This window comes from Apodemus sylvaticus, chromosome 7 (assembly GCF_947179515.1).
Source record: "Apodemus sylvaticus chromosome 7, mApoSyl1.1, whole genome shotgun sequence".
NCBI classification, from domain to species: Eukaryota; Metazoa; Chordata; class Mammalia; order Rodentia; family Muridae; genus Apodemus; species Apodemus sylvaticus.
Window position 1 is genome coordinate 19,541,835 of NC_067478.1, and position 143,657 is coordinate 19,685,491.

Below are 143,657 nucleotides of genomic sequence, written 5' to 3' on the forward strand. Positions count from 1 at the left end.
AAGCATACATGGTTAAAAGCAATCTAAATAGATGCAAATGGATTTCCATAAAAAACGGAACCAAGGAGGTGGCTCATCAGCTAAGGACACTTGGTGCTATTGCCAAGGGTCCGAGTTTGATCCTGGGCACCCTTGTCTACTGACTCACAGACATCTGGAACATCAGCTCCAGGGGACCTGAAACCAGTGTCCTCCGAATAGCACGCATCCACCTAGCATCGTGCACTATACACACAATGAAAAAAATCTAAAAAAAAGTGTTAAATAAATGTTTCAAAACTGCATTGTGTAATTATGTACTTAAAAATAGTTCTCAGAGCTAGGGGATATAGCTTGCCCTGGGTTCAGTCTGTAGTAGAAACAGTTAATAACCCAAATCTCTTTGATACTTTATACTCTCAAAGTTATAGTAAGTTAATTTATTACTGGCTGTATCATTCCCAAATAAGATAAAATAACCAAACATCTATCACAGACGTAAGTTTAAACTGATCCACCTTTGTTGTCGGGAGACCTGGAAGCGCTTACATTGACATATTTACTACCTTGAACTGAAGCCACTGGAAAAATAAAGGAGATGAAAGAATAAACTAAGCACGACCTTTGCTTCTTGTTTTTAAAACAAGAAGATAAAATTCCCATATGAAAGATCTCCTACACAAGAAAGATAAAATGTCTTATCTAGGGCGGAAAGCTGAGACAAATGGGAAAAAATTTAACGTAATTCTGGGGTCTGAATAAAGATGTAGAGAGAGGAAAGATAAAATTCTGGGGCACCCCTTCCCCTGACCACGGATGGTACCTCTAGAATTTTAGATTCCATATGCATTTTGCTTTATATTCCTATTGCAGTGCCAGACAAATCATTGTCTTAGAGAGCCTGGCAGCCGGACCGTCACCCAAGTGTGCTCAGAGCTCCCCGAGGCACACAAGGACAGTCCATGTGGAGAGGGCAGATGAAGGTCACTACCTCAGGTGGCGTCCACTGCTCTACTGTGGCTGCTCTGGCCCCGCTTGGCACGTCACTATCTCAGTCACCCACACATTCCTACAGCTCACTTTATCCAGTCTCTGACTAGTCAAACACCCTCATAGACACAACAGAGATTTGGGGTTCGCATCTCTGCCTCAACTCTGGCTTCAGTAAACTCCCGATGAATCTCCTTACTGCTACAGTCAGTCATCAAGGCTGGAAGGGCTTTGTGAATGTCGAACTCCTCCGGCAACTCTGATGCTCAGCTCTGGGGGCTGGCAAGACGGCTCAGTGGGTGAAAGTTCCTGCCACCATGCCTGACAGCCTAGTCAGACCCCTGGGACACACATGGTACAGGAGAGAGCACACCCTGCTAAGTTGTCTCCATGCATGCTATGGTGTGCAAGTTCTTCTCCTCTCTCTCTCTCTCTCTCTCTCTCTCTCTCTCTCTCTCTCTCTCTCTTCTCTCTCTCTCTCATAAAAAAGTGACTGCATGGCCAGTGAGAAGCACAAAGCCGTTGTACTGTTCTTCTGCAAAGGTATGGCTGCTGGGTGTTCCTGTACTAATGAGATCTCAAACTTCTAAACCCTCCTAACATGTGCACATACCATTGGGTTCCCCTTCTTTTCTAGGGGTTATTATTAGGGATGATGAGGCAAGAAGATTGCAAATTTGAAGCTAGCCTGGGATATATCCCAAGATCCTGGGAGGGGGAAGAGAGAGAGGAAGGAGAAGGGGAAGGGGAAGGGGAGGAAAAAGAAAAAGAAGAAGAAGGAGAAGGAGAAGGAGAAGGAGGAGGAGGAGGAAGAAGAGGAGGAAGAGAAGGAGAAGGAAGGAGAAGGAGAAGAAGAAGAAAGGAGAAGAAGAAGAAGAAGAAGAAGAAGAAGAAGAAGAAGAAGAAGAAGAAGAAGAAGAAGAAGAAGAAGAAGAAGAAGAAGAAGAAGAAGAAGAAGGAAGAAGAGGGGATGAAACAAAAAAACCCAAAAGAATATATTTTTTAGTAGGAAAAGAGAAGGGAATAATAAAGCAAAGAAAAGTATACAGCAATCATATGATGAAAAGAAATTCTGGGCAGTGGTGGCACATGCACACCTTTAATCCCAGCACTTGGGAGGCAGAGGCAGGTGGATTTCTGAGTTCGAGGCCAGCCTGATCTACAGAGTGAGTTCCAGGACAGCCAGGGCTACACAGAGAAACCCTGTCTCAAAAAAACCAAATCCAAAAAAAAAAAGAAAAAAAAAGCGAAACAGAAAAGAAAAGACAAGACAAACTAAGAAACCCACAGCAAAGGTGGGTGGGGAGGGGCGGCTCATGGCATGTTCATCTGTAAGGAGGGTTTAGAAGTTTGAGGAGTGACCATAGAAGGGACAACTAGAAAGTCACAAGCACAGGGTAGGAGCAATCCTTGGGGACATGCAATGGGGTAAGGGAAGCTTTCAAAATAAACAAATAGCTGTGCAAAGACCCCAGGGCGAGGAAATGTCTCAACAGTAGGCAGCTAACACAGCTGGGGCAGAGGCAGGAAAAAGCGCACAGGAGGGCTGTCTCCAGATGCCTCCCAGTGCCCTTCCCATCGGGCCAGCACTCACTCAGACTGTCTGTGTCCTGGGTAAGGTTTTCCCAGGAGAACTTGTTCATACTTCAGGTAGAGAGAAGACAGAAGGAGCCTGTTCCCAGCCACCCACACTGAAGATCTGAGGAGGTTTACCTTAAAGGAACATGCGGATGCTGTCATGAGGCAGACATGTTGGAAAGCAGAAAGAAAAATATTATTGTAGGATCATAAACTGACAGTGTATTAAGTATATAACTCTCCCCAGAATCCTGCTTATTTGGGAAACTGGAAAGTCCTATCACCAGAACTGGTTTTGTTTCTCTTAGGTGTCCTGATGGCCCCATATCTAGAACTGATCACAGCCCTCTGGCTGATTAATTAGATGTTAAGAAAGAAGCTAAATATGTGTCCCCTTGGATGTTAATACTCAGTAAACAACTGCTCCATCAGCCGACTTGCCCAGACTCCTGGTCATCCCTCATGCTGGCCTGCCTTCTTAGGGATAGTTTCTCCTTCAACTACTCAAGCCTTCTGGGTCAGCTGCCCAACCTGCAGTCACTCAGGGTCTGGGGCTCAGACTGTAGCTCCTCTTCAGGGTCTCAGTTTTATTTTCATGCCTAATTCTGAACACAAGTGGTGGTAATGCCAGATACACACACCCACACCCAATCCCTGCCAAACACACACACACACACACACACACACACACACACGCATGCACACGCACACATCACGCACACGCACATACATACACCATATGCACATACATGCACACACACACACTAGGCCACATACACACATACAAAATATGTGAATTTGGAGGGGAAAACAGGGGATCCAGATGGGAAAACAGACTATAAATAAATATGAAAGCAATGATCTAACACTTTGAACAGACAAGAACAAATGAGGGATGTCAAGGACCGTTAGAATAATGGCCTTGACACTTGGCCAAGAGAGGACACTTGGCTTTTCAACGGGTCCCTGGAAAATCTCAGCAAATCTTTCCAAACACAGAAAGCATCAAGAGGCAAGGCTCAGCAGCCTCGGTATGCAAGTGTGCTGGGACAGAGGCTGTGAGACCATGCTGGAACAGGCCAGGCGACAGAGGTCAGGGCAACTCGGGCTGGGAGGAGCTGCTGGAACAGTCAGCTGAAGGGAAGCCTCTGGATGAGTTTTCATTCAGGGAGAAGCCAGCCACTCACTCAGGAGGATCGCTGCAGCCAGCTGTTGGGCTGTGACGGCTAGTGGGAGGCAGCTGGAGAAACCCAGGCCAAAAGATGGTGGGGAAAGATGGCTGCCTGCCAGGACAAACAAGCCAGAGGCCCCCAGCCTCACCCACGTCCAAGGTGACCCACATCTGTCTCCTTGCAGAGGACCGCCTCTTTCCACTTGTAAAATGGAGAAACGAGGCAAGCCAAGCCGGCTTGGTGCCGTATGGTGCCCTTCATAGCAGACATGTTCTTGGCTTTCCTTTGATGACATCCCTTATTTAAGAATGCCATACGTTCAAATCCCTTAAGAAGCCTGACTAACGTCTGTCTTTTGAATGCCTCTGGAGACTTCCATAGTATAGTTGGATTCATGAAGAAAAGTAGTTGCTGGTAGGCCTTATGTCTTATGTCTATTGAAATACCAAAACCTGGGGGCTGGGGAGGTGGCTCCGCCCATAAGGTGCCTGCTGTGTAAGCATGAGGACCTGAGTTTGGATCCCTAGCTTCTGTGGTGGCATACGACTATAACCTTAGCTTGGGGGAAGGGGCTGTGGGAGGGGGAAATCCCTGGAGCTCCCTGATCAGCCAATAAGTTCAGGGAGAGACCCTGTCTCAAATAAGGTAGAGAATGATAAGACACACATGGATACACTCTCACCTTGGTCTCATGCCAGACAGAGTCACGTCTACGGCCCAGCGGGGGACTGGCCGGGTTGGCGTGGGTGGGCTCACCTCAGGAAGGGCTTCTCAAGCTGCCACATGTTGGTGAGGAAATCAGTTTCTCGCTAACTATCCTGTGTTGTCGACAACATGACTGGCTGCTCCTCTGGGAGCGCCCAGCCGGCCATCCCTCAGTGTCCTACAGGAGAACGGCTGGGCCAGGCCGCTTTCTGCAGGGAGCTCCAGTCTTCCCACCTGCAGGCTGGAGGCTCCTCCTCTGCTGCTAACCACATGTTAAGATCTAATGATGACTGTCTTGGGGGTGGAGATGGGGGAAGCAGCATCCTACAAATGAAGTCCACAAGCTTCATTCACCCACCATGATAATTTGGGTATGTGATAAACTGGGTACGCACATGCATGCGTGCGTGTGCGTGTGCGTGTGCGTGTGCGTGTGTGTGTGTGTGTGTATGTGTGTGTTTGCCTGCTGTGTGGCTGTGGGTCCCCGTACTGAGTTGCAGTCACCAGGCTTGGCTGCAGGTGCCTTTACCCACTGAGCCTTCTTACTTGCTTTGCTCCTCTGTTCATTTTAATATGATTTTGTTTTGAGTAAATTTAAGGTAAGGAAAGAGTTGTGGGTCAGAGGGAGTGCCCTGCCTGAGGGACAGGGACAGTGAACTGAAACAGATTGCAACCAATGCAGCCAGGTTTCCTTGGCGACAGAGAATGAACACACAGGATTTTAAATGTGTGAACCTTAATTCAGATTGCTGAAGAGCAAAACAAAAGGAACAGCAGAACCCGGAGTTAGACATGGTGAAGTACGCTCCCAAGCAGAACTCCTTGGGAGTTCAAGGCCAGGTGTGCAAACAATCCCCCAGACAGCTTCTAAACCAAAACGTTAAAGAACTGCTAATGAGGTATGTTTGGTTCTAAGATTCGGTGTACTTCAAACAGGAGACTGCATAAAGCAGTTCACTGTGTTTCCCAGATCTCGAGTTGTTCCTAAGCCACAGCTCCTGTCAGGAAAGCCCCCCAAGATTAAAAAAGGTGGCCTCTCTGTATCAAAAGGAAATGAGGTGGAGGGAGCTGAGGGCCCAGAGGCACAAGCTGAGAAGGCCCACATGACACGGCTCTGAGCCCGGGCCTGTGGCAGACCCTGGCTTTCCTTCCACAGCCCCAAGAAGAAACATCAGTCACAGCAGAGAGGATCTCTGGCCACACACCATCACACACCATGAGCACGCTTTCCGATGAAAAAGTTAAAGACTTTTAGGACTGAAAATAATTTGGTTTGAAAAATTTTTTAAATTTCCTAGCTATTTTTCCAATGGTATTATTCACACCATAAAATGACAATAAGAAACAGAGAGGATTTGGGTATATTTTATTCAATCCAATATTTCCAAAATATAATTTGATATAGGATCAATATGTAAAGGTATTATCCAGTAGATATTTTAAATTATTTTCAGTTGAGTTTTCAAAATCCAGTATGTATTTTACACTTACTGTATTTATTTGGATGCCAAATTTTGATTTAAAGTATTTCTCTTCTTGATGAGATTTCAAATCATCCATACTTGAAAAAGCAGATCCACCCACTCAAGCCTTTCCAACTGTATTGAGCAGTTTTCCTCTGTTGCGCCAGTGATGTTTCTATGGAGAGGGCTGTGGTGGCCCACAGTGGCACTGCAGAGGCAGCTCTGACAGAACTGGTCTCACCTGATGAGACCAGCTCTCAGGGAGCTGCAGAGCTTTGATGTAGCACTGACTTGATGGATGTCCTCAGCCTTTCCTGTGTGACTTAAGTGCCCTGGATTGTCTGCTCTCCCCACAGGCTACGTTTCCTTGTCAACTTTCCCTTGCATGCAGATTTCACCAGAACTTCTTGTTGGGTTAGAAAGAGACTCATCCGGAACTCCGAACTCTTCAAGTTATAGCTTTCTCTTAGGTGCTAAACTAAGCTCCAAAACACTGCTAAAAGGGGTACGGCTACGTGTATTTATTTCAGAGCAAAGTTAAACAGGCCTGGGGTGTCTGTTCACATGGTGTCATTCTTGAAACACAAAATAACACGCTTTTTATGCCGACGCTCCAGAAATAGTCCTACCGTTCTCAGTGTGACCTCATCACAGGTCACACGTGTATAAAGGAAATGCTAACCCATTAGACACTAGACTCAATGACAGTTACGGGGTTTCCTATTTACCTCACATCTGTGTGATTCTTAACATTGTTAAACTCAGTGATCAAAATAGATACTAAAATCTTTACCACAGGTGAATAATTAGCCTTGTGACTCAAAAAACCTGAGATCTAAGTTTGGAGCTGATCAAGAGTGGCTCCCAGGTGGCTCCCAGGTGGCTCCCGTCACATCCTGGCTGTCAACCGTCTGGCTTGGTCCTGTAGCTCCATTTTGGCGATCGCTGAGAGATGAACTTCGTCAGGACCATCTGCCAGGCGCAGGGTGCGTATGACGGCGTACCTGAGAGAATGGGCTCAGAATTATCAGAGAGTACAACACTGTCACATCATGCTCACCCCAAACCAAAAAAAAGGAACTTGAAGAGAAAAAGCCAATGGCTTCTGAAGCTGCCATTTTAAAGTTCAGTCTGGACTATGGCAGGTGGGTAGCTGACATTATCCAGGGGGGCTTCTTTACTGTGACTAAGAACTTTGGTGGCAGAATTGGAGTGATCCACTGTTTCTATGGGCCATGCAAGAGTGGGGACATTGTGACAGTTCGGAGGTAAAGCCAGAAGTGGGTGTGGCTGTCTTTCTGAGTGGGTAGCAGTAGGCCTTCGAGTAAGCAGTGGTCCCCATTGTGTGGAAGGAACTTCCTCAGGGAGGGCTGCTGTGAGGGCTGCTCTTGGCCTCAGCAGTGGCGAAGGGCCAGGCATGGGCACACACTGACCAGCCAGGGGTCTCTGCCAATGCTGATGTGGGCAGGCAGGAACAACACTGTATAACATTCACGTCTGGTCCTGACAACAGTGTGTGGGAACACAGGGATGGTTGGGGGGGGGCGTGGCAGAAATAACACAGGTGTGGTGGGAGCAGAGCAATCTCAGAGCTGTGGTTCTAGCATGCCTGGGAGGGAACTGAACCCATGGAAAGAAAGCTCCTCACAACTCTCTTTCGCATCACTCCACCGAAACAGACAGGCACACACAGGGAGAAGAGTCTATTCGGGGCCCTGGGGACACCGAATGCATTTTAGAATACTGGAGGCAAGGAAAAAAGTTCAGAGGATATAAAATCCATTTAATGAAATAATAGAGACAAATAGGACCTCGAACAGACATGATCAGAAAAGATCTTTGCCGTGGCATAATATACTGAAACTGTCCAAAGAACAAGGTGGAGCAGGAACTGCAGCATCTGCAAGAGGAGAAGGGCAGCGCACGCAGGGGTGACCTTTCTGGACTAACAGCACGTTTCTCAGCAGAAAACCCACAGGCCAGCAAGGAATGCATTCTAAGTCCTGAGAGGAGGTAACTGCAGACGAAGATTATAATCTCCAGGAAGCCAGCCTTAGAGACAAAGCAGAAATGCTTTCCAGGACAAGAGGAACCCCGGGGGCGGGGGTGGGGGTGGGGGAACGGACTCTAACCATCAGGCCAGGCATACAAACGGAGGGGGGGAGGATTTCATCCAGAAGTGAAAGAAAGCACTTGGGTTGGCTGAGGGTAGCTCTTTTGGCCAATCAAGCATCTAGGGGCCCCAGCACTGTATATAAAAGCCAGGCATGATGTCACATGCCTGCAAGTCCAGCATTTGGGAGTTAGAGACAAGAGGAATGTCAGAAGTCCAAACTCTTCCTTTGCTACATAGCAAATTGAGTTTGAGGCTAGCCTGGGCTACATACAGAAATGTTTTAAAAAGAACTCCTGTCCAGTCCACGCCTGCAGGCTGCATACAGATATGGGAACGCCATACTGAATACACTCCATTCTCTACCTCTACTCTCTATATGGAGTTAATAGCTGTGACTAGGTAACATCACTAAATAAAAGCCCAGACTCAGGGAAACAGGACTTTGTTTGACTTTGAAGCAGGGTCTCTGTACATGGCTAAGGCTGGGCTCTAACCTCTTACGTAGCCTGCGTGAACTCATTCTCAGTCCTCCTGCGTACCCAAGTACCCATAATTACAGACATGCACCACCATGCTGGCAAAAGGGCAAAACTCCACGTAGAGTAGGTAGGCCCCTCTCTCCGGGTATGCTGTGTTCGCTAAACCGACTGGGACTGAGAGCTCAGGAAGCCACAGGCAGCCAACAGCATGGAGGCACATGCTTAGAGGTTAAAGCTGGGTGTGTAGAAGATGACACCCTGAGTGAGGCACAGAATGCCACAGTGCCTGTGACAGAGAAGGGCATGTGGGAAACAGAACTGTCCGTCACGGCCCCGGTAACCAGAGTCAGGCTGCACTCTGCTGCTGCACCCTGGGGCCCTCCTTCCCTTCCTGATTGAGTGGGAACTCCATGTTGGAGCCCAGAAGCCCTCAGTACACTGCTCAGGGCACAAAGGCTACCAGGGCAGAGTCAGACGGAGGCTGTCCTCTAAGAGCGACTTCTTCCTAAAGCTTGAGTCCCAGAGTGACCCTATCACCCCACCTATCATAACACAAAGGAGGTGCCATTATGTTACTCTTCCTAAACAATTACTAAATGTGCAACATTTTATCTTCTGACTGACACTTATTTCAATCTTTGCGTTTTTAATGCCAATCCTTTTAAATATATTCTCTTAAAATGTTTGTGTGGTGTGTGTGTGTGTGTGTGTGTGTGTGTGTGTGTGTATGTGTGAGATCACAGGGCAATCTTGGGGGTGGATCCTCACATTGCACTCTGTCCCTTATTTTGTAAGCCAGGTTAACTGTGTGTGGAGTTAGTCGTTTTCTCTGCCTCCCAGCCCAAAGAAGAGGCTCTGGGACTTCAGACAGGCCATCCAGGTGCTACTGTACCCACCGTCACGCCAGTTCTTCATATGCAAACTCCAGTCCCCGCATCTGCACATAGCTCATTATCCCGAGTTCCTAACTAGCGTCTACTCACATGTTAGCCAGAGGGTAGTCCTGGGAAACTCCCGCGCCTCCGTGCACCTGGATGGCCCAGTCAGCTATTTTGCAGACGGCTTTGGGGGCAGCCACTTTGATCATGGCAATCTACAGGAGCAAGATCGGAAAAGAATGTTCTTTCTCAGACAGTGCAAAACATGTCAGGATTTGATAGAATTGGTATTTCTCTGTGAAGTAAAACAAAAAACCATTTCCACACTCAAGTCATGTTGGAAACAAGATCTGCCTGTGGTGGAGGCCAACAGGAGGCTTCTGCTATGGCTGTATTTCACTCAGCAGAGACCTTCTGGAAAGGAATCTCACTTTCAGATCACATTTATTTCTAAGTAGCCTTGTTTCTAAAAGGATTTCGGGCAGCTTGTAAATCATACTTGGAATGTTTATGCTCCATTAATCTGTTCTTAGACATGTTATGAGCTTTTAGGATAAAATAAGTATGTCCTTATTCCAGATAAGCTGGATTCATGAGAGTCAGGGGGCAGTTAGGTGTCTTTTTTTTTTTTTTTGTAGAATAGAGTTTATTCAGAGTAGGGGATGGGAGTTAGTGGTAGAGAGAGGTAGAGAGAGAGAGAAAGAGAGAGAGAGAGAGAGAGAGAGAATAGAGAGAGAGAATAGAGAGAGTGGAGTAGAGGCCGGCCATGACCACGTGGAGGGGGGAAGAACCCCAGGGGCAGAGAGGTGAGAATGTGGGAGAGTGGAGAGCAAAGAGCCAGTTAGATGTCTTTAGTGGAACATTTATAATGTGGCAGAATCATTCCGACAACCCATCATCTATCTAGCCCAAGGCCATATGCAGAGAGACACTGGACACCAAGCTGGCAGAGATGGTGCAGAGGGCACGGTCTACTCCAGGGACGTCCAAAGCCTAGGACTTCCCCAGCCCTTGAGGCCTCATCTTCACAGTTCTTAGGGCAGCCCGCATCCTGAAGGCCATCCCCTCAGGCAGGCCACTGTGAGGAAAGCCAGCGGCGGGCATTCAGTCTTTAAACCACAACCGTAGGGAGACTTCCTGTATTCTGAGTGCCATCCTGGAGGGTGTGCATGAACCCTGAAACTGCCAGTGTGTGGGAGACAGAGGCGGAGACTGAGGCTGGTGATGATGCAGGAGTTGGGTGGGTAGGGGGCTCACCTCCTTCCTGGCTGAGGCACTGCCCAGAGTGTCTATGCTGTGAGCGGCTTTCAAGGTCAGTAGGCGGATCTGCTCGATGGCTATGCGGCTTCTAGCAATCCAGTGAGCCACGACCTCCTGTGGGGAGTGAGGGAGGGGTCAGTGGGGTCTTGTTTGGTAAACCTTTCCTAGTTCAATGGGAGTTCACAAGTGTGGCTGCCGATATCTTTGGGTCAGAGTCTTAGCTACAAACCTCTGGAATGCCATAGTTATAATGAGAAGATGGTAGAAAGAAGCTTTAGTCACTCAAAAAAAAAAAAAAAAGTAAAAAGAAAATCCCACGGGGCAGTGGTGGCGCACGCCTTTAATCCCAGCACCTGAGAAGCAGAGGCAGGCTGGGATTTCTGAGTTCAAGGCCAGCCTGGTCTACAGAGTGAGTTTCAGGACAGCCAGGGCTATACAGAGAAACCCTGTCTTGAAAAAAAAGTCATTTATTTTTGGATGTTTTGAAATTCGTGTGTGTGTGTGTGTGTGTGTGTGTGTCTGTGTGTGTGTGTCTGTGTGTGTGTGTGTGTACCATGATCTCCAAACTCAGGCTGCCAGGCATGGTGGCAGGTGCCTATTTTGGATATCTTTAATTTTTTTATTGACTCTTGGTGAATTTCTCATGTGTACCCCAATCCCACTCACCTCCCCATTCCTGTTGGCCCTCCACCCTTGCAACCTCCCTAACAAAAGATAAGAGAAAAAAATGCTAAAAAGAAAATAATAAAACAAAACAAAACCAACCAAACAAACCATCTTGACTTGTAAATGGTCATTGCAATAAGCCATCACTCTGGCCTGAGGTCCCTGCTTCTGCTACTCTCTCAATACCGGATTCTCATTGGGACTCCTCTGGGATAGCCTGTGGTGGCCCTGTGTTGTGGAGATCCTGCAGCTTAGGGTCTTCAGAACCAGCTGCTTCTCATGCTCCAGCAGTTCGCAGATCGGGGAGATGTCGGAGTGGGCCAACTCAAAAGCCCTGAATGGGGGCCTGGGTGGCCGCTGAGCTGGTCATCTGCCAGCTCTCCTGCACCCACACCACCAGAGCGAGCTCTTCCATTGCATTGACCAGCTAGTCACCTCCCTTTAGGTGAGCCAGCCCGCTTACCTTGCTGCGGCGGCGGCACTGGGTAAGCTAGCCGGGGCACTGACACAGACCCCCCGCTGCTGGATGGCCATGAACCCAGACGTGGCCGGCAGCGGTAGCATGGGCTAGGATTTCACCGTGGCCTCAGGCAGCAGGGCCAGCCGCTCACATCAGGATGCTCCTCTCTGCCCTTGCCAGTTCTGCCCCGACTCACAGTGCTCGGGCCATTCTGCCTCTCTTTCTCTCCCTGCCACATACCTGCACAGTATAGTGGCTCCTGCTGTGGGCGGGCCACAAACTGGGTGGGTCTCTGGGTGTCTTCCACCCGTGTAGCATGGTGGCCGGCCTGCCTCTTACTTTGAATATCTTAATGTCTGATGTCAAGGTGGCTGAACTGAGCACTGTCCCATTGCCACACTTTCCTTGGGGCCCACGTGAATACCAGTCCATGTAAGCACAATGGAGGAGCTGGTCCTAAGCAGACTAGATTATTCCCAGCACAATTTCAGATGACCCAGCAGCCCGTTATTGGGATGTTATTTATTTTAAAAGGCCTTCCGCATGCTAAGAGATGTGCCTCAAGCCTGTAACACCAGCACCAGGGAAGGAGAGGCAGAGGAATCAGGAGTTCGGGGCTAGAGTGGGCTATATGAGATCCTGTTTTAACAAGACAAAACAACCGAGACTGAAGAGAGAGCCTGGTGGGGTGGTTAAGAGCGCTGGCTCCTTTTCCAGAGGACCTGGTTTCAGTTCCCAGCACCCACATGGTGGCTCACCATTGTCTGCAACTCCAGTTCCAGGGATCAGATGCTTACTTATTCCAGTACACATGCAGCCAAAACACCCATCCCCATAACAGACAAATAAACAGAACAACCTCCAAACAAGCAGGAAGCCCTTAGTCGGTGTTCTGAGAGCCTCCTACACACACACACACACACACACACACACACACACACACACACACACACGGGCACTTCAAAGCCTCCCCTGACAGATCACCCCACGCCTTGCCCTTTCCAGGGTGCTGTGCAAGGAGATCATCTAGCATGTACTTGATGCAGAATGGCTTCTTCAGCTCCTTCTATCCAGTGTAATGCTTTGACTTCTGCCCATGACTTTCTACTTACTAACAGCCAGCAATGCTAGCTGCTGAGAATGACTCCATTCTAGAGAGGATCATGGTCTATTACCCGGTCATCTGCTGAGGGACATCGGGCCACGCCGACTTCCAATCCATGGAGCCTCAGTAAATATTTCTATATACCCTTTGGTATGAGTATATGTTCTTCATTTCTTGTTGTTTTTGTTTCATTTCATTTTTTTTAAGCAAACAGTAGAAATGGAGTTGTTTGCCACTGGCTAACATAAGAAATAGTTGGCGTAAGTGGTTGTACCATGTAGTGTTTACACCGGCTGACTATGACAGTCCCGGATGTTTCCCAAGCACAGGGTACTGTTAGGAATCTTTCAGTCAGAGATATTTCACTGTGGATCCAGCCTGCATTTTTCTAATGCTTGGCGCTTTTGAGCCTCCTTTGATGTATTTGTTTGCCACTGGTATGTCTGTTCATGTCTTAAAGAAACATTCTTGAGATATGACATGGCAAAAATGGCAAAAACAAAAAAGGGAAACTATGTGTCATGCAAACATAATCAGATGTCATGTAAAGCAATCTTCAGAGCAAAACGATGTGTAAAAGCAAAGGCTCTGGAGTAGCTGAGCCTGGAGTAGCTGAGCCTGGAGTAGTTGAGCCTGGAGTAGCTGAGCCTGGAGGAGCTGAACCTGGAGTAGCTGAGCCTGGAGGAGCTGAGCCTGGAGGAGCTGAGCCTGGAGGAGCTGAAATGTTTAACGAGGAGACAAGAGTGAGAGGATCGAGTCTAGCTTACTTCGAGAGGAGTTGTCTAAGAATGTGAGGGGCTGGAAGAGGGTCTCAGGAGAGCTCACACAGCAGAGTAACAGAAACACCACCACCAACATGCCCGGCAGACTCTGCGGAAGTGCAGGTGTATCTCAACAGAGGAAGGACACCCTCTCCAACAAATGCTGGCACAAACGGACAGGCAAATGCAGGAGTCTGAAGACCCAGCCCTCAGAGCAAGACTACACTGCGCTGTGCTCCAGAACAGTGGGGGACAAAGCAAAGCCCCCAGACTGATGGCTAGACATGGGCCGTGGAGACAACAGGACAGTGGGAGTTCACTAAAATCAAACGAGAAGGGGGAAAAACACCACAGGGGAAATACTTGAAAATCACAGAGTTGATAAAGTACAGTGCCCAGAATGTAAAAATCACTCGGCAGAAACCACCAAATTATCCAGGCAGACAATGGACATCAGACATGAGCCCAAGCCCAAGGGAAGAATACGACAAATGATGACAAGACACCCTGCAAGAGTCACATGAATTAAAGCAGTTTGACGAATCATTACAAATCAATCAGAATGCCAAAAGACAGAAAACTAAGACATCGTCACATGCTGGTGGGGGTGCACAGGCACTGGACCATTGATAAACAGCTTGTGAACTGAATACAACAATCGTATCACTCAGACACTGTTCTCGTGGACATTTCTCTCAGATAAATAATATCCACAGGAACACCTAATACAAGTAGTTACACCAGCTTCATAACAACCAGAACCATAAAACCATAAACAAGACAGGTGCCTGTCAGCAGATGCACAGATCACCTGCGGTCAGTCTACACTAAGAGCTACTGCTCGGCAGTACAGAGAAGCAGCTACTGAATCCCTTAGCCTGGTGTCTCTCCAGAGAACCATGACTGAGGGAAACAGCCGACCCCCAAGGCTCACTTACAGACTATATAATTCCATGTCTGGAATGAAAAAAAAAAATAGCTTAAAATGGAGCAGATTATGGTTGCTGGGAGGCAGTGAAGACAGGGAGTTGAGAGTGAGGGAGTTTGGTTCATAAAAGGACGGCATAAATGAGCTGAGGTGATGCGAATTTTGTAGCTGAATGGTATCGGTGACAGCATCAGCATTGTGCTTCTGTAGCTTTTCAAGCTGCTCCCACTGAGGGGAACTGGGTAGAAGGAGGGACCTTTGGCATTATCTCCTACAGAACAGTAAACCTGAGCACTTGCTTCCCGCTTAGCTCTGTGAGAATCCTCTGCCTTTCCTTCAGTGGTCAGAACATAGAGCCTTGGAGGGAAGTGCATGGGTTACAGGTTCACGTGCCACAAATCCCAGACGCAACACGGCATCCGTAACCCACCCTAGGTGATTGAAATGGATTCTGGGGTTCCCAGTTTGAAACACAGAACTATGTTCACTGTGCTTGCTAAGCCTGACCAGCACATCCCAGAGCTTGATTCAAACAGCGTGAATTCCCATGCCCTCTTCCACCCAGTCATCGCTCGCCAAGCCCATGTGGCTTCTGAGGCCCGAAGCATGTTCAACGTGACTGTCAGTGCACTAGGAAGTGTCAAACGTGTACTCCATCTTCAAACGGAAACTGCCTCACCCTCCCGTGTTCACGCCGCCCTCACTGCCATCACACAGACCGAGTGGGCCAACTGGAAACATGGTTTGAACAAGCCTCGTCTGCTTCTTTTTACTTTATGAAAATGCAGCCCCAGAATCGGCATGGTGGTGTTCTGTGACCCCAACACTCAGGTCAGGACGGGCCTTACAGGTGGAAACAGGCTCAGAATTCCTTTCCAGCAAGCTGCTGGCGGAGGTTTTTGGTGAATGAAAAACAGGGAAGCCACAACTTCATGAACAGACTTAAATGTTTTCCCTTCTTAGTTTTTAGAACGAAGGATCGAGTTTCCAGCTGCGTCCCCTCAGACCCCGGATTTGCTGAAAAGCATTGAAGGGTGAAAGCTGAAAGCTTCAGGAAACAGCCAAGTGCACTGACTGAGAAGGAATTCCATCTTAGAGCTGGGATAACTTAGAAGGCTGCTGGAGGAGTCTCCGCAGTGAGGGAAACAAAATGTCATTTTTACAAATTGTGAAAAGAAAAAAAAAAGAGCTGGAGCAGATTGTTGTTTACGGCAGGCCTACCCGCTCTCTCTTGCCTCTGCCAACTCAATTAATTCAAGCCAGATGTGTGAGGTTCCAGCAGAAGGAGACACACGGGTTTCAAGCCCTCATGGGTGTAGGGGGATATCTTAAAGGATGGGGATAAATCCTCCCTGGTGCAGCCTTAAAACAGCACTCAAGTCGGGTGTGGGGTGCAGGCTCAGGAGGCAGCGGCTGATGCAAGCAGATCCCTGGGTTTGAGGCCAGCCTGGTCTACAAATCGAGTTCCAGGACATCCAGGGTTATAGAGAAACTCTGCCTCACAAAACAAACAAACAAACAAACAAACAAACAAACAGCAAAAACAAAAGAAAACAAACAACACCACCAAACCCAAGCAAACCAAACACCACTGCAAAGCACCTGGGCAGAACGCCGAGCTCAGGACGCTGCTGGGCCACCAACGTGCCCTCCCCTCCCCTCGATCCAGGGCTCACATGACAAGCTTGCAAAGGCGTCAGGAAGAGATCATGGCCAATGCCATGAGCTAAAGTCCCTTTTTGGCAGCAACAGGGCTACATCCATCATGACCCCACATCTTCCCACAATGCTCCTCAACCAAGACTTCCCCACAAACTGCATAGCCTAAGAAGACTGGCTGCATTCTTCTTAAAAACAACATTGTAAACAAACCATTGCTAATGTTGAGTGAATCTTAGTGATAAGTAACTGTTGCATTGTATTTTGCAGAGCCCTCTTCCCAGACCCCACCCCTGCTGCTACAACACTGCTATTGTGAATATTAGTATCTGTGTCTGCATCCACATTGCTCTCAGAACTGACACTGAAGAGGGAATACCTCACAAGACAGAAACAGCCCAAGTGGACGCTGGGAGAGGCTATGTGTGCATTTCAGTCCTACTTGGGAGGCAGATGCAGGTGTGTCTCTGAATTCCAGGACAGCCAGGCCTATACAGAAAGACTCTGTCTCAGAAAAGCAATAAACCAACCAACAAGACAAACCACCAGACCTAAGCAAAAAGCTGCAGTGAAACATTCTGAGGTCATAACTGAATGGTGCAGGGTGCGGGAGTGGGGTGCAGGATGGAGGGTGGGGCGGGCTCATACAATAAGGTGCACCTGTGCAGCGAATACAACACTTCAGTCAACTTGACAAGCTAGACCTAATAGGAGCATGTGAGCAAAAGTATGATTGAATACTTAACACTGAGTTTTCTCGGTTTCTTAAAAGTTAGGAGGGCCTTGTGGGTTGAAGCTTATCTCCCCTCTTTTTAGAAGGTTCTCTAGCGTCTGCTGCCATACCTCTTCTCTCTGCTGACACACAAGATCTAATTCTACTGCCTATTTGTAACTGTGTTTACAGTGGTTTGTAAGTAACAGACTCAATGGCATACAATGTATATAGATGAAAATTCAAGAATCAAGTACCTCCTACCAAATGCTACCCCCATTTCTACATTTCTCCATCAGAATCAGCCCGTTCCATTTCTAAAATCTAGCATAGAATATACTTTCTTTCTCTGAGTTATACACTGCTTTCCCACATGTTTACACATATCTAATTTCTCCCAGAAACCCAAAGGGCAAGGCAAGTCTTTTTCTATGACAATCCTAAGCCCTCAGTGAGCTGTGATGTCCCAGGCTCTCTAGAGAGCATGAGTCTGAGAGGGAGGAGGCCATCCTCACACTCTGTGTGCTGGATGTTGAAGCACGGGACCTGGTTCATCTTTCATAAGGGGAAATGCAGCTTCTCACCATGATACGGCCACGCCCACAGCTTCTCACCCAGATACAGCCACGCCCACATATTCTCACCCGGGATATGGCCACGCCCACAGCAGAAAACCCTATGCTCCTGACGAGGAGACCACTCCTGCAAGGATGCTCTTCTTACTAAGGTCAGCATAGCTGAGTGAGCTACAGCAGGGTCAAGGATGTCATCCGCCTTACATGTTCATAGAGCTTCTTCTTGAAGGCCTCCCTGTGAGCTGCCCGGTCACACATGATCTGCAGAATGCGTTCTGCCAAACCCACGGTTCTCATACAGTGGTGGATTCTTCCAGGTCCAAGGCGGCCTTGGGAAATTTCAAAGCCTCTACCTTCACCTGTGAAGAATCAAACAGAACATGAGGATGTCCCAGCCGGTCCTTTCATCTACAAATATGCAAAAAAAAAAAAAAAAAATAGCTGAGCTGCCCTCAATACAAACTGCGTTCTGGTGTAGAAAGAGTCAATTCTGCAACAGCTTTCACTAAGATGGGGGAAATCTGGATTCCAATATAATGTAAGGAATCTCTCTTGAATAAAGTATCAGCTGCTTTATTAGGGCTACATGGCATCAAAGGTGGATGAGACACTGCCCCTGCCTTAGGGATCCAGAGTTTAGAACTAAAGGACATGGTTACGGTGACATGGAGGGACAAGGAGAGGCCAAGGAGGGACACACTGTCCTCCATGGTGGTCCTAGGGCGTGTGCATATGTGCGTGTGCATGTGAGTGTGTGTGTGTGTGTGTATGATGGAGGTTGGGGAGGTTTCATTCATCCAGTGAATGAAAAGGTGGTAATGAACATTTTAATGTAATGAACATTTTAAATGTTATTCTTTTTATTCTGTCTTAGATCTAAATTCAAAGAAAGTATCAACATTTTCTTAAAACCACTAGGGAACCCTAGACCACACCTTCAGCATGTTGCTCTGAAGTGGATAATGTTTGAATTCAGCTATATTTCCGGCTGAGATAAAATGTAAAACTGTCCTTAAGCATTCAAATAAATCCATATCATCCCAAATAAGAAAATACACGAAATGAACAGTTTCCTTGATAGTTGGAAAAAGATGCGAAGTGTCTAGATTAAGGCCGTATCTTTTTCAGCTGCAGACCGGGGGACTGGGACCGTAACACTCACCCAGTATTAAATTGCTGGCAGGAACACGCACGTGATTGAAATGAACCTCCCAGTGCCCGCCATGCACGTTGTCTATGCAATAGAAAACGACAATTTTATACAACAATTTTATAATGCAAAATGAGTAGAGCGAAGAAGTCCTAGACAGTGACTCGGCTGTAAAGTCTAATGATTCAGTGAGAGCAGCACAGTTTGAAAGATACTGTGGACAATCCAGGTGGACCCGGTGTTGCCGCAAATTCAACTGCTGGCGTCGAGGTCTCGGAAACTATTTGATTTGGAGGATTTAAAATCTGTCCTCTGAAGTTGCAGTGTGGGGGAGACGGAGGACCGGATCGCATGTGCATCATGTCAATCTGATTTATCCATCCGTTTCATTCATCTCCCTGAGCAGACCCGCTATATATCATCAGGCATTGATTTCCAGAATGAGAAAATAAGAAACTGCAGCTGCCTTACTGACTCTCAGAGTTTTAAAATGTTGACTCCTTCTCCACCCCGCCACGTCCTCTACAATTGAAGTTTCCTTTCTGAGTATACAAACACTTGTAGCGCAGCCTGCCAGTCAGTACTGTACCCAAGGACAACCTGCCCTTTCCACAGCGTAAACACGGAGGCAGGAAGTGGTGTTGCCACCCGCTTATCTGCTGTCTGGACCTTCCCTAGCACACGAAAGAGCTGAGGGGCCAAAGGGATCTCTAAGGGCGCATCTTAGGCACACCGCGCTGCTGGCTCCCTTCAGTGTTTCCGCAGACTCTGTCTTCCTACGTGAGATGCCTGGACTTGTTACTAAGTGCTTACCCATGTAGCCAAACACCGACAAAGGCCTTATTAACTCTACTCCAGGCGTGTCCATTGGCACAAGGATCATGCTGTGCTGTTTGTGTCTGGACAAAAGAAAACAACATTGGAGAGACTGCTAAGAGTTGAGGTGATCATCGTCTCCATGGGATCAGGTGATCGAGGATGACTATTATAGTGAGCGTGTGAAAGACACGCTTAGGCTGGGCTGACATGGGCTATGATCTAGACCAGAAGCAAGAGTTCAAAGGTGAACAGAACCTGAGGCTGCTCACAACTCAACAATGCTAGATGGCAGCTGTGATCCAAATTAAGCATTTGAAGACAATCGCCTTTAATACACATGACTGCCTTTCATTCAGGCACCTCTGAACATTTGTCTTCTCTCCTTTTTCTACAGTACAGATGACTGAACCTTGGACCTGACACCCACTGAACGCTGAAAAATTTAATTTCTAACCACTTTATCCAAACATCTTTCAAGATTCATAAACACTTTACTCCCCACCCCACCTTTTTTTGTCTCACTACATAACACAGGCTGGCCTGAACTCGCTGTGTGGAGCAGGCTGGACTCTGATCCTCCTGCCTCCGTTGCCTCCCGGGTGGTGAGGTTAGAGGCCTGCACTGCCAACCTCAGCAGCTCCTCTCTCTGATGCCTAAGCCCCTAGATCGTTTCCCAGAAGGATTTTGACAGCAAACACGTGGGATACAGACATTCGTTCATCGTTAGCGTATCTTGTACTATGGTAGGATGCTGATGTGGTACATTTTAAGTGAATGAATGGGCAGGACACAGCCTGGCTCATCTTCCTTGGCCCTTGCCATCAGCAATGCTTTATTACCTGGATGCAGAGGGAGACTCTGTTCTTCCCAAAACAACCGCGATTTTGCACTTGGGATTCCCAGCTCCTAAGAAGAGGAGAAAAGGGGCAGAGAAAGCTCTTATATTACATTCCACTCTGAAGGTTCTATACCCTCCAAGTTTATTTCTACTCCAAAAAAAAGGAGAAAATTGTTTCATTTATTTCGTTCATTAAAACAATAACACTTTGTACATGCTGTACATCACTGAAGAGAAAGATTTAGGCAAGGACTAGATTGGACTGCAATGATGAAAGCTGTGGTGCCAAAACAACCAGATGTTAAAGAAACATGAAACAGCTGTGATGCTTGAGGCAGAAGTGACCATGCCTCAGGCATGCCACTATAAGCATTAGCTCACCAGAAAGACTGTACAGTTTTACATGTCTGATGTATCTTACAGGTTCTGATCTCATCTTTGGATGGAAGGGCTATTTATTGGTCTATTAAGGGTGAAAATTAGACAACAAAGTTATCCTAATTTGAGTCTTATTTTTTTTTATCACATTTTTAAGGTCTGTGAGAATTCCTCCTTAGGACCTTGCAAAAACACATTGAAGGGCCAATGAGATGAATCAGAGGGTAAAGGTGTGGCCAAGAGTGACAAACTGACTACTGCAAGTAGGTTGTCTTCCAACCGCCATGCACGCACTGCAGTATCACACACACACACACACACACACACACACACACACACAAGGTGAGGGTGCCACCAGAGAGAAGCGAAGGCTTGGGACACTGAGGTTGTGTGGGGGACGTTGAGGGGGGATGGGCCTTCAGAAAGAGATAGTCTGCTTTTCACAGCATCACTTTCATCCAAAGTGCCAAAAGGCCCCATACTTGGGTCTATGGCTCTCTAGAAGCAGCAGGGTGAAATGGGCATAACTTTGTAGGTCTATCAGGCTTCAATCTGAGGAGACACTGGAGAAACAAAAATAAGCCATAAATGAAAACCAAGCTGAAAGCTTTTCCAAAACCAATCTGGGAGGATTCAAAATGGCAGAATGGTGTCTGCCTCCCAACACCATTGGGATTCTCACTGAAATAAAGATGTAAAAATACAGTGAAGGCAAAACTGTGGAGAGAAGGAAATGGAGGAAGAAAGGCAGGATTGGGGTGTTGGTGGCCATTGAGAGATGAGATTCCATTATCTGGGGAACATGTGAGGGCAAGACGACCAGGGAAATGGATAGAGACACATCTAAACAATGACACATAGCCAGGCGGTGATGGCGCACACCTTTAATCCCAGCACTTGGGAGGCAGAGGCAGGTGGATTTCTGAGTTCGAGGCCAGCCTGGTCTACAGAGTTCCAGGACAGCCAGGGTTATACAGAGAAACCCTGTCTCGAAAAAACCAAAACCAAAACCAAAACAAACAAAACAAAACAAAACAAAACAAAAACAACCAATGACACAAGATCCTGCAGAAGGACAGAGTAAGGAAGTTGTGAAAGTGGCCAAGGACATAAGTAGGAAAATGAAGCAATCTTCATTCTCATTAGAATGATACTGGGAGGAGGAACATACTGAGTCCACTACAAAGAAATCAAGTGAGTTCATTCTGACACTGGGAGACTCCCAGTCTCCTGGGAAATAATGCCATGCCAGTAATGGAAGAAACCTTAATTTTGCCTCCTTTTCTCATAAGAATAAATATAGTATTTCAGAATATCAGTAACAAAGTAAAATTCTAAAAGGTTTCAGAGAGAGAGAGAGAGAGAGAGAGAGAGAGAAAGAGAGAGAGAGAGAGTGTGTGTGTGTGTGTGTAAAACAAGGCACCTAAGAGGAAGGAGAGTGGATCTTTGAGATCCTTTTCACAATCTCAAGGGATACTGGATGAAAAGACCATGACCAGAATTCTATACCTATCTAAACTATCCACTTTTGAGAGCATAGAATAAACCTACACATCAATGAGTAAGATTTGATAATTTACCTAGTATACATTTTTTTCTCAAATAGTTAAAAATCTAATTAAGCAAACTAAAGGAACAAATAAAGAAAACGAAGCGAAAATATTCAAAAATGGTATAGCCCACACTGAAATGTGCCCATAAAACAATCAGTCCAGACTGGAAAAGAAACAGTGATGTCCATAGAGGACTCTGAAAAAAAAAGCCAGTCTACAAAATTTTAAAAAATGCATATGCAGGTGCAGAAGCTTATAAAAACAACTGATTCAATTAGAAAATAGCAATCAGAAACTGGAAAATTATCTAGCATACACATGAACCATGGCCCCAGTACAAAACGAACTGTACTGTGGAATGGTTTTAAGTGTTAGGAAGCTGAACTAACTACGGAGCTCAACAGTAGAAAGTCTCTTTGGAGGGGATAAAGGGCATAAAAAGAGGTGAAAGAATTCAGGACCTTACAGTAAGGAAAAGCGCTTGAGGAAACATCATTACAGAGCAATCAGAACTCTAAACTGAATTTAAAGTTTCTCTGTGGCTATAGCTCTGGCTGGCCTGGAACTCTCTCTGTAGACGAGGCTGGCTTCAAACTCACAGAGATTTGCCTGCCTCTGCCTCCCGAATGCTGGGATTAAAGGCGTGCACTACCCCACCAGGTCCTAAAGTTAGACACTTTTAAATTAGAATTACTCATTCCAATTTCTTGAGTTTGTTTATTTAATATTTAATAGATATAAATTTATTTAATTTTAAAATACAAAGAGTTACAATGGGAGCAGCCAAATTAACACCATTACAATTGGAGGGTTGATGACACCATCTTGATTGTGGGGAGAACCCGGGTCACCTTGAACCAGAGTGAAAATCAAAAAGCTGCCACTGCTCTCCTCCAGGGCGCATGCTGCCATGTGGTGGGATAGGGGTGAGCAGGCTGGAAGATCTTCTCTTATTTGCTACCATTGCAACTAGACAATAGGAACTTTAAAAAACATACTAGCATAGCGAGGCAGGGTGTGGTTCCATCCATTCGCAATCCTAGCACTTGGGGGGCTGGGGTGGGAGCATCCGGAGTATCAGACCAGGATGGGCTACATGGTGAGACTCTGTTCAACATCACTCCCTCAAAAAAGGTGAAAGAAAGGAAAAGCCTACCATCACGTAAACAAATTATAGAGTCCAAGTAGAAGAGGGAGACTACATCTGGGTTTCTTTTCCTTTCCCAATTTTCTTTTAATCTGAACATAAAACTCATAACAGTGGAAAAGTCATTTCCTGCTAGAGGGACATTTCCTCATCTACAAGTGATCATGTGTAATTCCAGACACCCTACACTCCTGTTCTGCCTGGTGAAATATTTAAATAGATTTTAAAAACACAAAATGCTTTTTTCTCGGAAAGGGAGGGTTTGGGGAAGAAGACAGAGAGCCTAAACTGAGTGGCCCCACTCATTCTCAGGCTGGCATCAAATCAAGGGCACACCTCCGCTGGTATTTGAATCACAGCTCTGATGTCTCTATAGTCACAGCCACCAGAACTGTCTGAACATGCAGTCATAGAAGTGCATGCATGACTTCTACGGGTGACTAGAAAGGGAGGTGTCTTCAAAGTAACAGAAACAGGAAATTTAAAAAGCAAAACTGGCCAGAGAGATGTTACATTATTATTAGGTAATAAATACATTAAGCAAAAATTTCTTTCCTATTTTCCCTGAACACATGAGTTATTGTCTACGTTTTGTGTGCACTAAAACGTGGAAGCATTTTTCCAACCTTCTGGGCATTTGCAACACAATCTTATTACTAAATCCAATTGTTTCAAGTAAAGTGAAATGGAAACTATTATGTTAAAAAGGAATGAATGTTTTTCATTAAAAGAAAAAGGCAAGCACTTCCCCAAGTATAAATGAGGAAAATGTGAAGTGACTGAAATAAAACATATTGCTAGGCCTCAAGTAGTCTGCTCTATTCGTGCTGGCCTGGGGCTTTGGTTCGGCTGAGCACACTTGCTCTGTGCCAACCAGTGCCATGGCTTACAGTCAAATGTTCTCTCGTGCCCCTGTGTTAAAACACGATAGGTATCAAGGCAGCACTGACAGGAGGCAATAGAACCATTGGGAGGTGGTGTGTGGTGGAAGTCAGTAAGTCATGTGGGACAGGGAGCTGTGGGAGCCTAGACCGCTCTCCTTCCCTGTTCACCTCACTGCTACAAGCTAAACCATGAGCTAAGTCCTTTACTCTGCTACCTCCCACTCCTCCTCACTCCACTTCCCCACTCCTCCCCACTCCACTCCTTTCCCATTCCTCTCCACTCCTCCCCCACTCCTCTCCACTCCTCCCTACTCCACTCCTCCCCACTCCATTCCTCCCCACTCCATTCCTCCCCACTCCTCCTCCCTACTCCGCTCCTCCCCACTCCTCTCCACTCCTCCTCACTCCTCCTCCCCACTCCATTCCTCCCCACTCCTCTGCACTCCACTCCTCCCCACTCCTTCACACTCCTCTCTACCTCTGGACCCCTCCCACTGCCATTCTGCATCTGCTCCAGGGTCTAGAGCAATGTGGCCATGTGCTCACAGACTGGAGTCTCTAAGGGCATGAGCAGAAAGAAACCACTCTTCTACACTAATTAGCTCAGGTCTTATCTTAGTGACTGAGGACTGACCAGCAAAACCAACAGGAAATGGGAGCTTTAGTTATTTCTGGACTTTGTTTTAAATGGCAACCTCTCTCTGTCATTGTGGACTGTAGCTAGAATTCCTTATCTGAAAATACTCAGCTGGGAGATTTTTCTCCCTTTATTTGCCCAGAGTCTGTAATCATGTGAAGTTAAGCCTTTTTAAAAATCCCCTCTCCCCCTTCTCTCTTCCCTCCCTCCTGTCTCAAGGGGGAGGAGGGCAGAGAGTGCAGTGCGCATGCGCAGAGTCCAAAGGCATCAGTTTCCCCAGAACAGGTGGTTGGAAGCTGTCTGGTGTGGGTGCTGCTTCTGCAAAAGCAGTTTGGGTTCATAACCATTGAGCAATCTTTCCAGCCCCCATGAGGTCATGCTTCCATTCTTAAGAGATTACAGAATAAAACGCCATAATATAATAGCTCACTTTGAATTCTTTAATAATCTTTTTCTAGTTCAAGCCGGCACCTTAAGGCCCATAAGCTGTGCCACATACAACATACCAACCCCTTGGTGAGCAAACGGCTGAAGACAGGAACAGGGCATCCTGACATGATTTATGGTTCATTTTCATTACAAGTCTTAACGGAAACTGATGTCAGAAGTCCCACCTGGGCTGGAGACGTGGCTCAGGGGTACCACGGTAGTCTAGCATGCATGAAGCTCCAGGTTCAACCCCAACACTGCGTAAAAATAAGTAAAATAAAACTGGGAGTGGTAGTGCAGGCCAGTAATCACAGCACTTGGGAGGTGGAGACAGGAGCGTTGGAAGTTCAAGGCCACCCTGTGTCAGCAAAACAAGCAAACACAGCCTTCCCCTTCTGGAGCTCTGACTCACAGCCCTCTTTTTCACTGTTTAGAATATACACCCTTCTCCTCCCACCCCTTCCCCTGGCCATGTTTCCCAATAGCATGACTTTCAGAGTGGAAAAGACTTAGGCACTTTGTCACAGAAGCCCTCGATAGATTGCAGATGAGTTCTGAAGAAAAAAAAAATCAGGCAAACAATTCTTTAATTTTGCCGTATCCATTAACACATGGAGAATAACTTGGATTCTAAAATACAAAACACCTAACATGCCTCTTTTGCTGATCGTTAAGTAGAGGAAGTCAGGGTAAATATACAATGGATAAAACTTAAAATATTTTGTAATTAACCTCTGTGATTCAGAAGAATGAGATGCAAACGCTCATAAATACATCAGCTTCCCCAAGCTCCAGGCTGACTTTGGCAGGGCCGGCAGCTGGGACACACTTCTGGAGAAGAGAACCCCTCTTTTATGTCATTTTGGTCACTGAACAGGATGCACAATGTCAGAAATGAGACAGGCTGTAGGAAATGCAGAGTCCAGGGAACATCTCAGCATATCTGCGGATCACAGGCCTCTCAGATGAAAACAAATGCCCCAGATAAGGATGTTTGTTCTCAACACAGACTTGTACTGTTCAAGTGCCAGCATCCAGTCAGACTACAAACTCCATCCCCCTGACGTCTGCACATCAGCTTAATCCCTCAGGACAGTTAGCATTATCGTGACCACTGTATGTGATCTGAGCAATCTGTGAACGCATGGCACCGCCCAGGGCACAGCCAGCCACCAGGAGGTCGCCAGGCCATGTCTTCTAACATCACGGACTTTCTGGAGCAAAAATACTTAAATTTAATTTGGCTTCAGCTCCAATATTAATGATTCAAATCAGGATAAAAAACATTATGAGTTAAAAAATTTCCACTTGGAAATGTTTATCATCCAATCCCACGATTAAGGGGAAAAAAATCATCCAATGTGTCATCTCAGGGCTCATACCGTTTATATTAGGGAAAGCAGACCTTGGCACACGCTGAACTATCTTTAGGAAAGTTGATACTTAAGTAATGGTTATTTAGCAAGTGTTAAATTCCAGTGTAAATGGATCAAAATTAATTCCAAATAGATTAGCGTTTAAATTTTCAAAGCTAAAGAAACAACTCACAAACAGCTATAAAAAATATTTATAGATCTTTGGATTGGAATTTTGAAATTTAAAACTATAAATGAAGTTGGCTGTGCTAGTGTGTGCCTTTAATTCCAGCACTTGGTTTATAGAGGCAGAAAGACATTGAGTTCAATTTCATCCTTGACTACACACTGAGTTCTAGGCCAGCCTGGGCTACATGAAGCCCCTGCCTCTTAAAATTAAACAGACAACGAGAAAGACAGAAACAAATAAACAAAACACCCAACAACAAAGGAAACCACAAATGAAAGTAATAGAAAAAGATCAAATTTTTGTCAATATAAACTTATTTTATATTACAAAATAAAGGTAAATAACAAAAATTGGAGAATTATTTCAGCATTTTAGACAATTTGTTTTGTTTTGTTTTGTTTTGTTTTGTTTTGTTTTGTTTTGTTTTTGAGACAGGGTTTCTTTGTATAAATCCCAGCACTCACTCTATAGACCATGTTGGCCTCCAACTCAGAAATCTGCCTGCCTCTGCCTCCCAAGTGTTGGGATTAAAGGCATTCACCACCATTGCCTGGCATAGATCATAAATCATATTTATTCATTTATTTAATATATGTGAGTTTTGCTGTCTTCAGGCACACCAGAAGAGGCACCAGATGTCATTACAGATGGTTGTAAGCTACCATGTGGTTGCTGGGAATTGAACTCAGAACCTCTGGAAGAGCAGTCAGTGCTCCTAACCTCTGAGCCATTTCTCCAACCTGACAAAATATTATTTTAATATCTCCTTAGAGTATTAAAACTATTGGAGAATCAGTATAAAGATGAGCAATGAACACTTTTACAAAAAGAAGAGATAAAAATTAAAGAGATTTTCCCAGCACTGTACCAACTCCCCAAGTCAAAGCAGGAAAAAAGCAACAATGAAATGCCACGTACAGTTAAGTGTCAAAGGTAACGCTACAGGAGCTCATGGCTCCCACAGGGGGAGCAGGGGCACGGTAGAAAGTAGAGCATTCTGAAACTACAGTCTATGTACGGACTTCACAGAAGCAGGAGTTAGGAAAACGGGCACGTCCATGTATTGCCGGTGGGGTGACACAGTAAAACCACACCTAAGGAATACAGCTTGGCAACGCCCACAGAAATTACAGACTCCCTCAGTCTCTGACCTCCCGGCCACTTTCTATCATCTATATTTATCCTGTAAATATGGCTGTCCCTCTACGAAATGGCAGGGGCATAAGTACACTGACTTCAGTAGTATTGATTGTGAAGAACACTCAGCCAGTTTCCATCAGGACTGTTCAAACATGCTGTGCTGAGCCCATAACACAGGCCTCTAAAGGATGCAGAAGCTTTCTATGCACCAACGTAGGCGGATTCATGATTATGACTGCAAGTGAATCATGCTAACACCGTCTTTAGCACTGAAGACAAAAGATTGTATATGTGTATGTGGATGTACATGTATATATTTCATTACCGTCTTCAAAGTTTCTAAAATTAGATTAAGTCAATTTTTATCACTGTCTACAAAGATATTGCTCTACAATGTGATTTATAATACTAAGATGAGGTCTAAATTTCCCAAAGAAATAATAGAGCAAACTATGGTGATACGTGCAATAAAATATCACTTCTACAGAAACTTACTGATGGTGAGATTAGATAAAAATGGGGTTTTTTTTGCTTAAGCAAAAATGTGACATTAAAAACTCAAAATATGAATTTGACATGTAATATGGACACTAAAGAAGAAGTTGGAAGGCTATCTAAGTAATGATGGTCATGGTAGAGCACACAGTTCAGTTAAACATCCATTGCCAGGAGAAACAATGCTACCAGCCCAGAGCCAGGAAATGGATACAGGGAGAGGCAGTTTGGGGTCCAAGGGACATTGCTATGTTAAGATGGGAAATAGTTTTTACAAATCATTTAAAAAAATGAGACTCACAAGGATTCTGAGAAGAAATAAAAGAGAGATTAAAGTGGGGGGAAAAGTCAACAGAGGAATATCATGTGCTCTGAAAATGCTCACAGTAGGACAGACATCTGAGTGCTCTGAAGATGCTCACAGTGGGACAGACATCTGAGTGCTCTGAAGATGCTCACAGTGGGACAGACATCGAGTGCTCTGAAGATGCTCACAGTGGGACAGACATCGAGTGCTCTGCTGATGCTCACAGTAGGACAGACATCCGAGTGCTCTGAAGATGCTCACAGTGGGACAGACATCGAGTGCTCTGAAGATGCTCACAGTGGGACAGACATCCGAGTGCTCTGCTGATGCTCACAGTAGGACAGACATCCGAGTGCTCTGAAGATGCTCACAGTGGGACAGACATCTGAGTGCACTGAAGATGCTCACAGTGGGACAGACATCGAGTGCTCTGAAGATGCTCACAGTGGGACAGACATCTGAGTGCACTGAAGATGCTCACAGTGGGACAGACATCGAGTGCTCTGAAGATGCTCACAGTAGGACAGACATCTGAGTGCTCTGAAGATGCTCACAGTGGGACAGACATCTGAGTGCACTGAAGATGCTCACAGTGGGACAGACATCCGAGTGCACTGAAGATGCTCACAGTGGGACAGACATCTGAGTGCACTGAAGATGCTCACAGTGGGACAGACATCGAGTGCTCTGAAGATGCTCACAGTGGGACAGACATCTGAGTGCACTGATGATGCTCACAGCGGTTCAGACATCGAGTGCTCTGAAGATGCTCACAGTGGGACAGACATCGAGTGCTCTGAAGATGCTCACAGCGGGACAGACATCGAGTGCTCTGAAGATGCTCACAGTAGGACAGACATCGAGTGCTCTGAAGATGCTCACAGTAGGACAGACATCCGAGTGCTCTGACGATGCTCACAGCGGGACAGACATCGAGTGCTCTGAAGATGCTCACAGTGGGACAGACATCCGAGTGCTCTGAAGATGCTCACAGTAGGACAGACATCCGAGTGCTCTGAAGATGCTCACAGTAGGACAGACATCCGAGTGCTCTGAAGATGCTCACAGTAGGACAGACATCCGAGTGCTCTGCTGATGCTCACAGTAGGACAGACATCCGAGTGCTCTGCTGATGCTCACAGTAGGACAGACATCCGAGTGCTCTGAAGATGCTCACAGTGGGACAGACATCTGAGTGCTCTGAAGATGCTCACAGTGGGACAGACATCCGAGTGCTCTGATGATGCTCACAGTGGGAATGGTCTTCTCCATCCTCTCACTTCATGCCACACTCTTTCTTTCTTCCTTATTTGTTGTTATTTAATTGCTTTTGGTTTGAGCCAGGCTGTCACTGGGTAGCCTAGATGGGTGGCAGACTTGTGGTCCTTGCCTCAGCATCAGGATTGCTGGGATTACACGCCTGAGTTATCACACCCAGCTACTCTTCATATCTTGTCAAAATTTCCTGTTACCATCAAGTCTCCTAGTTGTATCTGAAGAAATGAAAACTCAGCAGTGCAGTGCAGGGGTCTATTCACCATGACTCACACACAGGCGGAACTCAGTGCATCATGCCGGAAGCCCCTTGTGTCCTGAGGGCTTAAGGTTTTTTTGGTTTTTTGGTTTTTGTTTTTTTTGTTTTTTTTGTTTTTTTTTTGGTTTTTTGGATTTTGTTTTTTTCAAGACAGGGTTTCTCTATATAGGGCTTAAGTTTCAAGAATGTGATTTTTTTTTAAATCAAAAGCTATAAAGATTATTATAGAATTACAACTGGTTCACAAAAGGAATCCAAATGATAAGAAATTACAGTTTCTTAGGGTAGGGTAAACAAGAATTATGAGAAGACACAGTCAAGCACTCACAGAGCAATATCAAAAGTGCATAACAGGTAGCGTCACAGGATACCAGAAATGTGCCAGAGATAGCATGATTAAATGGAAAAAGGCTAACATTGGACATGTAAGTAAGAACTTTAGCCCTGGTATCAAAACAGAGGGTGTTGCTCAAACTGACTGATTCACTGCTCCGTGAGTTCTTACCTGACAGGCTGGCATTCTGAGTAAGTTACCACCAGAAATGCTTAAAATACACAGAGGACAAGACAGCTGTGGAAAGACAGAAACTGTTATGAAGTACTTTAGTGGGATGTGAGGTATTTTGGGAGCATCCTAGCTTTAACTGTCACCTTGACACAGCCTAGAGTCAGTCATCTGCGGAAAGAATCTCAGTGGAAGGATTTCCCAGATCAGCCATGAAATATGGGCATGCCTGTGGGAGACTGTCTTGATTGTTAATGGGCATGGGAGGATCGGGTCCACTGTGGGCAGCACTATTCCCTGGGCAGATGGATGGTCCTGTGCTTTAGCCATATTCACCACCCCACCTCGGCTTCTTTTCCTGTTCTCCTCTCCCACTGGCCCTCTTTCTCTTCCCAGATAGTCCCCCACAGTCACCTCAGAGTCTCTATATAAGAAAATATAGTTTGTTTTTAGGTCTAGCTAATTTTGCTTGAAATAATCATAACTCTTCCCAGTTCCCTAAAAATGATGCGTCTTTCTGTTTTATGGCTGAGTAGAAGTCCCCTCTGTGTGTGTGTGTGTGTGTGTGTGTGTGTGTGTGTGTAATTTTTCTCCTTTCCTCTTCCCTTCCCTTCCTTTCTCTCTCTTTCGAGACCAGGTCTCACAGAGCCCAGGCCAGCCTGGCCTCAAACTCCAGTCCTGGGATTCCAGCTATGAGTCAGTGTATCTTGCTTCTAGGGACTGAGAACTGAACCCAGGCTAGGCCTGCACTCTGCCAGCTGTGGATGTGCTTGTATCTCCCTAGTAAACTACACTAGCTTGGGCTTGGGGAGATGGGAGCATTGGCTGCTCTTTGAGAGGACTCGGGTCCATTCTCAGCCCCCATAGGGCAGCTCGAAATTGTGGCTCCAGTTTCAGCAGATCTGACTGCAGGCCTGTGGACACACAGGCAGGCAAGACACCTACAATCGTTAACAAAGAGAACAAGTGGCGTTAGCATCTGCTCAGAAGCACAGGCAGTGTGTCTCTGTGAGCAACTTCTCTTTCAGTAACTTCACTGTGATGCTTAACGCTGACCTTTGGTGGTGGGTTCCTTACACCGTGGCAAACGGCACAAATCTAGAGCTAAGCAGTTTGAACTGCACTGGGAGGATGCTTCCTCAGAGAGAGGTGGCTAAGCAGGAAAAGGCTACTTTGACTCTCAGACATACCCTGGGGGAAATAAAGATGAAGGTGCATACTAATGAGTTTCTTTTGCATGAATCAACATGGAGGCTGTGACAACCATTGAGGGAAAAGACTTGTGTCTAAAATAACTTCTGCAGGTGAACAGGCCAGCTTTGCAGAGAAAATGGGGCAATGGTATGCAAATGTGAGGACCCAGGCTACATTCTCTAAGGTGCACTTGTTTGGCAGCCATGGTAAAACAGCCTCTCCACAGGCAGGAGTTTGAAGGTTCTGATCTGGCCCTTGAGGAAAAGGTTCTAAGGAAACAGGAGAAAGGAAACGGGAGAAAGCCTCTAGAAACTCACACTTTGGATTACAGAGAGAATCCTGCAGTGAGCCCGGCCTTTGCTCCAATAAAGGAGGAAACTAAAATTGAGTTGAATGCAATCAGTAAGTCCTGCTTTAACTGCCTGATTTGGTTTTTTCAAAAAGGTAACTTTATGGGTTAAAAATTATATTTTATCTTTAGTTATAATTTTATAAATTATAACTAAAATCATTTTAGTTTTCCCTCTTAGACAAAATAACTTGGTCAAGTATTTCTGGAGCTTTCCCCCTCCCTCCCCCAAACCCTGCTACCATCCCCCCATCCCCACCCTGGGCAGGGCCTGTGGGCACTGGATGCTGCCAGTGTCTCTCTCTTGGCTGACCAGAGGTTGGTGAACCACAGGCACTCTCTTGTTCCCTTCAGCTGAGTGGAAACGGATGATCCTGAAGTTTGGGAGCCAAACTGGAACTCCTTCCATCTGTACCCCAGGACATTTAGGAATTTGGATGGACGCCACAGGAAGGTTTTACAGAGCACTTAATCAAGTGCTCCGGAGGCTAAGTTTCAGGAAAGCTCTCTCAGATCCAAGATAAAGGCGGGGTGTAAAATCAAAAACAAGAGTTGCCTAAGTCAGAGAGGTCCTCTGATTTCCTCTGCACTCCAGACGGCACCTCTCCAGGCTTAAACAGGTTGGTGCCTTCTTTTTTTCCCCTCCTTTTGATCTGAATATGCATTTCTGAAATTTTTTAAGCCCAAAGATTTTGTATTTTTATCTTAGTGAAGGATGGGGGACTTGGTGCAGGAGAGTTTAAACATTTACATCTGTCACAAAAAAGCTACTAAGACCATCTCTACACTTTACATGAGTGTACCAGGAAGAAAATGCTATTTTCAATAGATTGCTGATTTGTAGTGTTGTCAGGGAGCAGACAGGGCTTACAGGGTCATTGCTTTCTGCTCTTTAAAATAACTTTCTTTTGTTCTTAAGATGATTATAAAAAGCATTTAGGAATCTTCCCACAAGTCTGCAGAGGGTGCTCTCTTGCAAACAGTCTCTCCTCGCTCTAACTTCCTTACACTGTTGGAAGGTCGTCCTCACTGTCAAATGCTCATCCTTACATTTTATTTGGCTCTATTGCTCTTCATCGTCAAGTTCCAGATTTCTGGATACCAGGAAAGAACAAAGCTTATATTGTGTTAATAATTAGTGCATAAACCGTGGAGGCTGCAGAAGTCTTCCTTGACCGAGCTTTTGAGACACCTTTAATTACGAAACAGTCTTTAAAGACTGCTGGTACTCAGTTTCTGAATAATAATAATAATAATAATAATAATAATAATAATAATAATAATGAACAACTCTCCAGCCCACGTTCCCCAAGGGGAACCCTAACTGTGCTTTACTCGTTCAAAGAAGAGTTAGCAAGTTAAAGACCTTTTTGATTTTTTTTTTGAAACTGAATGTTCTTTCCTGTACTGTTTTGAAAATACTTGTTTTCATGACTGATTCTGTAAAGTCTGAAATTCTTTGAGGGATAAAAATAGCCAACCTAAGATAAAGAAGCTTAAAAAGCCTGTAATAAGAATATGGAAAGTCATTATAATATTCATATTACACTTGTGGATTCTTTGCAAGATTTTCTTGTACACTACAGTGTTATTAGCCAGTGTGTGATTCCTGAGTGTGAGATAGGAAACATATCATCTATCCATTCTGTGAGAACAGCTTTATATGTGGTGGTAAAACCTTTAGAGCCTGACAAATATTTCGTGAACAGTTAGAGTGTCCCAGGTATGCTAATGACACTCCAGTCACAACCAGAAATCAAACTGTCAGGCTACAGAGGACTCAGAGCTCGGAAACACATTTTCTCCCCGGGATGGAGTCAAATCTCTGATTGGGAGTCTTCTGGGGAGGAAAAATCCAAGCTAACTTACTCTCAGTTGGGGGGGGGAGGGGCAGAAGATAGTGCTGGGGGAGAATGGGGGAGAGCGATGGGCAGGCGTGGCAGGTCACCGCAGAGTGTGTCGGCAACAGCTGGCAACTCCTCGTACTACTGTCTACTGTGTGGAGTATGGGGAGGAGGTGGGGGGCCGGGAGGGGGGAGGAGGTGGGGGCAGGAGGGAACCCTGGATGCCATTCCAGGGAGCTTGTATATACCCTTCTCGGGAAAGTGAAGCGCCTTCCAGGCGAAGAGCTGGTAAATTAGAGGCACAATACCAAGAAGAATGTTTTAGACAAACAGTGGGTAAGAAGGACAAACAACAGTCAGATTGCAGATAGAAAGACAGCAGCATTAAGTGGGACATGTGTGTGTGTGTGTGTGTGTGTGTGTGTATGTCTGAGCACACGAGGCCGAATGTGTGCACAAGGTAAAATCTGAATATCCAAACCAGGTGTGGTGGCTCACACATCTAATTCCAGCACCGAGGAGGCTAAGGCAGGAGGATTGCCAACGATCTTGCAGATTAACTGGAACCCAGGGATCTAGGTAAGCGAGGAGTTAAAGATGGTGCCAGTTTTCAGGTTAGAGGGACCAGGGGACACAAGTAGTGTCAGGCTTAGAGGTAAGCTAGCTAAAGAGGCTTTCGTGTAGCAAAGTCGACCAGTGACTCCGTGCCAATGTCAAGCTGATTTATTTAAATTAAAATGATAAGTAACTCCAGAATAAAAAATTAAAACATTTATTTTTCAAATAAGTAAAACAGTTTAATTTACTGTAGATATACTCTACAAGACTTAAGTTACATTTATAAAATTGCAACATATCTTCTGCTCTTTGATTACATTTTGTATTATTAAAAAGCAGACTGGGTGAGGTGGCTCCATGGTCACAGTACTTGCTGTACAAGTGTGAGGACTAGCATCCGGGGCCCCGTATGCATGTAAATGAGGGGTGGGCACTGCAGCCCATCCACAGTGCCCACACTTACAAGGTGCAGATCAGACGTCTGCAGCAAGCTGGCTAGTTAGAATAGCCCTGCTGGTGAGCTCTGGGTTCAACTGAGAGACCTTATCTCAATAAATGAGGAGAGCATATAATGACTCCTAACATCAACTTCAACCTTTAGATACATGTGCACTCATATCCACACACATGAACACACGTGCATGCATGCAGACCACACATGCACAAACACATTCAAAAACACAAAGCAACTCATATACTTAAAAGTCTTCAAGTTTACCTAGGATTTACTGACTAAGGGCTGGGATACTGTCTGTTGACCATGGAGCAACGCCAGTTCCTACATGTGAGAGCAAAGGACAGGGGACCTGACTCCGTGTGATTCCCACCGAAGTTTCCATAGGGAGAGCTAGGCTCACATATGTGACAGCTACAGTCTATTCTCTAGAGAAAACACAAGCCATGTGCTGGGCAAAGCCGCTTCCTTTTACGCAGTGCTGAAGTGAGCATTTTTGTGTTCTTCTTGTCATACAGCTTGGCGCCATGGCTCTGGAGCAGAACCAGTCAGTGGAATACTATTATGAGGAGAATGAGATGAACTACACCCATGACTACAGCCAGTATGAGGTGATCTGCATAAAGGAAGAGGTCAGGCAGTTCGCAAAAGTCTTCCTGCCTGCCTTCTTCACGGTAGCCTTTGTCATTGGACTCGCAGGGAACTCCGTCGTTGTGGCGATTTACGCCTATTACAAGAAACAGAGGACCAAGACCGATGTGTACATTCTGAACCTGGCAGTAGCAGACTTGCTGCTTCTGGTCACACTGCCTTTCTGGGCAGTTAATGCAGTTCACGGATGGATTCTAGGCAAAATGATGTGCAAAGTAACTTCAGCCCTGTACACGGTAAACTTTGTCTCCGGGATGCAGTTCCTGGCTTGTATCAGTATTGACCGATACTGGGCAATCACGAAGGCCCCCAGCCAATCAGGAGCGGGGAGACCCTGCTGGATCATCTGTTGCTGTGTGTGGATGGCCGCCATCTTGCTGAGCATACCCCAGCTGGTTTTTTACACAGTGAATCAGAATGCTAGGTGCACTCCCATCTTTCCCCACCACCTAGGAACATCCCTGAAAGCATCCATTCAGATGCTGGAAATCTGCATCGGCTTTGTGGTTCCCTTTCTCATCATGGGCGTGTGCTACGCCATCACTGCCAGGACGCTTATCAAGATGCCCAATATTAAAAAGTCCCGCCCCCTCAGGGTTCTGCTCACGGTGGTTGTTGTTTTCATTGTCACCCAGCTGCCCTACAACGTTGTCAAGTTCTGCCAGGCCATAGATGCCATCTACCTGCTGGTCACCAACTGCGACATGAGCAAGCGCATGGATGTCGCCATCCAAGTCACGGAGAGCATCGCGCTCTTCCACAGCTGCCTCAACCCCATCCTGTATGTCTTCATGGGGGCCTCTTTCAAAAACTATATCATGAGAGTGGCCAAGAAATATGGATCCTGGAGAAGACAGAGACAGAACGTGGAGGAAATTCCTTTTGACTCTGAGGGTCCTACAGAGCCAACCAGTTCTTTTACCATTTAAATATAAAACTGCTCTCCGCCTCTGCTTTTTGCTTGGACACACACACACACACACACACACACACACACACATACACACACACACACACACAAACTACACTGAGACTCAACCATCAAACACCAAACACTGTTGTTGCAATGTGTAACAAGGGGGTAAGGGGTGGGGGTGGGGTAAGGAAGACAGACGCCAGAGAGTAAACAAGCGGGCAAAATGTAGAAACTAAAGCCAATGACAGGAAAACAGCTTGGCAGGAGGGAGAAACTCATTGTGCCGCAAAGAGGAAGTCTTTGTGTGTGGGGTGTGTTTGTGTGTGTGTGTGTGTGGGGGGGGGTGTTTTGCATCTTCACAGCAATGGTGGTTATTCAAATCTGATAGCAATTATGTAATATAAAACAGCCAACGAGGTACTGAGCACCCAGGACCACCCTGTACTGTCTTTGTAACTTCCTGTGAGTAACCAACTTCAAAATAAAAAGCTAAAATAAAAGAGACATCATGCTGTGAGTCTGGCAATCTAAAACCATTAATAAAGAAACTTATGCTAAGAGAAATTTATACTTATTTGTAATTATTTAAATTTTAATCAGTTCTTTTTGCAAAATTCTAATGCTTAAAATAATCAGAACAAACTTACTTTGTTTTTGTTTGTTTCTTAATTTATAAGCTATTTCATAACATAACATAACATAACATAACATAACATAACATAACATAACATAACATAAAAGAAAGAATAGTAATTCAAGAAAAAGGCCAAGCCCATAATGATATTCACACACCCTGGTGCGGTCCTATACATGCAATTTGCTTTGATGATGTCACCAAAGAAAATTATCCAAATACAGGCTGGGTTCATCTTTCACATTCCAGAAACCAGCCTTAAAAGTCGGTTATCTAGAGTCTAATTTTATTATAACTTCCTAAAGAACTTGCCCATGTTTGCTGGCCCATCACTGAGAGATGGTGAACAAATATACTACCCTATGTGTGAGACCTGAAAGGCAGCCAGACGGTGCTCTGGTTGGGCTAGGCTAGGAGACCCCACAGATAATTCCGGCCATGCTCCCAGACACCTAGGCTCCTGACACGAACCCTCAGGCCTCCATAATTCTGTGGCCATCAGTACACAACACCTGAAGCCCCTCCCCAGCTATTGTATCTGGACTCTACCCCCACAGTGTGTTCCTTCCCACAGTACAGACAGGTAGGCCCAGCCCATTATAAAGGGGCTGTTTGCCCCCTCCTCCCCCTCCCTCTCCTCCCTCTCTCTTATTCTCTTGCCCCTTGCTCTCCCTCTCTCCGCATTCCCTTCCCCACTCTCTCCATGTGGCCATGGCCAGCCAGCCTCTACTTCACCAACTTCTCTCTACTTCTCTACAGAAAACGCTCTAAAACCATGGACTGCCTCTTCTCATCTGGACCCGCCTTGCTGGAACAATGGAGTAGGTCTTCCTCCAAGGAGCCACATGTCTAATGGCCCTCCTAGGCCTTCCAGCGTTCCCAGCCACAGCTTCCGCCAACCCGAGCCACCCCCCCTCCAGGAAGCCATCGTGCAAGCCAGAAGACTCTCATCCCAGTGGGACTTAGCCGGTGCTCTCCCTCTGCCCCTTTCCCTTCGGCCCCTGGCCAGAGCCTGCCCGTGGGCTCACACTCTGTTCTCAGCTCTTCCGCAACATCCAGTGACCTCTACTGTGTTCAAGAGTGAGAACCTTTTGTCCTCAGCGTCCGTGAGGCCCAGAGACCCACCAGCTTGGCCCTGCCGGTTCCCCAGGAACCCCACAGACTGCTCTTCCCCACCCCTGTGGCTTCTCACAGCCCGACACCCACCCGGTGGTTTCGTGGGGACATGCGTGGTCCAACTCCCAGCGTCTGCCTTGCCAGTGGCCTGGGCTCTGAGCTGGACGCGGGACCCCACTTTTAACCCACAGCTATGTATAAAGTTTATTTTTCACTTAAACCTGCATTTAGGCAATAAAATCTGTATCACACATACCATTGTTGCTGATACTTAAGACTGAACCCCAAACACATGCTAACTTGTTTTCTACCACCACTGCATGCCCCAGACCCCACGACCTACCCCACGACTTTTCTCTTGGTACTGTTTCTAAGTTTGATAATGTCTCAGAGGCAGAATTTACAGCTGTGATCATGCAGCAGTGAGTGGGAACCACCCCCTCCCCCGCAGACAGCACTCACCGCTGCTCCACCACTTCTTGCCGTTAACTATGTAGCCATCTCCATCTCTCCGGATGCTGCATTCGATGTTCGTGGCATCACTTGATGAGACGTTGGGCTCTAGAAAGGAACAATGGCTTGGTTTACAGGCGGGCAGAAATCAGTCGTTAGCCAAAGAGGCGTAGACAGAAACTACAAGTTCTTCGAGGCCAGGCACGCTGGTTTTTCATTTCATTTTATTTTTTTTTTAATCTTTCTTATTCTCCCCCTTGGTCTTTTCCGAGCCTAGACAGTGTAAGCACTCAATACCTATGAGTGGGAAGATAGATGGAGGAGGAGGTGTAGGGTTGGTACTGACGACTGCGTTCCTCATGCCCTTGTTCATGTCCGAGTCTGCATGCAACTAACTCGTCATTTTTCTAGTCACCAAAAATAGATAAAAACACTGACTGACTTTCCACAACGAGAGCTTGCTTTTACTACAGGCAGGCTGGGTTTCTCTGCTGTCATTAACAAGTCCTCCCTGTGCCTTGTAAGTGCTCCTGGGAATGGGCTGGCCAGGCCACACTCCCAACATTCAAATCTTCTAACCACTTAGGTCTCCAGCATGCTTTCTGTGAGAAACCTTAAGCACCTGTAAATTCTGCTCACAGTATGGCATTTACGGATCAGCTCTCTCCTCAGTCCCACACTGCTCTGATGCTTCTTGAACTTATATTTGGGTTTGTGTGTCAGCATGAATGTGTGTGTGTGTGTGTGTGCGTGTATCAGTGTGCTCACATATTAGAACATGTGTGTATATGGACACAACTCACAACTTTAGTTGTCATTTCTCCTCAGGTTCTCCACCCTGGGCTCCCCCCCCACCCCCCACTTTGGAGACAGGTCTGTCATTGCATGGTATTGACCTGGTACTTGGTGATTGGCTAGCTTGACCAACCAGTCTCATGGGTCTTCCTGTCTCCTGCACCCACCAGTGCTGTGATTACAATTGTGTGTTACAGCAGCAGACTTTTTATGTGGATTCTGGGAACGGAACTCAGCTCCACATACTTGTGTGGCAAACACTGCACATGCCAGGCCGTGTCCCCAGCCCTCCCCTGCTCCTTTAAGGGAGACCTCGGTTACTTCGTGCATTTTGTTCTAAAGCTCCAGGCGCTGTTTTCAGAGACGGGGTTGGGAGGCTTATTTCATGACCTTAGCTTGGTGCTGTGTAAACACTGTCATCACATCATTCTGTAGGTGGTCAATACGTGCCTTTTGACGATTCAAGTAGAAAGAACTTTGTTATTATAGAAACGGTTGTAGAAAATAGTAAAATTTGGCCATCAGTAAAAGGTCATACTATGACCAAACCAGACTGAATTTAATTCTAAACTCAATTTGAGAAGATAATTTTCGTCTTTAAAGGAACTTTTGAATCACTTTCTCGAGGGTACAAGTGTGTCAACACCATTCTCCTCAGAGTGTCCCTGGCTTTCTGCTCCATACTGTAGCTTCAGCAGTCTTTCCCCGGGTCTAAGTTCTGTTTTTCTAGGGTTGTAGAAGAGTTGAGTAGTTTATATTCACATCAATATCACAAAGGTGAATATCAAGGCACAGCAACTGCAGAAACAACGTCATTTAAAGGACATCACCTAACTACTGACGCCAAAACAGATTACCAGAATATACCCGGACCCCTCCCTGGGAGAGGAGTGCTTATCCCGAATGTGGGAGGGTGCCAGCATTCCAAACCAGACTCAAAATAAACACATTTCTGGCTGTGGGTAAAGTTGGCTACAGCCGACCGACGCCCACCCTGCCTCAGTCCATCACTCCACATACACACCCCGGGGTGGTGATAACAGGAGACAGGATGGGACTTGCTCCTACCTGTCATGCAGAAGACGGAGGTGATGTCTCCACGCAGGAGAGGCTCCAGCCACTGCTTCTTCTGCTGCTCGCTGCCATACAGGTGCAGGACCTCCATGTTGCCTGTGTCTGCGCACGAGAACAAAGTGTTTGACCTTTGAAACTACCAGTGCTAAGTCCACATTTATGAGCACAATGCAGACGATATGTTTTTAAATAAAGTGTCTGCTGATGAGAATATTCTGGATGTACATTAACTGTAACATTTAATGTGGCGTGCTGCATCACACAGCATTCAGTTCATATTTCATTAACTTTTTCTGAGTCTTGGATGCTTGCTCAGTCCATTCCTTTGGCTTTCGGAGGTCTAACTCAATTAGCACTGAGGGAGCCATTCCTGACTTAAACCCTGCCTGCTATGACAGTATGGCGGGCCTCCTGTGCTCCTGGAGAGGAACTGACACTCCATAGTGGGCCTCCAGCCCGAGTGTGCATGCTGTCCCTCAGGCACAGTGTTGGGCCAGGCCTCTGAGACGGCCTGTTAGTCATAGGTGAGTAAACCGCTCAGGAGCTGTGTTCTCTGCGGGAACCTTTCTTTACTCACCCGCCCTGAGAGACCCCCTTTGCCCTGGATTCAGCAACTCTCATTTATCTTTCAGAGCTTGGTTTGTTTGTTTGTTTGTGTTTCCAGACTGGGTTTCTCCATGTATCCCTGGCTGTCTTGGAACTCATTCGGTAGACAAGGCTGGACTCGAACTCAGAACCCAGGGATCCATTGCACAGCTTATTTGTTCAGTTTGTTTCTGAGGCAGGTTTTCTCAGCATTATCCTAGCTGGCCTCAAACTCCTGCCTCATTAATGTTGGGATTATAGGCATGTACTCTAAGATGGATCGTAACTGGACACCCATTCCTCTGTGAAAGGCAATCTATGCCCTGTAGGGAAGCAGAATCCCTGAAGGACCCACCCGATCCACTCCAGTCTTGAGGGGTGCTGTCTAGTACACCACCCTCACGGCTCTACCTCACGGCTGAAAAGGATCAGTTTATTATGAGCAAGATATTCTCTCTGCTTTTCTCTGATTTCCATTCCTGTAAAATGTTGTTAGAATTCTGACTGAATCTTCTGGAGATTTTAAGGAAGGTTTTCATTGTCACCTCCTGGGACTTGGGGGATGGTTGCTCAAATGCTGATGAAAACTGACAATTATAAATCAAGCAAGATACATTGGCAAGTGCTGGCGAGAGGCTTGGGGGCTAAGGGTGCTTCCTGCTCTTGCAGAAGACCTAGTTCAGCACCCACCACGATATCAGGCAGCTCACAATAGCTTGTGACTCCAGCTCCAGGGATTCTCTTTCCTTTTCAGGATACTTGCATACACATAAGCATGCACACATATAAATAACATTTTTTTAAATTTTAAAATCATCCTTTAAAAAATATACCTTTACACTATGTTCAGATATTAATACTGAATCAAGAGGAACAGAATTCCTGGAAGATTAATACAAATACAACATTGGTTTTAAGCAAGGGAGAAAAGAAGCCCTCAATTATAATCAACAGAATGGACTGTCTGCTTTCTTTGGTTGTTTGAAATTCGGGGTTACTTGTTATAGTACAAACAAAATGAGTACTTGAAACTTTTCAAAATTAAGTTGCTGGGAGCAATGGCACACACTGGCAATCCTAGAATTCAGATGTGGGGAGGATGGAGGCAGAAGGTGAGGAGTTCAAGGATATGTTTAGCTACATATTAAATATGAGGACATTCTGGGATACATGAGATCCTCCTAAAAGAGAAAGAATATGAAATTATCAGTTTTACTTTGAGAAATTGACAATTTTTTTATTTATGGTTTGGGGAAAAGTCTATTTAAAAAAAATCAATCCAAAGGCCCTAAATTATTATAGTGACAGATTTGGAAATTAATGATATCAGCACTCTAATATATAAAATTATATCGATTTTTGAAGAGAAGAAACAGACAAACTGGAAGGGTGTGTATGTTTTCTAAGCTTGGGCAACTAGATAGAAGTCAATCATCTGGCTTAAGGGTCCTCTGGCAGAATGCAGTCAACACCGGCCACAACTCCCTGTTAGTCTGCCTGGAAAACACCCCAGCACACAGCACCCAGGCCTCTGCAACAGCTCTACCTCAAAAGGAGACTCTTGGTTTCTTGGTTTTCCTTGTCTTTCTGCTTGAGAGAACTGCTTAGTCATTTCTTAGTCAAAAACTAATTTTAAATTGTCAACAATCTGTGGTAGTATTTAAGCAGAATAACAGACTCGAGACATTTCAATCTTAGGAAACCCCCCATGAGTATCTGGGGACAAGTGACTTCACAAATGAAATGGAGAGGCCATGGCAGGGCTGCAAGCAAGCTTCCGGCAGCCAAACTTAGCACATTACGCATGGCCCATTACTGTGCCACAACTCTAAGTAGTAGAATATGTCTAACATATTCTAAAAACAGAACAAAACTAATACATTAGGTCTAGAAAACATCTGAATGTCACATGTAGTAAGGAAAGGTAGTTTCATGAGACTTGTGTTAGATAAATAGAAATAGAGGAATATTTAGCCATCTACCTACAAATGCATGTGTGCACTATATGTGCTACATATTGGGTCACAACATAAGGCATGTCTTAATAGGAAGAGTGAGGACAAAAGCTATGAACTTCAGGATTACCAGTCCATTTCCTTTTATATAAAATCACACAGCACGTGCAGTGTGTCCTAACAGCATGGTAGGTTTGGGATAAGATCTTCAGACACTGAGGACACATTTCTCTTACCACAGCTTTTTGACCAATTACAGTGCAGAGAGGCAGTGACTTGAGAAACTGGTACAGACAGAGGGAGACCATGCCAGGGAGAAGCGCTATCAGAAGCCTATCCACTAACCTGAATTTTACATACAAGTGAGTCAGTTTAGCGTGAGCCACTTTGCTAAACCTGGACTCCTCTCTCTGAGATCCACTACACTTGCATACCCCATTCAGTCTGCTCAACATGGTGCCAGCTCTTCTGAGGAGAGCCTTAACACCAGGGCCATACAATAAAAGGCAGCCTGGGACCCTTGAGCAGGGCACTATAGGAAATCCTGCCAATTGAGTTTACAATGTTCTGGTAACATAGCTGCTAGCGCCTTACAGAAACAAAGGCAGCCGCCTGGGCAAAAACTTCACACAATGGAGAGACTGGGAGATCAACTAGCTGTAGAAATACCCAACCCCAACCAGGAAGTGGGGTGTTTACATAACCAGTCCTCTCGGTGGCTACTTCTGTCTGCTGATGCTGACTGAAAGAACAGCCCACCGAGGACCTCAAATCCACTTGTATACTGCATTCAGAGTAGCTGTAAAATTATGCCCAAATTTGTACGTGAATGACTTTATATAGGAAAAACTTCCTTATAATAAAGAGATTTGAAACCCTTTTCAAAGTATTAAAGAAAACTATGTGTAGTAACCTGGTGCTTGGCAGTTAAAAACATCTGGCGCAAAAAAACATTTTCCTGTCTCTTCCGCAATCAAGGCGTAGTCCACCTGGCTGAGACCGCTCACAGCTGGCAAGAACAAGTTCCACAGGCCCTCTGCTTTAGCCATTTCCTGTCAAGGGGATGGACAAGTGATCAAAATTTACCAGAGTAGCTTATTTTAAGCAGTTATTGGTGGTAATGCTTTTTGAAATTTAAAAGCATTTCTGGAGTTATTTCATTGTCTTGTACTCTGTGTTAAATCAAGGAGTTAACAACACATTGAAAGTCAATAGTTGCTTAATAATTAAGGGAAATCGTGCTTTCCGGGCTCCCTTAGATTTGGCTCTAAAACTAAATTTGCATACTTCAATGCTTCTCATTCAGAGCTAATGGTGACAACCACCCCGCACACCTTTGAGGGTAAACAGTACATGTATTTCAGGTAAGCTCTGAAAACATGGCGTGTGACCTGACACCACACTGCACAAATGTCCTGCTTGGCTTTGCTCCTTGCTGGACAAACCCAGGGCCTTGCATGAACCAGGGGGGAGCTCTTCCACTAAGCCAGAGCCCAGCCTCCGAGTCCCACAGCGAGAGCCCAGCCTCCGAGTCCCATAGCCTGCTCTGGCTTCAGCTCACCTCAGAGATGGTTAGGGAAGAGCAGCACAAAGAGACTATTGCATCAGAACCACATTCAGGATACCACGTAACCCAATTTTGGTAGTAGATTCTTTTCCCCCTTCCCTTCCCTCCCTTCCCCTCCCTCCCTTCCCCTTCCCTCCTTCCTTCCTTCCCTCCCTCCCTCCTTCGCTCCCTTCCTTCCTTTCTCCCCCACTACTTTCCTTTCTATCTAAAAAGGGACTCATACTACAGCTCTGGCTCACTATGTAGCCCAGGCTAGCCTCTAACTTGCACAAATCCTCCACCTTCAGCCTCAGCTTCCCTCCCAAGTGCTAGCCGAATTACAGGTGTAAGCTACCATAAACAAAGAAGATTTTTAAAAACCCAGATTAAAAAAAGAGAGCCTATATTTTAAGAAAGTTATTTCTGGTGACCAGGCATGGTAGTATACGCCTTTAATCCCAGCACTCAGGAGAGTGAGACAGGTTCGGTCTCTTTGAGTTTGAGGCTAGCCTGATCTACAAAGCAAGTTCCAGGATACCCAGGGCTACACAGAGAAACCCTGTTTCAAAAACAAGAGATTAAAAAAAAAAAAAGAAAGAAAGAAAGAAGTCATTCCTGGAGCACGAGCTATCATGCCTATCATCCAGGCACATGGGCAGCAGAGGCAGGAGAATTGCCACAAGCTGAATCCAGACTGATCAATGTATCAAGCCCATAAAGAAAAGGATAAAGTTACTCTCATTGTAGTTACCCTTTACCTACATGACAACAATGATCATTAAGGTCCCCCAAACACGCAGTTCCCCATGTTGAGCGCTTTCTTGTTTCTCTTACCTTTAGTTTTTCTATCACGAAGGGGTGCCCCCACTTTTCTGCTGAGTTTCCACTTTGAGCATAGTATTCAGCAACTTCCTTAAGACAGTGAAGGGAAAATGATTAGGCCAAGTTAATACAAAGTAACAAGATCACGAGTACTGAGAGAGAGAGAGAGAGAGAGAGAGAGAGAGAGAGAGAGAGAGAGAGAGTGTACTCTCACACATGTGTGGGCTGGAACTCCTAATTCTGCATCAGCTGTCTAAGAGCTGGGATTACAGGCATGTGTCACCATCCTGGTTAGTAATATGTTTTTTTAATAATAGGTGCAGAATTTAACAAAAATTCTAAATGTTTGCTCATCAACAACTATTCTGCCTCAATATTAGGCAGTAATAGACAGTAATAATCTTATTCCCAAGGTTCATGTGTTCTGCTTCTAGCAGCATGGTACACAATGAGTATAGAAACCCCTCAACTGAAAAGGCTGTGTGAAGTGGTACCAACTAAAGACATAGTAAGAAATGCAAGTCGTTCTTGAAGAAAACAACAAAACAGCCACATCCTTCAGACAGGCAGGAGGATGGGAGCTAAAGTTTGTCCTCTGGGCTGTGGAGGCTGACCTAGGCCTTGGTTCTCAATGGGCCACATCAGCAAGGCACAGGCTTATGATAAGGCCAGGGGCTAGACAGAGCACACAGCACGTTGATTCCTTCCCAGCTTGAGAAGACCCAAGGAGGGAGCAAATAGAACAGAGAAACAGAAAAACAAAAACAACAACAACAAAAATCCTCAGTTTGCAATGAAACAGAAGAAAGAAATGTCAGGCCCTGAAACCTGCCTTCACCCAAGTGTGGGATCCAAATGCCAGACCTGTGCGGCCCTCAAACCTCAAACCCGAATCAAGTTTACAATGTTCTGCCAGCATCAGCCTCAAGCAGCTGGCAGGAACTTAACCAGCCCTTCTGGAGGAAAGAGCTTTGTACAAAAACTCATGTAACTCCTTCAGAAAAAAAAATCACCCTAAAGTCCATCCTGAAAATTCCCTAACCACTGCAGGAAACCAACCACCATGGACAAGATTCAGCCAAACAGCCAAACGGGTTTCCTTCCAACCACGGATACTGCTCACATTTGGCATAAAACAGTTGCAGAGAGTAAATTCCAAGAAGAAAGAAAGGAATTACAAGTTTGACAATGGGCTACTAAAATCGACAAAACAGACTTGAAAAGGAACCGAAGGGGACGAAAGCCTTGGCAATAAGCTTAAGGTTACTGAGAGTTCTCAAGGGTTGGTGGGACAGGAAGTGCCCCCCCTGGGGGGGGAATCCCTGGGGACCCATGGAGCAGGTGTGCACCTATGGTACTTTGGTAAGTCTGGGCCTCTCTTCTTTTTATATTTTTCAAAATTAATTTTTATTGAATTTTTTTAAATTTACATTTCAAATGTTTTCCCTTTTCCAGGTCTCCCCTTCTGAAACCCCCTATCCCATCTCCCCCTCCCCCTGCCTCGAGGATGGTGCTCCCCCATCCACCCACCCACTCCCATCTTCCTGCCCTGACATTCCCTTACACTAGGGCATTGAACACACTCAGGCCCAAGTGCCTCTCCTCCCACTGATGTCCAACAAGGCCATCCTCTGCCACATATGTGGCCAGAGCCATGGGTCCCTCCATGTGTACTCTTTGGTTGGTGGTTCAGTCCATGGGAGCTGGGGGGGGGGAGGGAGTCTGGCCCATTGACACTGTTGCTGCCCCCATGGGCTTAGCTCCTTCAGTTCCTTCTCCAACTCCGCCATCGGGGTCTCTACGCTTAGTCCAATGGTTGGCTGCAAGCATGTGCCTTTTTATTTGTCAGGCACTAGCAGTCTCTCTCAAAAGACAGCCATATCAGGCTCCTGTCAGCAAGCACTTCCTGGGACATCCACAATGCAGTCCCAGTTTGGTGACAGTATATGGGATGGATCCCCAGGTGGGACAGTCTCTGGATGGCCTTTCCTGCAGTCTCTGCTCTACTCTTTGTCTCCATATGTCCTCCTGTATTTTTGTTTCCCCTTCTAAGAAGCACTGAAGCATCCACATTTCGGTCTTCCTTCTTCTTGGGCTTCATATGGTCTGTGAATTGTATCTTGGGTATTCTGAGCTTCTGGGCTAATATCCACTTATCAGTGAGTGCATACCGTGTGTGTTCTTTTATAACTGGGTCACCTCACTCAGGATGATGTTTTCTAGGTCCATCCATTTGCCTAAGAATTTCTTTTAAGAGCTCTCCAGGCATTTCTGACACTCTAAGGTTAGACACTGGCAGACTGTGGAGAACTGAATAACACGGCAGGAAGATCCAAAGAAGTTACTTAGCTCAGAAACTCGAGAGAAGAAAAGTATGAGTGAAAAGGGATGTAATGGATCACGGAGCCTGAGGGCTGATTTCCAAGGCAACAATGAGGTTAGAGATCAATGGGAGAAGACAGTGAGTTGGCTCAGGCGTAAGGGTGCTTGCTGCCAAGTCTGGTGACCAGAGTTCGAGCTCTAGGACCTGACTTCAATATGCACAAACCGCCGCAAACAAATGAACAAATGCAATGATGATGTTTAAAAGAAATTGAAGGGTGAATATCTTCAACTACTGAGATAAAGTAATTAGCATCTTGGAGTTTACATCCCAAACTGTTGGCTGCTGCTACTGCTGGTGGCACAGACCTATAATCTTAGCACTTGAGAAGCTGAGGCAGGAGGATCATGAGTTTGAGGCCAGACTGAACTAATCAGGGAGAGCCTGTCTCAAAACATAACATGGAACATTAAAGAATTAGGATAAACTAAAAGTATCATCAACAGGCAAGGTACTATTTATCCCCTCAAAAAACAAAACAAAACAAAAATCAACCAAACGGCAGCAACAAAAGCTCCTGCTGACTCTTAGCAAAGGAACTTGGCTCCAAGAGAAACATCTGAGTTGCAAGAATGAATGATAAAGTAATAACAACATGGGAAAGTCTAAATGACACTATTTGGGCCAAACAGTAACCTCTGGTTTGTACAACTAAAAGAGCACAACAGAAATACTGGATGATAGCTCTCAGACAGCTTAGAGATAGTTATAAATAAGCTATCTCTATATCAACTACTTTCTTTGCACTTCAGCTAAGAAAATTATGAGGTTAAAGGTCATGGGTACTATCAAAACTTTTTGTGTGTATCGTCAAGTTATTGTAGATTATTCTTCCAAACAATACCGCTCTCGGCAATAGACTACCATGTTCCTCTTAGGAGAAGCAAGGCTTGTATGGAGTCCTGTGCTGTACAAGGCAGAGACCTGCACTTTCAAAGGCTCCCAGAATGGAGAGTGCTTGTCACATCTGTCAGGACATCAGTTAAATCGGAAGGCTTCCTCTTTGGGGTTGCATATTATGCCCATTCCTAGGGTAGCCATAAAAAGTCAATGCTCTTGTGTTTAGTAATAAATATATTATGAAAGATGTTTATGTTGTCCTCATTCTGACTGCCTCTTGATGACACTACAGTTCTGAGAAATCAAATTATACCTGTGTTTACATGCCCCAGGAGGGTGGGTCCATCTTCAGCCATGCTAAAGAGATAGGAGGAGTAACTAATTACTCCTTTAATGAACTTTTCCTTCCAACAATTAACTGCCCCTAGCCCAGATCCCCGTAAGCTGAGCCTCCTGGGGGTTTAGCTCCGTCTGCCCATCTTTCTGACTCAACTTTCCCGTTCCTTCACTTTGGATGCTGGCCCAGACCTAAGCACGCTTTTCCTGGCACTTTGGTTCCTTACTCCTCTCTGTCTATAGCCTCTCTCCCGGCCATGTGGCTGTCTGATGCCATGTGGGACTTTAATTATGCCTTAAGCACCAGAGCATGGCTTTTCTGCGTCCTCTGAGGAGCTGCTGAGACTCGGACGGTGACCGCCGTGGGGCGCTCTCCTTTTTAGGTCTAATAACATTGCCCCCAAGCTTCCATTCGAGTCTATTTCTAAAGTTTTTTAATAATGAGACCACGGACTCCACAAGGGTCCCTGCATTTACCCATAGCATCTGGTGACGATGAAGGGACTCCCTCAAACTCTGGTGATGTCACCACTGTGGCCCGAGTGTGCCCCCACACTACTGCTCGTTCTGTCCTGCACTGGAGTGCTAGTGTTCTTCACTGGTTTTCAAAAGGAAGAATGACGTGGTGCAGTTTCAGCGATGGGTTATGTGTTCATTTTAGGCTACTTGGGGTGTTTCAAAAGGTCACAGAAATAGCCCTGCCAACCTTACTTTTCTCTTGTTTTGGAAAATACATAAAGATATAAACAAAAAGCCACCAAGAATTTTGGTAGCAAAAAATACCTGATGTTAAATGCCGCTGTAGTACAGGACACAAACATGCCCATTTTGATTTGGCACCTAGGTTGTAATAACATTGAAAAGAATTTAATGTTCTCCCTCTTTTACTTTGAGAAAAGCTATTTACTTCTCTGCAGATAATTCCAGATTATGTCCCACAGCTGGGGATTAGCTGTCCCGATCACTTACAGGATAACTACACAGGTTGTTACAAGTATTTGAATGAAGACCTGGTGCATGCTATCAGATGTGGGAACACAGATTTGAAGGCTCTGCCAACACGAAGTGGCTTCCCTTACCACACAAGCTCGGACAACCTTCACGTCTGCAGTCTGCCTGGGTTTTGCTCGCTTTTACATTTACTGTGAGTTCTTTGCACATATTTTAACAGCTGGATGGCAGTGGGTTTGGAGGCACCACAACCTCACTCTGACCTCTCCTTTTCCTGCTGTGGTGTCAGCCTCTGGAACACCTGGTCATATTTAGGGATGAAAGAGAAAACCCTTTCTTCCCTCTGCTGATGTCGACTTGTCCTTAGAACCATGGGCTGGTTGCAGGCACGGGCATGTGGCGGACGGGCTTTGATTTACGTGAGTGCGTAAGAATCAGATGAACTGATAGGTGAGCCAGGCTCTCCATCTGGAACTCCACCAAGTAGACAAACAGTCCAACAATTCAGGGCGCTGCTCTAGCTCGCCCTCGGTCACGGAGCCTGGCTTCCGTGAGACATAAGAGTGTTGCTGTTGTCAAGCGCTGTGACAGCCTTCTGTTTGGGACGATAGCACTGCTGTGTGTGGTTGAAGGGAGCAGCCCGAGAAGTCGACAGACTGTTCTCCCAGCACCCTGGCTGCTCTCTGCCCCTTGCTCTCCTACCACCCAATCATCTATCTCACCATCACAGAAAAAGCCCACTTCCCCTCAAAGTTCTTTTAAGATGCACCGTCCTCTATGGTGGTCTGTTCTTCGTATGATCCACGCTGTCTCTCAGATCTACTTTGCCTTGGCTTTTCTAGTGGGCCTCTTGTCTGCTTTCACTAATTTAGTGCATTGTCCTAAAATTTAATTGTCCTAAAGCTTCAATTGAATTTTATTTGAGGAAGGGTACCATATTGAATTAAAAGTGCCGTTTCCCCCCTTTTGATACTCAAAATTGGACACACACTAGCTAGGGCAGAACTACTCAGCGTCAGTGAGAGGTAACAATTTTAGAATTATAGTATTTTTGAAGAAACTATATCCCTCTCTATGCTAAATGCTCATATCAAGATATTTACCAATACAGCACCAATAGTACTAATGTCCCTATAAACGCATCTTACTTCTGAACATGGTTGAGAGAATCTTGTCTTTTGAGTTCCTCATTTGATTCTAGCGCAGCCCTAGACCCTCAGAATCATAGACAGTTACAATGAGATTTACTGAAGGTACAGCCAGACTTACTCTTACGTGTTGCAGAAGAGAGAACTGAAGCCACACGAACTACCCAGCACAAGGCCACCATCCCTGAACCCGGGCGCGACTGGAACCAAGCCTTTCCAGTCACCTCACACACACACCCTGGCCCTCACATACTGTCACAAGTGCATCTTCCTTTTCTCTACAGCATTTATCTCCTCTTCGTCACTTGTCTTTCCACAGGGCGTAAGCCCTGTCTGTCTTGTTCTAATTTTCAGCTGCTCTTCAGGTGCCCTCTGTCTTATGGTGCCCAGTACATAATTCTTTACCGGATGAATGTCTTCTCACTACAATCCTTGAACTTTGTCAATGTAACCCCTTATAGCGATAGCTTGAGGGAAAGAAAGGGTAGTATTCATGTGGCTTGAAGTGACAGGCCAAAGTTTACCACCATGTCTATTTGGGGGAGACTGTGGTTCTCAAATTCTCAAAGCATCCACATTTAAAGTAACACAAGATGAAGGTCACCACCATAGCGAAAGGCAACTTCCAGCTGTAATGTTTCAAGCTATTCAGGCCCTCACTGCTCAGCCCCTTTGCCCCGATTTGCAACATTGTATGTACATATCCTTTAGGCATATTTTCGCTATAAATGTCTGTGAGGCTGGAGACTGAGGGAGTGGGAGAATCGGGGAGGCTGACGGCCAGGAAGGCACTACTCGCCGGTGGTCCTTGCACAACTACCTTTTCGGCAGGAAAGACGTGCTGCTTCATGAACTGCTTCACCCGCATGAGAACTTCCCGTCCTCTCCGGCTCTGTGCAAAGAGCTGGCTTTCAGCGTCAGCCTGTCGTGGAGTAGTGCTGAGAGTTCTGGGCAAAAGAAAAAAAAAAGAACGTTATGAAGGTATCTGGACTCATTATTATATACATTTCTTCAAATAAGGCAAGGTCTCTCCAGCTATCCAGAAATATCCTGAGGAGGGGCAGCCATCCCTGGGAGGCTTGGGTTTACTGTTCAGTTCTCTGCTGCGTGAGCCCTCAGCGGCTCGCAAGAGCAAACCCAGAGCCTTGCAAAGACCAGGTGATTGCTCCGCTGCTCAGCTACACCTTAGCCCAGGGACTACTTTTGCTTTCATAGTATGGAACAAAGGTAGAATTGCTTTGTTCTGATCACTAAGCTTGAATGCTTAAAGCGCTACCTGGGAAAACACAAGCCTCACACGGTGCTAGCGCTAGCGTCAGTGCTGTGAGCTGTCACACCCACAAAAGAACAAGGAAGGTATGCTCAGATCTGACCAGTGTTCTTCACACGTTTCCCAGACACCACTGCAGGGCGTTTTAAAGATGACTTTAAAAAACTAATAAGAAACACAACGAAGCTCTTGTTCTGTTGGAAAAATAACACAGAGCAGTCTAGAAATGAGATGTAAAAAGCAATTATCCTGGGTCTGGAGAGATGGCTCAGCGGTTAAGAGCACAGACTGTTCTTCCAGAGGTCCTGAGTTTGAATCCCAGCAACCACATGGTGGCTTACAACCATCTGTAATGGGATCTGATGTCCTCTTCTGGTGTTGTCTGAAGAGAGCGACAGTGTACTCACATATATAAAATAAATAAATAAATCCAAAAAAACAAACAAACCAATTATTCCATGGGTAAGTGGGGGTTAGAAAATGTCCCTGTGGTTAGAAGTATCATCCATTGTATAAGGAGCAGGAGTGCGGCTGGAAAGGGATGTGAGGCCCCTCAGAAATGCTGCCCCGATGCAGACATGGTTCCAAAGACACTTTCAAAATGTTGAAGAAAAAGTAGTATTGCTAAGTGAATAAATAATACAATAATATCATTTAAATAGGTATGTGTAAGTAACAACTATTATGAGAAACCATGTTCACCTATATATTTAAAAGGTTATACATTCAAGTTGGCAAAGAATACATTTAATCAAAAATATGGGCATTTTCTTTTCATTTTTAAGTCATGATCTTTTTAGGAATATAGTGATTTACTAGAAAACTATCCTGACTGGCAATGGCAGCCCTTGTCTTGGCAGAGATATCATTTCCATTTTCTTCAAGTTTTAAGCATCCCATACCCAGTGATTTAAGTGAAGAGAGAGGACCCCAGGCTGTCTCCTGACTCTCTGGGATCTTATGAGACCGAGCTAATTGAGGCTGTAATTTGAATTACCTTTTTGATAGCTGTAATCCTGTTTCTGCCAGAGGTTTCACAGTATTGGCGGTCATAAAGCTTTCCTCAGATGAGTTATTTCCCATGAGGTATCTACTATAGACTCCCTACAAGTAAATTGACATGGGACAATTAAAGTTCATTGAAAATTAGTCTTTCCAGTTTGTGATCCATGTGTGGAACTAAACTCACAGACGCCAAAGATCTCAGTCAGACCATGGAGGCTGAGAACTTACGTGCAGAGGACACTGTACGGCTCTGAGTTAGAGTCACACTCATATCACATAGTTGTGACACTCTAATCCAGGCAGAAGTGTAACCAATGACTCAAACCAAACTTGAAAACAAGCCACCGCCCAAGGCAAGCCAGCCTTCAGGTTACAGCATCTGTTCTGAACTGTTTCCCTTCACAGCGATCAGAATGGACTCAGACACTAACACCAAGGACAAGGCCACGAGATGACCTTTCCTGTTCAATACCATGTTTGATTCCTAGTTTGGGTAAAACTGTGTCCTTTGAGCAGTGTGTTCCAAATGGCAATCAGCTCTTTAACAACTTTCCACTTCTGTGCTTCTGACCTAACACACCTGCCACACCTGCCCCAGTAAAATCTGTGTGACAAGTTCCACAGACTGAAGTGAAAACTTCAAAAGAAGGAGGCCTCCTGGAACCAGCTGTGGAACTTTTGCCCAGAACAACATATTGAGCTGTAGTTCTCATGGCAATTTATCTGCTTTGTTTTCTTTTATTCCTTTCCTTATTTACAACACGTTCCTGGTAGCCTAGGCCAAGATCTTAAGCAAGAATAATGGGTAAGAAACCATCCCTTGAGATGGAGTCACTAACCTTATCTCCAGGAAAACTAATGCTTTACTTTATAAATCATTAACAAATTTATATAATATTATTATGATAGGTAAAAACTTTCCCAACAATAAAATTTCATGTGGCTGCACGTGTGTCATTGGAGATGGCTTTGGTATATAGTAAAGAAAGCCTCAAATAAATGCCTTGAATTTATTAAATTTAAGCCTTGAAGATTTATAAAAAAAAATCAGACAATAGATGTTAAACAATAATTGACCATAAAGACTTATTAACCTGCTCTTGGAATTATGTCACTCACCTTGGATGACTCCACTGAATATATCCTGTCAGAGTTGTAACACTTGGATGATTTCTATTAATAATGACGTTACCTGTTCTGTTTGTGATTCACTGAATACATCTTTTCAGAGTTGTAATGTTTGTTTGATTTTTGTGCTTTCCTGTGCCAAATGATAATGATGGCATTTGTGACTGCTTCACTGAACACATCTTCTAAGAGCTGTAATATTTGTTTTTTTTTTTATGTATAAAAACACTTGCTTGAGAGCTGCAAAATACACTCAGAGTCAAACTGCCTCTGCGTTTGTTTCTGTTTGTCACCGGCAAATCTTTACCCACCTAGCCTTTGAGGACCCTCATCCCAGGGACCCCCATACCTGCCTGGAGTGGTCCGTGGCACACACCCTCTTCTCCCCCTCTTGCTCATCTCCGTCATCAGGTTGACTGGCTTTAGAATCATCATGGGAATACATTTCTGGGTGTGTTCATGTGTACTTTCTAGAAAGATTTTACTGTGGTGGGAAGACCTGCCCTGGATGAATTCAGGTGGCACCATTCCCTGGGGGGCTCCCAGACTAAACAAGCGGAGAAGACTTTCTGGTCTTCCACAGAGGATTTGGGCGTGCTTTGCCGGCAGGCACGCTGTGGTCTTCCCCACCACGTGCTTCTCTCTCTTCTCCCACCACCATCACCTCACTGACCTTCTCTGTACAAGAGTCATAACTCATGTGATACTCAGATTTTCTTCCCACTGAAGCCTTTTGTTGTAAATTCTAAATTCACATGTTACTCATATCAGACTTGACTTTTGGAGGAGCACAGTGGCCTACGCAGCGGCTTGAACCGGAAGACATAGCTCACAGCGCATCAGAAAGAAATGGTGAGACTTGCGTAAATAATTACCTGTGCTATTCCAGCCAATTTAAAAAATGAGAGGGCCATAAAGAAATTCCAGTTGGGGAGATTGGGATTGATTCCCCTGCGGTGGCAATATATTGAGATCAGTTCTTCCATCAACGGTATTCCTAGAAAAACAGCACAGAGCACACAGCACCTTAATAAGAATGCCACAGAGAACATTTCAAAATGACATAATATAGCAAGAAGATACAAAGTGACATGCAGTGCAAACACAGTCAGTATTGAGTGCATTCTAAATATTGATTCCCTAAGTAACACTGTATGCAAAAAATTGTGTATTGTCACAGATTATAGAAAGTGAGGTACTGGGTTTGGAAAACCAGTAAGATGAATTAGAAACACCTTTAAGGAACAAAAGCTTCATAAAACTGCGAGCAACGTGCCTCTCAGCTCTGGCAATAATAAAGAGGATTTTATATGACCGCCGTCCTGTACCTGTGTTCTCCTGAATGTAAGAGCCTCCGTTTATCATGGGCAGTGTCCTGGGCCAAAAGTAAAACAAGCAAAGGTGGGCCAAGTCTGACAGAGGATGGCCAAAGGTCGAGAGCTCCCAGTCCAGCACCGCTATAACCCGGCACTGCAACAAGATGCACACAGGACACACTGGGTTCAAATCAAACCGAATGAGCAAGCGGAGGACACAGCAATTCAACCCTCACATCGCCATGAAAACGCAACACGACGTCACAGATTGTAGTCTTTGCCCAAGGTTGGGCATCTCATTTATGAAAACCAAGCAGCATCAGCTGTCTAGAGCCAAGGCCTCTGGTTCTACTGCTGGCTGTCAATCCTCCTGCACTCTGCCTTGACATCTCTGCTAACAAACCAGCTCCGACTTCTCAGTCTGGAGGAACTGTGGTAAAGAAGAAGTTCTAACGATTATATTCATATTTCAAGAATTAATGTAGAAGTGAGCATTTGCTCTGGTGATGAAAATAACTATATATATAATAAATATGCCATTACAGCAATGGACTCTGAATCACATAGCTCTAGATTCAAAACAGAGCCTCGGTTACAGAGCAAATGATAATACTGTCACAAAACAACAACAACAACAACAACAACAAAAAACGTAAGGAAAGGTCTGGGAAACACAGTTCAAGTGCTCTAGGTTCAGTCTGTAGGCACTGGGAAGAAAGTCTTATTTGATTAAGGCATGAAGCTATACCCAAGTGATATTATGCAGCAAAAAATTGAAAACCTAAGTTCAAGGTTTAAAAACTAAATGTCCTATGCCCAGGAAACATTCTAATTCACACACACATACCTCCACTCTAAATATTTTAATTAAATAAATACTAAGACAGTTTTTGAAATAACAGATTGTGGTCATTGTCCCTGCGGGGTAAAAAGTCACACAAAGTCATGCAGGAATCATGGAGCGGGAAGAAGGGGAAATCAAGTCTGTGAGATCTCAAAGGAGGTAGAAAGGGCTGCCAGAGCCAGGGCGTGGCAGGCAGGCGCTCACAGATGCTGAGATGGAAGCAGAGGAAGGAAGCAGAAGGGAAAGGCAAGGAGGGACAGAAGTAAGGTGGGCATCAGCCATGTGCCGGTCGGCTAGCGAAGACCCGTACCGGGGAATGCACCTCTCTGTATTACCTTTCCGTAACTTTCAATGTAGTTTCATTTATGTGTATGTGTGCTTTGCCTGCATATAAATGCATCACACACATGCACTCCCTGAAGAAGGCAGAAGGGGGCATTCTCTGGTGCTAGAGAGTAGCCAATGTTTAACTGCTGAGCCATCTCTCCACCCCGGGGTTTATTTTGAACTGTTCACATTGGCGCACTCAGGGCCATCTAGGCCTAGCTGTATAGACTGTCTGGATGGTATGTGGGCATGGGGGCTAAGATTGCGCTCTTGCTGTTTGCCAGTTATCTTTTCTCTCCGTCTGTGTTTTATGCTCACTGGGGGAAGACATGAATGTTTCTGAAGATAGAATTGCTCACGACTGAATGCTTGCTGATGTGAATTCTTCATGTTAATCCATGAAGCTGACATTTTAAGTAGTAGATTGAAGTCTTCTTAAACAAGAATGACACAAAGCAACCTCCAAGTCCTGCTTAAGTGATGACCGTGTTACCGTTTAAGATTCGGACCAGCCCCAAAGGCAGAGACCTATGTCATAATTTCTGTAGCACTCATCTCCAGAGGCTTTAAGTCAGAGACAGTCTGAACTGTGGGGAAAAAGAGACTGATCTTGGCTCCTTCAGGACACTGAGGGAGGCAGGGGACATCTGCTTCCTTCTGGAGTCTCAGGTCAGACCCAGATGATGTGTCACACACACAGCTCATGGTACCTCTTTGGGGTGGAAAACTATGTTATCCAGCTTGAAGTCTCCGTGAATCAGGCATTCCTCATTGTCATTATCTGGCAAGTTCTTCATCAGCCACTTGGAGAGCTGGTCCATGGCAGGGATGTCCTGATGGGCTGAAGCCTGGTACTGCTTTGTCCAGGTGGACACCTGGACAGTGATGGAGGGAAAGAGAGAATGTTCTGGAGTCAGTGACTCTTAGACTAGTTCATATGTGCCCAAGTCCACCTTACTCCTGAATGCTTAACAAAACAGTGCTTACATGAAACTCCCAGCAACCCGAAACACTCCTATCAGCCGAAAACCCCAAACAGTCAAGTTTATGCTGCAGTTTGCTCCATTTTACCTACGTAGGTTTCTATTGGACAAGAAGCAAAAATGCTGGCATAGGCGTCAAGAATGGTCTTCATTCAGTAACTACTTCATGGAAGACAGAAATGCATAGAAATTACCCTCAAACACAGATAATCTCATACACACGTACACACACCACATGCAGTCTCTCTCTCTTTCTCTCCACCCGCCCCTCTCTCACACACACACCACAAGCAGACAATTTCTCCCTGAAAAGGGGGCAATGAAAGCTAGAAAGAGCTTTTCCCATTTAACATCCTTTCCCTCACCCAGAGAGTATTTCACATGTACCAATAAGTGGAGAGCAGACTTTATATTGCTCTTAGAAGTAGAAGCAAACAAAATCCCCCTGTTCTCAGAGTCCTCTTACAAATGAAACCACATCATTCAGCTGTTCAACTCCCTCCATTGCCCAAGGTCTGTCTGCTCAATTTACTACAACAGAGCAAAGGTCTTCAACTTTGGGGTCTTACTGGCTGGGATTTAGATAATGTCTAGGAACTTACCTGTGCATTATTGGGTCAGTATAAACCTCAAAATCCTCATCTGTAAAATGAGGATAATACCTATGTCTTGTGGGTTTTTCAGAGATTTTAAAACAAGGTAGCCTACAGATCACTTAGCACCCAACACAGCACACAGCGAATACTCTACTCTCTCATATCTTCCCACCCTATTCTCAAAGGATGTTCTTATAGTGGAATGCAGGCCATGAGTGCCTGGCCTCGAGTGCATTTGGTTGCAAGGGTCACTCTCTCACTCCTAATGTTCTATATTAGTTTTTTCCCACATCCAAGCACAGGCATGCCAATGCTCATGCCTTGTGCATATAGCTCTTGCAATGAGTGCTGAACAATTTACTAATAGGTAGAAAACTCTGGGAAATAGACCATTTCCCAGCTTCATGTGTATGAGACTCTTGAATGGTGTCTTAGTCAGGGTTTCTATTCCTGCAAAAACATCATGACCAAGAAGCAAATTGGGGAGGAAAGGGTTTATTCAGCTTACACTTCTGCATTGCTGTTCATCACAAAAGAAAGTCAGGACTGGAACTCAAGCAGGTTAGGAAGCAGGAGCTGATGCAGAGGCCATGGAGAGATGTTCCTTACTGGCTTGCTTCCCCTGGCTTGCTCAGCCTGCTCTCTTATAGAATCCAAGAATACCAGCCCAAAGGTGGTACCACCCACAAGGGGTCCTCCCCCCTTGATCACTAATTGAGAAAATGCCCCACAGCTGGATCTCATGGAGGCACTTCCCCAACTGAAGCTCCTTTCTCTGTGATAACTCCAGCCTGTGTCAAGTTGACACACGAAACCAGCCAGTACAAATGGGTCTCTTAAACACAACCATAGTTTCTTTAGGGCAGGGACCTATTTCTGATTTTTTGATATTTAAACAAATATCTCACAAGCATTAAATTGACAGAAGCTTAATAAATGTTTGCTTAGCATAACCTAGAAAGGGGAAACTGAGAAAAAAATCTACTGTTAAACCAAGAGAAAAGCGGAAATGGAAGCTTTTACTGAATAAAAGTTATCTAAAAAATAAAGTTAGTGGGAGGGGAGATGGCTCAGTCAGTAAGGCTTGCCAGGCAAGCATGGGGGCCTAAGTATGGTCCCCAGAACCCTCATGAAAGAAAATAAGGAAGGAAGGAAGGAAAGGAGGGAAGGAGGGAGGAAGGAAGGATGAAAGGAAGGAAGGAAGGAAGGAAGGAAGGAAGGAAGGAAGGAAGGAAGGAAGGAAGACAAAGAAAACCAGCCAGGCATGATGGTACATGCTTGGAATTCTAACACGGAGGGGTGGAGACAGGAGGAGTCCTCAGCTCGCTGGCCAGCCAGACCGGCCTAATCAGAAAGTTAAGACCAACCAATGAGGGGCCTCACCTGGAAATAAGGTAGGTGGCTCCTGGATATGAAACCTGGGGCTAATTTCCAGCCTTCATTCCACACCCATGTGCCATACTTGTGTGCCTGCATACACAAGTTCATCCACTCAGAACACACACACACACACAGGGTTTACTTTGACTAGTCATTCATAGTGCTTTATTTCTGAGACCATGCAGTAAATACACACACACACACACACACACACACACACACACACACAGGGTTTACTTTGACTAGTCATTCATAGTGCTTTATTTCTGAGACCATGCAGTAAACACACACACACACACACACACACTCACACACACACACACACACACACACACACACACACACACACACACACACACAGGGTTTACTTTGACTAGTCATTCATAGTGCTTTATTTCTGAGACCATGCAGTTCTTTTCAATCTAGACGGCTTACCTGTCTTTTGCAGTACCCAGCTCCAGTGCCGTATTTGCCCAGCTCCAGTGAGTGTACGTCCAGAGAATGGAGCCATGCCAGGGTTTCTACCACAGACACATATATAGCTGCACGTTCTGCTTGGCTAGCTCCAGGAATGGAAAAATCACGAAAGATCCGACCCTGTCAAAGTGATCACAATGGCCAGTTTTAAAATATCTGACAGACAAAAATCAGCAAACTACAGAGCTTGTTAGGCAGAGGCTTATCTGTGAAATGTGTATGCGGTAAAATTCAGGGACATGCCAGAGTGAGCCTGAAGGCTTGAACTGCTTATAACCCACATCTTCAAATTAAAGACAATTTGAATTTGCTCTTAATGGTTTGTTCTTTCTATGTGGAAGAGTGCCTCCCCACATAAGTACATATACATCCTCCATCTTCCTGTTTGGCTACAATTGTTGGTAGCTCTTTACTGCCACCTAGAGGAGTGTTTAAGAACAAGTTAGCGATGTAAAAGCATCAACAAGTCAGCAGTTACCTTACCTGTATACGTTCCATCACATAAAACTCTGTTCCGATGATGGAAGCATCGCTGCAGTACAGCAGAGGCTTGGGAACAGGAAATCCAATGGAAAACAAGGCTTTCTGGACCTTGAATTCTCTGTCAATCTAGATATGATTATTAAAATCCAGAAACAGAAATTTAATAACTACACGTGAGCTAATGTCAACTAAGGCTATTGATTACAACATGTGTTGATAAGTAACCCAGAGCTGACAGTAACGATTCCTTTAACAGGAAGCTTGTCCAGCCATTACAATGACAAAGCCGGCCATCTCTAAAGCATGATAATTTAACTGGGGTAAAAGGATGGGCTTTGGCAGGAGGCTCTAGGAAGACAACAGCCTGGCTGTGTTTCACAGGCTGTGTTAAAGGGCACTTCTGTGTTCTCAGCATTTCTCTGCCTGTCCCTTCAGCTCTCCCCTCACAGTTCTCAGGAGACTCAGGACTAAGTTCCTCTAGTCAGATTCAGGAGCTGCAAGGCAGGCAGTGGTTGTGGGAAGGGAAAATCGCCCATTCCTTCTGATCATCAAGGGAGAGACAAACTTCCAAGGAAGGCCACGAAGACCTTTACAGGTACATAGTCTGTTTTGGGGACCCAGACAACTCCGAGGGGAACCAGGCACCCACAAGCAAATTGATATTAAATGGGCTCAAGTAAGAGAAGAGGAAAACTTATATACTTGGGCAGGACACTTGTGCAGACCCAGACAGGACCCAAGGGCGTGGCTTACAGCGGAGCTGTAATACAGGTAATGGAGGATGATTCATGCATGTGGAAAGTGCCTTCCAGACTGGGACAAAGGTGACTGACCAGTTCTAGGGAGGGGAAAACATGTTGCTCAGCTTGAGTTCAGAGAGTAATGCAGTCACGGGCCAGGGAGGTAATCGACCCAAGCGAGAACAGTCCACAGTACCAAGGGCTACTGAAGGAGAGGTGTGGCTGGAAATGAGAGCGGCGGTAGAGGGGGTGGGGACAAGAGGGTTAGGGAATTACAACACACAGACCCCAAAGCAAGGATGCGCTTCTAAAACACAGCCTTGGGGAAGGCTAAGGAGGTTCAGACAGGGGACTCCACCTCCAAGGAGGGACTCCACCTCCACGGAGGGACTCCACCTCCACGGAGCTGTACTCCTGCTGAGAGCTGTGTTCTGCTGTGTTCTAGTGGGACATAGTTGAGAGGAGACTCAAAGAGCTGTAGACATTTCTAGGCAGGGTGGGTATGGGTGTGGGTGTGGGTGTGAGTGTGGGGGCTTGCCTTCAGTCAGTTGGCATTAGCAAAACTTACCCAACTTTTTAAGCATCTAAGCTACTTCATGTTTCCGAAAACATACTCCTGAGGGTATGCTGGAGCGAAGACAGTGCGCATGTGTGCTCTCCTGTCACTACAACTGCACCCACCCACAGTGGTCTTTCCCGCTGAACAGTTAGAAAGCACATGTTTCCGGTACCTGCCACACCCGCAGAGGGAACTTAGTATGTTTTTCAGAACTTGGATTTATGTCCCCTCCTGCTCACTATCTTGAGATCATTCCTGTTTTTGCAACCAGGAAAATTGAGTTTAAAAATTGACTGGTAAATCATGTTTGTATCTATTTATGAGGTAGAGCATGATAACTTGCTTCATGTATTTACTGAGTAGTGAGCAGCTCATAATAATTAGAAAAATTAATTTGTTAACAGACATCCTTTATAATCCTCCCCCCCCCCCCCGCCCCATGATTCTAGACCTTAGAGCCTACTGTACAATGACTACTCAGGTCTTTTTTTTTTTAAAGCCCTGAATGATTATAAGATGCCCAAGTAAATACATTAAAATAACTCAAGCAACTTGTGATCATAAAAAGAGAGAGAGGTTTAGAGAATATGGTATACGGCGGTGTGGGGGAAGGGGGTGCCCCAGTGGGCCCATGACCAGGCATCCCTTCCCCGGAGGGGCCAGACACACACTGGCATAATATAGAATAGAGTTTATTCAGAGCAGAGGATGGGAGTTAAGAGGGTAGTAGAGGCAGAGAAAGGCAGAGAGAAGGAGAGAGTAGAGAAGTGGAGGCCGGCTATGACCATGTGAAGAGAGGGGGAGAAGAGGAGAACGGGGGGGGGGGGGCAAGAAAGAGGCAAGAGGAGTAAGAGAGAGTAAGCGCTGAGAGCTAAGAGAGTGAGGAGGGGCTGAGCAGCCCTTTTTATAGTAGGCCAGGCCTGCCTGGCAACAGCCAGGGAATTGTGGGGTGGCGCTTAGACAGAACCCTAGCAGTAATGATCATCATTATAGATAATACTCTTGGTATGCAGGCAGAAGAGGCATCTGCATATGAGTAGCAATGACATGAACGTTTCTGCAGGGAACAGTGAAGCCCTCCGGGATGACAGTTTAAACACAGCTTTAGCCTTCAACCACAGATTTAAAACAAAATTCATTTTTTTTAAATTGACTCACAATTCAAGCCAATATTCAATTAAAGGGGAAGCGAGCTTGCATTGGTCAGTAACTGTGAGGAGGCCTCCAAATGCAGATTAAGTTGCTCTTGTGTTTTTCAGAGGCAGTTACTTGTGGTGGAAGAAAGGCTCGCTGCATTTCTGTGTCATACCTTATGTGCTTTGGGAAGGAGAGAGCCGGGTGGTTTCTTCCTCAGAACATAGGCTTGAGATCCTTTCTGGAGAAAAAAGGTTGGGTTTGACTGTCCTGATCTAGGGGAAGAAAAAAGGTTTCAAAGGTCAATTATAAGCATGTCTCCTTCCTGAAATTCTACTGAAATCTCAACACTGGGCTGACTGGTAGTGCCAGCAGCTCGGGCAGGCTGCCACTAGCAGCTTGAATAAGTCTGTCTCTGTGAACTGGATTTCGGATCATTCTTTTTTTTCTCAGGTTCTTTGTTCTACAGTCTACTCTTGCATAATTTCTTAAGCACGTCTAGCCGCATACAAACATCTAGTTATTCCTGAAGTCTTTTCAAGCCTCTCTTCCATTCAGAAGCTTTAATTCTCTTCCTTGTAGTCTGTTGTAAACCCATCTCAGTTCATCCAGCAAGCTTTCATTCCCATCTTTCCACTAATGCTGCCCTTTCAAGACCACAGCAAGTGTGCCTCGGGCCACTCCTCAAAGTCCCTCGTAGCCTCCTTGTAACGTTTCAACTTCTTAACATTGGGCTGTTGTGGCTGGATTTTCAAACCACCATTTTATTTAGATCTTCTTTCTCTTCTTTTTTTCTTTTTTCTTTTCTTTTCTTTTTTCTTTTTCCTTCCTTCCTTCCTTTTTCCTTCTCCCTCCCTCCTTCCCTTCTTTCTTTCTCCCTTATTTTCTTCCTTCCTTTCAAAGACTTTATATATTTATTCTCTCTCTATAAGGTTCTATCTACATGTATACCTGCATGCCAAAGGAGGCATCAGATCTCATTACAGATGGTTGTGAGCTACCATATGGTTGCTAGGAATTGAACCTTGATCCTCTGGAAGAGCAGACAGTGCTCTTAACCACTGAGCCATCTCTCCAGTTCCCTAGACTCATTTTCTAGGTAAGCCATTCTGTCTTGTGGTTTCCAATATTTTCTCTGTCAACTGCTCTCAAACCTGTCTAGACAGGTGTCTGCACCGAATCCATACCCAGCTGGTTACTCTAACACATTCACTTAACTGTCTAGAAGCCATCCTGGAACTTAACAAAACAGAACTTTTATATTTTTCTATATTAGTGGCATTTCTTAGCACTACAACAAAATGTCTGCCAGAAATAATTTACGGGAGACAGAAAAACACCTTTTATTTAGTTCCAAGTTTCAGGGTTTATGGTCTATTTCACGGGGAAAACATGGCACACAGTCTGTGGTGGTGGGAACTGCAGAAAATGTTTCTAATTTGGCAAGTCGGGAAGCAGAGTCCTAGCCAGCATCTGAACTGAAGTACATATGACCTTCAAGGCCCTGCAACCCACTTCTATGAGGTAGGCCACATGTCCCAAAGGTTCTCTTATCATCAGTCTGGGTATTTCCAGGTTTGTGGTATCTTCAAAAAGTGCACAGTAGTGTCAAGGCTGCAAGAAGTTTTATAGAAAGAGATGATGTAGGGTCTCATACAAGGAATCAGTGGGCTACTTGAGCAAGGGTACCCCAAAGCAACAGTTACTGTTTGGGGCTTTCTTTTGTGGGTCCAGCAGGAGGAGGGCTGGTTGGTTGGTTGCTAAGGGGCATACTGAGAATGGTTCTCTGCTTTAATAGCCTTGGTTTTTACCTGATTTTACTCATGAGCATGTCTAATCAGGCATAGGCATAAGTTGGTAAATACCGGTTTCCCCTAAAGGTTCACTCCGAGGACATAATTTGTCTTTCTGTGTATACCCTCCAAACTAATCCAGACAGGATGGGCCTTTAGCAGTTCCAGGATGTTTTCCATATGTTCTGAGACACACATGAATGGACACACCAAGCATAAAAACCCAGCCATTCAGGGACTGCCAAGGCAGGAGTGATCTGCTGCATTATTTGGAAGGGAAAGTGCATGTAGCTAGTCAGGTAGGGGTCGCAGGTGCAACGTGCATCATTAGAAAGATGGCACTTGGAGTGCCAAGTGGTGAAACTCTGTCGACATTTGCCTGCCTCAGTTCCACCACCTACTGAAGCTAGGGACCGAGAGTTCAAATGCATAAGCCTGTGGGGACATTTCACACTCAAACCATGACACCCTGTATAGCCACCTCCATTTTAGTTCATGATGACCCTGGGCTTAGTTTCCGTGGAAAATGAGAACACCCCTTATCCCTTCCCTTCCAATCTAATCAAGCACTCTTTCAAAACTCTCGCTGGGCTGTGATCACCTCACCTATTTTCGCCCACCTCACTGGTACTCTAACATCCTGGGTTTGTTTCCACCTCTGCCCTCTTTGGCCTACCTTCAACACAGCAAGCAGAATTTCTGTTCAAAACAATGATGACAAATAATTTCCTTTTCTACTCAAAAATCTCTGACGTTCCTCACTTCCATCCAAAGCAAAGGGCAAAGTCCTAAGGACAATCCAAAGGGCCCGCCCTTGCTTACAGCGCTCAGCCCACACGGGTCTATTCCTCACTCTACGAGGCAGTTCCCAGCCCTGGCCTTCAACACAGTTGTCCCCGTGTCTGTAAAGCTCCAATGGTCTCATTCCCAACCCCTTTCAGTCTTTGTTAAATGCTGTCTTCTCAACGCAACCTTCCTGCCTTGTCCTCAACATTATCACCCCACAGCACATATAAACCTGCAAATAATATTTAGAAATCTTTCTTGTTTGTTGTCTGTCTTCTTCAAATAGATGAGGATTACAGAAGAGGAACCCCAGTGCTAAGTATGTACCATGCACCAAGGCTAGATGACACAAGTTTTGTTGTATTGAGCTACAGAATGTTTATATTGTTGTATAATTATATTTTATATTCCCAAAATGACTTAATATTTGAAAGCTAAAATAAATGTATAACAAGAAAAGGATGTTTGCAAAATCTGGAAGACACAGAATAGCTACAGCAGGCCAACATCATATTCTGTCTTGAGGAATTAGCAGATCTTTGAAGAACTCTGTGTCTTGAATTTCGTTACTGTTCTCTTGAAGTTTATCTCGTTAGGCAACAGGCCTTCTATTTATCTATGGCTTTGCTTCTGCTATGCACTGTGACTATTTGTTACTTTGTGGGTTCTTTTTTTCTTCTATCCTTCCAACCGCCTAAAACTCGGCAGGAGAGAAAGAAGGATAGAGGGGGAAGGGGGGAGGCTATCACTACACTACTTCCTTCTTATCAGGGGTGTTGAATTCCTTGGGGCAAGTTTGACCTTCACTGTCAGGACACGACTACTTAACAAACTGCGACCAACCCCCACAACCTCTCATGGCCTAGAATTGATATACCCTCTGATATACCTCAAATTCCAAATCACACCTGGGATTAACACGAAAATGCATCCCCATAATATGTATGTGTTTTCTAAAGAAACCATTCTCACTACAATATATAGCTGTGGTTGCATTATTTCACTGATGGCAGTCCACTATGCAAATGAACAATTTATCCTTTCATTCTACTACTAATAAATATTACTGTGTTCTTAAAAAGGGTTTTATATTACAAGCAATGTGACGAATGTTCTGTAGATTATTTCATGATACCCTGGTATGAAATTTTCTTGACTCTAAGAAAATAATATTTCTGAGGAAAGAGGCATGCATGTTTTTCTGACCTCAGTTTTACAGGATAATGTCAAGTGTTGGTCAATGGTAGCTATACTGACCCATACCTTAATGAACACTTAATGTCTCATATCCTAACCAATGCTGGATACTATATATATACATACATACATACATACATACATACATACGTGTGTATGCACACACACACACACATATATACACCTAAACACACACATATAGCATGCCACCATATGCATAAAGAACTCAGAGAACAATTTTGCGAAGTTGTTCAAGGACAACTCTGAGCTTCTAATATTATTACCTCTATCTCCCAAGTGTGAAGATTACAAGTACCATTGCCAACTATTCCTGGTTTATATGGGACCGGGGACTGACCCCTTAGCTTCATGCATGCAAGAGGGCACTGCATTTACTGAGGCAGGCCCATGGCCTGCCTGGCAGTTTCCTTACAGGAATTAATATTTCATAGGGGTAATTATCCCACCACAGGCTCTTGTCATCTTTTACCTGTGGATCCTCCAATTTCCCCCAAGTTGAATCTAAGTGTAAGCACTGTCAAATAAGTTCTATAAACACGTGGGTATTTTGTGAACTCTCTATTTCATTGACATATCTAATATGTCATCTTAATTCAGATTTTCCATTTTTTTAAAAATATTTCTGTTAACCTTTTGGTCTTTCACATAAAAATTCGAAGCATTTTTTTTGAAATTAGAGAAAAAACAGAATTTTGATTGATATTGCTTTGAATCTGTAGATCAGTTGGGACAAAGAGCAACATTTTTTGATACTAACTTTCCTGCTAAAGAATGTTACTTTTAAGGTTCTTTAAAAAAAAAAAAAGGTTTTTTTTCACGTTCTCTACAAAGATTTTTAAAATCTTTTTTAAAAAGCATTTGTTTATTTTATGTATATGAGTGCACTGTAGCTATCTTCTGACATATCAGAAGAGGACTTCGGATCTCATCAGGGGTGGTTGTGAACCACCATGTGGTTGCTGGGAATTGAACTCAGGACCTCTGGAAGAGCAGTCAGTGCTCTTAACAACAGAGCCGTGGCTCCAGCCCCCTTTACAAAGATCTTCCATTAGATAATTTTTTGGGATGTCTTTATCAGAGCTTTTGGGTGTCATATTTCAACTGTTGCTAAGATATAGAAACGCAAGTGATTTATATACTTAACTTTAACAAACTATTACCTGTGTAACTCTTGGCTTTTCAACACACAAAACAAGTAGTTTTTTACAGTATTTCTTGGCTGTTTTCATGCTGTTAAAAATTTGCACTTATATTGTGAAAATGTGTGTTTTTTTCCTTTTCTATTTATTTATTTGGTGGCACACACATGGGGGTCAGAGGACAACATGTAGGAATTGTTTCTCTTTCCACAGTGTGGTATCCAGAGGTCATCTCAGGGTGTCAGATTTGGCAGCAGGGGCCTTTACCTGCTGAGCCATATCACTGGCCCAAGCTTTTAAAAGATTCTTTTGAGATTTTTGTGGCCTTAGTATGCTTTTTTTTTTTTTTTTATAATTTTTCATATATCCTGGAAATGAATGCATTTTCTCTGTTGAATATGTACTTCCATACATCTATGTTAAATCAAGCTTATATAACATTTCTGGAAAAATAGTTTTTGAGATCAAGGATTGCTACATAGCCCAGAATGGCCTCAAATTTACAATCATTTTTCCTCAGCCTCCAATCTCCAGGGATCTTTAGACTGTTGGGATCAAAGCCATGTAGCACCAAGCTTGGCTTCAGAAGTACTGTTTTGTATCACAACTAATTTCATTTATTGAGCATGATTTTTGGTGAACATCAACTTAATTCAGAATTATTTTAAATCAACACAGGACCACGGTAACTTAAATATATATAACCTTTATCCGTAAAACAGGACAATATGCTGGCCAAATTCCAGAGTTGACTAGTCATTGAAATTTGAACTTTGATCTGTTTCAGTCTGTTTACAACATAAAGTATTAAATTTAGAAGTGTCAACTATTCTTTATTCTGCCTCTCCACATATTTCAACGCTTAAGCCCTTTCACCTAAATTACTTCATTTCTTTATCAAGACTAATGGTAACAGACAAATGTTAAGAGAAAGAAACTTTGGCCTTCGGATTTATGTTACAGTTAAATCTCCAGATAGAAAGGCCAGGAACAGTTTACTGAAACCATATGAAATGGTTTTATACTGGAACTTTATAAACGTGAAAAATTCTTGATTGTAAAACACCAGACTAAAACCAAATTCACTTGACAATGGGGAAAGGTATTCTCGGAACCACTTCATTCAGTTTAGTTCCCTTGCTTCAAGAACTTAGGCCTTAAGTGCCGCTCAAAACGGTGAAGTGGAATGTCTAGAATCTGAATTTGTATATTTTAGCTGGTATTATTAACCTAGCCTCAGGTGACTAAGGTCAATTAAAGAAAATGGCACCAGCCCCTCAGAAAAATTATCTTTAGGTTATAGCACAAAAGGTCACAGAAGGTATCTATTAGGTATTCAAGAGTGTTTGGCCACATCCCTCAGTGAATTAGACACATAATTTTAGTCCTTAACAAGACTGCACTGCATAATGGATACTGCACTTTTGCTACTGCCCTCTAATTCAGATTAGTCTAAGTACAAATTATGCAGGAAGCGTCCTTGCAGGGAAAGAAATCGCGGCCGGGCAAATGAGAGAGAGACCCACTCAGGGCCAAAGGAAGAAAAGCACCAAGCACACACAGACATGTTCCAGCAGGAGGCAAAGGCTATGGTTGATACCTGTATTGAGAAACAGTCAGCACAGCCCGGGGATCTGACCCAAAGCCCGGCAAGTGCTGATTCAGGTAGGCCTCCAGGGACCTGATGTCGAACTTGTGCTGGGGTAGCACTTCCACGGTGTCACTGGTGACATCCATCTCCATGATTGCCACTGCTGTTACAGGGTACAGAGAATAGGAATCCACAGTCTGCGCACAACTAGCGCCAAAGCAGAAAGGATAGCAGAGCTTGGGGGCGTGGTCAGGCGGGGCTTAGGGGAAGCCAATCAATCACCTGGACCCTGGGCGGATTTTGCTTAGCAATGTGGGCGGCCGAGTCTAGGGACTCCGAGTCTGGAGGGGGAAATAAGAATTGCCTGTTGTGGGTCCAGACTTAGAATTTACTGTCAGCGTTAGAGCTGGAGGCCCCAGTCTTATAGAAAAACAAGGTCACAAACGTGACTCTAGCGAATGAAGACACAAACATCTGTCACCCTAGAATGACGCGCCAGCGGAAGACCTTTGCGGTCCGCCCAAGAAGAGAGTCCGCCAGAACCTTGAGCCCTGGATTAAAAGACCCCGATGTTTCTCATAGCCTCCTAGATTAGAAAGGCAGAATAACCGTCGACTTGATCTGGACACATATGACGCTGGCCCTGCTAAGACCTGGCTCTTGGTTCTGGAGAAGAAAGCTAACTGTTCTGAGGAGTGTTTTTTGCCGAGCGGAGCGATGGCGGCGGCGCACCGGAAGCGGCACGCCGGAAGCCCGGTGGGCGTGCCGGAGACGTGTCTTACTGGGACCATTGGAGGCGCTTCCCGGGTGCCGGCACCTGGTAGTCTGTGTCTAGTCTTCCTGCATTTCGTGGGCCGAGCGAGGCAGCGTGGGGAGGCGGCGGCGGCGGCGGCGGCGACGGTCCGGCCTGGGATCGGAGGCCACCGGGAGCCCAGCCATGGCCGAATCGGTGGAGCGGCTGCGGCAGCGGGTTGAGGAGCTGGAGCAGGAGCTCGCCCGGGAGAGGATCCGGCGGTCTGAAGGGGACGGCCACTGCGGCCGGACCCGCATCCAGCAGATGAGCGACGAGGTGGTGGACTCCAATCCCTACAGGTGATCCACGCTCCGCTTGAGGGATTCAGCTGCCCCCCTGCTGCTCCTTTCTTGCGGTGGAGGTCCAGTTCCCAGAAGGGCAAAACCACGTCTTAGGCTAGTCAGAAGATGGTCCTCCCTAAGCGAGTTGGCTCACGATTCATTCTAGCATTTAGGAGGGTGATGTAGGGGGGGTTGTCATGAGTTCCAGGCCAGCCTGGCCTACAGGAGTTCAAGACCACTTAGGCTGTGTAGTAAGACCACCCTTTTCCCCCAAGGGGGAAAAAAAAACAAACAATCCAAACCATCCATCCATATGGTGCAGCTCTTGTGCCTCCTGGCCTGTACCTAGTGTCCTGTCACCATTATCTTTATTAGTCTACCTCGCTCTGCATAGGCTGATTGATAGAAAGCTCGGTCAGAACATAACATCTCATGAAAGCCACCAAGGACAGACCACAATTTCCTAAATGCTTCTTAGTGTAACTTAGATGGAGTAGGGTGAGGAAGAGTTAGTTACTAGGGTGCTTATGAACATCCCTGAATATCAACTTTGCCAGGGCTTCTGACCCCTCCTCTTTGCTCTCCCTATATGGACTTATTAGTTTATGGGGGAGAATACAGAGCAGTGGATAATGGGGAGGCCTCTGCCTCAAGACGGAGTGGATTCATTTCTCAGCTTATCGAGAAGTCAGTAACTTATAACGTTTCTAACAGCTGCCGAGCTCCTGGTTCAGATTACTCCCTGTAAGTGGGGCCACAGGAACACCTGTTTTGCCATAGTTTTGCAGACTGAAGCAGTTTATGTGCAGTTCTTAGAACAGCACTCGTACACGGCAAACCTCGTAGATGAATGCAGTCAGTAGCATGCTGTTAGACCTTCCATTCCATGTATGTTTCTTCTCACCACAGCTCTAGAGGATTGCTAATAAGTCGCTCTCATCCTGAGAAAAGTCTAGAGAACTATTTTAGATGGATTGTAGTATACAATAGAATCCTCCCCAGTAAGCCGCTAAGGCTATAAGCAATTAGGCTAAAAACTGGGTAGATTTTTAACACAGGTAAAGTCCCAGAAAGAGGACTCTGCTGTGGTCTATAGACATGCTCGGGTGGTGAAGTTGATAACTCCTGCACCTGAATGTATGTAGAAAAGTTTCTGAGAACTGCTGGAGTTAGGTTGAGTAAGTGAGACACAGTTGCTGCCTTGAAGAATCGAGGTTGTAGAAGAAAGGGAAGTTCTGAATTACACACCCAGCAGTGATCAGTTATGATCTAACCAGATCAGGACCATGGCTACTGAGACAGGAAATGCTTGTGCTTCTGTGATGGACAGTTAAGAATGCCATCTTCAGAAGACTGAGAAGCAAGATGTGAACTTACTATAATAGAGTGTGTGCAGCTTTGGATAGGGTCACATAGGGTTAAAGTGGAGAGGTGGCATCAACCAGAGGCCTGCTGATGTTCCTAACAACCACAGATCCATGTGTGCTGTAAAGGTCAAATGCATGAAAACTTTAGGTATATACCACAGTGTGTGTGCATGTGTGTGTGTAGACACATCCACATGTGCGCCTGCGCGTGCACACATACACACACACACACACACACACACACACACACATATACACACACACATATACACATAATAATAGAGCAGATGAGCAGTGGCTCTTAGAATCCTTGGCAGACAACAGATGCTTCCAAAAGCGGATATCCTTCATTATGGGCAGAGGCCATGGGCTTATTTCATTGGCTTTATATACTAACAAAGCAAGGGAAAATAATGACATTTCCCTTAGACCTTTACCAGTTAAGCCCTAAGGTGTAGATCTTGGCTACACATTAAGATAAAGAAGGTATTTTAGAAGAACAATACTGTTGTACAGGCAACACGTAGGAGAGTTCATGGTTTTAAACCCAGTGATTTACTCTTTTTTTTTTTTTTTTTTTATGATGATCTTCATTTTTTTTTATTCGATATAATTTATTTACATTTCAAATGATTTCCCCTTTTCTAGCCCCCCCCCACTCCCCGAAAGTCCCGTAAGCCCCCTTCTCTTCCCCTGTCCTCCCTCCCACCCAGTGATTTACTCTTACCTAGTAAAAGGTAGCTTTTAGGTTCAGCTAGTCGTCAAATTTGCTGTGTTTCCCAGGCTGGCCTTGAATTCCTTTTCTTCCAGCCTCAGTCTTTCAAGTGCCATGATCACCGGTACATGCCTTGATGTCGAGCTGGGTCCCTCCTCTTTTGAAGTAGTAGTAATTGAGTTTTGGTGGTTGTTTCCCTTGATGGTGCCTGTCTGTAAATATCACTGGGGCTAGAGAGCCCTGGCTGCTTCCTCGCAGGACCCAGGTTTGTTCCCCAGCACTGACCTGGCAGCTCACCCTGCATAGCTCTAGTCCCAGGTGATCTGCCGCCCTCCTCTGGCCTCTGCAGGCACTGCAGATAGCTGCAGTAGTGCTGGTTCAGGCAATTCGCCCATCCGCATGAAAATAAAGATAAGTTAAAAAGACTGCAAAAGCTCTAAATTTGTTCTGTTTTTCTTTAAGCCGTCTGATGGCATTGAAACGGATGGGAATTGTCAGTGACTATGAGGTATGATGAACTTGATTTCAGGGAATGAGACTAACTAATTTCTAGTGACAATCAAACAGTATTAACTTGTACTGTTCTGTGTTTCACAGAGAATCCGTACCTATGCTGTAGCAATAGTAGGTGTTGGTGGAGTTGGTAGTGTGACTGCCGAGATGCTGACAAGATGTGGCATTGGTAAGGTAAAAAGATCTCTCTTTGCCTGTCCAGTAGGAAACTGTTCACTCCGGGAGCTCATCAGGTACAGAGTAGCACTCTACTGCTTAATCAGTGCTTTATGATTTCTGTTATATTTGGGTAAATTGCTCTTCTCAAGAGGCTGAGTCATAGCTTTCTTCAAACAAAGGCCCATATTATTGCTAATTGGACAAAGGGTACTTCATTGTGTCCAGAAACTTTGGTTTAGGGCAGTGTCATGTGTGAGTAATTTGCAATTATTTTAGATATAGAACCTGTTAGAAATGGTTCTGGGGTCACTCCCAAAATACCATGTTATCTGTAGCACTTTAGCAAGGCAGAAAGTTTGCTTCTGCAGCAGGTATGCTCAGCCAGTGGGGATTCTGTTGGGTTTTTATTCTTGATAAAGGGCTCCCGTGCCCCACTGTGAGCGGTCAGAGTTCAGCCTCACACTCTGCGCAGTTGGCACAGCTGATGAGTGAAATACAACTTTCAGAACAGGGGAGAGCCTGGAGCATATATTTTGATTTCAGGAAGTGCTGACCCTGGAGGAATTTAAATTTACATCATGTTTTCTTTACAGATTTAGTTATTATTTTATTTATTCTTCTCTCATACATCTGGACTTAGCTCCTCTCCCTCCACTCCTCAGTCTCTCCCCGCAACAGTTTTTTAAAGATGAAGTTTTGTCTTACTTTGATATAAAAGACAATATACCTAAGTGGATAAAGTGTACAAATGAAACACTCAGATCCTAAAAAGTCTTATCAAGCACTCGAACACACACAGAGTGGGAGGCGTTGAGTTTGAACTGGGAGGTGGTTCAGATTTCTTATTTAGGCCCCTTTGTTTTTTGTTTTAAAGTTGTTTTTTTTAAAAAAACAATTTTTGTAGAAAAGTAGTAACCCTTTGTCAGAATCTGTCACTCTCAAGTTTATAAAGCTAAGGACTATTGATGTTACTAAGCAATTGAATAGATAAGTTTTCCACAATTATCTGCCCTCTTGTTATTTTCTTATACATTTAAATGAATGATTATATTTTATATCATATTAATTATATACTTAATATATTTCATGTAATATATTTAACATATATAATATATATAAATTATATTCTCCAAGATTCATTTGTTAGTAAGTTAATATTAAAAGATAGTAGTTGTAAAATTGGCTCTCATTTATCAATATAAAAATGATGCCAACAAAATACTACAGTGTTTATTATAATTTTAATATTTTTGAAGTGGTTTACAGAAACAGGCCAAAATATTGCCGTAAATGACTTGAGTACTGATGATTAGCGGGATATTGGAGATGCTTGAGATGAGTAGTCAGAAGCCAGTATGTGGCCATATTAAAGCAGACTGCTAGACCTCAGTCAGGTGGTCTAATCCTGTAGGTGTCAGGTAAACCTGAAAAGTGTCATAACTGGTTTCCAGGTCATCTAACAGTGCAGAGGCTAAACCCTGAGAATGACGAAGCTTGCCTGGGGGCTCGCTAGGAAGGAAGACTTCACGGTGCAGCTCGTACGACTCAGTCAGAATCTGTCTTTTAATTGACTCTGCATATTAATGTTGGGGACATGATTTCTACCCCACCAGCAAATTGTAGGTGCTTCAGGTGCTGCTAGAGGAGGTGGCAGCAGGTTCTTAAGGGCTTCTGTAATTAGAACCCTGGGAGGACTCCCTTCGATGGCTCTCATGCGCGGTGGCACTCATCATGGGTAAATAGGGATTCTGGCAGTGAGCTGTAGACACCTGCATTCTCAGTGACTCTTCCAATGATCTCACTGGATGCCCAGGTTTGTAAACTCAGACTAAATGGATGAGTCTCAGGAATTCTTTCTTCTGTCACTAGAACATAAACACGAAGCTAATTGATGGAGTGTAGTGGGGAAATAGAGCTTTGGAGACCCAAGCCCATTTCTATCTCTGCAAGTGTCTGCAGCTTTCTGGATCACCAAGTCTGCATTAGGTGCCTTGCTTTCCAGATGTGCCGCAGGCCAGAGAGTCAATGTTAGTTCTCTGTGACCTAAGCAGGTAGTGGCAGAGTAGCAACCTCAACTTCTTTGTACCAAGTCGACTAGGAGCCACATACTCATTTAAAAACTATCTCTCACCCAGCAGATATTATTAAATGAGCCATGGTTTGGGGACTTGGGGTCTCTAAGGGACTAAACAGGTGCTGTCATAGGGTTTTCTTTCTTTTTTTTTTTTTAAAAGTTTCTATATTGAGAAGAGTAAAAACAGGTGTGGGGATATAGCTTTGTGATAGAACAGTTGCCTAGCATGTATTTAGGTCCCAGGTTCAAACCCCAGCACTGCAAAAAAAGAAAGAAAAGAATTTAATCTCATTTTTACAGATTCTATCTTGTTCTTACTGATAAGAAATGAGAAATTCTGCTCACTTTGAGTGACATGTGTGCATGACAAGCACTGAAGTAGACCTAATAATAAAGCAGGGAGCAGTAACTAACTGCTCATAATTCTCTTTGGAGTAATGAATTGTCGCCTTGGCTCGGGTATGTGGTGTGCTATGCAAAGGAAGTCAAGTTAAAGAGGAAGCAGTAGGATCTTGCTCAGCACGGGTCTAAAACGCAGTGTGAGGGTGAAGTGGAATAGCCGTCCTCCCACTGAGCCGCTCTGTGGAAGCCGCACGGCCCTGGGTTAGGGAGGACTGCTGCGCACGCTGCTGCCTCCTGCGTTAGCTCTGTGCGGTTCAGCACAGGCCCCCAGCTGCCTTGTCAGGAAGCGGAGGATACAGGGAGCTGTGCCTTCATCTCACAGGGCTCTTAGTAAGTCACTGAGACACCAAGTGCCCTAGAAGTAGCTGACGTTCTCACACCGCTACCAGTAAGAGCCGCTGGTTTAAAGCCAGTTTCCATTGACACACCACTGTTCCCATTTTAGTTGCTGCTCTTTGACTACGACAAGGTGGAGCTGGCCAACATGAATCGGCTTTTCTTCCAGCCGTATCAAGCAGGACTGAGTAAGGTCCACGCAGCGGAGCACACCCTGAGGTGACTGGAGTGGGGTGGGGGTGGGTTGGGGTGGGGGATGCATGGAGTGACCTGCTGTGAGCTCAGCTGAATGGAAACAGACTTGGGCTCTCCCGCTGAATTGCATCTTTCACTTATGCAGAGAGTCTCTTCTTAGATCGGGGTTGGCAGACTGTGTAGGGTTAGAGGGTGCATACTTCCATCCTTGCTGCTACTGCTTATCTGGTGCCGCAGTGTGAGACCAGCCATGGACAGTGGCAAATGATTGGGCATGCCTCTGTTCCAGTACAACTTAAGTTTTAGATTCGGATATCTGAATTCTTTTTCTGTTTGTTTGTTTTTTGTTTTGTTTTGGTTATTCGAGACAGGGTTTCTCTGTGTAGCCCTGGCTGTCCTGGAACTCACTCTACAGACCAGGCTGGCCTCCAACTCAGAAATCCGCCTGCCTTTACCTCCCAAGTGCTGGGATTAAAGGCGTGTGCCACCACTGCCAGGCGAATTCTATTTTTTTATGTAGAATTTTTATGTAGGCAAAATGCCCTGTAAAAGGATTTTCCCCAACCATTAAAGAATAGTTCTTAATGGTCTGTGGTGGAACATATTGCACATTCCAACATACAGGAAGTTGAGGCATTTATGAGGAATGGCCTGAATTTGAGATCAGCCTGGACTGCGTAAGAGCACTGCACCAACCAGAGAGTCATGGCAAAAACCTTAAAGGTCGTACCAAAACAGGGCATGGGCCAGGCTTGGCTCGTGAGCTATGGTGTGCCAGCCAAACTGTGGGGCCTCAAACATTCTGGAACTAAACTGAGTAAGACATAAAGAGACTGCCAGGCGTAACTGGACCTTCCAGTAGCAGCAGGGAAGGCTTTATTCCCAGCACATGGATTATTCTGGGTTAAGATGGCCAAGTTCTAGTAGTCTCTATGACAGTCTATATTAGTTGGCCTTGCAGAAGCACACAGACAATCAAAAGTGTGTTGGGCTGCACACATGGCTACTCTGCAGAGGTTGCACATGATCTATGTGTCTTCATCCTCGAGTGCAACACAAGCTGTAGAAGGGGACTGTGCTGTCCTCACCCCCACTGAAGTCCCACTAGCTCCCTCAGCCCTCTCTCCTGCTCTCTGTCCTGTTCCTGCCTGGAGTGTTTGTAACGGTTGCTTTTTCCCTCTCAGGAACATTAACCCTGATGTTCTGTTTGAAGTTCACAACTACAATATCACCACAGTGGAACACTTCGAACATTTCATGAATAGAATAAGGTAATATATATGAATATGTTATGTAATATCTTGTTGAACAGCTCAACTAAACAAGTTCTGGAAAATCTATTAACAGTTTTTCAGCTTCTAGGAAAGGTAATTTTTATGTACTGTTTGTTAGAATAATTAACTATTCAGAAGTGACTTAACTGCTGTATACATAACATTAAACATGATGTTATAGTTGAAAATTGACTATACAAATACAATTACAATGCACTTTGCGTCCCCTGGGTGTGGTGGTTAGTACCTGTGATGCCAACACTTGGGAGGCGGAGGCAGTAGGGTTACAAGAAAGAAGTCGGGGATTTAATATGGGTTTGCATTTGGTTGTTTTTTGAAACAGGATCTCATGTGTCAGGGTTGGCATGGAGTCAGTGACGGTCCTCCTGCCTCAGCCTCCCAGGTCCTAGGACCACAGGTGTCAGCCGACAGGTGGTAGGGCAGAACAAACAAGTATATTTTGTATCCTTCTTTTTTCAAATACAATTTCTTTTCTTTCCCTAGTAATGGCGGATTAGAAGAAGGACAACCTGTTGACCTAGTTCTCAGCTGTGTGGACAACTTTGAAGCTCGAATGGCAATAAATACGGTGAGTGGTGTGTGGGGCGCTGCAGCCTGGGTTTACCAGGAGCTCTCTCTAAATAGAGTTTTAAGCCTAAATTGTGTCTTCATCGTTATCCTGCTTTAAAATGTGTGGTAAGCGCTTCTGACCTCATTTGTGCTACAGTCCAGTGTCCCGCTCTCGAATGTCTAAAGCAGCAGATGTTTCCACTGTGTGTTTTTTAAAGTCAATGAATATTTTATGATACTTATTCTAGTCACCATGAGGTTCTTATTGCATTCATTTGTTGTGTGTCTGTGTGCGTGTATATGCCACCACAGCCATGTCTCCATGGGGCACCTGTAGGAGTTGGCTCTCTGCCACCCTGTGGGACCTGGGATAACTCAGGTCATCAGGCTTGGTGGCAAGCGCCTTTGCCTGCTGAGCCATCTTGCTGCCTCACCGCTGGTTTTAGCTTTTTTGTCTTACTAGTATTAAATGTATAAATTAAAATCATTTCCCAAAGATAAAATAATTTTCCTTTGAGTCCCCTTTAAGAATTATTTAGAATTTTTGTATTGCAGAGGTTTTAGAAAAATAGGTTTAAATAATCTGAAGAAATCTCTGAAGCAGCTTCAGTGTAAGGAATAGGTACTTGCTGTTTCAACTATTGCAGCTCTTCTCCCTGACCCAGAAACCCTCAGTATCCTTTTAGATAACACCTGAAACTCCACAAAGGAGCTTGGCAGTAATGTGTGCTGTTTTGTGTTTTTGCCTTTTCCTGTTAAGGCTTGTAATGAACTTGGTCAGACATGGATGGAGTCTGGGGTCAGTGAAAATGCAGTTTCCGGGCACATCCAGCTCCTGGTCCCTGGAGAGTCGGCTTGCTTTGCGGTAGGTACTGCCCTGGCCCACGGTCACCGTGAGCCCTCAGTGACCTCTCGTCGGGGCCTGCAATTCAAAGGATCCCAGAGTGTCTGGGGCACCGCGTTCATTTCTCTCTCTCTCTCTCTCTCTCTCTCTCTCTCTCTCTCTCTCTCTCTCTCTCTCTCTCGTTTTTACTCGGTGTGTTCTCTTTCATGTAGTGTGCGCCACCGCTTGTTGTCGCTTCAAATATTGATGAGAAAACCCTGAAACGAGAAGGCGTCTGCGCGGCGAGTCTCCCCACCACCATGGGGGTGGTGGCCGGGATCTTGGTACAAAATGTATTAAAGTAAGTGAGGCCTGGTTTTTCGGAATTGTTTTGTACACCTTTGGTAAAATTGTATTCCATAAAGTACTCAAAGAATTGGTATTGCCAGCTAAGTAGTTATCTGAAACTTAGATTTGCACTCTTGCTTGTGTGTATCCAGGCGTACGCCCATGCGGCCCATGAGGAAGTCGGTAGAGAGCCTCAGTTGCCAGTCTTCACCCTCCACCTTGTTTGGAGATCCTGCCTCTTATTATCCATCCGCCTTTGCAGAATAGCCTTTGTCCTGGGTCTGTCCTGGCTCTATCCTAGGAATACCTGCCCATTTGCCTGCAGACCAATGCGATGGAGGCATTGTCACTTCCCTGATGATCCAGCTTGGGTTAAGTTGCCATTTGACAGTGACAGGGTCACAGTGGACTTTTATGTGTTGGAAATGTTTGATCCTATCTGATACTGTCTACATCCATGACTTAGTATAGACTCAACTTACTGTATTTAAAATTAGATAGTTATAGTAGGCTATATTGGTTTTTTTTTTAAATTAAATTTAGTGTCACATGTCAGATTTTTGTCTGGGGAGCTGTGCATGTGTGCACATATGTCTCAGGTATGCTTTTCTGTGCATCCATATGTGAAGGCCAGAGTGCAGTGCTGTGTCTTTCTCTGTTTCTTCACCTTTGACAGTTTGATGCATGTATGAAGTACAATTTGATTACTGTAATCTCTTTCCACTTCCCACCCCTATTACACCCTACAAGTCTTTATGGCTTTGTTATTGTTTCAAGAGCTCTAAATTTAGGCAGGACCATCTGTATGGCCATAGGTTTAGAACATCCAGTTGTGCCTGGTGGGCCCTCATGGGTACACAACTGAAGATAGTCATTGTTCTCCCTAGAACCCACCAGTAGATGGTACTTGAGCAGGAAAGACTCCTGGTAGGCCAGCTGCTGTGGGGTCGTCAGTGCAGTGGCGGTTCCACACCAGGTAGACAGTGCTTGTAGCCCTTCTGCCTGTCTGTACCTCTTGAGTGCTCTCCACCTCCTCTCCTACAGTATGGAGGGGTAGAAATGTCCCCTTTAGGCCTGGGCACTCAGCCGCCACTTACCCTCAGCACCACCAGCAGCCATGTCTCTGTATTCAGTGCTGATCATTGCAAAGAGAGACTTCTCACTAAGGCTGGGGAGGCATCTGTCTGTTGGTATAAGCCCAGATATTTAGAATATAGTCTGGCTCCATGACAGGCTACTTAAACAGCAGTAGTAATCTGCACTGGGGGCCTAAGACTTTAGCCATGGGTTTCCCATTCCCTTTACAGTACCAGGTTTGAATTCTCTTTTGTGGAGCAGGCCTCAAATCCAGTCAGAGGTGGTTGGTTCCGACCTCACACCTCCGCCAACATCAGTGCCATCACTCTACCTGTGAGCACATCCTTCCTAGCAGGCTGATATTGTTGGTTATAGGGTTTGCAGCTGATAAGCCCATTGATGCCTCTTCTTCCCAGCGGCCTGTAGAGCCCTTGTGGCACTAGAAAAGCCAATGGGGAGAGGCCTCTAGCTCACTCTCAGTGTGATTTCTCTATGCCCTGCATGTAAGGCGTGCTCCACATTATTTTTTGAGACAAGGTCTATTAGTGATGTAGGAACTCACCGTTTTGGCTACACTGGCTGTACGACAAGGCCCTAAGATTTCTGTCTCCATTCCCTTCTCCCTCTCAGAGCTGGGATTACAGGCTCATGATGTTATGCCTGTCTTTTTATATGGGTGCTGGGGGTCCAAACTCAGGTTCTTATGCTTGCACAGCAAGGGCTTGATCTGCTGATGCACTGAGTCATCTCCCAAGCCCCGCCCAGTGGCTCAGGCTCTATTTCACCTTGCAGTCCTCCGAGCTCAATGCACTCCTCCGGGGTTTAGCATGTTGTACTTGCCAGCAGTTCATCTTTATTATAGGTCCAAAAAATAGCTATTTTACAGTGATGGAAGACGGTGAGCATCCCTTCCCTGAATCACTCAATAGCATCTACTATGAGCCAAGGTCTCTAAGTAAGGTAGAGCAAGTCACAGTTTTCTAGGTTTGTTATAAAATTCATTACCTATTCCAGAATTTATTTACTTCTACTACTTTATTTCTTTATTTAAGCCTACTTTGATTTTCTTTTTTCTTTTGTGTTTTGAGATGGGGGTCTTACTGTATATCCCTGCCTCTGCCTCCCAAATGCTGGGACTAAAGTTGTGCACCACCATTCCTGGCTAATTTGATTTTCTTTTCCAGGTTTCTGTTAAAATTTGGCACCGTCAGTTTTTACCTTGGATACAATGCAATGCAGGATTTTTTCCCTACCATGTTCATGAAGCCAAACCCTCAGTGTGATGACAAAAACTGTAGGAAGCAACAAGAAGAATACAAGGTACACAGTCAGAAAATCTGAGGATCCCATTGCCTAGGACTTTTCAAAATAGACAGATTTGGAATACAATATAAATGGATTCTGGATTTCTATGGTTTTAGTTAATTTAGCATACTGGAAAAACAAAAATTCATTTTTGCTTTTGGTAAGATCAAATGCCTGTGAATTCTTGAGTGCTGCAGGGAACTGAGGAGTGACGTGTGTTGGTTCTGTTTGCTTTATACAGAAGAGGGCAGCAGCGCTGCCCACACAGGAGGCTGCGCCCAAAGAGGAGGCAGAGGTCATTCATGAGGACAACGAGTGGGGTAAGGAGCCTTCATGCATGCATTCACGTTGAAACCCATTCTTTTCTGGAAGGAAATTGAAGATCACACAAAATTTTAAACAGTTATCAGTGTTTTCTGGGAGGGAATGTATGTTACACAGAAGTATGAGTAATTCTTGTGGTTTTCTTGAGAATGAGCTCAGAGTCACATTCAATCCTTCAGGTATTGAGCTGGTGTCTGAGGTTTCAGAAGAGGAACTGAAGAACTCTTCAGGCCCTGTTCCCACCTTACCTGAAGGAATTACAGTGGCATACACAGTCCCAAAGAAGGTATTTGTGAAATCTAATTTTACATATGTAAATGTCAGATAAGAGAAAATATGTATTTCTCTTCTTTTAGCTTTATCTTATATTGGAAGGCGAGTGGGGCATTTTCTGTTTTAGATATTTATATGTAGGCAGTGAGGTATTAAGAACTAGATATTCAGTGTCAGCAAATTTGAAACTGAGAAAGTGGAGATTTTTAAAAAGTCACTGATGTATCAGTACAATAGATTTTGATTAAATTAAAATACTTTTACATATTGATAGTTTTAGCCACAAACCCATTTAAATTTACTTCAGGAAAGGGTGATGGTGTGTGACTGTGTTCCTAGCACCCAGGAGGCTGAAGCAGCAGATTAGTGAGTTTGAGATGAACCTGGATATGTAATATCCTGGAAGAGGAGGTCATGGGTAAGAGGTGAGGGGCGGTGGGGGAAAGGATGGGGAGGTAGGGGGTGAGGAAGAGAGAGAGAGGGGGAGAGAGAGAGAGAGAGAGAGAGAGAGAGAGAGAGAGAGAGAGAGAGAGAGAGAGAGAGAGAGGGAAGTAAGAGAGAGAGTGAGAGAGAGAGTGCGCATGTACATGAGTAAGCCTATAAAAATGGAGACTGACATACAGAGCAGGGGCTTGGACCACCAGACAAGAAGACAGAGATAGGCAATAGGTGTTGAAAAGTTGCTAGCCATCGTTAGTCATCAGGGGCGTCAGCTGAAAGCCAGTAAGGTACATCTCCCTCCACGTGGAAAAGGTAAGCACTAGCAGGAATGTGCGGGAAGGGAGCAGTGCTAGACTGTAGCAGTGCACTGCTGTCAGGAACGGGAGTCACTGCTTCCGTATGGAGAGCAGAATGGAGGCTTCGCAAACACTAAAGGCGTTACTGTGAATGTGATCCAGTATTCTCGCCAGGTGTAAGGTGTATATCTAAAGTATGTAGAGCCAAAATGTCCTTTGACTGATAAAGATACGTGTGCACACGTGCCCATGTGCACACATGTGCACAGTGGAATACTACTGAGCGTAAGAGGCCGACAACCTGTCATTTGTGACAGGACAGATGGGTGACCACCACGTGATCTCACACACGTGGGCTCTAAAAGGTTTGATGTTATGAAAGCTGAGAGTGGACTGTGCTCCCAGGGATGAGCGGGGCAGGAGGAGGGAAAGGGGGCCAGCAGCTTGTAGGTTACAGCTAACTAGGAGCATTAAGCTCTGGTCTGTCACAGAAGAGTGGCTGTGGATAGTCATTGTTCTATATTCAGAAAGCTAGAAGAAATGATTTTCCAATGTTCTAATTACAAAGAAGTGTTTTGAGGAGATGTGCTTATCCTGACATGAACATTACACAACATACCTTAACTTCATTATCCACTATAAAGGAGTGTAATTTTATATTAAAAAATACACTTAGTAGGAGTGTCAAGAATATTGAAGTTGCTGCCTCCTGAACAACATTTCGGTGGGTAATATAAAGAACTTTATGTCTTCTAAATACTTTCAAATGCATGTATCAGAGACACTCTGGTTTCTCAGCCAGCCGAGCGTGGGTGGGGCAGACTGCTGAGGACAGGTGGTTCTGGACGGCTCCGGTTCATGGTGCTTCTTCCTTTGTTGGCAGACAGAGGAGTCTGTTTCTGAAGTAACAGTGGAAGATTCTGGTGAAAGCTTGGAAGATCTCATGGCCAAGATGAAGAACATGTAGACAGTGGGCTGGCTTCTGTCTTCTTATCCATGCTTATGCTGTTCCCTTGGAATTAAACAACTGGAACTAATAAAACTTAGCGCCGCCTTAGGTGGCGTGTATATCTTCACTGAATTGTTATGCTGTGTGGAATATGGCTTCCTCGTGCTTCCCTATACAACCTAATCAGTATCACAGCTACAGAAAGAGAGGAACGGACCATTCCATTCCATAACTTCATGTCTGTGGCCTGCGGCCCTGGATGATAAATGGAGGATAGATTGTGTAGCCTGGTGGCTGTGGCTAACAAGTGTCGGAGTGAATGGCTTCCTACTGGACAGTTACCCACTGATAGTCTGACCAGGAGTGACTTTAAACAGCCTATAGAATAAAAACATCCCTCAGATGATTCTGGATGAAATCGAAGCAGAATGTCTTCATTAGTAGTGTATAAACCCATGGGTTGACTAAGACAAAGCATACATGAAAGCAAGCTATTTTCATGGCAGACAGAATTATGTTCAGGAAACATTGGTTATCCTCAAATTTTCATCGATCAAGGAAAAGCATTGCTCTCTGTAGCAGAAGTGTCTGGAGTCACCATGTTACTGAAGAACAGGCATGAGTGCACCGTCCATACTGTGTGCAGCATAGAGTGTTCCTCAGGATTTGAGTCCATAAATCCTGAGATGTCAGCAAGGCTTGTCTGAGTGGTGGGCAAAACAAGGAACTCAAAACTGCCTCTACAGAGCTGCACAGGTATTCATTCTCTGCAAGGGTTCCATTTCCCAACTGTGACCACTTCAGTTGTAAACTGATGCTGATGTGAACTATCGGTGGCTTAACCTTGAAGCTATGAAATGTATCATTATGAATGTCTAAATTATGTGTATTGGGAAATGTTAGCAAAAGTTCAAAGTGCCATTCCCACTTGTAAAATAAAGTTGTAAAGACCAATTCCAGACATGTTCAATGCACTTGCTCTGAGATTCTAGTATTACATGTGATTTTTATGGTGAAGTTGAATGTTTCTAGCTTTGAAATTTAACATTTATGTTGCTGTGATACATTTTTACAAATGTTTAACAGAACTTGAGCATATTCGATTGGTTAATAACTTTAAATCATTAGACATGTTGTAAATTTTAAGATGAAGTACATTCTTTTTCTAGAATAATTCTTTAGAATTACTGGTCCATGAATTTTCTAAGGTTTAATCAAGTGTTGAACTTTCAGGTTTTGTTAAGGCATAATACATAGGATTCACCATCTTGTAAAGATCTGCTGTCTGTACCAAATTCTAATGTAGCTCTCTTTCCTAGTAGTTTCATTAGAAACTACTGGATTATCTCAAGCAAGCAAACAAACGAACAAAACCAAGCAGGCAGCAGGCACCTGTGATCCAATAATGCTCTCTTGGTCTGCAGCCACAGAGAGTGAGGGGCAGCAGGCAGTAGATGAGGCTTGTCATCACACAGAGCCCCTAGAAGTTCAGGCGAATTTCTAAGCACTATGGATCCTAACAAAAGCAGAGAGTCCCAGCACTGCTTTAACACACTGACTGGAGTGTGGAGTCTAGATGGTAGTAAAGCCAGTCACAACTTCTGTTTCTTAATGGTAGCAGAAAGGTAATCTGTGGCTCTGCTCAGATCTTTGGGTTTTCCTCTTGTTCTCCCTGGACACCCACAAACGTAGACCCACAGGAAAAGGCAACTGCTTTATGTCAGAGAAGCGTTGACCTCCCCAGATCATAATTAGGTTGTTTTAATAACTCCCCTTCTGTAAAGTACTGAAGACAAGTTAGAGCAAAATTTGGTTCCAGTCAGTTATTTATTGAGGGACTTGTCTGAAAATTACCATTTTGCTGTGGGGGTGTGTGTGCTAACATGAACACAATCTGAGAATCACATCTATGCTCACACCAATATCTGTGAACCAAACATCTGTTAATGTGAGCAGATCATGCTGTTTGAGAATTGCATCTCCCCAATGTCTGCCTCAGCTGCTCTTCGCATTCTCATGAAGGCAAAGAACACAGTGCCAAAAATGGATATGATAATGATTTTATTATGTACTAAATTTGAATATATAATTTAGAGAAAAAACAATTATATAGTGACCACCTGTTTTAATTGTACCATAAAGTCAAATAACACTGCAGTTTCTAAAATATTTTGTATAGCTCTCAAATCTAAATTTTAGAGGAACAAAGAATATTTTTATTTGAAGACTTTTTAATATTATACTTTAATGTGTTACATTAGTTATGAAATAGATTTTAAGCTTTGATATATTAGTTGTGAAAATCAATGTCTAATATGCTCATGAATTCTGTTATTTTTACCTTTCAGAGGGGGCAAACCCCAAAGATAGGTCATAGTTATATTTTACCTTTTCATTTCTGCTAAGCCTCTCCCAAAAGGTGGAAGAAGAAAGCTTATTTTGTCTGCCCTGTCTAATTTAATTTACCACGTAGTGTGTAGACTTTAGCAATGATTTCCAAACTCAGAGCTTTGGCAGGAGTGGCCTGGCTGCCTAGCTCTCAGGCTGCTTCTGGGCGGGCCAGGGAGCGGCCTCGAAGTCTGAATTGTAAGTTCTGCCTGGCTTCTGCATCCTCCAGGAGTTGGGTGACACTGGGCACACCCCGAGGTCACCAGAGTTCTTCAAGTTGAACAAACTATTGAGTAAACTTGGCCAGCTGAAATGTGTTCAATGTTTATTCTTAAATAATTATGCAAAGTAGCCCTCTAATACAGAATGTAAAACAGATCTTGGAATTGCACTTTCATTTTAAAACATACATTTTTTATGTCTGTCATCTTTACAACAATACATATTGAGATCTTATAAGATTTTAAATTGTTGAAAAATTTACTATAAATATACAAATAACAATATCTAAAATATGGCAATATTTATAAATACTTAATTTTCAGTATAAAAACAACAACTAATTGAGGTAAAGCAAGATTGATTTCAACCATTTACGAAAGAAATGGATTTGTCTCGGCTATTTGGATGCGTGTGTCCTGAGGTCTAACCCCAGGGTCCGATACATACTAGTGCTGTGTCTTCAGCTCTATTTTGTGACAAGGTCTCACTAAGGTGTCCAGGCGGGCCTTGAACTCACCCCATACTCTTAAGCTGGTACTGACCTTTGAGAACCTCCTGCCTCAGCCCATGAGTAGCTGGATTTTCAGGCCTGTACCACAATAAGAAAGATCAAAAAATAAAGAGCCTGACACCTGTGGTGACATTCATGTCATCAGACATGCAGCACAGCACAGTGACAAACTTCCTGGACACAGCACAGAAAGCAGACGCTGGCTAAATTAGCTTAGGGAAAAGAGGGGCTCAAGAGAAAGCCAGCTGCGGTGGTCTGCAGCTGTGGTCCCAGCACTCAGGAGGGATGATCAAGAGGTCATGGTCGCCCTGAGCTATGGAGGTTCACATACGGTAAGAGGGTAGGGGGAGAGCTCTCTCTGCTGGTGAGGTGTTTGCCGTGTGAGCATGAGGACCCAAGTTCAACCCCAGAACCCACGTTAGAGAGCTGCGGGTAGAGATGGAAGCTTCTAACCCTGTTTCAGGAGCTGAGGCAGGAGTATAGGTCACTAGGGTGGGCAGTCATTCCGACTAGTTAAATGAGCACCAGGTCACTGAGACCCTGTCTCAAAAAAAAAAAGGTGGACAGCGCCTGAGGAATGAGACCCCCGCTGACCTCTGACCTCCTCATGTACATGTATGTGTATGTGCACATCCTTATACACAAACCCGGAAAAAGGAAAAGCAGACAAAAATTCCTGTCTAGTTCGTGTCACTGAAGACTGTGAAGACTTCATAAACATCCCTTTTATAGACTTTTCATAAACATCCCTTTAGCCCTTGAAAGTTCTTTGAGGTAGAGAACTGGCTCAGAGCCCTGCTAGGAGCAGACAATGAACGGCCAGAGCTAAGGCTGCTCTTGAGGGAGAAAACGAACTGTGGAATTCATAAAGCGTAGGACCCTGCCAGCTGTTGTTGCAGAGACCAGGCCGCTCCTCCTGCCCCTGAGTGCTGATGTCTTCATCCTGGGTCTCATCCCAGAGCAAACAGGCTCTTAATCAACTTAAATGTGACACCACAATTCAAATACACCTTCCTACAAATGCCAGTTAGATAACACTAAGTTTGGAAAAACGATTTTCTTTAAAAACGTTGAGTTAGAACATTCCAGAAGTTTAGCTGTTTTAGCCTGAAGCATTCTCACAATGAATTGATAGTTAGCTTTGTCCTTGGGGAAGGAAAACGTTAGGAGAATGAGTTGTTTTAAAGAGAATTGTGTCTCCACTTGATGACTGCCTTGAAGGAGCTTTTCCACCCAAAAGTGATGTCTCTGCTTCTTTTATTTCTATTGCCCTTTTGTACAGTTCAGCAGCCTTTTCAAAATTCCCTTCTTCATAGCTTTGAGAGGAAAAAAGATGAGAGATGTACTGCGATTAACAAGAAGCTCTTGCTTCTAAGTAGCCATCCAAGATATAGAAAAACAAGTTGCAACTAACTTGCCATTCCCACTGCACTCTTTTCTTTCTCCTCTAGTATATTTACTCAGGTAGACCAGTTAGCCATGGTTCCCAAACTCTTATCTGTACTGTGGAACTAGATGTCTCTCCTATGTGCATCATTAAAACCATGTTGTCATGGGTTCAGTAAAAATGCTAAGTGTTGTTATCACCTGCATTCTGAGACGAACACAGAGGAGCGAGAAAAACTCAACACACACCTAACTCATCAGCTCTGAGGTTAGTAGGTAACCTTATCACCTCATAGGCAGTAAGCACTGGTATAAGCCGTCTTTACTACTGGCCGTGATACACACCTCCAAAAAGTAAGCCTGCCTTCTCTCTGCTTCTGAGTACCACTTGAGTATCCAAAGCTACATGAGACCAAAACAACTGCCCTCACTCCAAGGAAGACTATTTTCAGGGATAAATATTTCATGCTGTTCTGTGCTGAGTCAGAGCTATTAAATATTGGGATAGATGAGAAAAGTTCTTACCTGAGCACAGCTAAATTTTTTAGTGTTTCTCCAACTCGAGGATGCATCCGCCCCAAGCTGTCTTCATAAATCTTTAATGCTCTTTCATACAGCGGCAGGGCTTCACTGTGCTTTTTCTTATTAAAAAAAAAAAGTAAGTGCTCACTTAACACACGGTGTGTGTCTAAAACCATTTTTAATGTATTCTGTACTGTTCTGACGTACTTTGATAAGCACTTTGAAAACCTTAATATCCTTCTAAGAGATGCAAGGAAATATTATTTATGGACAATTATAACCGGAGAAGCAGATAACAGAAAGTAATTAAGTTTTAGACATGATTTAGTAACAATCTGACTGAGTTCTATAATATAAGCACAAGTCTGCTTACTGTCTGGTGGGTAACCACACATGCTCTGAGGCTGGCCTGTAGATGACAGGGGTCTCAGAAAGTGAAAAAGCAAACCTGGTCTGAACTCAGCAGTCAGCTGGTCTTCTACATTCAGAAAGGAACCAGCCTACAAATCTAACTTTAATATAATGTTTGAAATATCTGAAAAGGAAGCATTAGCTGGTAAATAACCTTATCTTTACTATGCCATTAACTCACATTTATCCATACATATATCTACATCATATATAAGATATATGATGTAATAGATACTCTATATAGAATATACTTTTCATTCAAACCATTCGCTGCAAACAGTTGAGATGTAGATACTTACCATTTGGCTATGAAGGACCGCAAGGTTTACCAAGGCAGTAGCCACGCTGGGGTGCTTTGGGCCAAAGGATTTCTGCCGAATTTCAACAGCCAATTCATACAGAGGTACAGCTTTGTCAACTCTTCCCTTAAAAACAAAAGCATAATCTAACAAAATATTAAAGCAATAAATCCTGACTGACCAGAGCTTCCCCCAGAAATAAAATACATTCCATAAAGTTGCAGAAGCATTTTCTACGGCTGGTCACGCCCATAGGCAACGGAAAAATCCAATATAACATTTAAATGATGCTGATGGAAACACGAAGATTGTCTGATAATTTGGAAAGATAGTTTGCACTTTACTCATCCAGTGTTTTCTAGTAAAAGAAAAGCCCATTTGTGCAGATCTGTAGGTGCTCTTAACGAAAGGAGGCATCCAAATAAACTCACGTCCCACCAGCTGCCAAGTCCCCTCAGGGGTTTCCTCATGAGCTCCTCTGACTGAGAAGCTGGCCTGAAAGAACAGCGTGCTCCCTTCCTATTCATGACCTTCCGTGCCGGGACCACCAGCAAGGGCGCCTCACAGCTACTCAGCACAGCCACGACACCTCTGCAGCTGCGCTATTCAAAGCAGGCTGAGGCCAAATTTTGTTTTGAACAGATAGAAAATTCCAAAGTTTACACCCATGGCAAAGAGCTGATGTTTAATTGTAGACAAAGTAAGAGAAGAGTGGAATAAAACGACAGCTTTGTTAAACAAACAAACAAATAAGGCACTTTCTACAGCCCTGGCTACTGGGTGATTTCCTGTGTTTTGGTTAACAGCATGTACAGTAAGAGAAATCTGAAAATTCCTGAGATGTTATATAAAAAAAGATCTCATTCATAATGTTTATAAAATGGGTTGTTATCTCAACTCATTCACAATGTTGGTGCTTGATTTGTAATGGGAATGTATTTTCAGAAAACCAAATTATTATCTTAATTAAGTCTGAAACAATAGATACCTTCATATTCTCATTTGTTAGAAATTAGTTTATTTTTAAAAGCTCCTGCAATAACCTCCCATCAGGCAATAAACTAACCGGCAGGCAGCAGCCATGGCCTCTCCCATACATTGTAAGGCATGCAGACATGGTGAGGCGGACTTACTGTTTTCTTATACAAGATTGCAAGGTGCTTCACCGTGTAGGCCAGGGAAGGGTGGTCAGGAGCCAGTGCTCGTCTCCGGATGTCCAGGGCTCGTTCGTACAGCTCCTCTGCTTTCTCATACTCCTTCTTTTCATTGCAAAGAGCTGCCAAGTTATTCAGGGACTGTGCACAGTCGGGGTGATCCGGCCCCAGAACCCGCTCCCTCATTTCTAAGGAACGTTTCAGGAACTGCTCTGCTGTCCTGGGAACAAACCCCAAATGCCTTAAGCAATTTGTTCTCACAAGGTCAGAGTCCTAAGCCCTTAGTGATGTGGAAAACAGAAACATTTTTATTCCTAGACACGCTGAAGTAAAGGATTCAGCCCAAAGCCACCCCTCCTCCTTCCCCCACCCTCCCCCTTCCTTTGCTTCCCACGAGGCATCTGCGTGATTGCTCGGTTCTCAGGTTCTCAACTAACTTAATTTCTCCTTGTTTTTGGAAACAGCCTTCTAAGGCCTTTCCAGTGCTCAGACTGTGCCCTTTTATTGTAAAAGGCATCGGTGCTCGTTCTTTCTCCCTTAGGAGTCGTTACCAAATAATTGTTGGTAAAAGGAACTTAGGGGAAGCAGATGAAAAAAGTGTTGCGTTTTTCTGAAACCTAAATGCACTTGTTTTTCAGACAGCGGACGGGTAGATGTGAAATCTTTTCTAAGTACATAAAAGGGTGAAAGCCGAGTGTTTTCCTCCCCAGCCTCGGACTCGACAGCCAGGTAGAGCAGCTTCCCGCCAAAGAGACACAGCCGATTCTCCTTCTGAATGTCATCAGGAGCGCCATGGTACTCACTCGAGGTTGTTTTGAAGGTAGTAGAGGACACCCAGTTCATTGAGGGTGCGGGCGTTCTCAGGTCTGTCCTTGCCTAAGGTGAGCTCTTCCAGCTGCAAGGCTCGCCTGCGTAGTAGGGCAGACCCGTACTGCAGTGACACAGAAATGCAACCACTGAGCGCCAGCCTCGACTCTGGACGCATCTACTCTCGTCCTGACAGAAGCCTTTCTCTTTAATCTAGATAGCGGTTGTTTTAAGTAACACACCGGATATAACATCTATGAGCAGCATGCGTGTTTATGTCTACATGGAGCCCATATCCACAAATTCACTAAGCACTGTTCTGTGAACACGATCATGATGTATTTTAACATGGTGTATGTCACAGTACTTCAAAAATGACGGAGACCTAGCTTACTGATCTTTGACGCCAGCTGTACACACATACATCAGGTCCTTTTGTGTAGAGCAACTTGTATTTACTGTTATATAATCATGCATGTGTGCACACAGGTGCACATGGAAGTCGGAGGGCAACTTCCGGTGTTGAGCCTCAGTTGCTACCCACCTTATTTTTTTTACAATAGTGTCATTCACTGGGACCTGAGGATCACCAATGACACTAGTTAGATCACAGGGCTCCCCCAGTTTGTGCCTCCCCAGTGCTGCATCATAAGTGTGTCAGCATGGCGGCCTTTGATTTTTATTAATGTGGGGGCTGAGGTTCTAACTCAGACCCACATGCTTGTGTGGCAGACACAGTGCCAACCCACCATCTCATCAGTCCCATGGACAGAGACTTAGTAAGCCAAACATGCTATATTGAGGTTTTTATCAGCAACTTAGAAATGTTTGAAATGGTTGCTCAAGGGAAACAGTTCTTCTCCACCTGAATCTCTCAGAAGATGTTATTAACTGTCTATGTCCTTTCCTAACTCTTCACAGAGAGGAATCACAGTAGCCCGAAAAAGTGCCTTCCAGAGCGCATCTTCAGCTGAGCTTTATAACTTAAAAGCTCTCTGGGTTGCAATGCTCAATAATACCTCTCAACCTGTGATTATAAATAAAAGGAAAATGCCAACCAGAGCCTTCTAGAAGTCACTTAAAACCTGAAGTTCTCCAGTGTAAGGTGAATGTGCTCATGATATCAGACCTCGTGCTCCCCTCAGGTTCAAGGGGCAGCGGGAATGGACTCATTACCAGGCTGCCTTTTCTCCTTGTGGCTTGCTGACGAATTAGAACCGATTTTTTCCTAAAATGTTCAGCTTGTTCATACCTTTAAAAACAATGAGAGAAAGAGAAGGTAAGAAGAGGGAGGGGTGGGAAGGGAGGGGGAGGGAGAGAGAGAGAGAAAGAGAGAGGAGGGAGGATGAATGGTCATGATTCAGGAGGGATTCAGGGAGATACAAACATTGACAGAGTGCACAGTGGTTCGGTCAAATACAACAGGAGTCTAGTGGTTGCTCATGGAGTTCAAAGTCTTTGAGGAAACCTACACAGTCCTCTCTAAAGCTCACGCTTAACTGTTTTCAATCGATTTCATACAGTCGGCGTCTCTAGCACTCTAACTCAATGAACATCCCAACATTCAGTTTGCAGTGTGCACCTGGACAGGCTAATTTTTGGTTAGCTACAAATGCAAAAACCTAGGCAAAATTAGTGTAAACCAATACTTACAGAAGTTAAAAAGAAAAACTTCCAGGAAGTCTTTTTAATGGTTGAGGAAGAGAAAGAATCTCTGAGAGTAGACAAGATGCCACTCAGTAGGTGCCCAGTGAGCACAAGAGCTTTTAAATAGTGTGTTGTCTTCCGCATATGGTATCAGGGACCACGGCCGGGGCCACACACAAGCTAGGCGAATGCCCTGTTGCTGAGGTATGCCCTCGCTTTGAAAGCCTTTTTTATTGTATGGTGAACCAGCCAACGTTTCCTACAAATGGTGTGTAGCTGATATTTTAGGCTTTGTGGACTTTGTGTCTGTGTCAAAACTAAGAAAACCTTCCGGTGAAGCCCAGAGGTGGCCATAGACAATATGCAAATAAAAAACATGGCTGGGAGCCCATAAAACCTTCTTGCCAAACTGGACTCGGCTGCCAAGAATGGCTCGTGGTTCCGGTAGGAGTGATGTTGCTCAGTACTACAGTGCTGAAGCCTGGCAGAAGAGCTCAAACTATATCACCTCATAGCTCATGCACTGTCCTTCATGCATCTTCAATGAAAAAAAAAAACTGGGAATTTTAATTTTTCTCTGTGTGCCCCATGAAGACCAGGAACTACCATCGGACCATGGTGCGGAGGACAAGGAAAATCAACAGCCACAAAGCCTACCACTTCCATACATTAGAAACACCCACTTGCCTCGCGGGATCCGAGGGTGAGGCGTCTAAGACTTACTTATTTTGTTTGTGGTACAAAGTCGCGAGCGCTTCAAGTTCCCGAGCGGTGTGCGGATGATCTGCACCGTAAGCGTTTACTGAGATCTCCAAGGCCTGTTTATACAGCTGCTCCGCATCGCCGAACTTCCTCCACTGCACGTACACACTGGCCAGCTGGTGGAGGGACTGGGCTACTCCCGGGTGATCGGGATCTAAGGCTGTCTCCCGGATTTCTAGGGACCTCTGCAAAGGCACCACAGCCTGGGGACAAAGGCACGAGAGGCTGATCAAACGCAGCAATTCAACACCACAGATCTCCGCGCCCACAAACAGAAAACCCTCCTGTCCTGGGAGGGGAGACGCATAAAATGGGGAGCCATCCTGCCTAAGGGTCCACTGAGGCTACCTGACTGAGAAGTCCTAGGTCCTTCAGAAAGCGGCCGAGGGTTTCATACAGGTCTGCTAGGCACAGCATGTTCTCCTCGCCTTCGCAGTTCTCGTACTGCTTCAGTGACTCAAAGTACTCTGTCGCCATGGCACCTTTGTCTTTGCCCACAAACTGCCAGTAACTCAGCAACTCTGCGAAGTGTCCTCTGTTCCAAACGACAAGGTTAACTTGATGAAAAACATCCTTTAAAACCCACAGCAAACGAAAATGCCGGAATTCCTTCCAACGGAGCTGTAGGCAGTTTATGCGGATGCACGTATAGCACAGGGACAGTGAGGCCAGCTTACACTGTCATCCATCCCACTGCTCCTGGCTGTGGTGTCTGCAGCCCGCCCTCTGACCTCTGACCTCTGACCTCTCACCACTCTCTGGACAGAACGGGTTAGCAGCGCCACCTGCTGTCTGGGTGCATAGCACTCAGGAAGGCCTTCGCAATGCTGGCAGCTTTGCCTTAGTCATTGGAATCCCTGGTAGACATGTCATGCTAAAGTTAGCTCAGCTCACCTCCAAATAGTTTTAAATGATGGGAATTAAGTAGCAGAAACTAGCAGAAACAGGTCAGCTTGCATTGCATATCCACCTCGTGACTGCACCGAGGAACTGGAGGGAAATGGACCAGTGTTCTTTTACAGGTGGCACTTGCAGGAGGGTGAGAGAGATACCATGCCCAGGGCCAAACGTGAATCCACAGGACTCACAAGCAACTTACACGGAGCTCGCTGGGTCCAACCATGAGATTTGTGAGCGTCTGCTCAGAGGCAAAACAAATTATAGATTCTATTCCTAAATTTCTAAGTGAGGCAGAAAACAAACAAAAAATCTTTCCTGAGGCTTAGTAGGTAAGAAGTTAGGCCAATAAAAGGGCAGTTATGCCATTAACAAGTTCAAATGTGTCCAAAGGAGCAAAAGAAGTAACACTGTAGAACAAAGTTTATATTAACCCTGGTCAGATTCTACTGCTAGCCAAGAATCTGGTTAGAAGTGACACTTGTGGGAGATCTGGGGCCCCTGAGGTTAGGAATGATTTCTATGCACGATTTAAAATCTGTTTGAATGGAAGAATAAGGTATAATATTGCTGTTGGATCATTCTAGCTGATTTTTGAAAAGCAACAATAAATATACTTCCTCCCCCACCCCACCCCCGGACGAAGATCTCACAACAAGGCATAAGCTGTCACCGAATCCCCCAGCCCTTTATTGTTTGTATTCCAGATGTTACTGAGACTGCTCTGATTTTAAAACAATTTTAAATTTTAAATTTTAAAACAATTCCATTTTGCTGGTGTTGTTAAGTAAAACAACTAGCTGTTTAAATCTGTCCTTCTGGGGGAGGAGCTGGAGGGGGGCTGCGGACCTTTTGTAAAGGTTCTGCGACACGAAGAGGTTGAGGAGGCAGCTGTGCAGCTCCGCTCTGCTTCCCTGCTGCTGGAGGAGCCACGGGAGCTCGCCTGCGATTCTCCAGGTCACTCTGTCCTGGCTGCGGGCGGGAGGGAGGGAGGGAGGGGGCCACACAGTGAGACCGTTGGCAACAGAGGCCTCCGATGGCTTCGGGAGACCACTGGAGGGAGACAAACACATTTAACCCCTGGTTCTGACTCTAGTAGAACCCAAAGCCTAGAAAGCTAGGTCAATACCAGAAACGTTGACCATCCTCACTGAGACAAGTCCCTGATATTTTAAACCAGATTCTTCCCCAGGCTGATATGAGGAAGGAGATAGAACATTGAAACATTGAAAGGCTTAAGAGAGTGAAAGTCTCATAACATTAAAGGTGTTTTCCTAAAAGGAAGGAAAAAGAAAAAAAAACACAAACAAGCAAATAAAAACACAAAAACCAAAACAATCCCCCAAACAAAAACAACCTCCCCAAAACCAAAAACAACCTTCAAAGGACCTGAATATACATACATAGAGATGTGTGTGTGTGTGTGTGTGTGTTGGGGGGGGCGGGAGGGGGGAGAGACAGAGAGACAGAGAGACAGAGAGAGACAGAGAATGCACATGTGATAAATATTTTTAATTATTTAAACAGAATAAAAATAAAGATAATAAATTGATCTGGTATCAATGTTATCTAAAGTTTCTCTTTATCATAATAGCAAAAGATTTCCATAAAATGGTATTTTATTCTTGATATTAATATGGGATAAGGAAAGGATAAATTCCTTCAGGTAATCATTGAAGTTTTACTTTTTTTTTCAGTCCATGGGATTGAATCCACAGTTTGCCGTATGCTATGTAGGCACTGGGCTACCTTCCCTGTCTCTGTCTGTCTGTCTGTCTCTGTCTGTCTGTCTAATGTTGAAAGAGGGAAGATCTCTTTAAGCTTTGTAGGTTAGCCTTGAACTCACTCAGTAGCCCAGACAGGCTTTAAACTTGTAATCCTTCTGCCTCAGCCTGCCTAGTAACTGGTATCACAGGCATGTGCCGCCTGACCTGGCTGAAGTTTACACTTCAGCTTATAAGCAAAGGAAGAGAAACAGGAACACAAAGGCTCAGTGTGTAGCAGAAGAACAAGGCAGACATTGCTGATACCTGAGCTGTGAGGTAAAATAGTCAATCAGCTTTTGCCGATATGAAGAAACGAGGGCGGGGTCCTCCATGAACTCCTGCCTCACTGTCTCCCAGGCCTGAGAGAGGACGGAAAGAATACCAATTGTATGAAGTCCTTAAACATCTGACAGTGGGTCTGCAAAAAGCAATGTGTAATTCTTTCATTTCTTTACTTATATAGTAGGACTAGCCCTACAGCATCTTAAAATTTAGGATAAACTGATGTGTAAGCTTAGTTTAAGTACTCAAAGCACAATTCAAGTTAAAAATTAAAAAAAAAATTTAAAGTGCATCAAAAAGGTAACTCAAATGAGCAAATTATATCAGAGTCGTTTGTGACAGAGGGGCATGGCTGTGAAGGGACAAGCATTCTACATTGACAGGGAGGGTGCTGCGACCCTGGGGGAGAGAATTCACACAACTCGGTCACGGGGCTACATGAGACGGGGATTCTACTAGCCAGTCCTTTCTGGAGATTTACAAGGCTGAGGCGCGCGCCAACTCTGACACCTTAAAGGGCCATCCCCAGTCTCCTCACTGCCCTGGGACAGTCTGCACTACTTAGAACTCGCCCAACCCTGGGCAGACCGCTCCTCAGCTGGGCAGCAGAGTGGCCATGAAAAGCCTGGGTGTCATCTTGTTTGCATTCCTAGGAGGAAATTCCCCTTTTGACTTTGCTTCATGTGTTTTGTGAATGGAATTATTTTTTAAAAAACATTCTATGTGTAACATGTAACAGGACAGATAATTTCTTAAATTTTTTTCTTTTGAGTTTTTGAGACTTGCCTCTTGCTATGTAGCCTAGCCTGGCCTCAGATTTACTATGCTCCTGCCTCAGCCTTCCAGGATTGCAGGCAGGTGCCGCCACACCTAGATCCTCTTAATGACTGTTGGGGGTTTTCAGACATGATTTCATACAGCCCAGGCTATAATACATAGCAGAGGCTAGTCTTGAACTCCTGAGCCTCCTGCCTTTGTCTCCAAGGTACTGGGATAATGGTAGGCCTGTGTCACTGAGCCTGGCTCCTTTTATTAAAACTGAATCACACACTATTATGAATTACAGAGACAACATATTATGGCAGATCCTTAGAACTAAAGCATCTTGGGTAACAGCTACCACACAAAGGCACTACCCATGCTTTTGTCTTGGACCGGTTTCATATGCAATTTAAAGTTACTCCAAATAAATTGTAATGGCAAACTTTTGCTTTGAGGTTAACTGTTTAACATAACATTGTAGAATATAGCATGGAATGCTACAGTGATATTTATAAGTAAAAAATACTTTCTATTAAAAAGATATTTGAAATAACATTTACCTGTAGATGTTGGAACCTGAGCAAGCCACAGCTGTACGTCAGCAGATGCATTCTGTGTAAACTGTGAATGATGGAGGTCAAAGAGGCCCAGGACAGCTCCGGATACAGCTCCATGAGCTCTGACTCACTCACGCCATTGTGACTGACGTTGATGAGGCAGAGAGTCTAGAGAACAGAGCACAGGGACCACAGGCGACGTCACAAGTCACGGCCAAGAATTTCTAAAACTCTTTGACCCTTTAACACTTATTGGGGTTTTACCCAGACTTTGTCTCAGGAAAAGAAAGTAGAGAAGTAACCGAGGAAGACATCCTGATGCCAGCTTCTGGCCCTCCTGTATGTACACACTGGCAAACACATTCCCTCACACATACACCTGTGTATGTATGCAGATATCTCACATACATGGCAACACACACAAACACACACACATACACACACACACACACCTTACACAAAACACAGGGGAAAAAGACAACTTTGCTCAACATAATGTCAAAGCTTTTCTTTCGTCTTAAAGTTCTAAGACAACTTATCAATGGGAAAGAAGAAAAAAAAAGGAAAAAGGAAAAGAAAAGGAAAGTCAAATGGAGTAGAAGAACAGAGAAACAGACCTACGGTTACATGTTTACACGTGAGCTTGATATCTGTTGGGTAGCATTCCAAATCAGAAGAGAATATATATCATTTAATAAAAAAAAAGCAATCAAATAGCCACTTGACAGAAGGCTAAAAAGTAGACAATTTTTCCTCACATAAGCTAAAATAAATCCACATGGAGAAAAGACGTACACAAAGCTATTAAAGGGTTTTTAAGGAGACGACACAAGCATGCACCACACAGGGGACCAGCAAAGTAGCAGAGAATTTTTAAAGACACAGCAGACCAGTACTGTTGGTAAATTTGATTTTTACCAAAATAAAAACAGTTTCAATGAATACTACCATAGATGACCAGGCAAAAAGGAAAAAGCCATCTAATTAGTATTCAACACAATATGAACATTTAAGGACTACAGACCAATAAGGAAAAGAAAACTTGGGAGTGGGGAGGAGGCTCTGTGGTGAAGGGCACTTGCTGCTCTTCCAGCACCCACACCACGAGGCTCACAAACACATGTAAAGCCAGCTCCAGGGTATCCAGAGCCTTCCTGTGGTCTCCTGGGGACCTGCAATCACATGCGTCTATGCACCCCAACAGACACACATGCTTACACAGAATTAAACAACAACAACAACAACAAACTTAAATTAAACTTAACTAAAAAAAGTGAATCCTAAAAGAAAACAAGTGCAAGATGAATAAGAGGAGGAGGAGGAGGAGGAGGAGGAGGAGGAGGAGGAGGAGGAGGAGGAGGAGGAGGAGAACATGAAGAACAACAACAACAAGAAGGAAAACAAGAACAACAAGAAGAAAACTCAATCTAAAAAGGAGTAAATTTCAGGCATGGCGAGGCAAGCTGAAACCCCAGGACTTACAGGTCGGGCCCAGGAGCCTTGCTGTGAGGTTTAGCTCAGCCTGGGCTCCAGGGCAGCCAGAGCTGTAGCGCAAGACCCCGTCTTATAAAACACAAGAGCTAAGACAATGAAGAGGCGAGAGAAGAGAAATCTCATTCAGCGCCAGGAGGACTTGTTGAAAGCACCCACCGGCTCCGGGCTCCTGCATATGCTTACGGCTCATTTAAACGTCCATTCCCAGGACTACACATGGGTTCCTCCTGTGGGTTCTCACACTTCACCTGTGTCATCCACTCTTTATCCCTGTCAGTTGGCATGGACTCCCGGACGTGGCGGAGAACGAGTCTGTACAGTGACACTGTATCCTGACACTGCAGGCACTGATGAAGGGTTTCAGCTACGTGGCCCGCTCTCCCGGCACTGTGGGAATTGAGAACAGGCTGAACTTCACGCAGACTGCCAAGGTCTGTGAAGCATCTGAGGCACACGAAACAATGACCTCTATTTTTGTGCTCTATTTTGTGCTCATGATGGGAAGGAATTCAATAAAAATACTGAAAGGTGATAGTTTTCTGGGGGCTGGAGCAATTTGGTTTATTTTATCATTAAATTCATTTCAATAAACACGGGCTGAGAGTTCATTTATGTCAAGCAATCAGTGTTCAATGTGGACTAGAAAACGAGTAAGGGTCAGTTCTTAACCGTCCAACATGCCACCTTCTGCAGCATACAGGGGATAACAAGAAGCACTGTTAGCCGTGCATACTGGAATTGTATGGAGCCAGGACTGTGAGAACTCCAGGGTAAACTAAAGAAATTCAGTAAACAAGCCAGGGCTGGTGGTTTAAGTGTGTAGCCCTAGTTCCTGGGGCGGGGGTCGGGAGGGGGCACAGTGTGAGCTTAAGCTCAGGTGAGAAGCCACCTCAGAGGCCCAGCCTCACCCAGCATGCGTAATGCTACAGGTTCAGGCCTATGGACTGCAGAATAGAGAAGCTGAGTAAATGCAGGCGACATACATCAGACAAGAACAGGGGACGCAGCCCAGCAGCGGGGTGCTCACCCTTGCCCAGCCCTGGGCCCAATCTTTAGTAAAAACCCAAACCAAACCAAAAGTACAATATAACAACTCCACCACACAGAAGTTTCTTTGTTAAATCTAGAAATGATCCACAGTCCCTTTTAAGATAAGATTCTTGTGGACAATTGATATCAAAAAACCAAATAAGCCAGATTAAAATGAAATGGGGTACAGATCTAAACAGAGAAGTCTCAGAAGAGGAGACTCAAATGGCTCAGAAACACTTAAATGTTCAACATCCGTAGACATCAGGGAGATGCAAGTCAAAACTACTACTTTGCGTCCATCATAAACCTGTCAGAATGACTAAAATAAAAAATACAAGTGACAGCTCCTGCTGGCGAGGATGTGGAGCAAGCGGAACGCTCCTCCATTGCGGGTGGGGGTGAGAACTTGTCCAGCCACTACGGAAAGCAGTATGGCAGTTCCTCACAAAGATGAGAACCAATCCAGCCGTGTCTCTCTTGGGAATATCCCCAAAGGACACTTCATCCTACCACAAGGGCACTTGCTCAACAATGTTCAATGCTGCTCTATTCATCAGAGCCAGAATCTGGACACACCTAAATGTCCCTCAACAGAAGAATGGATGTAAAAAAAAAAAGTGGTACATTTACACAACGGAGTATTACTCAGTACTTTAAAAAAAAAACAAAAAACAAAAAACAAAAAACAAAAACACATCACTGGGCAGTGGTGGCCCATGCCTTTAATCCCAGCACTTGGGAGGCAGAGGCAGGTGGATTTCTGAGTTCGAGGCCATCCTGGTCTACAGAGTGAGTACATAGAGAAACCCTGTCTCAACAAACAAACAAACAAACAAACAAAAAGGGTTCCATGGAAATCCCCAAACAACTCAGGCTTTTGCCAAGACAATAGGTTGCTCTCCACAAACTGACAGCAAGGCCCCATTAGCTAAAGACAACACTCACGTAACTCACTGAACATGGAGAGGTCGAGCTGGTGCCTGCACAGAACCTTCATCCCCATGTTGTGGTGTCTAGGACATGGAAAGGAACTCTGCCAGCTACCAAAAGAGAAAAGGAAACACCACCCCAACCACAAAACCTTTGATTGTCAATCTGTCCTGCCTGAAAAATATGCCAGGCACAAACCTCATGGGAGTAACCAACCAATTTCTGATTTGACTTAAGGCCCACACCTTGAGATGAAAGCCAGACCTGACACTGCTTGCGTGATCAAGAACCAGAGTCGAGATAGTCCAGAGACCTAGGTTAAAACGTAACAATAAAATGACTCCTAATGATCTTCTGCTATCCTCATAGATTGCTGCCTTACTCAGCCATCATCAGAGAGGCTTCCTCCTGAAGCAGATGGAACAGACACAGGGACCACAGCCAGACATTACACACAGAGAGATCTTGGGACACACAGCTCTAAACTAGGTGTCTCCATCAAATTCCCACCCCCTCAGGGAACTCCATGAGAGAAAAGGTAGGAGTGGGGGAGTCAGAAGGGATGGAGGATACTGGGAGAACAAGACCCCTCCCCCAAACAACTAAGCAAAGGTCACATGAACTCACAGAGACAGAAGTAACAGCAGACGTCCAGCCTCAGGGCAGGCACCAGTTCACACCAGGTCCTCTGCATATACTACAGCTTTCAGTTTATGACTTTTATGGGACTCCTGAATATGTGGGCCAGTGGGGCTCTGGTTCTCTGGCCTTCTCTTGGTGCTATTATTTTTCTGCTGGCTTGGCTTGTCCAACTTTAATATGATGGTTTCCATCTTATTATATTTTATATTGCTGCATTTTGTTTTTGTCTCCTAGAAGCCTGTTCTTTCTTAATGAGAGATAGAAAGGGATGACTCTGGATAGAAGGGGAGGTGGAGAGGAACCAGGAGGAGTGGAGAGAGGGAAAACTGTATTTAGGTTATATTGTGTGAGAAAAGAATCTATGTTTAATAAAAGAAGAATAATAGGTTCTTGTAATAAACACCATACCGTTGTATGGAGAGGAATCACCTCAGGTGCTGTACCTACTGTATTACCACAAGCAACAATGGAAAGACTGGACAGGACAGGAAAGGACACAGAAAACTTAATTATATAAGATTTTTCTTTTCATTTCTGATTTGGTGTTCAAAGTGGGATTAAGAGACAAGAAAGCTAGATTCGGTGTCTGTAAACAAGGCTTTTGTTAGGATGATCTCTATTATGACACGCATCAAAAATATCATCCTTTTACATCCCTGGCTGAGGACCATGCAGAGGGAAGTCGTAGAAACCAAAGCCCAACAATCGACCGCTTATGAAAGGTGGATTACTGACTGATGCGGAAGGCAGATATTTATGACCAGTTGAGAACAGAGACAGCAAAAGGATCCTTCCTCATTATGTCATCTTCAGCAGTGAGCCTCATCCTCCTGTGAACTAGCAGGAGCAGCCCTCACTTTGCTGAGAGGACTGCAGCAAGGCAGACAGGATGAACCCAGGCGGACACCACCTGGGGAGAGCACTTACCAGGCCATCATCTTGCTGAAAAGGGTGACATAGAGGGCGTGGCGGGTCGTGGCTGGACGGCAGTGCTGTTCTAGCATCTTCTCCTGCATCAGTTTCCAAACACAAACATGGCGAAAGTAAGACAAGGAGCCTGGGGCCATCATTACTGAGCCGGCCACAAAGGCCCATCTGAAAGAAACTGTCCCCACTGCTATCAGTGATGTCACAGTGTTAGGTAGTAGAGGGAGCCTGGCTACGGCCAGACTTCCAGCTGCAGAAGAAAGATGCAGATGCAGCCAATATAAAAACACTTCTTTTAAAAGTATTAAAGTATTAAAAATACTATATACTCTTCCTTAATCATAAAATATTTGTATTCTTCTAGATCTGCCATTAAAAACACAATGTCCTGGTGGTGGTGGGCCACGCCTTTTGTCCCAGCACTCCATTGGCACAAACAGGTGAATCCCTGTGAGTTCGAGACCAGCCTGGTCCACAGAGTGAGTTCCAGGACAGCCAGGGCTACACAGAGAAACCCTGTCTCAAAAACGAAACAAAGCAAAGCCGAACGAACAAGACAAACAAAAACCAGAGTGGAAGGGATTGGGGAGGTGGCTCCGTGGACGAAGAGTTTGCCGCACAAGGTCGGATCCCGAGGAGCCCGCATTAAAGGGGCGGGGGGCAGTGCCTGTAACCCCGGCAGTGGGAGGTGGGGAGGTGGTTACCTGCAGCTTGCTGCCCCTCTAGTTTAGCTAAATGCTGCGGCCCAGGGTCAATGAGACCCTGGCTCAGAAAAAAAAAAAAAAAAAAAAAAAAAAGAAAGAGGTGCAATAGGGAAGACACCTGGCTGCAGTCTCTGGTGCCCACATGCCTGTGTACAGGGGCATGAGCCTGCAGACACACATGTGTACACACATGTCTCACACACATGTCACACACACACACACACACACACACACACACACACACACATTTTTAAAGGGAATAATTATTTGCCCAAATAACTACTGAACTAATTTCCCCCATGAGGTCAGAGCACCTATATGGGGTTTTACATCTTCCAGCAGGGGGCAGAGAAAGCATCGGCCTGGGTGAGCTCACCTGCTCTGTGCTCAACGGCATGTCCGCAGAGAGGCATTCTGCCGTTATGATCGATATGGCGTCTGTGGGGCTTAAAGGATCGAGATGCAGTGTAGGCCACAACCTTTTGTTTAAAGAAAAAAAAAGAAAATAAATGTCTAACAGCACAACAGAAGACCATAAGCTAGCAGGGCACCCATTATAATCCATTAGGTGAAATTATTTTATACCACCTTTATAAGATAAACATGGAATCTGTTAATCACATTATTTAACTCATCCTAAGGTTTATCATTACATCCACCAGTAACCAACGCAGAATGCCATAATCTACGCACATGTTAGCTAGGTGGGAAACAGATTCAGTTCTACATCCAGCACTGCAGTCAAAGTAGGCACTGGCATTTGGTGCTTAGGAGGGGAAGTTCAAAATGGTCTTTACACCCGGGTCCTTACAGGGCAGATGACTAGGAATAGGGAAAATCTTATGCTTGTGTACAGAGCACAGATACACACAGATCTGTTTACAGATGCACACTGACACACAGTGTATGCACACAGCATTAAAGTTCCGTTAAGGAGGCATGACTGGGGGAAGAAAGGTTTTCTTGTAGAAAAAAACAACAACAAGGTAAAAATAAATAGGCTAAAGAATACTGCCTGACAGAATTCAATCCTTATATCACTTCTCTGAGGATTGTCAATAAAAGAGAGCCGGCATCTTAGAATAACAGGTATCTAGACTGTAACTCCCAGGTCTTCCCTCTCCCCTTCAATTTTCTCACCCATAAATTTACCTGCCTACTAGACATCACCACTTGGATTTACAATCTGCAATTCAAATTAAACGTGCCCAAGAAACAAACCTACAACACCCCCATCCCCACCCAACCGAACCTTCCGGTGGGTCTCCCTTATCAGCTCAAGAAGTCACAATTACCTTTCATTTCTAGTTTCGGAGAGTTTGTAGTCATTTCCGTTCCCCTTTCCCTCCAGCCACAGCAAGCCTTACAGATGGTGCCTTCTCCTTGAAGCCACCCTCCTCTCCCCAGCCTCACCGACATTGACAGGACATACATTTACATACACCACAGACAAGTCAGGAGCCGTTCCTTGCCTGCCTGTTCTGAAAGCCTGGATTTGGCCATACCTCCACGCCGCGGGGCAGGTCTCGACGTTGACAGAAACGATGACTCTGACATTCACGGGCAGGGGGTCTATCAGCCACTTCATGTGCTTCTCCACTTGCTTAGGCACACAACAGAAGTCAGTTTATAACAAGAGCATTTCAGAACAATCCCATAGTGCTCCAGTGGGATAAAGCCTCATGACAACTCTTACTTGGGGATGGTTTATCCTAGGTTGGAAAAACACTGTTATCATCAAATTCCAATTTGGGACATTTAAGGAAATGTCAATGCCTTAAAACAATGTCAAAATAGGGCTGGGCAGTGGTGGCGTAGGCCTTTAATCCCAACACTTAGGAGGCAGAGGTAGGTGGATCTCTGTTAGTTCAGGTGGTGCCACCCTGTTGTACAGAAGGAGTTCTGGGAAAGCCAAGGTACACAGAGAAACCCCATCTCAACCCCATAAATACTTTTTGCTAAGTATACAGATTTACTTGATGCTACTGTCTAAGCATACAATTATTTCTTTCTTTTATTTATTTGTTTAAAATTCAGACACTTCTTCCCCAGAATTAAGTAGAAATAAATACAGTAGCATCATTTCCTTCCCCGAAGCCCATAACTGAGATGCCCGCTGCCATCATTGCTGGTCCTGGGCCCCCGAGGGCATCTGCTAATAGAAGACACAGTGAGAGCAGCACCTGAACTTGGTCTATGGAATCGATGATGATGATGATGCTGCCCTGGTGCCGAGCAGAGAGCTTCTCCAGCCAATGCGGAAACTCCTCCAGAAGCTTAGCAGGATCCGGAGTCAGCGCAGAGACTGCCCAGAAGTGCTGCGTCAGCTGCAGGGGGGTGGGGGACAGGGGACAGGGGACAGCACGTGCTAAGTAAATCAGCCATTCTCCCACAGTAGCAGGGACCTTTCCATCCTCACGGTGTGTGTCAGGACTGACTCCCCACAGTGGTGGAATCAATCACAGGTGCTTGCATGTGAGGGCCAGAGGGTGATGTTGGGTATTTCCCTCAATTGCTTCTCCACCTTATCTTTGCAGACAGGGTCTCTCACTGAACCTGGAGTTTGCTGACTGGCTAGGTTAGTGGCTAGAAAGTTCCACGATCCCCTTGTCTCTGTCCATCCTATCACGCTGTGGTTACAGACATGCGTGCTGCCATGCCCAAGTGTTTCCATGGATGCTGGGGATAGAAACTCAGATCGTATGCTTGCACAGCAAGCACTTTACGGACTGGGTCTTCTTTACAGACTGTAAGTCATAAACATTTTAAAATATTGGGCTGGAGAGATGGCTCAGCAGTTAAGAGCACTGACTGCTCTTCTGAAAGTCCTGAGTTCAATTCCCAGCAACCACATGGTGGCTCACAACCATCTGCAATGGGATCTGATGCCCTCTTCTGGTGTGTCTGAAGACAGCTATGGTGTACTCATAGACATTAAATAAATAAATAAATCTTAAAAAATTAAAATATTTATTTACTTTTATCTTATGTGTATGAATAATTTGCCTGCATGTAAATATATGTATCATGTGCATGCAGTGCCCATGGAGACCAGTAGAGGGCGTCAGATCCCCTGGGACTGGAGTTACAGAGCTCCAGTTTCGAGCTGCTAGGTGGGTGCTGGGAGCCAAACGTGGGTCCTCTGTAAGAACAACAAGCACTCTTAGCCACTGAGTCATTTCTTCAACCCAAGTACTTAAACCTTACATGAAACTAAGATAGCTTGTCATAGGTTAAGTATTCCTTATGAAAGATGTTTGTCACCAGAAGTGTTTCATATTTCAGATTTTGGGGCTCTGGGCTATATTCACATATGTATAATGAGTGATCTTGGGAACAGGGCTGAAGTCTAAATACGAAAATCATTTATATTTCATAGACACACTTTACAAGTAGCCTGAAGGTAATTCTTAACTTTCCAAAGTGAGCCTGTGCTTTAATTGTGACATAAGCTCAGACATGGAATTTTCCACTTGAATTGTCATGTTGAAACTCAGAAAGCTTCAGATTTCCCCTGGGGGACTGGAGCATGCACAAGGACGGCCCCAACGGTCGCTCTTCACTGCTATCAAAAGTTTCAGATTTTGGGGCAGTTCAGATTTCAAATTAGTGATGTCCTACCTACAACACCAAACGTTTATTGTTATTAACTCAGTTCCCAAAGCTTCAGAATCTGCATAATGTCTAGATAGCTCTGGAGTGCCCACGTCATACCTTCAGGGTCAGCCTCTTGATAATCAAGGAGGGCTCAGAGCTGGACGACATCGGCCTCCCCACAAAATGAGACAGGATCAGCATGTTAGGGAAATGCTTCTGCTGCAGCTGAATCCTGAGAGAAAAACACCGGACTTTTTATAAAGCTGACAGTGGTCCTTTACCGTCCACAACAACAAATACACTAAGAGCCAGACATCAAACATTGCCCCAGAGTCCTTAACTTTACGGTTAGTTACATTGTAACAAATAAGGAGATTAGTAAGCTCACTGTATTTTTAGAACCTTTAAAACTAATCGCCTCATTTTAATCACAAGATGATGTTAATTAACACAAAAATGTTAATAAAATAAACATTTAACTAAGAGTATGTGATTAGAGGAGATACAGGAAGATCAGGAGTTTAAACTTTTTAGTTACACAGTGACATTGAAACCAGGTTAGTTTTTGCTACATGAGACCCTGTCTCTAAAAAACAAAACAAGCAAACAAAACAGTAAAAAGAGTGGTTTAATTGCATCTCGTCATACCACTTTGATAAAAGAAGAGACTTTCCAGATCCTGGTCCTCCAGAAACCAGGAGGGGTGGGATTGGGGCTGGCGCCACCACCAGATCATCCAAGCGCTGGTAATACTAGAAACAAACAAAGAAAGAAACATAAAACAGATTTATATGATTTATATTATGAGATTGCATGTGCCTCTGATCACCCTCTGAAAATTCGAGAGAAAAACACGAGAGAATCTCAGCACTTGGGAGGCAAAAGCAGGCGGATTTCTGAGTTCGAGGCCAGCCTGGTCTACAGAGTGAGTTCCAGGACAGCCAGGGCTACACAGAGAAACCCTGTCTAGAAAGAACAAAAAATAAATAAATAAATAAAAATAAAAAAAATAAAAAAAAGAAAGAAAAGAAAAAAAAAAGAAAAAAAAAAAGAAAGAAAGAAAACCCCCCAAAGCACGAGAGAAACGCGTGAGAAAACAAACTCGTGGCTGGTTGAGAGCCCCTGCGGGGGCGCTGACCTGTACCCTGGAGCCTGAAATAGTAAATGGGCTCCCCAAAGCATTGCTGTAACTGAGAGTGTGAGCGGCAGAGTGGATTTCGGTGGGGGTTTACAATGTTCAGATGTTTGCTGAAATACTGCAAAGAGTCCATCACATTATTACACTGGAGCCCCTCCACTACAGGAAGTATCCCAGAAGGCTGTGCGAGCCCAGACAGCAGCCCTAGCAACCCTAGATTTGCTGATCAGAAAAATGAAGGCGGAGTTCCAGAGTCACCTTTAGTTTTCAGGGCTTACTAAGAATGGGTCCAAACAACAGCGGGCTTCTTCTGCGGGGTCCCCCCCGCCCCCCAGTCTCCCAGGCTGCCTCAGTGAGCTAGGCTCAGACAGACTGCCTGGGATCTTTATGACATTGAGTTTTATGCAAAGTCCAAGAATTTCATCCTTTCTTCCTGGCCTTTCCCCAGCTATGTAAAAGTAGCCCACACCCGGAAGGCTCTGCCCACAAAAGCAAAATCACAAGACTTCTTAGCAGTGTCCAGAGCCAACTTGGCACTGCTCTGCCTATAGACCTCTGACTGACTGTTGGTGAAGCTTTAATATCCGTGTGTGGGGCTGGCTTCGTGGCAGTAAAATCTCCAACCGTAGGAAACCCTCCCTGGTGTAGTCTTTCTGTGTGTAGTATCTAGGCATGAATTAATTGCCAAGGAACCGCAGTGATTCTCATAGCAGTGTTGCTTCTGAAGGAAAGGGGGGTAGAAGGTACGGGGGTCGGGGGGTGAGGAGGCCTTTGTTGGTTTATTACCCTATCAATCCCAATGGTTCATGGTTCTACTTAAAGATCTACGGTCCCCATGTTGGGGCTTCTTGCTGCAAGGGAAAAAGCCTCAGATGCGGACCACAGTTAAAATTTATTCCCTGTGTGCTCATGGGGAAGTCAGGTCAGACTTCAGTTTCTTCTTTTAATCCATAGCATCCGTACCTCTATCTAAAAATTGCTACTTAATATTAACCCCATGCCAGCCACTAAGGAGCCTCCTCTGGCTGAATATCGCAGCATTGCCCTAAGAAGGCAGTGGCACAAGCTAGTCTGCATGCACGAACATGAAGGTCAAGTGTAGAGTGGCCAAGGGATTTGAGAGAACCAAGCAATAAACACAGTTTAAATCCTAAGAGCTCTATAAAAGTCCAACTGTTCATGTTAATGTCTGTGATTGTTTTAGAAATTAATTTGTAGACTCAAGTTGAGATGCTCAGTCCATTCAAGGTGCTTACCACTAAGCCCAACGGCTTGGGTTCAACTCCCAGGACACGCATGGTGGACGTGGAGAACCCATTTCCTCCAAGTAGTCTCTGATAGTCACATACCCACCGCGGCAAGCACACCCTCCCTCCTGCACTCCATACACAATGCCATGCACATTTAAAAACTGGTTTGTACATTAGCTGAAGTATTTCTTAGCTCAGACATGTTTCTTAGACTTGGCATATTAATCAGTTTAGATATTTATAGATCCCAATTAGACCCAAACTGAAAGGCTGATCTGCCTATTGAGTGAATTACCAGAGTTTGTTTCCTGGACGTTTGGTATTTTAATTCTTTTAACAGTTGGGAAGAGCTGAGAGTCTGGCCTTACCATCATCATATTTTCTAGCCTGATCTGAGTGGGCTGCAGGTGGTGGCATAACAGGTGCTTAGCTGATCATCTATAAAAATGATGGGTGTTGGGCTGAAGAGATGGCTCAGTGGTTAAGAGCACTGACTGTTCTTCCAAAGGTCCTGAGTTCAATTCCCAGCAACCACATGGTGACTCACAACCATCTGTAATGGGTTGTGATGCCCTCTTCTGGTGTGTCTGAAGACAGTGTACTCATATACATAAATAAATAAATCTTAAAAAAAAAGAAGGGTGTTCACAAAGACATTCAGTGTCACATCATCTTCCTACTATACAAATCTCAGCACATCTCAGCATGGGTTATCCCGCCTTGAGAGCAGGTCCCACAGTCACCAATCCAAATATGCTCAGGCGAAAGCATTAGCATATGAAAGCCTTTAGGCTGTAACTTAATTTTATTATTATTAGTTTTAATGGTGTGTGTGTATGTGTGTGTGTGCATGCAGGTGTGTGTGCAGTTGCATATGGAGGCCATTAAGTTCCCATCTAGTGTCTTCTGTTGTCACCTTCCACTTTATTTTAGGAGACAGGGTCTCTCCTCAAGCCCGGGCTCACCGATTGGCTAGGCTGACTGACCAATGAACCTCAGGGATCTGCCCGAGCCTCGGCCCGCCCCGCCCACTGGGGTTACAGAAGGGAGCGGCCGCTCTGGACTTTGCACATGCGTGCTGTGGATCTGAACATGGCTCTTCATACTAACATGACAAGAGCTTTGCCAGCTGTGCTGTCCCCACAGCCAGCCACTGAACGTCACTGGACAGAGGCCTCAGAAGTTTACCTTCTCAAATCCCAGTTCATGGGCGGAGTTAGATGCCTGCCGAAAGGCTTCGATCTGCTCTTGCTCAACGTGGACGTCCCACAGAACATCCCCCAAATCATCTTCTTCTGGAGTGGAATCCTCACTGCCCCCATCCTTCACCTCCACGTCTGTGTTCTCGAGGCCAAGGATGTCCTAAGCACAAAGAACAAGTACCACAAAGCGAGGGGACTTCAGAGACCTCGAAGTTGGGGCCAGACTTAGACTTGTAAGAAAGTTATTATAAGTACCTCTAAGAACTAATTTGTAACCATAGAATCCTAGTGTAAAATGAAAACACTAAAAACATAAAGAGTTCCTCTCGATTAAAGTAAAACCAGGGTGTTTGATGGAATCTGCTTTCTGGAAAATACCATGTGATAGATGCAGCTATATCTGGCCAGTGAGTGAGTTTTTAAAAAGTGTGTGTGTGTGTGTGTGTGCATCGATGTGGAAGCAGGAGGACGGCTTTGGATGTCATCCCCAGCACTGCTTGTCTCCTTTGAGACGGCGTCTGTCACCAGGAGCTTACCAATCGGGTTTGCCTGGCTAGTGAGCCCAAGACAATCTTCCTGTCTCTGCTTCCCCGGGGCTGGGATTGCAAACACACACCGTCATGCCTGGTATTTTTTAAGTGTGGACTTGGACTCTTTAGGTCCTTAAGCCTATGAGGAAAGTACTCTACAGAGTAAGCTATGTCTTCAGCCCCATTAGCGAATGAATGGCTTCAGCCCGCACTCATGCCTGAGGAGTATGGCCTAACCCTGAATTGCTGAGATGGGACTTCTTTCCTTTCTCTCTCTTTCATTTTCTTTCTTTTTTTGTTTTGTTTTGAGACAGGGTTTCTATGTGTAACCCTGGCTGTCCTCGAACTTGCTCTGTAGACTTTGAACTCAGAGATCCACCCGCCTCTGCCTCCCGAGTGCTGGCATTAAAGCCACCACGGCTTCCAGTGAGACGGTGTGTCTTGCTGTCACTCTGCTGCCACATTTAACCTCCCCATGGGATCACTGGAAATACGGGGACGACAAGGACGGCTCATCTCGTGGCTTTCATTCGTCTCACCCTTTTTGGTTCTAAAACTGTGAGTTTGGAAACCTCAGAATCATCTGGGCAATCTTTGTACTGGAGGATACGGAAATGTGCTGTCTAGTGTCTTAGCAGTACATTTTGGGTTCCCTCTCCTCTGAAGACAAATCTCTATATCCACAATCAAATTTAATTAGAAAAGGTAAAGCCAGGCATGGTGGCATATGCCTTTAATTCCAGCACTCGGGAGGCAGAGGCAGAGGCAGGCAGAGCTCTGTGAGTGTGAGGCCAGCCTCCACAGTGAGTTCCAGGACAGTCAGAGCTGTTATACAGAGGATCTGTCTCAAAGAAACAAAATACAAAAAACAAAACAAAACAAAAAACCAAAACAAAAAACAAAAGCCCAACAAAAAGCAATGTAACTCCCTCCTTCTCAGATAGCATCTCTGGCTCCTGGGAGGAGATGGGCAACCTTGGGTGAAGCGAGGTACAACTCCCACTGTGTTCATTTTACTTGGAGGTAAGGGTGTTCTCTCTGTCCTTTGACATTAGTTATTGGCATTTTTGCTTACCCAATCCTGAAATGATTTTTTTCATAAAAAATAATCTCAGCAGCTATGGAAAATATAAATAATTATATTTATTTATATTTATATTATATATACTTATATATTATATATAAATAATTATATTTATTTATATTATAAAAATACCAAGCAGTTATGGAAAATATAAATAATAAGATTTCAAAGAATGCAGCTCCAGTTGCCCCCATGGACCCTGGTCCTGTCCCCCTGAAAGATCCCTTTGCCCTCTCTGCTGCTGTTAGGGATAGCAAGGTGGGGGTCATCACAAATCTGTACAAATCCCAAGTCCACAGAGAACACACAAAGCCTCTGCGTGGAGTAAATGTACATTTGTCCTTAAATACCTCCTCTGGATTTTTGTGTTTTTGATACATTTTACACCTAACAGGTGTTGGAGGCCAGTTTGGCAAGGCAGATCCTGACAATACCAGGTTCCCATTCCAGTAACAGCTCCCAACAGAACGATGGCGGTCTCCTAGGGTACGGTTCTCAAAAATGACACACAAGTAGTTTTGTCTAGAAAACTCTTTTTTTTTAAATTACCATGAAGCTATTTTAGATGAAAACTTAGAGAGAAATGTATATTTACCTGTTTAATAATCTTTTCCACACCCATGTAAATCTTACACACTCCCTCTGCAAGGTCTCCAGAGTGTTCAATGACCTAGAAGTAAAGTATCAGTGGTAACAAGGAACACGGTAAGCAGCGTCTGCATCAGGAGGGAGCCTTCTAACATTTGAACTCTATATCCCAGCAAGTTCCTTACTACAGAGATACTATATTGCAAACTTGTTCAGAAGAGGAAACTGAGGCAAGTTAAAAAACTTGTCTGAGGTCATACAGGGATTCAGTGTGAACAATGTACGTGTGTGTGTGTGTGTCTGTGCATGTGTGTGTGCGTGTATGTGTGTGTATGTGTGTGTGTATGTGCATGCATGTGTGTATGTGTGTGCCTGTGTGTATGTATGTGTGTATGTATGTGTGTGTGCGCGCGCGTGCTTGTGTGTATGTGTATGTGTGCGTGTGTATGTGTAGGTATGTGTGTGTATGTGTGCATGTGTATATATGTGTGTATGCATGTGTATTTATGTTGTGTATGTGTATGTGTAGGTGTGTGTATGTGTGCATGCGTGTGTGTACATGTGTGTATGTGTGTATATGTGTGCATGTGTGTGTGCGCGTGTATATGTATGTGTGCCAGTGTGTGTATGTGTGTGCATGCACACGTGCGTGTGTGCGTGTATGTGTGTGTGCGCGCGCGCGCGCGCGTGTGTGTGTGTGTGTGTGTGTGTGTGTGTGTGTGTGTGTGCGCGTGCGCCTGTGCGTGCTCGATCCTGTTTGTATCCCATCATCTCTCATGTAGATGTCTACACCAGGTCTCAGACCTCTCACTACCTTCCCAACTACACTATTCCTCATACAGCACCAAGCAAATCACTGACAGAGGTCCACACCTGTCCCTGCCATTCTGCTCAAAGCCAAACAAACCTCACTCCAAGGGAAAAGTCCAGGTACTTAAAACAATCAAGCCTGAGGTTTTTCAGGCCTGGTCTCCTTGGGCCACCCCCCGTTTGTCCCCTGACTGCAGACACCCTGACTTCCTTTCCCTTTCCCACTCCCCTCCTGGCTCTGGTCTCATCTCTGCCATGCGTGTCCTCTGACGTTTCCTCTGCGTCTCACCTTGGCTTTGGAGGTCTTGTTTAGATCAGAAACTTGATCCAGGAACTGCTGGACAGAGTCGGAAGTTGCTTTCCCGTCCTCCAAACGGTGGTAGATTAATCGTGGTTTTCCTTCTGGGTTTTGCAGAAAGGCTTCTTCACAGTCTTCCAGTAAAAAACTAAATTGGAAACTGTCATTTCATGGCACTGTGGTAGCAGAGACGTAGGTGACCAACCTATGTGCCCAAATGGGCTTTACCACAGTGACAAGGGCCCAGCTACAGAGGAGGAAAAGCTTTCAAAGATGTATGTGTGTGCCTGTGTGTGTGTGTCTCTGTGTGTGTCTGTGTGTGTGTGCCTGTGCTCCCAGAAGTCAGGTCACATGTCTTCCCCAGTCTCTCCACAAAACCCAGAGCTCACTGAGTCAGCTAGCCTGGCTGACCACAAGCCTCAGGGATCTTGCTTCCTGTCTCTCCTTCCCCTGTGCTGAAATTACAGATATTCATAGCAGCACCCAACTTCTATGTAGGTTCAGGTATCTGGGTCAAATATTACAGTAGAAGGAAAGTAGAGGGCATAGGTGAAACAAATAGGTCACTAGTGGGTAATTTCTGAAGTCAGAGAGGCCAGAGGCCAGCTGGCCGGAATTTCTTCAGCTCTGGAGGGTCCAGTCAGAGGGGTGGGCGGACAGGCAGTCCTGCAGTTGATAGGGGAGAAACTACTCTGTGAGGTGGGAGGAGCTGAGGCAGGAAAGCTGAGGAAGAGTGGGAGCAGATCAACCGTGGACTGAGAACCCCCACAGAACTGCATTCTGTGGGGTGACCTACGGGCGAGCTGGCTAAAGAAGAACCAAACAAATCCAAGAACAGGTCCCAAGGTGTACTAGACGGTGATGCGAGTGCTCTGGGGAGAACCCTCACTAATAAAGAAACTGTTTCTTGAGAAGGCCGGATGGCCTACTGCAGCAAACCAATGGCAGAGGCGTCTTTGAGCTGTCAGCCAGGCTGCTGTCTAAGAGACAGGCTGCCTTCCCCTCCTCAGGACCAAGTGTTCTTGGTGACCCTCGACGTATGAACCATGTTGGAGGCCTGGTGAAGGAGGCAAGCTGAGCTGGGCCCAGTATTTGGAGGATTCCTATCCAGCCACGCGTATTCCTGTTCCTGTCCTTCACTGTAAACAGAGCCTGGGTCAAATCTGTATGCTACAGAGCACTTAGGGAAGCAGTGTCAGAAGTCAGCTCCCCTTCTGCGCCCTCTCTAGCGAGTGATGCACCTGTGCTCCCCACTAATGTGAGACCCCACTCACTTTCTTACACACCTTAACCTACCGCTGAGTGTGTGGTTAGTACAGCGTGCCCTGAATCCATCCATTTCATAACTAAAGACTAGCGTTTTAAGGACAGTGTTTCCTATGTGGGTACAGAAGGATTCAAGGGGCCAATGACTGGTATCTTTAAGTAATCGTATATGAGGGTCCCATATACACAAAGGGAGTAAGATCTGATCAGGAAAGCTCTCCCCCATGATGCTCCCAAGCTGTTCAGTGGGTGCTTTTCTAGCTTTGTCTCTCAGAAGTTGAGCGAGCAGCCAATCAGAGGTGCAGTGACCCAGGACAAAGGCTCCCAGCCAATCAGAGGTGCAGTGACCCAGGACAAAGGCTCCCTGGCTGTACTTGTGGTCTCAGCTTAGCACTCCAGTTGCACTTCTGTATTTTTGTTCATGGGGAGGGAGGCTCCCTGGGGATGGAGCCCGGGCCTCATGCATGCAAGGGAAGCGCTGTACCACTGAGCTACACTCCCAGCCCCAACTACCACGCTTCTTGGTAGTCCCATTGAATCTAAGGCTTCACCCGCACTAGGCAATAACTCTACCATTGAGTTTTATCCCCAGTCTCTTCTTTTTAGCCTCTACTTTCTGAATGCTGGAAATACAGGCATTCATCATTATGCTGGTTTTTGTGTGGTGCTGATCCCAGAATCTTGTGTGTCAGAAATCATCTAGAAGAGGCTATGGGAAGCAAGTGGGCTATGGCCCACTGTTTTGCATGGCTGCTGCCATGGGTGCGCTCTGAGATTACCGGGTCCTCAGAGACTTTATCCCAGGATTGCTTCTTGCTGCTGACATGCCTTTCCTGACACTGTTACATAGTCTAATGATTCTTGTTCATTGTAGGTGAAAGAACAGAAAATAAATGATGGACTAATTTATATAAAACTTCAAAATAATAAGACACAAGGTAGATACTTTGTCTTTTGACAAACCATGATAACTTGGGACATAAAAACTATTGCTTTAAACTTATAATGAACTTGTGGAGTCAAGAATACACAATGTTTAGTCAGATACTAGCCTTAATGAAAAGACATAAACAATTTTGTTGTAACTTCTTAAGCCTTATTAACCTATGACATGAACTGCTGCCTTAGACTTACTATGAACATATGATGTGTAATGCTTAAAAAACATTTATCAATTATCCTGAGGAGATATAAAAACTAAGAACAACAATAAAGTGGAGGTGTAACCCTTTTCTGCTTCATCCAGTATGAGCGTATCTGTGTGGGTGCTAGTCTTTCTTTCCTTCCTTTCTTCCTTCTTTCCTTCCTTCCTTCCTTCCTTCCTCCCTCCCTCCCTTCCTCCCTCCCTCCCTTTCTCTCTCTTTTTTTTCATTCCTTTTTTCTCTACTCACAAAGAGTTAATGAACTTACAGCCTCTGGCCTGGCCAGTGAGAGGTCCCTGAGTCAAAGAAAAAAGAACCCAAGTAACTAAAGTTTCTTTTCCCCTGCTGCTATCAGCAGGAGTTAATTGCTAGAAGCTATCAGCTTTTGGCCTCCAAACAGCAAGAGAGAGTTAACTGCCAGAAGCCATCAGTTTTAGGCTCCTGACCAGTAAGAGAGAATTAAACTGCCAAAAGTCATCAGCTTCTGGCCTCTGCCCATCACTGCCTTCTTCAGGTACTTGAATGTCGGGCTAGACCCTGACACTGTGCATGCTGGGAAAGTTCCCTTGAAAAATCACCTCTCTCAAATTGTGTCCAAAGAAAGAAAACCAGGTTTACTGTGGACTGAAATGAGAAGCCACCAGTTTTGTTCTGTAAAGTCAGACAATAAACATTTTGGGCTATGTAGGACACAGGGTTTCTGTTGTAAACACTCCATTGTGCTGTTACAGCATGAAAGTAGCTGCTAAAAATAATTACAGAAATCAACGAATGCAACTGTGTTTCTGTAGCTGGTCTTTGCTACTTTGTGGATTCTTCTTTCTCCCATCTTTTATTCCAACTCCCATCCCCCACCCCGGGTTTCACCCCGAACACTAGATAGGAGAGGAACAGGAGAGAAGAAGGGAGAGAGGAATTAGGAAAATCCCTGAATCTAACTTCTTTCCTTTTGTTTCTCCCTTGAGAAACTACTAACAAACTGCAACCGACCCTCCTAAGCAACCAACAATCACCCATCTCTTCTCTTGGGACCCTAGCATTTATACACTCTCTGTGAAGTTCCCAGAAGTTCCTTCTGTGTGTTCCAAATGTTACACAATTGTAGAAACTATCTGCAGCTGGCAAAACTATGTTTCTGCTAGAGCACGAGGCAAATCACAGTCAGCTGCTTGGACAATCTGAAGCAGCCCATATTCCTAAACCTGGGATTAAACAAAAGCGTTTTTTTATAATATTTCTGTGGTATTATTTTAAGAAACCAAAATCCACAAATCCTCAAAAACGTCACTGTATGGTCCAATAAAACTTTATTTACAAAAAGCTGATACCTGGCAGTGTTTGGCCTTGGACCACTATTTGCCAACTGCTGAACAAAATAGTCTTTATATTAATGACGTTGATAAGTCTTATGGTGTAAAACTTCACATTTTTTATTTGGGTGTGAGGTCGGTATGAAGTTTATTAGATTTCACATACTGTTTTTAACTATGAGAATGGAATTAGGATTTGTCTTTGAAGTTTACTTGTTAGTAGTATCTTTGCAGCTGATGTGAATGATAAATTAGAAATATTTTTCAGCTTACCTTGGTAATGTTGAGTGAAGGAATAAAATAACTAAAGAACTCTTCTCAATTTCCCATTTTCTTACAGTGATGTATTGATTTTCAACATCTATTGGAAAATAAACAGCATGGAAGAAATATCCCATTGTCTCACACATTCTTTTAAGTTTAGGTGAATGGTCCTAAAAATGAATTAAAATATATAAGCACATGATCTATTCAGCTAAAGGTAGAGAAGATCTCATCATAAAAGGCATACTTTACAACAGTCTCTATGTCTGTACTCTAATACAAAAAAATAGTCACATGTTAAAAACAATCTTATAGAAAAAAAGTAAATTTTTCTCTAGAACAAAAATAATAGCTTAACAAGAAGGCTATTTTCTAGCTCAGAAGATGATTTATTTCATAATCAAACTATAGAAGAAAGCATTAGCTTAGTTTGATTTGGCATATCTTGTTATTTTTATCATGGATAATTTGTTTTCTTGTTTTAAAGGATCCTAGTCTGTCAGTCTGTCAGTTTGTCTGTCAGTCTGTCTCTCTCTCTTTCTCTCTCTCTCTCTGTGTGTGTGTGTGTGTGTGTGTGTGCGCGCGCGCGCTAGTGCACGTGTGTGTGTGTACAGTGCTTTGAGCTAGGAAATGTTGCTTCCACAAGAGTGGGCTCTCCTAGCAAATGCAAAGCCCTAGATTTAATTTCCAGAAACATAAAAATATTAAAAATCTTAATGAGAAAATATTGGTCTATGATAAAGTATATTACTAAATAATGATGATTTTTATGCAAGCAGCTAGTTAGAAGCCTCCAACTGTCATTGGGAATCACCTATATCCAATTACAAGATGGATTTAAAATATCTTAATATCTTACCAAGATTGAATAATATTACAAAGGAATTCTAAATAAATATATTAACAGTCTGTGGACTGAATTCAGCAGGTTTCTCCTGGGGTAGGCAGATGCATTTAAAGTTCACTTGTGACAGTAGTGGTATTCAGATTTCTCCTACAAAAGGTCAGGTGGCAAATATTTTTACAAAAATAATAATGTTTAATAATTCATCTGTTTCAACAGAGGCTTTTTAAATCTCTTTGGTTTGTGTCCCAATTAACCCTTTTTGTAGCATAGCATAGATGGCTCTCTCTCTCTCTCTCTCTCTCTCTCTCTCTCTCTCTCTCTTTCACACACACACACACACACACACCCCACACACACACATTCCTGGGCATGCTCTGATATAATTTTTTAAAAATAGATAATAAGGTGTGGATTTCATATAATTTTCACATAATGAAAGTCTCCTTATATTTTCTCTTCCCAACAATTTAAAATATAAAACCAAATCTTAGCTCTGGGCCACATGAAACAAGGTAGCAAACCGGAAATGGCCACAGGCTTTAGAATAACTCCATGGGATGTCTTGATATAAGGATTAAACTTTGGAATTATCTGACATAGATTTAAGGACAGCAACTAAATCAGACCCAGCGAACGAGGACTCAAACCCTGCAGAGAACAAAGATGTACAAGAAGGCCATTTTACTCTATGTACTTTTAGCTATATTTTCTACTTTTACATTAAGATGTTGTCCTTTTTTCAAGACAGCGTTTCTTTGTATAAAAGCCTGGCTGCCTTGGAACTCGCTGTGTAGACCAGGCTGCCCTGGAATTCGCTGTGTAGACCAGGCTGGCCTCGAACTTACAGAGATTTGCCTGTCTGTGCCTCCTGAGTGCTGGATTACAGGTGTACACCATTAAGATAATGGTATCTTAATGATATATTTTAGGTACGAAATTAAAGGAAAAGAAAACAAATCCACAAAGTCCCAAAGCTAGTGTCATTGTCATGGCGTAGCCCCTGCCCTTGTTTCAGGGGAAAGTCAGACAAAAACTAAGAGTCATAATGCCATGTCTGTCCTTCCCCACGAATCCTGGCCCACACTGCGACATAAACAAAGTCCAATGTTTTCTGTTTTAAGATGGATAATCTCATAAAGAGCAAGCTATTTAGTTTAAATGCAGTTATAGTCTGAATATAATCCTAATTTGTATTTTGCTTGTTTTGAGGTAGGATCCCACTCTGTAGTCCAGGCTAGCCCCAAACTCCATGGAGTTCTCTTGTCTCTGTCTCTGAGTGCTGGGATTACAGATGTGTGTCACCCCAGCTATTAGCTTATATTTCCTTTTCTGTCTTTCTTAAAACAGATTTACTTATTTTTACTTTGTGCACACAAGTGTTTTGCCTGCATGTGTACATGCGTACTCTGTGTACGCCTGGATGCCCACGGAGCATAGAAGGCATCTAATCTGGAATAGTCCCTGGACTGGGAATTACGGTCAGTTGTGAGCCAACATAGGGGTGCTGAGGGGCAAACCTGGGACCTCTGCACGAGCAGCCAGAGCTCCTAACTCCTGAGTCATCCTTCCGGCCCCAGGCCTTGTATTTTCAACGAGTGAATATACAGTTTATGAATGCTCTCACCGTAAGGAACAGTTCCATTTCGGGCTGGGTTTCGTCTGTGTAGATGAGGTAACATCTGACAGGGTGACTCCACAGGGAATGGGAGAACAAAGGAGTGGCCTGTAGTAAACCAGCCACAGCAGTGTCCCAGTCATCTGGAAGTAAAAGTCCCATAAACTCATGGGAAATATACCAGAATAAAACTGACAAAATACTTCCAAGCAGTCTGGGGTAGGGGGAAATACCTTAACAGACATTGACAGTCACGTGTTACTACTGAATAAGCTAGAAGAACGTTATTAGAAGGTAATTAATGTCTAGCCTCAAGTTCTCCTCTGGGATGTGAGGCACTAGTGGTCTCCCCTGGAAAACAGTGGATCCCCCACTCTGTCTTGTTCTGCTATTTGCAGGGAATCTGCATTCCTAAGATGATGCATCATTTTGTCCTCTCATTTTTTACATCCAATGAGGCACAAAGTGTTTGAGAAGAGGGTAAAATGAAAAGCAGTTTTTGGCTACTTAGTGGAAAAATTGTGGACTATCAGGCAATCAAGAACACAATATAAAAATCATTTGCATTATTCCAGTGAAAAGATTTTACTGTTTTAAGAAAGAAGAGTAGAGCTCCTGACAGGTTCTTGGGGCTGCAATGATTGTGCGTTTCAGACCAGCTGAGCACTTTCGGAGCACTGGGTAATACTAGCATGGAAGACACACTCGTTCGTTGACCTAACAGGCCTTTTTTGTATTTTGTTTTATAGCATATATCAGAAATATCAATTGTGCTACATCATATCCTTGGGGCTCAACAAAAGCCGCTGCAAATCCAGAGACTAACACAGCTGCTAGAACCTGGGTATCCAGGATGGCAGGAGAACTATGTTATCCTGATGAGAAGGATGCAGCCTCAGCCCGGTCAGTCGCTGCCTCCGTGCATGCTGGCTTGCCGGTGGGACGTGCCAGAACACTAGAGTCATGCTGTGTTGCACAAGATTCTAGACCACAAACACTCACAACTGCCAGGCAAGGGATCGGTTACCTCGGTTGATGTTTGCGAAGGGTCCTTCCACGTCTATAGAGCTGTGGGCAAACTCAGGGCCTCTGAAGGACTGCTGAAGCTGGACCATGCTGCCTATGGAATGCCCGCTGCCCAGGGCCCTGCCAGTCCAGTATTCACATTGGGTTCCAGCAGCTGTTTGCGACAAGGAGTTGGAATTTCATTAAAACCAAGTTACCAAAAGTTTAACAACTCCCCACGTATGTCAAATAGAGGTTCCCATATCAAGATACACTATTTATAAATATAATAAGCCTTGGTGTCATGTTTTTTTTTTTTAACATTTTAGTGTTGACTTTTGGCAGAACACTTCTGCTCTGGTTAACACAATGTGGCCATCATCTCAGATTCAAAGGAAGGATTAAACTAGGAGAAAGGAAAAGAAAAAGGAATCTAAAAAACAAGGGGGTTTTAGTAAAAGGCAGGTTAGGGCCAGGAAGATGGCTTAGCATGTGAAGGGGCTTGCCACCAAGCCTCAGGACTCGCTGAAGTCCAATCCCTGGAGTGCAATTGGTAGAAGGAGAGAATTGCTTCTCACAGATCATCTTCTGACATCCACACACATGCATTCTTACCTACATGCACACGCATACGTATGCACAAAATAAATAAATAAATGTAATAAAAATCAAAATGAGGCACCACAAACAATTCTAAAAAATCTACTTGCAAATGGACATTTACACATCAATTAAAATGTGAAGGAACTTTTTTCTTTTCATGAGACTTAGTCCTGGCTGTCCTGGAACTCACTATGTAGACCAGGCTGGCCTCAAACACACAGACATCTACCTGCTTTTTGCCTCCTGATTGCTGAGATGAACAGTGGATGGCATTCTGCCCAGCTTATGAAGGGACTTTGAAGGTAGACTGACAACGGGGCACTGATACTTTGTGTCCTTCAGGTTTAAAATCAGTGAACCAAGGAGAAAGACCAAAAAAGGGAGCATTAACTTGTTTCTGTTAACTTGCCAAGACAACTACAGTAGAGCTTCATCCATCTGAACAATCAAGATGGAAGCAACCAATCTGGTTCTGTGGCAGCAGGAGGCACCTTCGCAGCTGCTTGTGGCCAGTCAGAATCACTGCATCTTTTTCTCAAAAGTTAATAGTAAGAGCCCCAAGATGCTGGCCACAATGCAGTGAGAATATAATGAAAACTAGGAAGGAACTGCCAGTTGCCATATCTTAGTCTCAAATACATCACTTTGTAAGACTATAACACAATCCTTATAACTAGGAGGCCCACAGCAGTTTCTCCTTATGCCTACAAGTGTTTTCTTTATAAAACACTTTATAAAGTGTTTCCTTTATCTCATATTAATTGCAGTTGATTTTTTTTCTTGAAACATAGAAAACGCCTTCAATTCTATGATTTTTTATTGCCCTTTTATCGGTAGAAAAATGTTTTATGCTTATTATAATACCAAAGCTTTGTGAGTGACTTACAGAACTAGGCTGGAAATGGTGAGGCCACAATGCACGTATTGTACAATGATGCAAAGACACATCACCATACGGGAAACAACCTGTGGAGGCCATAACTCCACGATGCCTAGCGCCCCTCCCCACTTTAGCTGACACACGTCGGCCTGTCTATTGGTTATCCTTTCCCGTCTAGGTTTGGCTTAGGCTAGAGCCATTTGAGCAGAGGCGACTGTATTTCAGGTTGTACCTTCAGGGAAAGCAAGATGTCTAACTGTGATGCTATTTTCTTTAAAAAAAAAAAAGTATCCCAAATGTGTGTGCGCGTGCACATGTAGGCATGGTCATGCCATTACTGGTGTGTGGAGGTCGGTTGCTTCTGCAACTTTGTGGGGGCCCAGGATCAAACTCAGGTCATCAGGCCTGGGTGAAAGTGCCTCTCACCCTGTAGCCACCCTGCAGGTTAATCTTGATTGTTAAATTGGCAGGGACCATTTAGTCTAGGTCAGTAGAGATGGCAAGACCCACCCTAAAGGTGACCTGTTCCACGACAGGCTGGGGTCCCAAACTGTACGGACAGGAGAAAGCAAGCTGAGCACAGGGTCCATCCCTCTGTGGCTCCTAACTGTACGGGCCATGGGACCCGTTGCCTCGTGCTCTTGCTGCTGTGACATCCCTGCAGTGATGGACTGTGGCCTTTGAACCATGAGCGGAAATGAGACCTTCCTTCCTAAGTAGTTTGTTGCCAGGTACTTTGTCACAGCAGCAAGAAAAATAACGTGCACTCTCTATCTTCTTTTTTCCTTTGGAGAAAAATGCAGATTGATTTGGAATAGGTACTTTGGGAGGGGGTGGGGGTGAGAGAGACAGACAGGAGAGAGAGAGACAGAGAAACACACACACACAGAGACACAGACATAGAGAGACAGAGAGACACGGAGAGAGACACAGAGAGATAGAGAGACACAGAGACTGAGAGAAAGAGTGCTTGCATGAGCGGGAATATGCGTGCATACAAACCATGGGCCAGGATGGATGGCAGAATACGATGACAAGAGAAAACATAGCTCCTGACATCATATACTTCAAGAAGAGGAGGTCCTGGTTGCGGAGACAGACACTGAAAGGTCTCCCTATCTCTAAGAGAGGAGTAAGCACTGATCCTGCACACAGAGAGCACAAGGACAACTGAACATCTCTGAGCATCATCACTCCAGCTCTCGGAAAGCAGACGTGAGCATGAGGTGAGTTTACCAGTGACGTCTGTGCAGTTGTCATCCGAGTCGGACTCCCCCGGGTCGAATACTTGGATGCCCTGAGCCTGCAGCCTCTGGAGTTTGCCCTCCAGCTCTCGCTTGGCCCTCAGTAAGTCCTGGATTTCATTTTCTTTGGTCTCCCTGAAAATCTTTTAAAAAGGTAGAATTTAATTTTAAAACTCTTCTTCCCCCCTCCCCACCCCCCACCCCCCCCTCCCCACCCCCCCCTCCCGCAATTGCAAAGCCGTGCCACCAAGTTTTCAGGGGGTAAAAAACATTTATTCATAAAATCGATGTCTATTTGGTTCTCAGTCTTCTCATTTGTAACAGAAAGACTTCTCTAGACCTTCATTTTATTGTTCACAGTGGACCCCGCATGGGTGTGTGTGACATATAACACACTTGTTTCCCTCAGACCAAACACAAAACAAAATATCCCCGAACGCATCATAGGTCTAGCTCTGTAACCTTCACAGGTATTTCTTGATTTATCTATGTTCTGCATGTTATCAGATGAAAAAAAATTTTTTTGGTTGCTGTTTTTTTTTTTTTTCCAAGACAGGGTCTCATTATGTAGCTCTGACTGTTCTGGAACTATGTAGACCAGGCTGGCCTCAAACTCACAGAGATCTGTCTGCCTCTGCATCCAGAGTCCTGGTCTTAAAGGTGTATGTCACCACACCTGGCTCAGAAAACTTTAAAAAACTAGCTTTTCATTTATGTCACTTGGGGGAGGGTTGAGGGAGGGGAGAAATACCAAGAATTTACCTTGAATTGCCTTTTAACTCTGTCTCTGTCGTGTTCAAACGTGACCGCTCTCTCCATGGCTTGGTATTTTGCTTCTAATGCACCCTCTTTTTCCCGAAGTATCTTCTGGTAAGTTTTCTGAAGTGCCTGCAATGATGCTCCTTGTTATCTCTTAACAAAAATGGCTTTTCATTCACATCTTAAATTCTTACATATATGTTTACATACGTTGGGATCTCTACCCTCTACTCACTATTTTATCAATTACCAAACACTTCTATGTTATTATTTCAAGCAAAATAGAAAAAATAATGCCAATATCTTTGAACCCTAGTAAACAGGTTCTTCAGCAATGAGCTTTCAACGGAAATAAATGCTTTTTCTTTGAAATACTGCACCAGCTCCAGGATTTTCCTATGCCTTGGGGTTCTAAGGGAATAAGGCATGCAGTTTGTAAGGTTTCGCTTGAAGAAGAGCATGTATGAAGGTTCCTGTGCTCCTTGCTGTTATGTGTTAATCCCTTTACTGATCTCCGGAGCCCTTGGCAGTCTGGATCCAGGGCAGGCCTCCAGGAAATGTCAACATGGCTGAGTGAAATAACCATGGGAGAATTTTCTCAAGATTATGCAGGTTAGAAAGGAACGACAGGTTTCACGAGGAATTGGAATTGCTGCGCTGTGATCTGTGACATCTGTCTGTCAGTCCTCCTGCACTGCCTCTATCCTGTCATCCCTTCTACCTGCCACCTCACATGGTTCTTAGTGGGCAGTGGTACACACACATGACATCAGACACGAGGGGCGCACAAGGCCACTTTATAGGGGCAAGCACATTGGCCTCCCAGTGGAAAGTGAGGCCAGCAAGGAGCTGTGGGTGACAACAGCTTCCCAGATACTATGCTCATAGCATAGCAGATAATTGTGGGGCTTCATAGCTGATGGGATTGATGCCAAACCAGGAGGAAGGAGCCTTCTTTTACAAAAATCTGTGGTGTTAATTTAAGTTCTACTTTGATGGGCCGGGAGCTCTTGGGCTGTCAGAGATCCCTCCCACAGAAAAGAAAGTCATAAACAAATGACCAACAGAGAGGCTCCGAGCCCTTGGCGTATAGTCCAGATTTTTACTCTGAGAATTTCTGCTTTACCTAGTATCTGATTGAATCAAAGGCAATCTGTTGTAAGGCCTACAATAGCACTGCAGTAACTGTTGAGTCCTTTAACTAAATGGACTAAGGGAGTTTGAGTACTCTCAGGGAAGAATTTCAACCACAACAGTTAAAAACGATGAAATCAGGTTTCCAGAAAAAATTCCTATCATATCATTAAACCCCAGAATCTGCAGAACTTTGCGAAGAAACTGAACCAAGAGCTCCATCTTGGAGATACGTTAAAGCGGGAGGAGTTGCGTGAAGTTACTCAGAAGTTTTGCGGCTTCAGGACTTGGGTTGATTCAACAGGTCTTAATGAATGAACCGGAAACTGAAAGGGCGGGACGGGGAAAGATGCTCATAAGAAATTAGTTTAGACTCAAATAATGATTCCTTATAAAGGAAGAGCAGCTTCTGTACAATTCAGAAAACAACTTGGTTTGTAGCTGGGATAGGGTGGTGGTGCCACCAAGCGGCTGAGCGGTGCGCTGGGGTCTCAGTTTCCTCACAGCCTCCCGCTTGCGGCGCGCAGGGTCCCGTGTTACCTGCAGCTCCGCCCGCAGCCGCTTGTTCTCGGTGTCCAGCTTGGCCTCTCGGCGGCCCATGGACAGCAACTCCTGGTTCTTGCTGACCCGGAAGATCTCATACTCTTTCTTGAGTCGCTCGAACTCGGCCGCCGCGTACTCCAGTTCGGGCACAGACGAGCCCGTGGACTTGAAGCTGGCGCCCAGCAGCCCGCCGCCCCCCGCCGCGCGAGGCAGAGACCCGGGCCCGGCTCCCGCACCCCTGCGGAACGAGTTGCGCAGCAGGCGGGCCTTGGGCTTTACTTCCACCGGGATCTCGCAGGCCTCGCCGCCGCCTGCCCCGTACGTGTCCTCGATCACCTCCCCGCCAGCGGGACTCACCAACGACGAGGCTGTGCCCATGATGCCCGCGGCGGGCTGTGGCTGAGAGCCTGCAGGGTGCCAGGAGGAGGCGGGGCTAGGAGGGCGGGGCCTGTCAAGCGGGGCGGGGCGCGGCGGCAAGAAACCCAAATCAGGGAGGAGCGTGGCCAAGATCTGGGATGTGGCCGGGGCGTGGCCAGGACTTGGAGGCGGGGCCGATGTGGTAGGCGGGGTGCAGCAGCCGAGAGGGCGGTGTCTGGAAGAAGAGCCGAGCTGTAGGTGAGCTGAGCCTGGCGATTGGACAAAAGGGCGTAACGTGGCAACTAGAGGGGCGTGGTGTTGAAGAAGAGTGGCCGTCCTGAGAAGGGGCGGAGCCATGCTTTTGGGTCGTGGCCGAACAAGTTGGGTGTGTTGGGGCTACCAGAGAGGGGTGGGACGTAGCAGCGAGAGGAGGCGTGGTCATCTGAGAAGAGCAGTGCCCAGAGAGTGTCGGGCCAGATTTTAGGGTCGTAACCCGGTAAGTGGGGCGAAGGCAGCAGCAGGGCAAAGAGAGAATCAGAATCAGAGAGTCGGAGAGTGGGTCTTGGCTGGGCATCGAGAGGGGGCTTGGCCAGGAGAAAAAAGGGAGTCCAGTAGGGGCGTGGCCGGACAAGTGGCGAGTGCTTTTCTGAATGAGACCCAGAGAGAAGCTGGACAAGGGAGGGTTGCTAGAAATGAGACTCGGGAACAGAGGAATGGGTATCCAGACACACAGAAGGGAAAGTCCCAGACTAGGCCCAAGCCTACAAGCTCTGCTTCCTCTGCGTGAACTTAAGTATCAGAGAGCAAGAACTACATCACACACACACACACACACACACACACACACACACACAGAACTACATCACACACCCATTTCCGCAGCTGTTCCTGTGGTTCCTGACTAAGGGGCTCCTTTCTAGAGGCAGTTCAGTGCCTAGTGTGTCTCTCAGGAAACATGAACTAAATAATGCCAGCCAGGAAAGAACTTCGAAGCGTCAACGCTTGAAACCCACCACCTGTCTCCCGTGACCATCCTTTGAGAAGCTCAGGTTTTATAACGCCTGGCAATAAGAACGCTGGGGAGCCTATTTTAGACGGATGGAAATTGTAATTACAGGGTTTGCAGGAAGGGAACACTTGCTACCTTTTCAAAATTCTGTTCCAAGTTGCTCCTGGTCTGATAACTTATCTTCCTACCCATCCCAGATTGGTATCCTAGGTTACAGAGTGGACAAAAAGGTCAGGGGTGGCTTTGACTCACACTGTTGCGAGCTGGGTCCTGGCGATCGCGCCCTTTTCTTCTTAGGCAGTCTTGAAAATTCTCTGAATGCCAGCCATTCTCTCTTCGCCATCATCCTCACTACCAGGAGTCCCCTTGCCTGAGGGGGATATAATTGTATTCTGGCTCTAGCTTACTCCTTCCCCGGCTGCAAGAAATCTAGTGGCATTTTAAACATCTGTCCTCCTCGGGCTGACCTAAGATAGTCTTTGGTGGCTCACTTGACTCTAGAGTTTCATCTGATCCACGGGCATCATAGGGATCCTTGGAAAGCCTGCGCTAAGATAGATAACCAAGCAAGGTGTCTACTGGGAACCTGGGACTCGGCCGGGAATCGGGAATCGGTATGAGGTTGCCCAGTGCAGCATTTTACCAGCAAGGACCTCAGCCAACTCTGCAGGGAAGCTGGGATAGTCCTGCGGAGTTGTCCTAAGTTATCTGGGGGTTAAGGACTTCACACTTTCACTTAAGCTAGCCATCTGCCCTTTAGCCATGGAGACTGAGGGCTGGGAACCATCTGCTATCAGCACCTTCAGGTTTGCATCTACCACAAAGCAAACAGCCTTTCCTCCAAGAACTCTAGGAATGCTGGTCCCTTCTAAGTCCCACCCTCACCCCCACAAATGCTCTGCACTCCTTCCCTCAAAGTAGCTGGTCATGTTTTCTCTGACCTTTGTACTCTTCTGAGTTGAAGGATTACGTATTGATTTCTCCAGTTAGTGCCACGAGATTTCTAAAGGGAAACATTTGCTCTGCCAGAGTACCCAAGGGTGCCCTCCGTCCTCACAGTCTTTCTAGCTGCTGATTTCTGATGTCTGTTCCCTCAGAGATTTGAGGACTACTCTCTAGATGTTTCTTCCTTCCCTCCTTTTTCTTTTCTCTTCTTTTCAAGACACAATCTCCTGTAGCCCAGACTGGTCACAAACTTTCTTTGTAGCTAAGGATGACCTTGAACTTCTGATCCTCCCAAGGGCGCTACTATCCTGCTTGCTGAGGTCCCAGAATGAGCTCAAGGGAGAAAGCAACTGATCCGCCTGAGTTTATCTCTTCACTGTTTCCTGGCTATGGATGAAACTGAGCAGAGCAGCCTTCTCACAGTCTCCCCAGGGGGCCTTCCTGCTGAGAGGGCCTGCACGCTCAAACCGCTCAAACGGCTCAAACCGTGTGCCAGAATAAGCTCTTCCTTCCTCCCTCCTTCCCTCCCTCCCTCCCTCCCTCTCTTCCTCCCTCCCTCCCTATCTCCCCTTCCCTCTTTCCCCCTTCCCTCCCTCCCCTTCCCTTTCACTCCCTACCCATCCCCTTCACTCCCTCCCTCCCTCCGTCCCTCCCTCCCTCCCTCCCTCCCTCCCATTCTCCCCTTACTTTTCTGTCAGGTATTTGTCACAATAATGAGAAAAGTTCTACAGCGTTTACCAGCTGGGAGGGATTTTTTTCCAGTAACCTTTGGTTGTTATTGTTGCTATACCACCTGTAATTGGATCTCTCCTTGGCATTGAGGTGGCGCAAATAACAGATGACCCAGAGAGACCTGTTATGAACTCGGTTCTCACAGAGCTCATGGACTAGACTATGTGTCGGTGTTGCCTTTAAATACCTTCAAATGGCTTTGTAGATGCTCCAGAGACAAAGTCAGGTTTGCTGAGACCCTGGACCTCTCAGCATCTACAGAGACAGAGACACTCTTTCTCATCAAGTAACTATGCATACATTCAGCCTACATGTAGACCTGAAATAAGCACTGATCAGTGCTAAAGTGGGTAGTCCAAGTGGGCAAGCCCGACGGTGGCCATGTGCAGGGCCTGCAGGGACCCGGGATGGTAGACTAGTAGCTTCACACCATGGTTATTAATCCTAAAGCATGGCATAATGTAGTCTAATCTCAATTTCATAATCTATTTCTTCTTTATGTCTAATAGAACCTACCTACCTTAGTCTGCATTTTGAATGTGTAACATTGGACATAGAGATACAGCGAGAAGGAGTGAAATCTCTCCAGATGACTGGTGGCGGATGGCCAGTTAGAGAAAGATGGCTTGGAGACAGATTAATGCAAAGTCCTTTGTTCCTGAGACTGATGACCCGAGTTCAGTCCTTGAGACTCACATCATGGAGGTAAAAAGCTGACCCTTGAAAGTTGTGCGTTCACTGGCTCACACATGCAGGCTGTGGTGTAATTTAAAAAGCCCGTGAGGAGGGGCTTTTTTAGATAGGGTCTCACTTTGTAGCCCAGGCTGGACATTACCTCACTTCCTCAACCCCACGCTGTCAGAGCTTAGATTACAGATTATCACCACACCTGCCTTGGCCACCATTTTTGACAGTGCTCCCATAGAAAGATACAGTTTGAGACAAGAAGAGGCTACATTTGTGGGACCGAGTGCCAAAGAGGAGTGTAATGCCCTTTTTCAAAACTCATGAAGGATTTCAGGCAATAGCAGTAGAGTGTTAACCCCAAAGGCCATCCCTTTGGGTGTGGGGCCCAAGGTTGGGAAGCGTAGGGGAGTCTTCATGGCTTCACATGAGCTGTCTGCTTATGATGTTGTACCTCAGGTCTGAGTGAGCCCTGACATTGCCTTGATGAGGGAACTGTAGCAGATGTGACATCGTGACAGTTTCTAAGGTGAGCTCCAGAGAGAATGCCAGCTCCTTTAGAGCATCCTGGAACTCTCTGGAAGCCGGTGAGCAGTATCACACTGATGAGTTCACGTGCTGTGGCAGTCTCAGCAGGGCCGGGATTTACAGCCACCCTTTCCCAAGCCACATGTGATAAGGTCTTGTCGCCTGTTCTGAGCAGCCCACTTATTATCTGGGGGACGAGTGTCTTTAGGACACCCCACAGCGAGCGAGCCACTTGGCTAACCATGAACTTAGGGATAAAATGAAACTGCTCTTCCTGTTACCTTCTAAGTTTTGGAAAAATTCTTTCTCACTTCTGAGGAACTAAAACAAAAATGCTTCCATTTGATTTGAGTAACATGTCAAATCAACACACAGTGATACTGATCTTCAAAACATCTCAGAGGAAATGACACAGTTACTGGTCATCTGAGTTTGAATTTTGAAATTACTTGGGACAGCTGGGTGTCGTGGCTTGGGACAAAAATCCCATCGTTGAGGGATGAGGCTGAGGCAGGAGGATTGCCGTTAGTTTTAGGCCTGCCTGAGAAGATTGTAAGACAGTCACACACACAAAAGGAGGGAGGAGGGGGAGGGGAGAGGATACACGGGGAGCCACAGGGAAGAGGAAAAAGAAGGAAAGGAAGGAAGAAAGAACCTATGAATGGATTATTTGGGTACTTATTAGAACTGGAGATCTATTGAGTTTGTAAGACTGGACCCTTCAAGTCTTCATGTTTAGTTAACTCCTAGATGATACCCACATACTCAAAAATATCAGCACCACTGAGTTTGCATAAAAAGCATGGGCAGGAATGACTTAATTCCTTCCTGATTTTAGTAGTATAGTCCCCAGACAGCACCCACAGCATTGCCTTGAAGCGTAGTAGGGATCGGGTCCTCAGACACCATCACAGAGCTAACAAAGTCTGCAGGATGAGAGCAGGCAGCCATGATGGATGGAATATGTCCTGTGGTTTAAGAGTTCTCAGGACTGTGGTAAGAGTCCTGAGGAATAGGACTCTTAGCCTTGCTGCTCATTAAAATCACCTAGAGAACTCAGCAAAAAAAAAGAAAAGAAAACTGATGTTCAGGCTTCGTCTCAGACGCATTAGATCAGAACCTCCAAGGAATGACATCTGTACACCATTGGCTCTTAAAAGCTCCATGGAGATTTAATCGGTAGTCAAGGTTGAAAACCAATGGTTTCATCTCTGCCCTCTGCCTTCTTATTTCCGACGTGTTCACGGTCCCCTTTGGTAAGTATTTCCATGTCTGAATATTCTTTCCTTTCATCAGCCTGAGATAGGGAACGAATCTGAGGTTTTATGTCTTCAGTAGCATTGCACTTGAACCTCAGAAACAGGCATGCTATTGCGAATATTCATAGCCCCTTGGAATAAGTGCCCCATGAACTGGAAGTGCTACAATTGAGTCTTTGAGAGAAAAATATTAAAAAGACTGATTGTTTAATCACTTTACTCTTTCTTATTAAAAAGTGCATAAGCAAGACTCTAATGTTGGTTACAATAGAGGATCTGTTCATGTATCTGTAATTCACACTTCGACCAGCAGGTGGCAGCACAATTTAGGGAAAAAAATCAACTTAGCTGGTAAATCGTTTGCTTTTGAAAAGATCATCTTTCTGATGTGAAGGTGACAGTAATGGATCCAGTCACTCATGTTGTGTGTATATTACTTCCATCAGAAATGATAACATGACTCTGCAACTAGTTATGAAACAGACAAGAGCAGGGTTCCACCTGTTTCTTTATAAAGGACCAGATATGACCCTGAGGGTCATAGGGTCTCTGCCCTAATTATTAGGCTTTGTGATGATGTCACAAAAATGGCCCTTAGCAGATACCCAAGAGTAAAGCATGATTATATTCCAATAAAGTTTTATGTGTAACCACAGTGACTGACTGGGTTAAGCTTGTGGGATGAGCTTACCGGCTCCTGACACGGAGAGGGAAACTACTCTCCTCAAGTCCTGATGGCTTCCAGAGTTATTCACGGCACTGGTTAAAACTTTTGAGTTTTAAAACACGCATTAAATTTATTAAATCAAAATAGTTGTGAGTGGAGCTCCTGCAAATGATTGAAAACAAAACCAAAACAATAAACTCCTTCTAACCGAAGGGACCATTAAACCAAAAATAAAGATAACTGTTTCTTTTGGGGAGCCATTGATAAGGCCCACCTTGGCAGAATATTGTTTTCTCAGTACCCGAATATAAAATATATATATATATATATATATATATATAATATAAAAGATATACATGTAAAGCTAGGCTCCGGTTATAGATACTCCCGAGAAAGGACTTATTTGGGGCTCGGACTCAGTTGTTGGGGTGCTTACCTAGCAGGCTCAATCTCCAGCATCCCCCAAACGGTACGGTGGCACCCACCTATAATTTCACACCCTAGAGGAGACCTTGTCTAAAGGAGGATGTGGGGGTGGGGAGGAGAGGAGATGTCTATATAAGCCTACATATTAAGCCTCTGTAAGTCTCAGGAATATCTTGGCACATCCTTGCCTATTCTCCGTCTGATGGGGAGATGATGGAAGAAACAGTAAAGGAAAAGTCACGGGTGCCACTGTAGAGCCACAGGGTAACACTGTGCAACACCCCTGCTGCAAAAGGAGGACAAGTCACGAGGTACCACTGTATAATACTCTCCCCTCCCCCCTCCCCTCAGATAAACCCGGAGAAAGCTTTCTGTGCTTGGAGATTTTTTCCTTGCATGACTGGGTGGAGGAGGGCAGTATAGGTGCCCAGCGTGCGCAAGAGAAAGACAAGGCTGACGCAGCGGGCAGGGACATGGAGTGAGAGCACTGGAGGTAGGTATGTCTGCTCCTCATCAGAGTGGGGCTGCCTCCGGCTCTGCCGCATTGGTCTAAGCAAGTATCTGGACATAGAGAGGGCCATGCTTTAAAAAGGCTGCCACTGGTGTTGTTAATAGGACCGTAAATGTCTTCGCCCGTGGTCCCACCTGAAACATACTGCTCATTTGAGATATTTGTTCAATAAATAATATGGCTTTTTTTTTTCTGGAGCACACACAGCCCTAGGATGCAAGAAGCCAATGATTTCTGTTGACTCTCCCTTCGCTTCTCCAGTTCAGAGCTATTCTCTTTCCTACCCGGACCTCTGCCTCTTGTTCTGCTATTGAAATGAATATACTCTCAATTTCTTACCACACTCAGTACCGACGTGCCAGGAATCAGGAAAGGGGCCAGATTTAACCACCCACTCCCTCTCCTTGGCCCAGGGTAAACAAGTCCTTAGACTCTGAAAGAGTTGGCTCCCATCCCCAGTGACAACAGATCAATGCAAACTCTAAATCCCTGTACATATTTGTGTGTGTGTGTGTGTGTGTGTTAAAATGGTTGATCTCAACTTCAAGAGCTTAACAATAAGAGGATTATCATTTAGATAGGATCTATTCATGGCTATAAAAGTAGAATTATTATTATTATGGTATTGGTAGATTTTGTTCTTAAGTGTGTTAGGCGTTGGTCGCATTTGGGAAGACACGAGTGACTACAGCCCAGGAACATACATGTGGGTCAAAACATACATGTGGGTCTTCCCCAATGGAACGTTCCAATGTGGGAGCGGTGCATGGAGTTTTTAGAGAACAAAGAAAGCTGTAAGTTGAGGCATTTAAAAAAATACATTGGCAGGAATATTAAATGAGCAGTCACATCACATAGAAGAATCTCAACTATAGGTCTCAGATGGTATCTGATAGCATTTTTTAGGCCTTCTGTGGGTGGGATATGGTTTTGTTAACTTAATAGGTTCCAAAAGTTTCACTCTGTTTATTAGGATGTTAGGTCTGACACAAAAGTGAGTAAGGAAGGATCTTTTGTGGGTGTCTCAGTCAGGGTTCTACTGCTGTGAGCAGACACCATGACCACGGCAACTCTCATGAGGACAACATTTAGTTGGGGCTGGCTCACAGGCTCAGAGAGGTTCAGTCCATTATCATCAAGGTGGGAGCATGGCAGCATCCAGACCAGCATGGTGCAGGAGGAGCTGAGAGTTCTACATCTTCGTGTAAAGGCTGCTAGTGGAAGACTGGCTTCCAGGCAGCTAGGATGAAGGTCTTAAAGCCCACACCCAGTGACACACCTACTCCAACAAGACCACACTTCCTTATAGTGCCACTTCCTGGGCCAAGCATATACAAACCATCACAGTGGGCTGTCAAAAGAAGTTGTAATCAGGCTATAGGAGCAGCAACATCCCAAACTCCCCAGAGTCATTGAAGGTTTATCATTCATGAGTCTGTGTAAACAGCTTCTTCCCAGGAGTTCATATATAGAGAGTGAGTTCAAGACCAGCTTGTATTGCAATGTGACCCTGTTTTATTATAATAAAATAGAACAGAATAATATAATAATATTAACAACAATAACAATATAGAGGACACCTACAGCCACAGGTCAGAGTGAGCACAGGGAGGACATGCAGAAGACAGGACAGGGAACACGTCATCCTACAGTTTCAGGGGCTTAGATTCTAGCAAGTTCTTTGTGTACACTGTTTGGCTTCTCATATTTCAGTTTCCTCCTCTGAAAATGGGAACAATTGATGATCACTTCTTAGCAGTTATAGACAGCCAAACCAGAAACTTGAATTTGTGTCTAGTTTGTTCCCTGAAGATGCACAAAGCAAAACCAAAACCAACACCCACTCCCAAAGCTGGTTTCATTTAGCTCTGTGCTTTTCTCTATGTAACATAACCAGGCAACTCCAATGAACAGAGGTACTGCATCCTCAGAAGACCAAGAGATGCTTTGATTGGCAGACCGCTAAGATCCAGTCCCTATGACAGAACCACTGGAGGATCCGCATCCTCACTTAGACAACAGTGTCCTGAAATAGCGTCTCTTCACTGTTTCTAGCTATTCTATTTTGAACACGAGACTGGCCATTCTACAGAAATCAGTCTGTTGAATTCTGAGGTTAAAAGACAGCAAATGCCTTCTTTTCCTTAATCTTTAACTGACAAATAAAAAATTGTATATATTCATTTCCCTAAATGGATTTTTTTGATATATGTATGTATGGAATGGCTATATCTATATATTTAATTAACATATATGTTCATCTGTCTATTGCCTTAGCAATTTTAAAGCATATAACACATTACTAATAACAGTCATCACGATGTAATAGCTCTATTGAATTTATTATTCCAGTTAAATGGAAAATTGGTATCCATTGGCCACTGGCTCTCTAAGGTCTCCACCCAGGACTCTACTTTCAGGAGACCATTCTTCTCCTTTAGATACTTTTCAGCTCCCACATATGAAGGAGGCCATGTGGTGTTTGTCCTTTGTACGGACATCTAGGTTGATTCCGTTGCATGGCTGTTATTAGTAATGCCATAAGATGGGCATACAGCCGTCTCTTTGACATACCGATTCCATCTCCTTTGGGGGTACACCCAGTAGCTGGATGGATGGCTGTTCTCTCTTTCCTCTTTTTGAGGAAACATGGCACTGTCTTCTAATGTGATTTGGATTCCCTACCACCAGTGTGTTCCATGTTCTCCACAACCTTGCCAACACTTGTCTGTCCTTCCCCTTTTTGGCAGTGTTAGCCTAACGGGTGTGAGCCACTCCTGCACTGTGCTTCTGGTTGGCATCTCCCTCTTGATTAGTGATGCTGATCATACAGCGCAGACCTCTTGGCCATCGGTCTTCTTTTGAGAAGCATCGACCTACGTTTATTGCCTGTTCTAAAGGCAGGTTGTTTGTTACCTTGCTGTTGAGTTGGCTTCTGTATGGATTCTGCACCTTAACCTCTTACAGATGCTCAGTGTGCAGATGTGTTCTCTTCCTAGGTAATGTTATTCATAACAGCCACGCAACGGAATCAACCTAGGTGTCTGTACAGAAGAACAAATACCACATGGTGTCACTTATGTAGGATCTGCAAAATATCTAAAGAGAAGTCACTCAGCAGAGAGAAGGATGGTGTCCTGAAGGTGTCATGGGTGGGATCAAAGAGCCACAGGCCATTCCCTAAGATGGTCCCTGCTCTGCAGCTCTGTCCCCATAGCACCCTTTGTCTGCCTTTGTTTTTGTTGCCCAGACCTAAACAGGGGATGCCCAGAGCAACATGAAGAGCTCTCTGTCTGTCTCCTCCCCACCATACAGCTTCAGTTCTTATATTTGAGTTTTTACCCTTCTCCAGCTGATTTCTGTATGTGCGCTATGGCCAGGCCCCATCGCATTACTTATGGGTTGACATCCAATTTCCTGAGCCCCATTATGGAAGAGATTGCCTTCCCCCTACTGTGTGTTCCCGGTACCTTTGTCAGCAGCTCTACACTTGCGGGGTTATTTCTGGTCTTCTCCATTCTGTTCCATTTGTCTATGTCCCTATTTTTATGCCAGCACCACGCTGCCTTGATTACTTTAGCCTTGTGGCAGATTTGAAATCCATTACCATGATGTCTCTGGTCTTGTTCTTTCTGTTTAAGAAAGCTGTGGCTTTGGGGGAGTCTTCTGTGGTTTCACATGGCTCTTAGGAATTTCTGTCCCTTCTGCTTGTGTGAGGGGAATCAGTGGAGTGTTGATAGGGTCGGGTAGTATTTGCTGATTGCTTTGGTCAGTATGGACTTTGCAACTATTAATGCCTGTGACCCGAGATAGCCAGCTTTCTGCTGTGCCTTTAGCTTTTTTCTCATAGCATCTGAGTTGACTCCAAACATCACTTTACCAGACAGTCGCCGGTGATTGTGGATTGAGCGCAAAACACCCCTCAAAGGTTTGTGGCATTGTACAACCCTCAGAAGGTACTATGTCTGAAGGCTACAGGACCTTTAGGAGGTGGAGCCTTGCTGCAGGAAAGGGTCACTGGGGAGTGGGGAGTGGAGTCTCAGATTTTACAGCCTAGGTCCACTTGCTATCTGCGTTCTGCTTCCTGGACTGCTTATAATGGCTGTTGTGACCATGCATGCTCCATGATTCCGTGTGGTCCCTTCCTATATCAAGGGACAAAATAAGCTGTTGTTCCTTGAGCTGCTTCTTTTCAGTGATTTGGTCATAGCAATAACAGAATGCACAGACTAACATAAAAATATAATGCGAACAAAACCATGAAAACAACAATAACAACAACAACAACAAAGTATTCCAAGCCAGGTTATGGTGATAGTGTGTGCCTGTAGAGGATCACCTCACTCTGGGAGCTGAGGCAGGAGGATACTGAGTAGAAGACCAGCCTGGGCTACAAAGTGAAACACTCAAACATCTATACACAAAATGAAACAAATAGCATTCTTACACACACACACACACACACATACACACACACACACACACACACACACACAGAGAGAGAGAGAGAGAGAGAGAGAGAGAGAGAGAGAGAGATTATTCTAATAGTAGACGGAAAGTTTCCATTCTATACGGTAGAGGAAACATAACCAGAATAGACTAGGGTTCTCACCTTGAAGAAGCACTAATTGATTGTATAAAATTACAGGGTGTAAAAACACATAGGGAACAGTTTGCTTAATCTTTTTTTATTACCTATAATTAAAGTTTTATGCACTCAGTGGGACTCTGAACTCTTCCCCAAACTGTGCCCTTCGCATTCCGTCTCGTCCCCTGGCCTTCACTCGGTTCTATCTTTAGCCGTGAGGTCAGCGGCTGGGTGTGTATAAGTGATATTTGAATCCGGCCTTCTACCACAACTCCATCCCTCTGCTCTTTCTTGTCTTGCTCCTTGTCCAATGCCTTCTTTCACAAAACGTCCATTTACACTCCCATCACACCTGGTAAAAGCCTATCTCCTAATATTTCTCCTGAAATGGATGCAATGGTCTTCTGCCCCTCCCCTGGAGTTCATGAACCCAGAAGACCCCGTTTTTGCCCATATCTCCCTGACCTCTGGCTTAAATATCTTTCTGCCCTCCTCTTCAACTGTGAGGAAACCAGAAAGACGGGAAATAACTGTAATGGTTTGTATATGCTTGGCCCAGGAAGTGGCACTATTAGTCAATCAACATTCCAGCAGAGATGGGGTGGGTCTTAGCTCCCACCCTTAACTGAGAAGTCATTGATGAACGACGGCTTCTATGGCAGCAAGAGTTGGTTTCCTTTAAGGGTAGTCAGCCAGACTCCAATGGATGGGGAGAAGGCGGGTGTTTTAAATTCTCAAAGAATTAAAAAGCCAAAAAGGCAAAACAAAGCCAAAACCCAAAAAGCAAGCAAAGCCACCTCAGTAAAAACTCTTTTCTCACTTTTCCTTCTGTGACATGCTATTGATTGCTCAGGGTTGATCGCTTTCTGTTTTATGCATCTCTGAGACAGGGTCTCGCCCTGTAGCCCAGGCTGACCCAGAGCTCACTATCTTACCCAGGCTGGTTTCAGACTTGCAGAAATCCTCTTGCTTCAGCCTTCTCAATCCTGGAATTATCGGCGTGAACCACCTTCCCGCCCCTGGCTGTGCTGTCTCTAAAAATATATTAGCAGCCCTTCATCAGAAAACTTTCCAATTATCTTGAAATTTTAGTGTGTAAATCATCTATGATGTCAGCTACTTCTAGTCATGTTGGGGGAGGGGAGGGGATAACCCTGAGAGATTTTGATATAATATATCGAAGTAAAGCCTCTCTTTTGAACTCAATACTAGGAGATTTAATTGCTAATGCATAAACAATTCTAATTCTAGTATGGTTTCCTAGAACATTGGTACAGTGAAGCCTCAGAGGACGAAACTGCTTTATCAAGTAATGTTTCCTGGGGTTAGAAACAAACAACCCTTTGAGTAAATTAGATCCGTCTTCACCTTAAGAAATAAAACTTCAGGCTTCCCATCACTGCCTGAAAAGTAATTTTGTCCTCCTTACGACATTCAATTATTCTGAAGGGTTCAGCTTTTAGGAGAAAATTGGCTTTCCCAGAACTAGCTAGGTTTTTGAAATTCCTTTTCTTTTCTTAGAAATATTTCCCACACATCATGAGCTCTATCAGAAAGTTATAACCTGGGTAATTTTTCTTTTGTGGTTTCATGGATTTCAACACAATGTTTATATAAGCCAATATGTTAATATATTTGAATATTTATTACCAACACTAATCATTGTATCTCTTTCTTCCTTTCCTCTCTCATCCATACATGCAACAAATTCTAGAGTTCTGCTTCCCTTTTGAAGGAAAAGAAAAATTAGATAATAAATGAGGAACTTCTGTCTTAGTTTGATTTCTTGATGCTGTGATAAAGTATCTTGACAAGAAACGACTTAAAGGAGAAATGGTTTAATTTAGTTCACAGTTCAAGGTAAAGTCTGTTGTGTCAGGGAAGGAAGTAACTGGACACATTACATCCACACTGACAGAGAGCAGTGAGTGCGTGCTGCCTCCCAGTTCCCTTCTCTACCCATGCAATCCAGAATTCTACAGAGGGAATAGGACCACTGCCCAGAGTGGGCGTGTCTTCATACCTCAAGTAAGCAATCAAGAAAATCCCCATTGGTATTCTGAGAGGTCTATCTCCTGGGTGATCTTAATTCTGTCAAACTGATAATAACCATCTCAGTACCTTAGCTCCCTCTAGGTCAATGGTTTTCAGCCAGTAGTTGCAAAGCCTTTGCGTGGGTATCATATAACCCTTTCACAGGGGTTGTATATCAGATATACTGCATATCAGATATTATGTCATGGTTCATAACTAGCAAAATTACAGTTACAAAGTAGCAATAAAATAATTTTATGGTTGGGGGTTCGCAACATGATGAATTGAATTAAAGGGTATTATCATTAGGAAGGTTGAGAACCACTGCTCTAGGTTAATCTGAAATGTTAAAATGTCGCCTTACCTCTGCATGCTAGTTCATGACACACTCCTGTTTCCCCTAGCCATCTCACAATGTATTCATGGCTTGTTTGAGTTCATCATGAGATTCAAACTCTTGAGCTCTTTGCAGCATTGTTAGAACTTGAAAATGTAACCTTCTTTATCCCGTGTTATGGTTTGTATATGCTCAGCCCAGGGAGTGGCACTGTTAGAGGGTGTGGCCCTATTGGAGTAGGTGTGGCCTTGTTGTAGTAGGTATGTGGACTTTAAGACCCTCATCCTAGTTGCCTGGAAATCAGTATTCTGTTAGCAGCCTTCGGATGAAGATGCAGAACTCCCAGCTCCTCCTGCACCATGCCTGCCTGGATGCTGCCGTGTTCCCACCTTGATGATAATGGACTGAACCTCTGAACCTGTGAGCCAGCCCCAATTAAATGTCCTCATGAGAGTTGCCTTGGTCATGGTGTCTCTTCACAGCAGTAAACCCTAATTAGGACACCCCTAGTGTGTGTGTGTGTGTGTGTACGCATGCATGCATGCTTTTGGTGTGATACATCTTAACTCTATAATAATTGTAACTCCTATGCTATAATCATCTCTATGTGGCCAAGGCTCACTCACATTTATGCCCCCCCCCTTCTGTGGCTCTTCCTTTCTTGCAGTGTTTCTGTTTTTATTTGGGGTCATTTTTGTGTACCTGAAAAATTCCATGTAGCATTTTAGTAAAAGTCTACACATGACCTTAAATTCTCTATATCACTTATTTATCCTGAAGCATGTTCTTTTCTAACTGTAGAATTCTAGGCATGTGGTACTGGTGCTGCTGCTGTTGCTTCCTCCTCCTCCCCCCTCTTCCTCCTCTTCCCCCTCCTCCTCTTCCTCCTCCTCCTTCTCCTCCCACCTCCTCCTTTAACAGGCTAAGTCTCAATCCCATAACCGTCATTACTTCTGCTTGATAGTCATCAATAAGTCTTGTTGAGGACTCCCTGAAAATAATGCCTTCTTTCTTTTCCTCCTGGGTGCTTTTTAATTTTTTCTCATTATCTCCCACTTTCAGACTACCGATGGTTGTATCTCTCACGGAATTTTGGAGGTAATTTTTTTCTCTAAGGTTTGACATTTTAGCTTGACGATTTTTTGTGAGTTCTCAGCCAAGCCCTCTTCACACACTGCTTTCTACTACACTTCCTTCCTCTTTTTTTTCTCGTTCTTTGGTTAAATATATGTGTGACCTTTTTACTATATTTTATTTGTCTCATGTTTTTTTTTCTGCAAGAATTTTAAGATTGTTCTGCAGTCTGAATATCTTATAATAAACTCGCTCTCTGCTTCTGGCAATATTTATTTAGCTTGTCTTTAGAATTATCTATTGCATTCACATATCAAATTTACTCATTTAGTTATATTTGCCCATTGTACTAGAATTTTAATTTAATTCACTGAAATAGTCTTTTCATTTCATAACATTCTCTGCACTATTTTCTTAAGCATATTAATCTTTCAGAAACTCCACTAGATCAGACGATTTCCATTAAAAAACGTTCTGCTGGATGATGATTGCAACTTGGCTTATACCTCCACAAGTAAAGGTTAAATTATAAGGGTAGAAACTAATAATAAGGAGATGTA

The 143,657-nt window shown here is 44.7% G+C and overlaps 4 protein-coding genes and 1 long non-coding RNA gene across 10 annotated transcripts; 3 read left to right on the top strand and 2 right to left on the bottom strand.

Annotated features, from left to right (window-relative positions):
• Positions 1-5,787: 5,787 nt before the first annotated feature.
• On the bottom strand, positions 5,788-70,732 carry Acad11 (acyl-CoA dehydrogenase family member 11). The gene is made up of 20 exons (XM_052187470.1): positions 70,230-70,732; positions 63,869-63,968; positions 61,261-61,386; positions 60,736-60,897; positions 58,052-58,216; positions 56,183-56,324; positions 55,730-55,851; positions 53,719-53,825; positions 52,272-52,398; positions 45,806-45,883; positions 44,339-44,477; positions 40,880-40,987; positions 39,026-39,124; positions 20,295-20,361; positions 19,450-19,535; positions 18,649-18,720; positions 17,691-17,845; positions 10,618-10,734; positions 9,466-9,575; positions 5,788-6,891 (listed from the first exon to the last, which is right to left on the bottom strand). The coding sequence occupies exons 1-20, from the start codon at positions 70,370-70,372 to the stop codon at positions 6,777-6,779; spliced, it is 2,340 nt and encodes a 779-aa protein (XP_052043430.1). The 5' UTR covers positions 70,373-70,732; the 3' UTR covers positions 5,788-6,776.
• Ackr4 (atypical chemokine receptor 4) lies at positions 32,212-38,944 on the top strand. Of its 5 annotated transcripts, none has more exons than XM_052187476.1 (3): positions 32,214-32,443; positions 32,745-33,010; positions 35,765-37,381. In XM_052187476.1, the coding sequence occupies exon 3, from the start codon at positions 35,774-35,776 to the stop codon at positions 36,824-36,826; it is 1,053 nt and encodes a 350-aa protein (XP_052043436.1). In that variant the 5' UTR covers positions 32,214-32,443; positions 32,745-33,010; positions 35,765-35,773; the 3' UTR covers positions 36,827-37,381. The 5 variants fall into 5 exon arrangements, 4 of the variants coding, with proteins under 4 accessions (XP_052043433.1, XP_052043436.1, XP_052043437.1 ...); XM_052187477.1 differs by lacking the exon at positions 32,214-32,443 and adding an exon at positions 34,719-34,813 and having other exon boundaries at positions 32,693-33,010; XM_052187473.1 differs by lacking the exon at positions 32,745-33,010 and having other exon boundaries at positions 32,212-32,443.
• Positions 70,733-70,972: 240 nt separating the features above from the next.
• Uba5 (ubiquitin like modifier activating enzyme 5) lies at positions 70,973-85,694 on the top strand. Of its 2 annotated transcripts, XM_052187471.1 has the most exons (12): positions 70,973-71,312; positions 73,839-73,884; positions 73,974-74,063; positions 76,970-77,079; positions 78,240-78,326; positions 78,834-78,918; positions 79,660-79,764; positions 79,956-80,083; positions 82,332-82,467; positions 82,694-82,772; positions 82,956-83,062; positions 84,670-85,694. In XM_052187471.1, exons 1-12 carry the CDS (start codon positions 71,158-71,160, stop codon positions 84,751-84,753), a joined length of 1,212 nt encoding a protein of 403 aa, XP_052043431.1. In that variant the 5' UTR covers positions 70,973-71,157; the 3' UTR covers positions 84,754-85,694. The 2 variants fall into 2 exon arrangements, with proteins under 2 accessions (XP_052043431.1, XP_052043432.1); XM_052187472.1 differs by lacking the exons at positions 70,973-71,312; positions 73,839-73,884 and having other exon boundaries at positions 73,974-74,058.
• A 3,168-nt stretch (positions 85,695-88,862) lies between these two features.
• Nphp3 (nephrocystin 3) lies at positions 88,863-128,367 on the bottom strand. The gene is made up of 27 exons (XM_052187469.1): positions 127,944-128,367; positions 126,273-126,398; positions 125,503-125,653; positions 122,806-122,958; positions 121,788-121,921; positions 119,326-119,486; positions 115,326-115,482; positions 114,234-114,308; positions 112,011-112,184; positions 109,083-109,186; positions 108,552-108,666; positions 107,021-107,164; positions 106,343-106,440; positions 105,214-105,316; positions 104,134-104,216; positions 100,851-100,989; positions 99,112-99,276; positions 97,772-97,866; positions 96,591-96,713; positions 95,193-95,379; positions 94,806-95,047; positions 93,612-93,687; positions 92,432-92,559; positions 91,608-91,848; positions 90,475-90,600; positions 89,768-89,883; positions 88,863-89,172 (listed from the first exon to the last, which is right to left on the bottom strand). The coding sequence occupies exons 1-27, from the start codon at positions 128,322-128,324 to the stop codon at positions 88,992-88,994; spliced, it is 3,978 nt and encodes a 1,325-aa protein (XP_052043429.1). The 5' UTR covers positions 128,325-128,367; the 3' UTR covers positions 88,863-88,991.
• A 362-nt stretch (positions 128,368-128,729) lies between these two features.
• LOC127689605 (uncharacterized) lies at positions 128,730-135,410 on the top strand. The gene is made up of 3 exons (XR_007978947.1): positions 128,730-128,799; positions 131,499-131,694; positions 134,905-135,410. It is a non-coding gene; the product is annotated as an uncharacterized LOC127689605 (long non-coding RNA).
• Positions 135,411-143,657: the final 8,247 nt, after the last annotated feature.

Coding starts and splice junctions, on each gene's coding strand:
- Acad11 (XM_052187470.1), bottom strand. CDS start 70,372: ATGGAGATGGATGTCACCAGTGACACCGTGGAAGTGCTACCCCAGCAC. Junction 18,721..19,449: donor GTCGGTGTTTGGCTACATGG/GTAAGCACTTAG, acceptor TCTATTGCATAG/ACAACGTGCATGGCGGGCAC. Junction 9,576..10,617: donor GTGCCTCAGCCAGGAAGGAG/GTGAGCCCCCTA, acceptor TTGCTCCTGTAG/ATTGCCATGATCAAAGTGGC.
- Uba5 (XM_052187471.1), top strand. CDS start 71,158: ATGGCCGAATCGGTGGAGCGGCTGCGGCAGCGGGTTGAGGAGCTGGAG. Junction 71,313..73,838: donor GTGGACTCCAATCCCTACAG/GTGATCCACGCT, acceptor TTTTTCTTTAAG/CCGTCTGATGGCATTGAAAC. Junction 78,327..78,833: donor CATTTCATGAATAGAATAAG/GTAATATATATG, acceptor TTCTTTCCCTAG/TAATGGCGGATTAGAAGAAG.
- Nphp3 (XM_052187469.1), bottom strand. CDS start 128,324: ATGGGCACAGCCTCGTCGTTGGTGAGTCCCGCTGGCGGGGAGGTGATC. Junction 125,654..126,272: donor GAGTTAAAAGGCAATTCAAG/GTAAATTCTTGG, acceptor CCTTTTTAAAAG/ATTTTCAGGGAGACCAAAGA. Junction 89,884..90,474: donor CGGTCCTTCATAGCCAAATG/GTAAGTATCTAC, acceptor TTTTTTAATAAG/AAAAAGCACAGTGAAGCCCT.